This window comes from Cyclopterus lumpus, chromosome 4, assembly GCF_009769545.1.
Source record: "Cyclopterus lumpus isolate fCycLum1 chromosome 4, fCycLum1.pri, whole genome shotgun sequence".
Lineage (NCBI taxonomy): Eukaryota > Metazoa > Chordata > Actinopteri > Perciformes > Cyclopteridae > Cyclopterus > Cyclopterus lumpus.
Genome location: NC_046969.1, coordinates 17,994,402 through 18,117,995, shown reverse-complemented (window position 1 = coordinate 18,117,995; position 123,594 = coordinate 17,994,402). Strand labels below are relative to the sequence as shown.

At 39.6% G+C, this 123,594-nt stretch overlaps 2 protein-coding genes across 2 annotated transcripts; one reads left to right on the top strand and one right to left on the bottom strand.

Moving 5' to 3' along the window:
- Positions 1-25,896: 25,896 nt before the first annotated feature.
- On the bottom strand, positions 25,897-29,077 carry LOC117729135 (homeodomain-interacting protein kinase 2-like). The gene is made up of 8 exons (XM_034529878.1): positions 28,953-29,077; positions 28,148-28,338; positions 27,854-28,039; positions 27,583-27,758; positions 27,368-27,491; positions 27,138-27,257; positions 26,786-26,878; positions 25,897-26,700 (listed from the first exon to the last, which is right to left on the bottom strand). The coding sequence occupies exons 1-8, from the start codon at positions 29,017-29,019 to the stop codon at positions 26,047-26,049; spliced, it is 1,611 nt and encodes a 536-aa protein (XP_034385769.1). The 5' UTR covers positions 29,020-29,077; the 3' UTR covers positions 25,897-26,046.
- Positions 29,078-37,699: 8,622 nt separating this feature from the next.
- pex5la (peroxisomal biogenesis factor 5-like a) lies at positions 37,700-116,707 on the top strand. The gene is made up of 15 exons (XM_034530883.1): positions 37,700-38,133; positions 74,555-74,659; positions 85,378-85,489; positions 88,825-89,034; positions 90,297-90,420; positions 90,826-90,919; positions 91,222-91,251; positions 93,070-93,165; positions 102,675-102,791; positions 104,000-104,143; positions 105,836-105,906; positions 108,225-108,443; positions 110,761-110,926; positions 113,238-113,395; positions 115,266-116,707. Exons 1-15 carry the CDS (start codon positions 38,113-38,115, stop codon positions 115,465-115,467), a joined length of 1,869 nt encoding a protein of 622 aa, XP_034386774.1. The 5' UTR covers positions 37,700-38,112; the 3' UTR covers positions 115,468-116,707.
- Positions 116,708-123,594: the final 6,887 nt, after the last annotated feature.

The window sequence follows — 123,594 nt, the reverse complement described above, 5'->3', positions numbered from 1 at the left end:
TATCTTTATAGAAACGGTACACCTGCTATTGTATAAGTTGGTATATCAGAATAATGCCTGTGACACTGAACAGTAACTATGAAGGGCCAGCTTTCATTTCAGGGTTTTTACATAATGTACACAATTCAAAAGCCATTTTTATATTAATTAAAAGATACTTAAAAGGTTAAATGGGCTATGAGTCCCTACACTGTCCAAACCACAGGCTGCCTTAACACTTATAGTCAACACTTTAAACTATAACTGAATAAAGTCCAAACAATGGAAAAACACACTACATTATATGACAGAATAACTGCAAACACTGCAAATTGAACTAAAGGACACATTTTCTAAGACCTCCATTGTCAATTTATATAATTTATATGATTATTATCAGTGATATTGTTATATGTTGTTATTAAAATTAATTAAACATCTTTCCTTTCCTTGATTCTTATCTTTTATCCTCTTGATTTGTAATTTTGCTTCTGTGTGGAGTTTGCGTGTTCTCCCTGTGGCAGTGTAGGTTCTGTCCGGGTTCTCCGGCTTCCTTCCACAGTCTATAGGCATGCCAACAAACACATATGGATACAAATGTACAAATGTCCATGCATTTGTATCTGTTGCTCTTCTGCATGTTGGAAGCCTTCCCACTAGGTCTACCAGGAGGGTAGACCTAGTAATGAGGGTAGACCTAGTGGTCTTCTTAACCAAACAATGCCCTTTACATTTCTGTCCATCAAGCTGCGAGCAGTTACAGGAAATTATCAACATTTGCTCTCAGCATGTCCTTCACCATTTTGTTTTAATGCAACATAAGTATTAATGATATCATGCGTTTGTCTACTGAACCAACAATAAATTGCCATGTTGTAATCTTCTGTGGACACTTAGTTTATCTTTCTCAGATGTGCTTTTTACTCATTTGTGTTTACTAGTTTGTGTAAAGAAGAAACTCAGCAATGTGGAGATGCACAACTATGAATCTCTTCCACTAGAGGGCATTTCTGTATTGGACACAGCAGCAATTTCCAAACACAAAGACAGCAGAAAAATAGTAATTTACCGTAACCGTTTCACTAAAATGCTCGCAATGGTGAAATCAAGTAATATAGACAACATAATCTAGTTTTAAGTATAATAAAATATATGTTCACATAATCAGATGGGATCCAATCTGAGATTACTACAGACAATGTACATAAATCCCTTTAGAGTAGTCTTTTGTGAAGGAAAAATGCATGAAATTGTGCCAGACCGCATGGCTTGTGAATGAAGTGACTGAATGAGGGTAAGATAACTTTGCTTTATCAGATTCGCCTCGAGGCTATATGGAGAAACACACACACACACACACACACACACACACACACACACACACACACACACACACAAACACACACACAAACACACAGCAGAGTGGGATAACTCAATTTCATCAGATATGGTCGTTCTGATGTCAGTGGGGGATTATCAAAACCCAGCTATATCAGAGAGGACAGAATGTAAACCAACATTAAATGTATTTGTGAATTTTAAACTGCTTAATAATATAACTGACCAATCAGTAAAAAATCAAAGAGATGTCTTGCACTGATGAACACCAACATACAACATAACACAACTGAAGAGTTATGTTGCTAAATATTTCATCCCACTCTCAATTGCAGCTGAAGATAATGCTGCATGGTTATGTTGTTAAGTCCTCTCCTATAATGTTGCATCATAAAGCTATTCTCGTCTATTCTCGTTGGATGTCTTTATTATTTATCCAGATTTGAGTGACTGGTCTATTTTAGTCCGCTCTACACTTCCCTGTGTCTCTTTGATTACAGATAAAGCAATTACATTTCCTGGCTTTTGTGATTGTCAGAAAGGGAAACAATTGGAGTCACCATTAAAATCAATTACACTAAACCTATGCTCAAAGCTTTATCTATTTATTTATTTATTGGCTAAAAGTAGTCAAATTTGAATTAAGCGTTGACATTAAGGTTAACTTTAACTTAACTACTGGTCTGCAAAGCAAAGTGGTCCCAAGACACTATAAATGAGCTGTCACAAGAAGATTAAGGTGATAAATAAGGACGAGAATATATTTCTGTGATACAACATTATGCTTTTCTTTTCTGTCTTTCCATCCATCCATCCATTTTCATCGTTGGGTCGCGGTGGCAGCAGACCCAGCCGGCTGAACCAGGCTTCCCTCTCACCCGCAACACTTTCTAGCTCATTCTGGGGGATCCTGAAGGGTTCCAAGGCTTTCTGTGTTTCCATTATTAATTATTTTATTTTATTTTCTGGATACTGTTAGCTCTTTGGTGGTGATGAACAGGAAAACTGTCTCCTTTGTTGAACTGCCTATACAACTCATGTCCACACTGAAGCAGAACTGTGATGATGGGGTCATGCATAGACATTGCTTTATTTGATGGGAGTCATAAGCCAGAAAGTCTGGGACTGATGCACAGCAACCCAACTGTACTTGGGATATCTGGCATATGTCTTCAGATATTTTAGTTCATATATCAACAGCTCATCTGCATGAGTGTAAAACCACCACATCATAATGAAGCTTTGTGTTTATAACTGAAGATCTTTTCTTTCTCTTTCTGCCTTTATTCCACTATGAGTGAATTTCTGCTGAATTTCTGCTTTGTCCGTCACTTTAAGAATTCTGACACCATGTTACGTGTCAGTGTTGCGTTTTCTCCCATCGCCCCTTGTTTTCTCTTCAGGTGCCAATCAGGTGATTAGCTGCCACTTGTGCAGGCCAATCCTGCTGCACCTGGGTTCCTGAAGGCAAGCTAGCCAATCAGCTGAGTGGGCCCCGTTTAAAAGGAGGAAGCCTGAAGAGGTTTTTGTTTTCAGGCACATAGATGGGTAAAGGGAAATGAAGCGGCAGACAAATTAGCAAAGCAAGCATTGGAATGTCAGAACAAGACAGACATTTTATGCAGCAAAGTGGAACCTAAATCAATAATCAAAAGAAACATTATTAAGGAATGATAGCACAGTTGCACGAGGCACAGGAAGACATCTGTATGCTATTCAGAAGGAAGTTGGCAAAGGGAGGATAACCAGAGGAAGCACTGCAGAAGAAAATACATTAACCAGACTGAGGATTGTACACACAAGGCTGAACAAAACAATGCAACTAATAAATAAACGCCCAACAGGAATATGTGAGCACTGCAATAAAGCCATAGTTGAGAGAGATGGGCTGAAGAGGAAGCTAGAAGTAGAGAGGGATAGATGACTCTGGTCCACATCCCAATACAGAAGATGGTGGTAATGCACCCTTTGTTGGATGCAATAAAGCCAAAACAAAAAAGGGTTTTGTTTTACACCATGCATACACTCACACTGAGGTTGTGAAGATTTGTGGTGGGAGGTTGAGGACGGTAGGTAAGTTTGGTGTTTGGTGGGAGGTTGAGGACATGTAAGTTTGGGGTACCCTGTACATTTGTGCAATCACGTAGGTACTTTGTGTCTAGAAACATTAGATTATTGGTCGGTGCTCCCTCTATTTGTTTTGGTAGAACATTGTTTAGAGAAGCATGTGAAGCCATTTTGTTTGTCTCTTTTCTAGAGGTAGTTGGCCAGGCCTAGTTTTGTTATCTTGATTTCTATTTGAAAAGGCGAGGTAACTATTTCTGCTCCTCAAACTAATCAGTCCCTGGAATCTCTTTTTTTCAGACCTTCTATTGTGCAACCCATCACCATCATAACCTCCAGGGTGTTCAAGGAGATTTAACTTAGATTCTATCAACCACCCGCTGGTTTCACTCCAGGGGGTCTTGTCTTGGTATGGGCCTACAGGTAGTGGTGTATAGTAAGTAGAAATACTTTGTTACTGTACTTAAGTAATTTTTTGGGATATCTGTACTTTATTTTACTAATTGTATTTTTGTTTACTTTCACTTTTACTTCACTACATTTTGCAAAGAAAACTGATACTTTGACTCCTTCGTAACTCGCTACAAAATAAAAATCTATCTTTAGAAAATAAAATTAATGATGAGACCAACGTCGGGGAGTCCAAGCAAGCAGGTTATGGCGAATCAGTGGTCCTAGCTTGCAGGTTTAATAATTGATTAAACAAGTGCTCTCAAAGGCGCGTTTTTTTTTATTCCCAGTGATGCAGGATGCTAGCTAGAACGAAACACATAGGGTTACAAACGCACTACGACCTATCTCTGCCCAGACAAAAGAAATTGCTTCATAGTGGTTGGTGGGTTTCTTCGGACTTGTTCGGCGGACTCGCTCCCGCTTGGGACCGTGACCGCGCTCTGTTGGCGGGTCAAGCGGCAAGTTGATCTTCCATATGGCAGCGGGGATTAGCTTCTTCGGACTTGTTCGGTGGAATTCCTGCCGCCTGGGACCAGGGATCGGCCCATGCTGTGTCAGCGGGTTAAACGTATTCTCGTCTGGCGGCGGAGAAAACACAGAATGACGTCTTGGAGAATCCGTGATCTTCCTTCTGCAGGTTAAAATGGCGGAGCACTGGGCAAGTTAACTGTTTCTCCTTCAGGGTCCAAGTGTGTTCTTGAACACAAAACAGTTGTTCAACTAGCGAATTTAATAACTACGTTTTTTTTCTTCTTTACGACACCAACGTTGTCCAACCTTCGGCGCAGTGTGACGGCATGCTCAGGTCTCGTCTCGGTGAAGTCCCAACATAATTTTAAAAAAGGACTACTTTTTTTCAGGGGACTTTTATTTACTAATGTCACATTTATTTCACAGCTCTTTTTTTAATACCATCTGTTGCATTCAAATAAGTCTCAGAACATGGAATTATGTAATAAAGGTCCCCTGAAATATATAGAAGTAGTCCTATGAAAAACACCCTTTTAAAAAACATTACATATTTATTTATTTATTGAGCTATATTGATATATTTATAATGACATTTATTTAAATATGTATTTCTTACTTATTCATTTCAGTATTTATTTCAAAGCCATATTTAGTCATTTAATATTGAATGAAATGGTGTTCCATAAGTGCAGATCCAAGTGTACCTGAGAATGTGTCGACAAAAATGTGTGATATCCAACAATCTCACAGGTGACTTTGCCATGAGGCAATGTGACTATATTGACTGGCTGGAGCTTCATATTGGGCTGACTATGGAGGTGTATGCCCTGCGGTGAAGGTTATCTAGGTTTAAATGTTTCCAAAGCAATGCAGTCGAGCCTGTGCTACATGTGACACGCTTGACAATAAGCAGCTGACCCTCTTTTACCCACATTCAATGAGGTAGAGGGCAGAGGATTACATTCTTGCTCATAAACACTGTGAAAGGTTGCAAGAGATCAAACCTTATTTGCAGTTTCTAGAAGCCTTCCTGAGGGACTATAGCCAGGTGATTTAAAATAAATATGGAGACATATGCAGCAGAAATCTTCAGTGCTTATAAGAGATCATGTGCTCAATTAACTTTCATTTCTCATTTTGAAATCCAATGGATTTGCAGTTATACAGTTTTAGATTAGCTAAATGGTCCTTTTCCAGAAGAGGAATAACTTGTCATATCCCTTGAAGCCTCTGCCTTTAGGAAGGGATAAGCTTGCAAGTCCTGCTAATGAGTCTGAAATGGAGCGGAGGAGGTAATTGCGTGTGAAAAGGGCAATGAGACCAAGAACATAAGGGGCCATAAAATTAAGAAGAGCTCTGTACAGCCAAACTAAGAGATTTCAACTGGAAAATAGTTTGCAGTAACCAGATGGATTTTCTGCTGGAATTGTACACCTGATTACTTGGAGATAATGAGCGCTTGTCTGTCTCGGTCACCAGATTCGTCACACATTCACAAATATATTGCTGGAGATCTTCAAGCCACATTTCATATCCATTGTGGCGATTACGATTGTATAAGTGAGCACTACATCACAGCAACGTATGATGAAATACATTTAAGAAAAAATATATATAGAAAGATCGCAACAACCTGGATTCGATCTCTTTCGAGCAAAATGAAAATGTATTGAAAGACGTCCAGTTTTCAATGTAATTTAGATATTCACCCATTACGTCACATCTCTTCTGTGTCCAGGAAACAGTTTGGTATAGGTCAGGGGTATTAAACTCAAATTCAGCTAAGTCCACATAATGTCAAATTTTGCGCTCTTATGATTTTGTGCCATATATATTGAAATAGCCAACAGTTGTATTAACGTCTAACAATATTTCATTATTACATCGGTTTTCGGTCAAGGGTCCAGAGACAACGGCGTCTGGGTCCGGGTCCCATTTTTGAAGCACTCTAACTCCCATCCTTCACAGTATTTTCTTCCCTTATTAAGTCATAAGAAAAGCTGAGACAAAGCTCTCGAGAGAGATTTATATTTCATCAACTGTGGCTAAAGAATAAAAATCTTGAGTTAAATGAAATAGTCAATACTAAAGTGCATTTCTTGGCACTTCTAGACCCCCCTTTGCAGCATTCAAAGGTTACTAAAAAGCATTTCCGATAGAAAACAACAAGTTCACATCCCCTTTTTCCTTTTGTGATCGTTGGCAAAGGTAATTCTGGGAAATTGGCAATTGTAAGTAAAGAAGGCGGGTTGAAGAAAATTGTTAACAGCAACAAGCAATGACAATTCTTCATAACAGGATTTTCCAATCACACTTCATGACATATAGTGAGCATGTTTTATTTTAAAGCACCATAGAGTGATATTTTAAAGGTTCTACAGTACGTTCTCATTCATTTTCTTCCTATGAGCAGTGGGATCCTACATGAACACAACATATTTGGCCAAAGTTAGTACAGATTTTTTATTCAGTGTTTTTGTTGTTGCTACTCTGACAAGATTGAAGTGGTCAGGGTTTAAACCATTTGAATGCTTCTGGCATTCAGCCTGGTCAGTGTGGTGCTGTGCAGCTTCGAGGTGTTTGTTTATGTTGTCAATCACTTCACACTCACACACTGGTGAAGATTAGCCGAGTTTTGAGTGGTATCTCTTCATAAATATTCATTCAGGATGTTTTTGTCCCAACTTTTACTTTAAATACTTAAGCTTTGACACCAAGTTTGTATTGGCAATAATAGAAATACAGAATCAAAATGACTCCCTGATGCTGCTGCTCCCATTGACAACCAACACTAACTACACCTATCATTTTAATTTTAGAATTTTCAAAAGCAGCTCAAACCACCACTTCACCTGTGAAAATACAATAGTGACATTAAAGCTGCCAAACCAATTAGTTTTTTTCTGTGTTGCTCACAAAATACATGCTTTCTTTTGTAGTTTGTATTCTGCATATTTCTGCTGATGAATTATGCTATTAGTCATCGCTTGACTGATACTTGACTGACACACAGATTGACAGACGTCTTCTTTTGGATCAGCTGCCCTCGAGCCTCAAGAAGCTTCCTTGTGATACAGCTGCAACCTGCTGTTGTACAAATGTCAACTGACACACAGGAAAACAATACATTATTATTATTGTTTGTTTAATATACACAACAGACAAGTACTTTGCTATATATAAATGGCCTAATAGCACATGAGTTACAATAAAAATGGTCAGGAACATTATATGTGCCACAAATGATACATGTCGCTTCAAAGTCTGCCATAAAGCACAGGTAACAGACCCCAGGGACTTGTTTTGTTACTGAGCACAGTGGGAACAAAGACCGCCTGGAACAAACTGAACAGTCGTGAGGTTCAGATATTTCAGATTACTTCCCTGATATTGGACCCAGGATTTAAAAATAAAAATGTGAACTGTATGGGCTTCATTTGCATACAAACTCAAAATTTAATTCTTGCCATATTTAATAAAGACACAGAACACCTGTCATCCCTTAAATCACCTTCTGGTGTCTTCTGTTTTGACTTTTTTAATTCATCATCAAGAAGATCTATATTAAGCAAAATGAAAACCTTTCACATGTAAACTCTTTAGCTCCTGCAGTGACCTTCACCACCACTTCTCTCACATTTAACCACAACCCTAAATATAATCCTAATTCGAAATTGTACCCCACGATCAAGTCTTGAAATCGCTTACAGAGCGGTTTCCTCGTCCTTGTATTGTTTTGCACATGCACACGATGTCTCACACAGGCAGACGGCGGTGAGGGGCAGTCCTGGCCTCTGGCACTGGAGAACACAGATGCCATGGTGCTGGTGTCTCGCTCCCTACGCCACCACCTGAGTCTCCAGCAGTGCAAGCTGAGTCCAATCTCTGCCTACCAGCTGCACCCCCCCAGGCGGTGCAGCAACATTGAGCTGGGGTCACAATGACGCCTCCTCACTCACTGGTAAAAATGGAATCTGTCAGGTAATGAAACTTGTCATGGTGGCACATTGGAAACAGAGCGTTTGTAATGTGTTCAATACAACTGATTGTCTTGAGAAAATTATTTCATGGAAATCTATACAAATGTTACAGTCCCTCAGTGAATGATTAGATTATTGAATTGTCTCCAAAGATGTAGATATATGTTTAACCTCTAACCAGTGCATGACATCTTTTACGTTTACAGATCTGAGTCTTTTTCAGGAAACATGCATATGACACATGACATTTTGTACCTAACAAATAAAAGGAAATGGTTGTTAATAATATGGTAATTAGAGGTGATTACTGTGTTTGCAACCATGACTAAACTGTGTCATACAGTGCCAACTGCAAGAAAACCATCACACTTCTGTTGTGCAGTGGGAAAATATCACATAATGGAAAAACATCTTCAGCTATATGAAAATATTAACGTATTCATGTTAGAATCAGGCATGGTTATTGTTAAAAGCACAGACAGACTGCTTTTCACATATACCAGTATACACAGTGTTTAAACCTACGTCATGCATGTGTGAAGTGCTTCTACAAATTACTCTCTCCATGTTTGCACCGCGAGTCTAATATTAATTATGTTGCAGCAGAATACACATGTCAGGGATCCAGTAATTAAAAGGGGTTATTAGAACTGCTGAAAAATGTTTTCAGTAAAGAACACAACATTATCAAAACGCACCGAAATGTGCCAAAACATTTAACAGTGCATTGAGAAAAATATGCCATCTACATACATTTTTTAAAATGTTTTAAACCTAAATTTATAAGAACTTATTCATGGTTACAAACTTTGAGATCTCAGCATTATATCTCAGCATTAACAATTACAATATATTTTAACAATCTTTAAAAATGAACAGAAGATGAATCTTGGATAATACTTTGAATAATGACACCAACGACCCAGCTGCCAAAACAAGAATAAATAATGGCTTCAAATAATGACTTGTCAGGATTTGTAAGAGAAAATTAGACAGAAATAGCTCTGCCTATTTTTGGCCTGTCCTCTTCTCCTTTGTCTAATTTTAGTTATGAATTATCTTGCTGGCTGCTCAGGCACAGGTCTCATCCATCTACACAAGGGTGTTGTAAAACAGGAACAACTCCATCATCCATATTGAAGCAGGATTCACACACACAAAATTGCTTAGTTCTCAAAGTCCCACCCTTTTGTTAATTTACAGGTCAGTTTGAGTCACTAGATAAAAGAGTAGTTTGAGATATTTTGGGGTCTATGATGCCATTTTAAAACACAACAGTGACAATGCTGTCATTGTCTTAATGAGCCGTTTCACCTCCACTGTACCCCAAGTAGATGATACGGCATCAGCCGGTGATCAGGACACAAACAAACACTTGATGATTTATGAGCAAAGCATTTCACTCTTATATGGCCATTTGCACTTGAAGCGATTGTGTCTGTTCTGTTCTTTTATTAAAACCTGTCTTCATGCCCCAAGACTGTTCTGTGGGGCAAAAAGAAAGGTTTGGAGTTTTAATAAAGGAAATTACAATGCAGTTACACAACTTGGCCTGTAGATATGGCATTGTCTTTCTATACTGGGCTGCAGTCGTGCTTCAATTTGATAAAAAAAAGCAAATGGTGAGTAAACAGGCTGCTGGGATACAAATTTGTTCTAAAAATAAAACACTGATTGCAGTTTTGTATGTTTTTACATACTTGAGTTTTTTGGTCGGTGGCTTCTATTGACGGCCGGCCAATAGAGGGCCACGGGGCCTGGCCCCACCCATCTTGAGCCACAAAAAAGTATAACAAAATTAATATAATAATATTAATTATTTTTATAAATTATACAAATTGTCAATATTTGTGTTCTGGAGATATGAAATACACCCAGTAATATTTGTAAAATAGAATATCTGTGTAAAATATATGCTTTTCCTGCACGTCCTCTCTGCCTGTCTGCATGTCTCAGCTGCGCTGGGGCCGAATCATTTTGGCCCAGAAGAGACAGGTCTTAGAAGCAGCACTATTACTGATTAAATATATAAATGAGTGATATAGAATTTAGCCAATCCGCATCCTAAAATAGGTTCAGCTTTGGGCCAAAGTCATCCGGCCCAAAAGCTGCGTGCTCTCGTCAGGCGCCTTTTTTTGTGTGGACATGACGCCCAGCACGAGAACTTCTCTTCCAAGAAGACCCGACCCGGTAAAATCTCGGGTACACATCCAGCATGGACAGTCACGGGAGTAAGGGACATGAAGCACTTGTCGGAAACATGAGAACACCAGGACACACATGGATAACTCCGTCAAGCAGCCATATTGGGCAAAGTGAACGTCACTACCAGCTGGACGACGGACACAGGATTACGGTGAAGAAACACAATGAGGAGGTGGATAAAAACAGGCACACTTTAACCCTAACAAGGTTCATAGGGGCATCTTAATATATATACATGTTCTATTATATTTTATATATATATATGTGATTTGTATTATACGATATTTCTGTTATTATAATATATTTATGATATGTATATTTACATTAGATCGTATTTATACATCATATACTGAATATTATTATATTATATATATATATATATATATATATATATATATATATATATATACGGAATTGTATGAATAAGATGTCCTTATTATGTCAGTGTTGGAATAAATGTTAAATATTTAACTACAAAGTAGAAATGCGTGTTTGATACTTTTTTTGCAGTGAATCATTCATCAAACATGTATCAGTCAACATTTTTATTGATTTTGACACTTAATCAAATGGCCCTCTTATATGAACGGGGCTGTTAATGAAGCTTTGACTCTGCATCTATTTTAGCTAATAAAGCTTTGATTCTGCATCTCTTTTAGCTCATTTATTTTGGTTTTACAGTCAAAATACGTAACACGTACACACACACACACACACACACACACACACACACAAACACACACAAACGTGTATAACATGTAGTTAAAACTGTCTTTTGCTGAAGGGTTTGCTTGCAATTTTCAAGACAAAACCCTCCGATCATTTAAAAAATGTATCTAAAATATATGTATAACAAATAACAATAGCAAAAAAAGCCCAGAATCATATCACTACTCTTCAAAAAGGTAGCTAAACAAACCCAACTCTCAACCACAGAGTGAATCAACGGCCACAAGAACATGTTACTGCTGAAACTCTCTTTGGCCTGCTCAGCACATCGCTGGATCCTTCCTGCTGTCGCTAAGCTAACGATGGACCATTCGTCTACGTAAAGATGAGGAAGGCTGTTTCGAGGGGGCTGATTAATCTTCAGCAGGTCTCTACTCCATATTGTATCACAAGAACTGTGTGGAGCTCATTTGCTGTGACAATGACATACTGGAGGTAAAGCAAATGAGAATATGTATTGAATTGATGATCTTCTGCCACTAGTTTTATGAAATGGACTGGTGTGACCTCACAAACGAGATTAACTTTTCGCATTAGCAGCTATCTATCTCCAACCACACAGTTTCTATTGTTTTTTTCTACACAATACAACAAACAGATATTTACTTAAACAGGAGCGGTAGTGTGCTTTCAGATCAGAGCTGGAAGGACTCGAGATTGGCCGAGACATTTGATAATTTGATGATTTTCTAACAGCACAAAGGCAAATAAACTCAAAGGAAAAGCCTCTTTTTTTTCTCCGCTGAGGAGCAGGAGATGATCATGAACGTATATGAGGAATTCCAGACCATAATCATGGTAAAATCTAACACCGCCACTGCTGCGAGGGCTAGATAAGCATGGCAACATATCGCAGACAAGTTAAATGTGTAATGCTGCGTTCACACCAATATTCGCAATGCTTTACTCGCGTGAGTTTACTCGCCCGACTATTTATGGTTTATTCATTCAATTCATTCGCGCTGGAGAGTGGGCGTGGCTTATCTCCATAGCTTTACTCCATGGAAACAGTTATAATTTCCGCCATCCACCACGGAAGAAATAACCACTATTTCTATTTCTGCAGGTTCAAGTTTTTGGATGTGTTGCAATGGTGATTTTGCCAAACTTGCTTCGTGGAACCGAAAAGCCTGACTTATGTAGTAATATTATCCTGAAAATTATCCAGTTAACTACGTTAGTCAGGTACGAGGAATAGGGCCCAGATCTGAAAAGTATTCAGTTTACTATCATACATGACAAAGAGAACCAGCAAATCCTCACATCTGAGTGAATGTTTGGCATATTTGCTTGAAAATGTCTAAAACTGCTATGCGATTATCTAAATTTTTGCGCATTCATTTTGAAACGAGATACCTAAATGCTAGCTGAAAATGCTAAATACATTTTTCTTAAACCTAATTTTTTGTATTGAATGTATCCACCTATAGGCATCTATCAGTTACTCAGAGCAGGTATCTTAGATAAACAATGGCTAGTAATACTATGGAGAAGGTGCCTTTAAGGTTATACAACTAGGACCTGATGATGCAGCAGCCTGGATCACAACATATGTGGGGAAGTGTCACCTCAGTCATGAATCAATTGACATCTCCCTCCACTCTAGAGTCCCAGGAGCTGGTTGTTCCTCCACCCTGCAGTCCAACACTGCCCGAGCAGCACTGAGGATGGTTACCTCTGTATTTGGGAGTATTCCTGGTGATACCCAGAATATAAAGGTGTAGAATCTCATAGAAAAGTGTAAAACCTGTGTGTCTCTCTTGAGCACACAGCAGCTCTTGTAATGATGAAGATGTCCAGTTTCCTGTGTGTAGTTCACGGGGGCCTCTCAGTCATTGTGAAGTGATACCGGAGGGTGAAATGGAACAGCCGGGGGTTTGGAGCCGTAATCAGACGGATTTACACTTTGGCAATAACAGCATCCACAGGATTTGTGGCTGTGCACAACATTCTCTTTTAAGGTCCAAATAAATTGAGTGTGATTGTCAGATAGGAGGTTTCATTTTAGATGTCATCTTAAAAGATCAGATTGAAGAATAATACAATGTAACCAACTTGTAAGTACACTCAAAGAACAAAACTGCTAGAAGTTTATTTAGGTAGGAGTTGATTGCAACGTAATTTGAGCAGTGTCTCATTTCTTGTGCTCTTCAATGCGTCTTTTTTTTTGTGCAAAGTTGAATGAATAATGTTGTTTTATGAAACTTTGAGTCCCGAATACTGTAATGTTTTTCTTAGGTATGATGTTCATATTGAGCCTTTAGTAAATTATATCTATAACCAATGTCAAGTCAAAAAATATATATTTAGATTTGGTACATTTACAAGGCAACATTTGTTCAAAGGATTAGGCAAAACAGACAAATGGTATACGTCACTCATTGAATTCTGGTGCTGAATGTCATCTCCTCAAGAAACTGTGAAGAGTTCTGATAAAAAAGTGTCAACACCGACATAATGTCCTTTAACACAAAAACTCGGATAATCTGTTATCCTGAACTTAAAAAAAGTAGAAACAAAAAAGCTTTATTAAGAGTCTGTTAAGCTTTTGCCATGTTTTCTCACTAATTCTATTTTTAACAGTTTTATCAATTAGTATCACAGATACCAATATACACAAATTAACGCATAACTCTAACACAACATCCATCCTTTCCTTCTGCTATTTTCGAAGACACACTCACTCTTACTCTCTACCTGACCCTTCCTTCTAACTGGCATTGTGGTGACCCACAAGGAGTCACCTGGGTACACCTATCGGTAGTGTTGGACCAGCAAGGGGCCTGTCTGCTGTCAGGGTGCACCCAGCGGCGAGCTCACCATGACCATTAAGTAGCAATATAAATGGAGATTAGGGCCTCCAGTGTAGAGAAGATAAAATGAAAACAATATACATTTCCAGATAAGTTACAATGATAAAGACGCCATGGAAATGACTGTCTGGTATATGCGCTTGTTGAGAGGACATAATCCTTCAGAGGGAATGCCCTTTTGGGAATTGTGCAGTTGATGTGTGTCTCTAGTAAAAAAACGTCTCTATACTACAAACTGTATTGATTGGTAAAAAATGGTTTTACTTGAGTTCTTTGCAAACTCACTCACTCACACTCTACAGAATCTTCTGCTGGATTTAAAAAAAAGGAAAAGCTCTTTTCTGGTGTGGCCAGGAAGATGATTGTTCACAACCAACAACCCAGAGACTGCTTAAACCTCTTGCCTCAAGCCTGAGTCGCTAAGTCCACAGCACTCCATCTCAAGTATTCTAGGAGGCAAGGCAAGTTTATTTGTATAGCATATTTCAACAACAAAACAATTCAAAGTGCTTCACATAAAACCACTCAAAGCATCAAAACATAATGCAAAAGAAAACAAGATTTAAAAACAATTAAGAACATTCATTAAAACATTAAAAACAGTCAAAAAGCAAGAAATAGAATAGAACATTTTCAGTGCAGTTAAAGAAATAAAATACAGTAGCGAGATGCAGAGATGAATCTTGTTCAATTAAAGGCAACAGCAAGTCTTCAATCTGGATTTAAAGGACCTGAGGATCTCAGCAGATCTGCAGCTTTCAAGGACCTTGTTCCAGATATGTGGAGCAGAAAAACTGAACGCCGCTTCTCCATGTTTAGTTCTGACTCTTGGAACAGAAAGTAGACCACTCCCAGACGACCTGAGTGGTCGGGATGGTTCATAAGGTAGCAGCAGATCACAAACATATGTAGGTCCTAAACCATTCAATGCTTTATAAACCAGCAGCAGGATTTTAATTGAGGTGAGGGATTTGTTTGCACAGAAAATGTCAGAGTACCAAAATAGCTCTCTCTCCTGCCATGGCTGCTGCCAACCTCATGCTCATGGTTTTTCATTAAAAAGAATGGAGGCTGCAGCAGCAGCCACTTTCTGTAAACAGTAAAAGTACTCACTCTGCAAATTGGCCCTTTTTAGAGTTCAATTATGGCTTCAAGGTCCTGAAAGATTAATTGTTTTATTATCTTATGCAATCAAGTTATTTTTGTGTGCAACCAGATAAAAGACAATATATTGTATTTATTTATTGTATATATTTACTTATGTATGATGGAAACTAAGTGACTCCTCGGTGTGAATGTGTGGAAGCTGGTTCCATAAAAGAGGAGCTTGATAACTGAAGGCTCTGGCTCCCATCCTAATTTTTAGGACTCTAGGAAGCATGAATAGTCCCGCATTTAGTGAGCGCAGCTCTCTAGTGGGGAAATATGGTACTACAAGCTCCTTAAGATCTGATGGTGCATCACCAATCAAGGCTTTGTAGGTGAGGAGAAGAGTTTTAATGTTAGATGGTTGACCTCTCACACTGGGATATGCTCCAGCTCCCTGTGACCCTGCAGGATAAGCAGGTATAGACAATGGATGGATGGATGGATGGATGGATGGATGGATGGATGGATGGATGGATGTTTGTTTGCTTGCTGTTGTTTGTGTGGAGAGGCAGAATGACTCAGTGGTCAACCACCGGGACCGGCAGGTGAGAGGGAAACCGTCTGTTTTCTCAGAGCTCTCAAACGTCACACAACAATCTCACATCTCGGCCCGCCTGAACCTGCCTCATTTCATTTGATGTTTGTTTACCAGACTGGGGTCGCGCACCTCCTCCTCAATCCAAAAACAAGACTTGTATTTTTCAAGACAACTTACTTTGAACAATACATAGTTTCAACAAATGTTTGCAGTTCAAAACAAAAGGAATCATGCAAATGCTGCTTGCAGAATTATGCAAATCATTCATCACAGCGAGATATGGGGAAGCGAAAGGATGCATATAAATAAAACAAAAGCGCTGATAGACTGAGAGAGATTTAGATAAGAATAAAGAAAATGTCTGTGAATTTCCTTCACAAAAAAGAGAAGTATGGAATACAGAATTGGCATGAAGTGTCAAGGAAATATGGATCATAAGAGTTGTAATGTTTACTAAATCAAACATGCGTGTAAATATATAAATTACATAAATATAAAAACAATGAATGTACTGAATATGGATTGTGCAGATTTAGATACATGTTTGTCGACTCTCCACCTACTAATGTGGTAACGACTTGGTGCATAAATCAGGCAGTGGTCTATTAGATGCATTTAATTTTACATGTTAGGGTGCTCTGCTCTCACTTGAGCGGTGTCTCCTGTTGACAGATCCATTTGTGTTAGTTGTTGATGTACTTGTTGTCTCATACATCTCTACTAGTGTGACAGCTTTCCAATGCTGTCTCGGTCCATACCAGACTCCACCTCTACCTCTCCACCAGACTCCTTTCCCTGCTCCCACTGAGGCATTGGATATTAAAATGTGTGGCCAGTGAAATTACCTGATAACGTTGTTAATATTTTAGGGCTGCACGGTGGTGTAGTGGCTAGCACTGTCGCCTCACAGCAAGAGGGCCACGGGTTCAATTCCTGGTCGGAGCGGTCCTTCTGTGTGGAGTTTGCATGTTCTCCCCGTGGCAGCGTGGGTTCTCTCCGGGCTCTCCGGCTTCCTCCCACAGTCCAAAGACATGCTGCAGGTTAATTGATCTCTAAATTGCCCATAGGTGTGAATGTGAGAGTGAATGGTTGTATGTCCCTACATGTGCCCTCGATGGACTGGCGGCCTGTCCAGGGTGTCCCCTGCCTTCGCCCTATGTCAGCTGGGATAGGCTCCAGCGCCCCCGCGACCCTAATGAGGATAAGCGGTATTGAAAATGGATGGATGGATGGATGTTGTTAATTTCAAAAGAAAATGAAAAAAAACTGATGTCGTTTATGATATTTCTGACTTACAGCCTAAATCAATAAATAAACTAGCAGTAAACGAGACGCCTTGTCTTTTATTCATGCCGTGCTTTTCTCCGACACGCCTGTCACATATTCAGGTTTAAAAAGATAAAATAAAGTTTTAAACTAAAAGGGATTTACTCGTGAACCCCTCAGGATATTAATTACTTTTGTTTTCAGATCCAAAAAAAAGGAGAAAAACACATGACAGCTATTCACCCTCAACAAGATAAATCTATCTCGCTCATTTCCTTCACTTTTCTTTCAGAGTAAAGTCTTAACAATTCCCCGGTGAGACTCATTACTCAAAATGATTAGTAAACAATACAGGCTGCTGTCAGCTCACCGACCTAGGAGTTGCACTAAGTGACTACAGCCCAAAAAGCTTGATTGTATTCAAATTCAGCTTCAACTCCTCTCATTTCAAACTCTACCATCAACCTGCAGCTCAATCACTGCTGTCCACCTCCATGTCATGCATGATGACTCTTCAAATTCAAATTGATACCAAATACCTCACTTCTATTTTCCCGCTAACTGTATAAGAGAGACATTTTTGTCACAACTTGAACCAGTGGTGAAGGTTTCCTCCAGCATTTTGTGGGTTACACTCATCTCCAGAGGAGACAAAATGCAAATGAAGTGCAGCAACTTGAGGCCTTTCAAGGGAAGTAAGTGGCTGCAAGGTCACACCTACTGGTGGTAAGTGGCCTTCTTGAATGTTCATGAAGTGAACACATTACTGATTGTGTGCCAAGGCTAGTGATATTCAGTATGATTGAGGTGATATATTGTATAGCCAATAATCAAAATAGGTGAGGGTGACTAGCTCACGTCCCCAGTGCAAGGGGCTTCATCGTTTCTCTTTTGTAATTACTAAACTACCATTGGATACCTGCAGTATGAATCTCATCCATATTGAAACTAATACGTACAAGAAGGCACACTTGAGCTGCTGGCTGTAAAACCTTCAAAGATCCCATAACTGGATCCAGTGGCAGAAAAGAGAGCCGACTGTTCCCATAGAAAACCATTTTTATCTGCATAGAATAGCAGCGTGAGTGTATATGTGTGGATGTTTGTTGTGGCTCACACACAGGAGACGCGTTCACAATGAAGAGAGAAGAACTGTGAACTCTCTCGGAGGCAATACAGCAGACTTGCCAGTGTTACATAAGGAAGGGATTTCTCCTTTTAAAGAGATCGGCACTTCTGTGCTTTTCTCAACCCCTGGCTCACATCTTTCCACGTTGGCAAAGACTGCATCCATTACATGCTGAAATGTCAGCTGTTTGTTACGGACTTGAAACTGTGTTAAACAATGTAATGAACGGGCCAAATTTATCATTGATTGTTTTCTTATTTTTTAAGCACAGAAGGACATTTGCTTTTCATCTGTAAGAGGCTTAACCCCCCACTGTGAAAGGAAGTAATGTGTATAATCCCTAAAGACACAAGTTTATCAAAATTGTGGATTTAGCCATGAAGCGTCCTCACAGCAGTGACCTTCATCATAATCAGTTCCACAAAAGCCTACCGTCAGAATTTAATAATACTACTATCAGTGATCTTCTATCCAGAAAATACTTGTGATGTTTTTGGACACCCTCTTTCTCTTGAATTGTCTCATCTGCTTGAACTTGTTCTTCCTAATGTCTAAAATTGTCTAGCAAGTGAAAAATAACTGGTTATATATGCTATAGTGGCCTAGAGTACATTGATGTGTAGAGAGCTGTTGATAATAGGAGTAGAAATTAGTTTTCCCTCAGCGACTTCCTGAGCATAATCAAATATCTTGTGTTTAATAGGACTGACATAAGTAGGGAAAACTCAAACTTACCGATGTATGGCAATGCTTCTAAACACCATAACATGTAATGTTTTCATATTACATTTGGTTTTGCCACAATTTATTTAACTCTGAGTTAATGTACATTGAATCCTCCTACTAACTAGTAACTCCTCCTACTGATACACTACACTAATGTATTGTCTGTAATATTATTACTTTCACTGAATAAAAACATGGATCGTGTTGAGCAGCTGTTAACCCTTGACTTCGCTCATCGTGACATCCTGGAGGTATAAGTATGTTAATACCGCTCGTTGTTATTTAGAGGCTACTTTTGTCAGGATCTGTAGTGTTGTGTCGTGTTTCCTGTTTTATTTTGAAGTCCTTGTCTCTCGTGTCCTCTGTTTCTCTGCACTTCCTGTCCCTGTGATTGTCTGCCCTGTCCCTGATTGTTTCCTCCTGTGTCCAATCACCTGCACCAGCCCTCTGTATTTAAGTCCTGTTCGTGTCATTCCCCTTTGTCGGTTCGTCTGGTCTAGATCATTGAAGATCATGTGTGTGAGCCTGTTTTGTCTGCTTTGAATCCTGTTGAGCAATAAAGTTGCCTTTCCCCCATGTTGATGTTGTTTGGGTCCAGTTACCTGCTGCGCACATAACAACTTTTTTATAACTTCTGGTGTAATTATTTCAAATAGTTTTAAGCCATTAATCATTTCTCCTTTTGGTAAAATACAAAGAACAATCTAAAACAACTCTTTAAAAAAATCAAAAGTATAGTTCATTGTCACCAACCACATTATGATCATTCATTATGTTAAATAGCCAACACATGCCTTATATTCATGCCCTGTCCTCCACCAAAACATGCACTGCACTTAATACATTGCCTTTAGGGAATACTTCAACCACAAAATGACTAATTGTATATCAATGTCTCACCCCGTGTTAACCAGAGGTAAAGTACTGTACATGTAAATGAAGGATTTCCTTTCTTGTTCCATTTTGCAACAGACTTCTGCAGCTTTGCTAGACAATTTGTTCAACTAAAAACGGAGGACATGAATATAGAAAAAAGAACAAAATACGCCTTATTTTTTCATACATCTTATTTTCCACACTGATTCAACACAATGAGTGTGAAAGGGATGACTCATTTTACTCAAGAAGCTGCACAAGGACAGATGATTGAGAAATGTAACTGTGGGACATCCATACAAACTTGCCTTCACTTCAATCTTTACTTCACGCAGTGATTGCTGTGATGTCAAGTTCAGAGGTCACTAAAGGTCACCAGTAATTGGCCACTGATGAATTAGGTGTTTTCAGACGGCTAGAGACATGGCTAATCAGCATGTAATCCGATGCACTCTAATTTTCTGCAATAGTGGAATAAGATGCATGGTGGCGAAATCTGGTGGCATAGAAATTAGTTCCTGCAATGCTGAGTCACCTGGAGTGCAGACAATACAATGACTAGACTCATTTACATATTGTCGTGCTATTTTTAACTCTCACTCGAGTTTAATTAAAAGCACAAAATGCTAAAATTACAGTGAACTGTTCCTTTTGGGAAATGTAACAGTGGTTTATCCAGTAATGTGGCAGAATTAATTCACAAATTAAATAAAGTGAAGAGTGCTTGTGTTTGAGTCATTGAGGACGAAAACAATAAAGCAAAGTAAACACGACCACTAAAGAGTGGTAGGAAACAACATCTCTCCCTTTTTCTGTTGACTGTAACCTCATAAGTTTCCTAAAAGGAGCGAGCACATCAAATGTCTTTACCTGTAAACCTTCTGCTTTTCCTTCTGCTCAGCTGTCAGGTGGTGACAAGACTGGGCTCTAAAAAAGAAAGAGACAGACGGGCGGAGAGAGAAAGAGAGAGAGAGACTAATAGAGAGAGCGGTTCTTCACTGCATTGCTGGGCTTGTGCCCCATCATTTCTCCATCTCATTGAATTTATCAGATATAGCCTGGCAGAATCACCCAACCTTGGCAGTGATTATGCTCACCTTGTCAGTCATTCTCTTAGGATGTCTGTGGAACCACATGAGGGTGAAGCAATGCTTGTGTATACACTGTACAGCCATTATATGAAATGGAGCTAGATATACAGTAGTATACATTGTGTAGATCTCTATAGAGGGTTTCTTTGTTAATGCTAAGTTCAGATTGTACCATTTAAATAAATAAGCTCTGCTTTGTGGCATTACCTCTATGTTGTAATAAACTGGTATATATACACTTCACGCTCAGAATCATTATTCCCAAAAATACAGTGACCACAAATTCCTTCCCCAACTGACAAAGCATAACTGTTGAGACACCATGATGTTGTGATTAACGCATGCCTACTTGCATGTTCAAGTCCCCAGTTTTAATTTGTCAGAACAGCATCCAGCTGTTGTGGTGTAAGGGGTCAGCACAGGCTCGTCTTGAGTCCATATGACACCCTTCAGCTTCCAAAGACTGCCAGAGTGGGTGGCTTGATGACACAGTTGGGATGTGGTTTCCATCTGTGGCTCTACAGTAATGATGTCCTTGAGAAAATGGGAATTTCCCAGCAGACATGCTTAATATCAGATAGCAACTGGGGATGGATGAGATTATTGTGCATCTCCCAGAGGAGAATACAGATCTAAGAGTGATTTTAAAAGAGAGGCACTTATGCATGTGCACTGGTTTTCTAGTTACGCTGAGGTAATTTAGAGGATCCAGTTTTGCACATGTAAACATTTCATACTTATAACAGAAATATGGAAAAAATCCTTATTCTGGTACTGACATAACGACAATTTATTCATACAATTCAGTATATTAATATATATATATCATAATAATATTCAGTATAATATGATACTTTGCCTAATATGCTTGATGGAGTTATCCATGTGTGTCCTGGTGTTCTCATGTTTTCTGTGTGTTTCATGTCCCTTACTCCCGTATCTGTCCATGCTAGATCTGTCCCCGTTGATAAGATAAAGCAAGCATGGAAAGCTAAATACGGCATTAGCACGACAGTTGTTTTACCTGTAGTTTCTCCTCCAAAGTTCTTCTCTCAAACGGGTCTTGGAGCAGAGATTTTACCGGGTCGGTCTATTTGGAAGAGAGGTGCTCGTGTTCGCGCTCGCCGTTGTCATCAGGGTTGCCAGGTCTGTGTGACAAAACCAGCCCAATGGCCAATCAAAACCAGCCCAATGGCCAATAAAACCAGCCCAATATCAGAACTCAAAATATGCCCGTGCCAAACCATATACACTGCTTTTGAAGTCCAACAGCATTGCTATCATTGCCAAATGTATTGTAATATCTACAAAGTAACACCAAATGTTTAGTATGCCAGCATTAAAAGCAGTTTTCCCTAAACAGTTATTTCACCTAGGTCCTAAAATGGCCTTGTGTAATTAGATACAGTATATTATCATAAATAAAATATAGCTCTGTGAACGTGTAGACCAATTCACTGACGGACAAACTAGAGAGACTGAGAGCGTTAGGTGTGTGTGTGTATGTGGGCGTGTTCCATGTCCATATGTGTACGTGCTGATCTGGAGTAAGTTTGATAGGATTTGGGTATAAATAAATTATTTCATTTAAAATATGGATCTTTATTTAAAGATATTCATGTAATTTGCATGCAAAATAGGTCTACCCGAACCAGCGGACAAAAAATTCCGCGGACCTGGCAACACTGGTTGTCATGTCGTTAAAATAGTGCCTGAGGAAAACGCGCAGCTTTGGACCAGACGACTTTGGCCCAAAACTGAATCTATTTGAGGACGTTGATTGGCTAAATTGTATGTCACTCATTTATATCTTTAATCAGTAATTGGCTAATCTGCTTCTTAGACCCGCCTCTTTTGGGCCAAATTGATTTGAACCCAGCGCAGCTGATACACGCAGACAGGCGGAGAGGAAGTGCAGGAAAAGCATATATTTTGCACAGATATCTTATTTTACAAATATTACTGGGTATATTCCATTTTCAAAAACACAAATATTGACAATTTGTATAATTTATTATTACTATATATTGTTTTGTGGCTCAAGATTGGGCCAGGCCCTATGGCCCTTTATTTGCCAGCCGCCACTGGTTTTGGAAGGTGTATGATCTATCTGCTATTTGCATACAAGCACGTCTTCAATTTAGCAATTTAAAATAGGATACGCTATAAAGCTTTTCACTTTTGAAATTTTTTTTTGAATTTCTTATATCAATTATATTAATATATTGTATACAAAATCTAATTATCTCTATACTAGGATAACGCGAGATGAGTTCCAAACTGCATGACGTTTAAACATGATGGCTGTGTGTGATGTTGCAGTCCTGTCCTGACAAGGAACCCTTGACACCGTCTTCACATCATTAGCTCTCCGAACACTTGTTCCTTCAGTCTGATATTGACAAATGAAATGAGTAATGTAGTTTTGGGTCTATTGAGTTTGTTCTTAACAAAGAGAGGTGCACTGAGTTCTGAACTGAGCCATGACTATAAGGTCTATGATTGAGACTTGTATCAATCCAGGTCAGGCTGGGTTGGTTAGATTGACTGAATGTTCCACAGGAGTGGCTGAAGAGACGATAATTAAAGAGTACCATCTCAAAAAACTCATACAGCATAGGGTTCCACAAATAACACTACTCTCTTTGATTGACAGGTGATTTCTTTTACTTGTCGTGAATAGACAACTCTGGGAGACTGAGGCTCAGTGGTGAGCAGGGTCCTCCTTCAATCAGAGGATTGACGGTTTGATCCCCGGCTCTATTAGCCCATGTTGATCTGTCCTTGGGCAAGACATTTAAACCCCAAATTGCTCCCGTAGCTGTGTCTACGGTGTGTGAATGTTAGTTAGGCCTGAAGGGCAGGTGGTGCCTTGGTAGCTCCTTCCATCAGTGTATGAATGGGGCAATGATGACAAGAGGTGTTAAAGCGCTTTGAGTGGTCGGAAAAATAGAAAAGTGCTTCACAAGTCCATTACGACTGGGAGGTAGAGGTTTTCAATTTGAAAAAAAAGTGAACTGCAGTTGGTTGAGTGTCACTCAAACTCATTCTGTAGCTAAACAGAAAAAAACTGAAATACAATTTTTCACCAGATGAACTAGAATTGTAGGTTTATTAACACCTTAGTGGCATTTCAACTCACACAAGCTGTTCAGCTCACAAAGCAATCCATCTTTAAATGTTACTTCAATTGAGAGGGCTTCAATTTAGTAAGCCAACAACTGAGAGATGGTGAAGGGTGTTTGACAACTATTTCTGGGTTGTGTGTTTGTGTGCGTGTGTGTGTGTGTGTTTGACACTTAACAAGGTGTTGGACAGTATTCCCAATTTCTCGACAATATTTTAAACAGATCAGACTAAAAGCTGAGTGATATTTGCTACAGAGGACAAAGCCATGACCATAAGCAATATTAGACATGAAGGTACTTAAATCAATTCAGTGATATTTAGCATCTAAAAACAACTGACTGTTGCCTCTCACAAATATAAACGTAGGCTTAAAGAATATCATGTTAGTCATTAAAGATGCTTTATGAGTGATTGTGAGCGTATCTACTGACTATCAACCGCTCTCAGGATGATAAACAACTAACTGTGCTGACAGCTCACATAGTTGACCTGAGGATGGCCGTTACTCCTCAACGACGACCTGTCTATCAGCTATTATTGAGGCTGAGGGGCAATCTGCCTGTGAGCGCCGGACCACAGTTACTTAAGAGTGCTTTAACCTCTCGGTTAGGATGCAGACGTATCACTGATGCAGCACAATGCTTCTGTCATACACTCAGACCACAAGCCTTTTGTGGAGGGTGCACACACGCGCTCTCTGTGCTCAGCGTCTCCTCTCCTCTCATGAAAATTCATGAACCATCTCTGTGTCAGCCTGTGAAAGCCTGAATACACTTCACATGGTCAAAACACACCAGGCATGGAGCCAACTCTGATGGGATTTACACAGGAGGAAAAAAAACATGTCCAAATTCTTTGTGAGCCAAATGCAATAATGTTTTGTGTCACACTTGGCATAAAGGTTACTTGTTTTTGGAAAAAATATAAATCCAGCTCCAACCACAAAATGCTGGCTTATTAAATGTTGTTATATTAATACACTATGAAATAAAGTGACGGTGTTTTTAATCCATTCACCATCACACACACTGCAATTACTCCTAACAGGCTTCTAGTTTGAATGCAGCAAATGTTAATGTTTAATTCCTCAAACTAAATGTTTGTTTGCAAGACACCTCACATGTGAATCAGTAAAATGGCACTAGAGTACAAGGGTGGAGTTCATTTAAAATAATGATCGTAACTATTTCTGGTCATGGAATTTTTCATTGAACGATAAACTTCGCAGCCTCCTGAGCACACATCTCTGAACCATAATTATTGAGTTAATTGTGGATAATATACTATCTCAAAAAGAAAACATGTTTCCTGCCCTTTCAAATTTATAGAAAACGTGTACCTGCACTGAATTGTAGACACAAGGATTATGGGTAATCCTCAAAGCAATGGAGGATTCGCTATTAGGTAACGTGAATGTCTGTGGACAATATGATGTTAACTAACTTGAAAAGTACATAAAAGGTGACCTGGTTATATTTGTTTGGATATCATTGATCTTAGATTATATTCTCCATGTTTTCATTAAATTAACCATTCGTTTTTTGTTTTTTCTTGCCAATAAAAAAACGGCACCAGTATAGCTAGCTAACACTAACGTAATGTCGTCTTTCGAGACAGAGCATGCATGATTTTACTTTCATGAATTTAAAACCACTATGCGATCACTGTATCATTGTACCACAGTACTGGTGTATTTAGAAAGGGCTTTCAGATCACACTGATCAGAGCAGCGTAGGGACGTAGTTTGTGGGAGACGTGCACATGAAGGGACTCGAGCTGTTATGAACTACTTGATCAAATGTACCTCGGAGTTTACAATACCGTGCGTTAACATTTGTGTTAAGGTGTTCAACCATATATACTGGATTAAAATAAACCACCAGATTATAAAAACAGGAAGTAAACCAATTGATGAAATTTTGTGAGTACTACCATTTACAGAGAGCTCAGAGATTTGATTCAGTTCATATTTTAGTTTATTTTACAAGGATTAACAACGAACAAAGTACATTATTACACTAAATCATTGCTCAACATTTGCGGTGCAGCAGCAGCAGCAGCACAGGGCCCTAAACATCCTGCCGAAGAATCTTTTCACCCTTTTCACCCGTCAGTTTCTGGAGCCGGTGGCCGAGACTCCATCAGAGCCGACGTGGGCATCAGCGGTGTCAGAGGGACTATAGACTGCACCCTCGTCCGATTTAGTCATGGGCGACGCGGTCGAAGCTTCATCAGCTGTGACTGTACATTCGTCAGCTGAAACAACGTCATACAGGTCAGTCGTCACAGGGGCGTCTGTAGCCTCCGCAGGGGCAGGGAAGACCGCAGCTTCATCATCATAACCAGCTGAACCAGCAGTGGCATCTGTGGCTTGATCGTACGGGGCACCGGCGTCTGGGTCTCCGCCAGCGGGAGCTGAAACTGCTCTCATAGACTCACTTGTTAAAATGTCATGTTCAGAGGCGGTGCTCTTCGAGGCCTCATTTAGGCCGGTCATCGCGGGAGCGTCCCCTGAATGGCCTTGCGCTGAAACGGCAACACCAACTGAGGTGTCATTGGAGCAAACAGCAGGTACGTCTCCGCCATCCGAGCTGCTTGGTTGGGCGGGGGCTACGACTTCCTCACCATACGGCTCGGTCAGGGTTATAAATGGGTGGTGCAGAGCATCACTTGGCGTTATTCTCTTCTGAGGATTCAGGCGCAGCATCGCACCCAGGAGCCTGACAAACCTCATCTTATACACAACGCTGTCTTCTGGGTTCAGCTGCATTTGGAAACAAAGTCAAACATGGTTATGCACTGCACAGTGTCGCCGTTACCTACGTGCAGTAAAAGAAGGGGCTGCCTACCATCACCAGCTCATTCAGACATTTGAACCTTGTTGAGCTGCCACTGTGTTTTTGTGCTGGAAAGCCAGTCGCGGCCTTGTACTCCTCAACCGTCTAAAACAGTAGAGAATATATTTGAGACATGCTTCTTTAACAGTTGCATGAGTTGCAGCCAAATTTGGAAAATCAGTAACTCTTTCTATAAAACAATGTCTACTATGCATATTAACATACTTGTAATGCGTTATAATACTTATAGCATTGTAGAATTATAGTTACATAAATATTCAATATGCTTTATTTTAAAAGACATTATTGTGTATTATAATGCCCATGTGCTCAGCTTGATGATGTGCAATATAGTGTAACGTACGTTGAGCCTCCATGCCGGTGTTGTGGAGTCCTGGTTAGGGCTGAAATAGAACAGAGTGTGGGCGCCGTCACTTAGGAGTGTGTCCTCCGGCTGACCCAGCGTCTCCACCATAGTTTTCACCTGGATGAAGAATATATGTACATGGAATTACATCCGACATATAAAAAGATTGAGTTTCCATTTGGGTTTCTCAAGAAAAAGCTGTATTCAATCCGTAGCAGATAACATACCTGGTCATACTGGCACCGCTGAGGGAATGGCAGGCTGCCGAGGAACATGGTCGCCAAAACGCCACCCAGAGACCACACGTCTACTGCTTCTGAGACGGGAAGGCCCAGAATTACATCCGGAGACCTGAGGACGGGAGACAAGCATCTATTATTAGAACGATAACCATGGAGGCACTAGGTCAGAAAGACAGAAAAACAACAAATGAAAAACCCACCTGTATGCGACAGGCTGCATGATAACGCCTCGCTGGACTTCAGTGGCTGCGATGGCGGAACCAAAGCCAATGAGTTTGACTCTGAGGTGCTTTTGCCTCGTCAACATGATGTTTCGCGGTCTGATATTAGTATGAATGATACCGGCGGTCTTCAGAGACTCGAGCGCGGTGAGCAGCTGCAGAGGCGGAAGCAGAAATAGGGATGCATTGATGAGCGTTAGAAATGCAAGACAACATGTTAGCACTGCTCGGTGCGAGAGGGATCAGGTACCTGTTGCGCGATGGGTCTGATTTTTAGAAGAGAGAAGCGGTTGCCGCGTCTCTCCTTCAGAAGCTCGTGCAGATTCTTGTCCAACATTTCGAACACAAGACAAGTGTGTCCCTTGTGTTCAAAGTCCTCGAAGAACCGAACAATGTTTTCTGGATCGAGACCACGGATCATTTTCAGCATGGCCAGCTGGGGAGACAACAGAAGATATCAGGCGGGTTGACACAGCTTCGTGGCAGTAAATGCTCTGAGTAGAAGGCCTTTAGAACAAGTTACTCAAAGACAATAATGAAGTACCTCTCTGTTGGGCTGAAGGGAACCAGTGGCCCTCTTCTTGAAGATCTTAACGGCCACAATGTCTTTGGTTTTGACGTCTTTGCATTTGGCGACATTGCTGAAGCAGCCGGTGAACTGCAGGTACTGCAGCTCGTACACACCGAGCGTGCTGTGCAGCACATCCTGGGGTTGTACCTCTAAGTCGGCAGGACCTTGGACGGAAACATGGAGTGAGAACATGAGTCAAGCCACGGCATGCAGTCCACACAGCGTGCACGGATATAAAACTCAACTATGCAGGCCTAAAGCTACGAAAGGTAACGCACTGTAATTTGTATATAATACAGAAATGATATAATCCGGCGCGCTGATCTCTCGTGTTGCTGGACATTCATAGGAGTAATGCACGGAAAGATTATGAGGATACGTCAAACTATCGGATGAGTAACAATCCAGAGGATTTCCAGATCAGTTAAATGATAATTCAAAAGCATTAAATGGTTGAGAAACATGCACTCAAAGTACATTACTAATACTTTTATTATATGTATTGCTCCAGGTCTGTTTTTACCACAGAACTGTACATTGTTTTGTTAAGATCAAGTTTCTCGAGTCTTTAAGTTGATTTCTGTTAGTTTGTTGATAAAACAGGCTCAAACACAAGACCTTCAACTGCATTCAGCTCAATTTTGCAACGTGCACTTGGAGACCTCGTGTTTGAGACTGTATTTGCTTCTCGAACTGATCTAATCGCACAACTTTCTTGCTATTTATTTGAACAAATTAATCAGTACTTGGTGCCTCGACTTTTCTCGTTTAGTCTCACCTGTTTGACTGACAGACTTAATTAACACAGACTGCAGGTTTCTCACTCTCCGGGATGGAAGCGGCATGTTGTTGTCTCAAAGAGCAATGGGTATTTTTGTCTCTCCTGTCTGTAGAGATGGTACTGAAGTGATTTCTGACTGAGCTCCTTCCTTATGTACCTGCTGGGTTCCGTTCTTTTGTTCTAAAGTGTCATTTTGAAGGCTTTTTGGAACCCAGAATGTTCTGTGATCAATATGACGATTAGAACATAAATATTCTTGGAAAACTCAACAGGGTGTTTTTGACAGATGGACTGGACAGACTTAATTAACACAGATGCATGTTTGTGTGTGTGTGTGTGTGTGTGTGTGTGTGTGTGTGTGTGCGTGTGTGTGTGTGTGTGTGTGTGTGTGTGTGTGTGTAGGGGGGGAACAATTCATGTAATTAAGGCTATAAAGAAAAAGTCACTCCCCACTCCTCCCTTCTTTTAAATGGATTTAACCAACAATAAATACAAATCCTTTAACCATTTCTTAGCTTAGGCAATGATAATATACCTTTCTCTGTTATTTTGTTCATTAATAACTTCAAACACTTATCTAACTATAAAGAACGGAATTTCGTTATTAGTGTGGCTATATGAATTAATGTATTGTTTATCTTTGAAATTTCTAATATTGATTAATTTACTCAAAATTAATATCAAAATCTATTTATCTAATCATCTTCTCTTAAAAACGGTCAAATGTAAAAAGAGAATAGCTCCTATTTGTCAGATGCCTGATCAGAAAGTTTACTGGACCACAAATTCAAAAGGATCAATGTGACACAGATTCATTGAATCACTGTACGTGACGGCAACTCTCTCCCTGGACTGGGAAATGAAAATGAAAAGTTGAGCTGGCTTTATTTGTTTGGATATTATTTGTCTTAGATTATATTCGTCATGTTTTCATTAAGTTAACCATTAGTTTTATTGCCAATAAAAATGTCTCCAGTATAGCTAGCTAACACTAACGTGATGCCATCTTTCTACAGACAGAGCATGCACTGTTGTCCACAAGAGATGACCATTCTGCTATGTTGTCCTTTGTCATAATTGCAGGTATGTTACAGTAAGAAATACGTGCTGAATGCAGACTGAAGGCAAACGTGCTTGTGTTAAAACGTAGGATTAGTTTAATAAAAGTTGCAAAACGAAGACGGACCAACGTTTGTGGACAGTGTTAGGGTTGGTCCTAGGCTGGACCCAAGTGCAGACACAGAGACAGTAGGGTAGGTTAAGGAATCGGTTTATTCAGAGTTCGCTGGTGGTCTGGCGGAGCCAGAGGTGAGTAGCAAGGCATGGTGGTGTGATGTGGTGGTGGCTGGGCTGAAGTGCAGGCACAGGAATCGTGGGCACAGGGAACTAAGGTTAGTACAAAGTCAATACAGGATAAATCATGAAAATACTCTTTAGTCGTTTAAAAGGACTAAGCTGACGAAATAATCTGTCGACGAGTCGAAGGAAGCCGGGGTGTTTCACAGGATAGTTTGATGACCAGGATTGCAGACAGGTGTTGGAGATGAGCCCAGGTGCCGATTGATGGAAGCCGTGCCCACGCCACACACACACACACACACATGAACAGACAGGGGACACTGGAGACGCAGGGAAGCGGCAGAGCCATGACACAGTTCATTTTACGGGTGCAACACATACACCCTTTAAATCGCAATGTTATTTCAGGTTATTCACACTACAATTAATCAGTTGACTGTATTGAAAACTGAGCCCCAGTATCATGTTTAACTAACACTGGGGCGCTGGTTTGCTGTGACGCTCAAAAAGGAAAAATTCAGATTCATCAATGGTGCGCAGAGCGAGAGCTATAGTACAAATAATAACACACTTATTTTAATAGCCTATAGAATGCATTCATTTGTGGTGAAACAACGCCACAATTGATAAGACAGTGGTCAGTACTGGGAGCAAAACACCTGAATATTAATGAATGAATATCAATCTTGAATTCAAACTCCACAGTTTTATCAGTCCAAATTATAGTACCATTTGCCTATAGGAGTAGCCACACGTGCATGCATCCACACAACTCCTACAAGAAAGGATTCATTAGTTATAAAAGTGGGTGTGGCTTAAGTACAGGGGCAGGGCTAACCCACACCACTGAAACCTTAACCCTCTGCTGAGACCAATGATGCCTCCCTTTACTGTCAACGACAACCGGTTGTTGACCATGCTACATGAATCCGTTTAGAAGTTGTGCGCCTTTTTGTCATAGGCCAATCTTATTGCCACCCATGACCTTACATATGATTCATCTACAAGCACAACATGCTGCAGAAAAACAAGTGTGTTTCAATCATAGTACGGAGCACTTTGTATCCATTTATATTGTCCTGCCATCAAACGTGTAGTGCTTTGTGGTTTTGGTGTTTTCTGCCATGCTGGGAAGAATAGAGCTCCCCTTTGGCATAAATTTGAGAGGATCCTTAATAAAAAATAAAAATAATCTCTAATGCTGCAGTAATTGACCTTGCCACACATAGTAAAGTGCATAGATAAAAGGAGAGGCACTGAGGGGTCAACATTGTTTGAAGGCGCTCGCAGCTCAGCGGGTTTGTGAATACAACCTGCTTTTATCGGCCACCAATCAACTAAATGCAGCAAAAGCAGGCAGCTGCATTTGCATTCTAAACAGTAACAATCAGCGGGTGGAGATATCAAAGCACTGCAGACCCCTTGATCTACTTTCATATTCATCAAGAACATCCTGCATTTGCTGATAAATATAAATACTTCTGCATATGAATATTCCTAGTTTGGTTAATCTGTAGCAGTTCATCTGACATACAAGTGTGTGTGTTTGCATTGGAGATGAATGGGATTTCTGTGTACGCGTCTACTCATCAGAGGGAATATTTGAGAAACATGAATTATGAATCCGATGCTGTGCACAGAAAACAGTGGTAATGAAGCCGGCAGAACAACTGAATAGGCTACATATTTAAAGAGGCTTCTTCCTTTGTGGACATGTCATGTGGGCATTAAAGATTTAGACGTTGTGATAGCCCAACATTAGACTGCAGGGTGAGAGGATTGAGATGAGGGTATTTTTTGGCCATTATTATTGGGCTGGTGCTTGCAAGAAACTGAGCTGGCAGGACGAGGGCGACATGAAGTGCCGGCAAATGTAAGCTTTACTGTGAATTGTCCATAATACCACTGCAAAGACTTCATAATATCCTACATTTTAAATGTTGCACATTTATGATGCTAATAATTTATGATGGTTGAATCTTTACTTGACAGTACAAATCATAAAACCTTGGCAAAGGTGACTAAACTCCCAAAAAATAACAGTAAGTTTCAGTAAGGCACCTGCTGTTTTTTCTCCAACTAAGTTGTTGTGTAATTAGATAATCCTTCTTGAATGGGACACACCTATGGCCCCACTATCCAGTTTCTTGGAAACTAAATTAACTTTACGTGATCATTATCCTGTCTGTGGCACCAGGCTACAGACGTGAATCAGGCTATAATTTACCAGAAGAGAGAATGAGGCCAACGCATGCTGTTTAATCCTCCAAACCATGGTTAACCAAGACCGTTTGTTTAATCAAACTACAAGTGGAGTCAGCTCACCGCAGACACTGAGAGAAGAAAAGAAACAGTATACCACTGAAAGGGCCTGCTTGTCATTAAAGCACTGAAAGAACATGTTGACTTTTGACGAGGTAAGCTTTTAGATCCACTTGCTGCTGAGTGTCTAGATGGTTGCAGCTCACCTCTTTGTTTTGCGTCCACATTCAAGGTTTTGATAAGCCAACTTGGATTATTCACCAGATATACATGGAGATTTCTTTGTGCCTCTCGAGAGAAAATAAACTGGTGAATCCCAGAAATCCATTGGTACTAACATAATCAAAACAAAAATGTGTTTGTATATCACTTTCGGCATGAGGCCCATTGAGTGAGTCTGTTCTTTCTTTCCAGTACTTTAAAAAAATCTGGCTTCATTTTCCTCTTCTCAACCATAATAGCGAGTTAAATACAAATTCACCACGATCAACTTATTGTGAGTGTTTTATAATGCGATCTGTGATCTTAAAACTCCATCCCTTTACCTGACCATGCTTTAAAAACTGAGAGAGCTGTTTATCAACACGTAACTGGGGCAAACTGAGATCAGGTACACCTTGTAATATAATTGATTGTGACCATTCTTTAACATTCATATATTCAGTAACAATAGTAATGTCATCACACTCTGCATTCACCAGAAGCTGGTGTATTCCTTACCAAAGGCAAAGGGTTCAGGAAATGTGTTTGTTCGAGTGTAAACTTGTGCAAAGTGTCTTCCACTCTCGATCATTTGACATCATTTGTTTGCTCTATTAACTTTTTGTCATTCTTCTCCTCAGCGCTGTGTTTGGCTGGGTCACTGTTAATGACTCGTCCTCCAAACAGCAGATTAGGTGTTAGCGTGGTAATTCCGCCGTGTGCTGAATCAAAATAAATCACATTTTGTCTGAGGGGACCTGATGAAGCAGGTCGTTTTCAGGTGTTGTGTTTGGAGGTAAAGTCACAGAAAACTGCAGTGAGACCAAACAGATAGAAGCACAAGAATCTGTGGTGTCCAATTCATTGTGGTTTATCAAGCAAAAAGACACATTATTCCTCTGAATTTTCTTCTGAACAAACAAACAACACTCACTTCCTCTAATAGGGTTGTTTGTGAAAACACACACACTTTCAGATTGCTGGGTCACACTGACTGAAGGTCTGACCCGTCTCGAGCAAACAACGCATGGCGGTGACGTCACGGCGCTCTATTGCCGCGGAAACAAACACACAATACACAGACGGACAAACGGCAGAAAACACAAAATAGCAATTTCCATTCGATCATGAAATGTGGTACAGAATTGTGTTTACGGTCTGTGACCTGAGGCTTGTGGGAATATGGCAGCATGCTTCACTGTAAGAGATGTGTGACTGAACTTATACTAGGCACCACTTTGGAGGTACAAAGTGCTTTGTACTCTTTGCTGCATGCTATATTGTGTGGTGAACTGCGTCGTAGCCTCCTGGCAATGTCTCAGGAACTATTTTACATCAAACAATCAACATAACTTGACAATATATTGTACTTTCCGCACATGTTCAGCTGCAGTACATTTTGCTGTACTGGACTTAAAGCAACTGTGACGTCACATGATGTCACAGTAGATGATAAATTACGTGAAATGTAGGTTTTAATTTTTAATCAGCAAATTTGTCTGTTGGATTTGGTATACGTCTGCTATTAATGGAGCCATAAAATGTGACAACTCTGCTATTTTTGTCCTCATTCATATGCAGGCACTACTTCATTTGAAATATTGTGAAGCCAGAAATCAATGTGTACTGATATCTTATGTCCTAAGAGGCTATTTGAGAAATGTGCATTTCCATCTGTGATGCAGTTTTGAATGCTGACCTTTAATGATTGAAAAATAATGGAATGAATACATGTGTCACAAATAAATAAAGCCTGTTTTGGAAAAAAAATAAAATAGAAACTTGTCAATTATTTTAATTCTCATAAAACGTATCATAGTAATTACTCATCTGAAGTGGCACTACACTTGCCTCTGAGTCTCTTTATTCAAACTGAATTCACACGTCGTGTCTGCTTTCACCACTGGCGAATAAAAACCTTCAGCTCCTTTAAATCCAGATTGAAGACTTTTCTGATTTCTGTTGCCTTTAATTTAACAAGATTCAAGGATATCAATCAATTTCTGCACTGCAACTTTTATTCTATTTCTTGCTTTTTGACTGTTTTTAATGTTTTAATAAATGTTCTTAATTGTTTTTAAATCTTGTTTTCTTTTGCATTATGTCATGATGCTTTTAATGGTTTTATGTGAAGCACTTGTGCTATACAAATACACTTGCTTGGCCTTAATGATTCCAATGTTTTCAGACATATTTGTTTCTAACAAGCTGAGCAGGATACGTGGGATAATCCACACACTAATACTTTAGCTTCTGTGCTTTAACTTCAACCACACTTCATGTAGGATGTATTTTAAGTTATATCACTCTTAACAGTTATTTAACCTCTGTGGCTTGTGAACTATGTTCAAAATCCTTTGGATAGTTTACCATCCAGTCCAAGAGTCTCCAGTCATTGTAGCAGCTCAGAGGCTGTATTTAGACGCAGCAGTGCTTTTTATTTAAAGGTAGATGCTCACACCTGCTTGCTAACATGCTCAGAATGACAATGCAAACATGTCAATGCTTAGCAGGTGCTGTAATGTTTAATGTGAACATGGACTTGTGAGTGGAGTGATAACTGATAAGAACAGAAGATGACTGTGATGTAAGCAAATTGCAATTTTCTATTCATTAGGTGATCAGTTATTTGCACAAAAGCAAAACGTTGTGGTCTATATTTCCTCTTACATAATCAAAAGTGTGGCACTTTGATTCTAGCTTAATTACAATATTCTCCTTCATTTTGGGAAACATACCTTTGCCTTTTTACTTAAAACAAATTAAACTGAATGTTTAGTCAAGATTACAGAGCCCATGTGGCATAATATAAGCCAATGACTCTAATTATGAGTATTTGTATTAAATGTTCTGCTCAGCATCAATGAAACCTCAGGGGCTCTCTCTTTCGGCTGGTACATTTCAAAGTAATATTTAAATTTGACTGAAATCAGTTGTCCATCAGAGAGCGCAGGCTGTCTGGTCCCTTGTACGGAGAAGTAATTCCCCTCTTCTAAACATTGATTATGTTCTCCTTGTGTCTGTCAACACAAGGAGATTGATGGCTGACGGAAGAAAAACAACGAAAAATGGATTCAACGACCACCATCTGGACGTCTGTCATCTCAAATCAGGTGAGTGTATAATCATTATTCATCAATAAAACATGTGGAAGCATGAAAAAAATCTTTTGACACAGCCTGGCAAATGTATTTGTGTGTTTCTGCTGTTTAATATACGCACAAAGACGAGGAGTAATAATCATGCTGACTTTAACACCGGGAGGGGCGGTTTGTTTTCATCTCATGAGGCATGAAGAATATCAAAACACTGCAGAGTGGAAGGACTGTTGCATTCCTGTTGTTGCACAACACATAATACAGAATGGCTTATGACCTGTTGATACAGGTAACAGTTTTCAGCCAACAAAGAAATAGAGTAATAGGACGTGTTTCTTGATAAGGAGCGACGAAGCGCTCTATAAAGAGAAAACTACCCTCATTAATATTAGATCCTTTCACCTTTTGACAGCCAACAGACAAGTGTTACATCATTTCTGGGTAATGAGGTTCACATAATCGAGTACTACTTACTGGCATCTGGAGCAGGCAGTGTAAGAAGTTGCCCAGCGCAGCTTTAATTCACTAAACCAGTAAAACTAAACTCTGTTTAGTGGTACAACATTTGACCTGAGAACAGTGTTTCTCTGTCCGATACATTTCCCTCAAATCATAATTGAGAGAACCGTTTAGTTGTATGGGAATGTACAACAGGGTTGGGCCCAATCATAACTTATTCTTGCTCTCTTATTGGTTAAAAGGAGAGTCCATCTACTTATTTAACCCAATATCTTGAGACATGTGCCATCAAGTTGGAATTTGGAATTAATTTTGGTCTCAACTACACACCTGTAGTTGTGTGACGTCCAAATAGGCCATGAGCGCAACAATGGGGGGCAGTGGCCACCTCGCCACACATTTATCTTCGAACGAGACCCTCACTTTGATCTTTGATTCCTGAGTGCATCTTGCACGGTTGTGATGCTGTCCCATTGACAAAATCTGCCAGACAGACATATCAACATCTATGTATACTCAAGACCGCCTCTGTGTTAGTTCCCGCTACAATAGCCAGCCTTACCAGGACCAGTGAAAACAACACTAGCATTGCTGTTGAGGCTGGTAGCACTGAAAAACTGAAGTTTGCATCTGCGTGGTGTGTTTGCACAACTGTGAACAAGCAGCATTTTGGAGAGAAGATAAAAAAATTCCTATTTTGTTCAAACTTTATGAATAACGTTTAGATGCATATAGTTATAAAGGATGATACATTGTGTTTGCCAACATGTGGCTGATGGTGAAGTACCTCTACTCATACCAGATCATTTGCTCTAGTTCTCCGACATAATTGCCTTGAAATTATTTGACTTGCAGTTTTGGTTACATAATTGTTTCTTCCACTAATTGGACAACTGGGAACAACAGCTAATTTGCTTTTTGCATGCAAATATCACACTCTTTCAGACATAATGTGCGCAGTACGCAGTTTGCTTTTACCATTTAATTAGGAAATTGCACAATATGTTGCATAATAATTTAAGAATGGAAACATGTATTCCAACAATTGATATTATTTAAAATTGATCTAAAAAGAATCATTGAGAAGTCATTTAAATATACGTGCTATGTATTGTTTACAAGACATAAAGGAAAACAATACATTTGGATTAAATGGTGTGCGCATTTTGCTCTGAAGTGTGAGTGAAATGTTCTCGTGTGCCTCCTTGTGGAGCACGTCAGCACTGGAGGAGGCACCAGAGGGCTGGGTCAGAGGGAGTAGTTAGCAAACGGGAAAGAGGAGCGCACTATAAGAAGAGAAGAAACCCCGAGGAGCGTCAAAAGCATTTAAACCCAAGCCGGTAGAGGAGGAGAGGAGAGGAGAGAGGGAGACAGACAGACAGACAGACAGACAGACAGACAGACAGACAGACAGACAGACAGACAGACAGACAGACAGACAGAAGCGCGGCCAGAGACCCAAAGAGAGGGAGAGAGACGTGGAGAACGTTCAGGGTTTAACACTTATATCGCGGTGATTTGTTTCCCCTCCCACACGGACTCCAAAACCTTGCACTTGTCATAATCCAGCGTCAGCACACTTTGAGGGAAGCTAAAAGTGAGATCCGACGTTGCACTCCTCTTGCGCCCGGCGCGCCTCGGTGTCCCCGCACGCAGAAGAAACGCTGGAAGAGCGCAAAGTGTCCGCTTCAGGAGAGGAGAGGACCGCTCCTCTGGCCAAGAAACTCCGCTTCAGCTTTTCATGTCAACACTTCCAGTCCGAGTGTCTGCTTCACAAGTCTGGAAGAAGTGCAAAGATCCGCTGACCGAGAGATCCGCGACCGACTTGTGTGCTCAATATGTACCAGGGGCATTTACAGGTAAGAAATACATGCAGCCTCTTTTGGTGGTTCCCATGAGAACCAACTATTTTAGTTGTTCTAGAGCGAATTAAGTGATGTGCACAGGGGGGACTTCTACATGCAGCCTAGTTTATATCAAGGTTATTCTTTTATTTGAGGGATTTGAGGTAACACCAGTTAGTCCTAAACGAGTAGAGATAAACCAACTATACTCTGACAAGACAGACATGTATGCTGCATTTGTTTGCTTTGAAGACAGCGGACAAATTGCTTGTAATGGATGACGATGGAACTACAACTGCACTACTCTTAGTCAGCCATGGCTTCCATCATTTACAGTAGTCATTGAGAAAACAGAGTGTAGCGCGCCCCTTGCACGTGTACCTGCATGTCCAATGTAAACACGAGGTAGCCTGTAGTCCGGGCAGCCTTGACAGCTACTCATTAGTTTCCTGACGTGCATGCTTGTGCTCACGTGACGCCACACAATCGGACGTACACTCTCACATCCCATACCACAGTGTTGACAATATAGTTCGTGTTGCATCACGCACAGAGACTGAAACGCAACTCGGGCACCAACAATTGTGACAACATGTTTAAAACATGACAAGACGCATGAAAAGCGTGATCACAGCTACAGTCGTCCTGTGTGACACATTGTCATTTGAACACAGTTATCTTATCGTTCAAAACCATAATCCGTCCTCAGTGGATAATGAAGCCTTTTCCCTGTATAACAATCACGGGTTGTTAGTTGCCAGAGAAACTTCAGCTCCCAGACAGTTGATTATGTAATAAAAGACAACTCCTGAGTCAGTACTCTGGAGCATTAAAGACCAACATTTAATATTTCATGATATATTACTCAAGCAGCGGTATTCATTGAAAAATGCATGAAAAGGCGGTCGGCAGCTGTTGTCTGAATCTGCCCCCATTGTGTTTGTTAAGGGTCACTGAAAAGCCAGTGAGTTATGGTTTTTAAAGACACATGATCAAAGATCAAACACGGATTATATTTGAATCACAGTTTTCCATGTTTCATCTCATATTGTTTCAACCATCTCACAATTTCTATGTTTTTCATCACATGCATGCGTCCTAACACCGAGCCTTATCTCAAACCAGATAAGGCTCATTACACAGGGCTAATTTAGCAGCACATGTCCGGTGAATACAAAGCAGGTGCTCTAACTATAATGGATCTTTCGCCATGACACTCGTTTGTGTAACTGATGGGTTTATCTCGATGTTCACAACGCTTTCTCCTTGAAGTCAAGTGTGCATATGAAATCAGAGCTACCTGAATTTGAAAGTAATACAGCCAGAACTTTGTCAGAGTAGGACGAACATATTGCTTGTGTGGTGAATGAGTGGTTTGTTATATCTTGACGCCTACAAACATATGCAACATGTAAAACGTTCAACTTAACAGGGAACTCTTCTGTATTTATTGTTTTAAATCTCATCATGTTCTTTGTGCAAAGGTTGTACTTCAAAAAGATGTAGGCGAGGCACAATGCTTTCAGAACAAAGGAACAGTTTTTCAAGTTAGTTTTTTTTTTTTTTACGTATGTTGCATGCATTTGAGTCAAATCACAGCAAAACATAGTAACACATTACATGAATGTTGGGATCTTTTTGTTCTTATATTTCACTGTGTGGATGTGACCTCTGACTGCAGGCTTCAGGCATAAATCAGTGAGAGTTGGAAGCCATAGCTTGGGATTTTAAATGAAGCTCATACCTCATCAAAAGTGCTCTATAAATTCAAAGTATTATTATTATTATTATTATTATACCGTACACAGTCTGTCGCTCACCATCAGAGCGATCAGATTTCCGCCTCAAAGTAGATACACTTGTATGTCCTTATTTATTAGGTTTTCAGGATTGTCAGTAAGCCAGATAAGCTCAAAGTGTTGCCTCTCAGGAAGCAGTTGTCTGTGGGAACAAGATAAGCACTATCTCTTTTTAGTATTTTTCATTCATTTACATTTTGTTTTCTCGCTGACCTGGTGTGTTGATATGTGTGGGTTAATGTGGTATGTGGTGGTATCACCCGTGGAGCGTAAGCTATTTCCATAAACACTCATAAGATGTTTGCATAATTGCAATAGATGTGCACACAAGGATACAATGTTCGTTGGATAAAATTTATTGGCATGAGTTTCACAAACAATGCCTAGTCTGGTCCTCACGGTTGGCCGGTGTAGATTGGTAATATCGGAGCTTGACGTCACAAGTGTTGCTTGGCAGAAATATAATGCCCGACCCGGGTCTTCAATTCCTCCAATCATGCTTTTTTTGTTTTAAAAGTCTCACAAACAGAATACATAAAAGTGTTATAGGTATTAAGTACAGATTTGTGTTTTCACACAACGTGCGTCCGTTTTTGTGAACAGAGTCAGCCTCCTTGCTCTGTGAAGATACTGCCAAAGCGAGCTGATTCAGCACTGCTGCTATTCTTTGTCAATGAAAAACCTACAAGAGAGTTAATGTAACGTGTATTTTTCTCTTTGATGTACTACATTTAAGAAAGATCTCGATCCTGACACCCTCAGATGTCACTTTACCATTTCATTTTGACATAGATTGCAAAGTAATTGTTGTAGTGGTTTCCCTGCTTTAGTATTCACGTTTACAGTGACTCTGATTACGGAAGCCCTTGTACTGTAAGTATAAAAGACGTCCTGGATGAATGGAAGTGATGCTCCAAGGACTTTCGATATTTGCTCTGTTAAGCCTAACATGATTACATAATTTGATTACAATATTCCAACTTCCCCGGGGAAGAACGAGGATGGATGCTATCGTTGATCAGAAGTAGATCAAGTCTCAAAAGATCTCATTCGCTCACACCATCTTTTCATTAAGTTGCCAATATGTTTATGATGTTTGGTTTGCTGGTTGAAAAATAATTTGTTTTTCGAGGTTATCCTCCAGAGCACTGCAAGATTAAATAGGCCACTGATACAATATAAAAAATGCTGAGCTGTTTTCTATTGTATTTCCTGTGTTCTGTTCTGTTTTGGTGGATATTTGTGACAACCTTGTGCATCGCTTTGTGTTTGTATATACAAAAGCACTGATGGATTATTGTCACTGGAGTTCACATTCCCCTCCTAACTTGTCTTTATAGACACATTCAAAATGCAGTTAATTAGCATCATCAGATGTGGTTTATGAAATGCTAAATAACTTTTAAGTTCTAATAATTTAAAATATTCCAATTAATGCTAAAACGAAAATGAAGTCGTGTTTAATGGAGGAACTGTCTTGAAGAGATGCAGATGCAGAATAATTAACCAACAGGCAGTAAAAACAGAGCACAGCACTACAAAGACAAGTCAACAGGGCATCACAATATCAGCAATTCAACTCACGCCACAATACACGCATTCATCAATTATAGTCGCACATCAGGTCCATCAGACCATCAGTCGTGAGCTCTGGTTTAAGTCTACTAAAGTGGTACTAAGAGGCTTTCATCAAGACTTCTCCCACAGCCGAGGTGGTCAGCTACAGGCATGACAAAGGGGTCTAAAACGCTTTTCCCAGCGAGAGACCGTTTTAAAGTCTCCTTGATTTAATGAACCATGGTCTTGATTAAGAGTGATATAATAGGCCTAACTATTTCAGGAGCCAAGATAATTAGTGAAATCCGGTGGTATCCGGCTGGAACCAAAGCTCTACAGACAATACTGCTCTCCTTGTTGGAGGTGTACGGTGAGGAAGGCAAGTAAATGTCTACTAGACAGATAGCTAAAGCTCATTGGTCACTGTATTTTGGAGAATAGCTTCATAAGTTCTTTGCGAAATGAGAACTTGTTAACTAGAGAACGACATATTTCCACACTAAAGTATAATTAGAAAGAGAAGAGCAGACTAGAAACAGGTCAAATGTAAAGTTGATCTGGAAGGTTTGTGGGGTCGAGCGTCAAGGACTTCTAACTCAAACGGCAACAGAATTTTTTTTAATTTTTAATGCTAGTTGATTTAGGGATGTTAATAATTAACCGTTTGCCAAAAATACAAATATTTACTGAAATAATGCAATCAATTAAAAAAGTAAAACAAAAACTCGGAGCGGGTTGTCACTAAAATGAGTATAGCTGGTTCACCTTTAAAGTCAGCCAGGGTTGCAAAATTCTGGGAATATTCAAAGTTGGAAACTTTCCACGGGAATTAACGGGAATAAACGGGAATATACGGGAATTAACGGGAATAAACTGGAAATGTTGGGGTAATTTAACTGTATTTACTTTGTCATAAGCAGACATGCATGCAAACATTTATAATACAACTTTTAAAAATGACATTTTTGACTTTTTTGACATTTTGTGAGTAGAACTTTATTCTTTCATCGAACAACAAAAACATGAACGTTGAATAAAAAAGGTGTATTCCCTATGATCACCACCCCCCAACCCACTTTTTTTTGTGTTTTTCCCTGAATCCTTTCAGGTCTTAATGCTTTCTTCCTGGACCTCATCAACGTCCTCCTCACTGCTGTAAAAAGTTAGTCTACTGTATACAAATAAACTTGGTATTAAAATGAACATGGCTTCAGTTTACCAAGTAATCAATATGCTAGGTAATGACAAACAGTGTTGGGAAAGTTCACTTTCTACATGAACTAGTTCAGTTCATAGTTCATAATTAAAAAATTTGAACTAAGTTCACAGCTCCAAACAATTAACTAGTTCAGTTATTTTTTTTCAATATGTTGCGAGCTATAATTGAAATCTCTAACTGTCTGCAATACCGCTATTGGCCTCTACGCAACTCGGCGCTCTCACACTTGCCAGGCAAAGGAGGGCTGAAACGTTCAGACAACACTGATGACAAAGACGTTCAAAAACAACAGAACGTTTTATGTTTACGTTTATGTTTCTGGCAGACAGTGTTCCCAAACAGCTGCATTCAGGGTCCAGCTGAGCTAAGCGTGCATAGTCTTGTTCACAACTACATGTAAGTTCCCTGTTATATGCTTTTGCAAAAAAACTTCTTTTTTTTTTCTAAATTCCCGAGACAAAATTCCCGTGGAAACTTTCCGGAAATTTACCAGAAACTTTCCGCCCCTTTGCAACCCTAACGTCAGCGCCCTGAAAGTGGCAGAAATATTACATTACATCCCATTGCTATGGGGAGCAAGTTGAGGTCAAGTGTCTTGCTCAAGGACACATCGACGAGGGCTAGCGGAACCGGGGATCGAACCGCTGATCCTCTGATTAAAAAACGGACCTGAAACCCCGACAGAGTGTACTAAGGCAGACACTCAGCTGATAACCTTGCAGCTAACTCATTGATGTTTTGTAGTTTTACTGGAAAAGTAGCTTCACATGTCCAAGACACTTCGGCTTCTTCTACACTTCATGGAGGTTGTGCAAGGCTGTTATTTCCAATGAACAGCGAGAGCATCGTGCATTACACAGATTCCATGGCAGGTTTTTTCAACTGAAGTTCAGCTTTGACCCCAAATACTTCCAATGGCTTGATGGGATTCTGTTATTGGAGGAGCCGACAGGTACGAGAGCAGTGAGAGTGTTGGAACAGTTCATTTGTCTTAAAGGACTTGAGTAAAAACTCTCAACCATGGCAGAACGTAATACTTATTGTCCACATTCAGTGAGTTGTAATCGATAGTTGTCTCTGTTGGAAAGTTATTTTACAAACTGTTCACGTTTATGAAATTTGAGCTGAAACATTCACACGTGACATTATTTGATGCTGCTTGTGTGTCTCTTTCTGCTCATAAACAAATAAATCAATGTTTGAATTATTATTTTTTATAACGTTTTCTGAGTAAACCATGGTGCTCACCAAGATGGCTGGCATCCAGTCCTCAGTTACTATCTCTCCTTCCCCCTGGTTGGGTAGTTGAGGCTCGACAGAGGCTTTGAGCAGCTTTTGGAGCTCATAAAGCAGAATAGAGGGACTAAGAGGGATTCCAGCATACATCAGCAGCAGTTGTGCTATAAGCTGATTGAGGGGTTTTTGTTCTTGCTAACATAGCATGGGAAATGTGCTTTTTCCCATTCACTGTCATCTGTGCCCTCCTAACAGCCACCCACCCATCCTATAAAATCATTAAAAGTGAAAAGAATTAACATTGGGTCAGATGTGATGAAAGGGGATATGAGAGCTGGGGATGAAAGGTAGTGAATAGAGGAATAAAAGGCATATTGTATTGCCATGGTACTGAAACAAAGTCAGTCTGTTCATTTACATTTTTTGTTTATGTTTTATTTCTTTTTTTGTTCATGTTATTTTATGTACACTATAATCAAGTCCTTAATCGTCTTTTCAATTTCACTTGATGAATTATTTCTGACTGAGCTGATGAGATGACCTCCCGTGTGAGGAGTCTCATACATGGTGCTCCAGTTCATTATAGCCCGAGTTTGACAGTAGTGTGTGTCTGTGTGCAGGTACGTGTGTGTGAGACGTCACTCTTCCCGGTTTGAGAATCGAATCCACGGTTAGAATCCTGATTTAACGTTGACTAAATAAACTCAAAATCCAGAGCTGTGACAGAATTGAAATGATGAGATTGGGCTTCCTGAGTATTCATGTCCCGTCGTTGTGCCACTCACAAAGCAGACTGTCAGAAATGTTCACTTGTCAGGAACTAATAAGGTTGTGTTCTTAGACTAATAACACAGACTTGTTTACTTCTTCAAATGCATTTAGACGAGGATTCATGAACCCAAAGTGAAGCATTTAGTCATTAAAGAAAGCTGAAAAGAAAATATTTGTCGCCAAAAATATTGTGTTGATGTTATGGTGACTGTCCAATATTCACTTTCTATTAATTAAAGTATGCTTTACTTTGCCCTCATTATTTAGTATAATACAAGCAATGTAGCCCAAAATGTAATTTCCTATTAATAACCTCACACTGGTTATTGGCTGATCACTGATGCTCTGTTAAAGGTTACCACAATCCAATTGGAGCAACTTCATTCTATTACTGATTGTTATTGTTTGCAAGCATAGATTTTGTTCTGAAAGCCGCTCATCAATAAGATTATCAGATACTGTCGGCTCAACGTTCACATTGACCCCGCCCATCATCTAAAGATACTTGCCACCAGCTTAGCTGCTTTTTGCAACTCGACAAGCCCACACCTGCTCAAAGGATAAACAATGGCATCATATATGTCCGACATGTGCGGCTTATTTTATGCTCAAATAAACACGTGCTTTTGTGTTTTGACAGAAAGGGGGACAGAGGATACGTGTTGTCTCCACCACGACAGAGAACCAGCTCACAAGTCTTACACAACACTCAAACTGAATGTCATGGGACTGACTCGGCCTGAACTACAGACTCTCTCACAAACGCACACACACACACACACACACACACACACACACACACACACACCAAATGTCAACACGGTGTATCAGGCTTTCTCAAACAAGACGCCTGCATCTGAGATGGGATATAATCAATGTGAAGCACCCAAATTCGCAGCTTCACAGCTCTACATCATTCTCTCTGTTGGTAGATTTCCTCTGGGTGTCTTTGTGCTCCAAGTCAGTTAACACGGCAGCCCCACTTGGAGAATCCCCTGAGCTACTGTACAAACCACATTTTTCCTCCCACAAAAGTAGGACAAGCCTCAGCATCTTTGTTCGTGGGAGCAGAGGGCTGTGCAGAAGAAAGGGTAGCCCATCCATCTCTCTCGCCCAACACATTCATTACAGTCATTCTCCAACTGGGAATTAATTTGCTCCAGAAACCATTTGTCTCAGCGGTGGAGTGGAGAGTGCATGTGTTTCGTCCCCTGGGGAGATATGAGCTATCATGGATGAGAACAGTTGATAAACAAATATGCAGTTCACTGTGGCAGATGTGAGCAGAACTTTCACTTCCCAGTAATTAGTTAGTGCAGACCCTCCTCTGATATGGTACTAGATACGTTGTCTGTGACTCCACATGCCATAATAGTACTTTTACTGAAAAAGGTTATTTTGGCTGTTCTTCCTCTTGACCTGTACTTAAATGCTTCTCCCACTACTCCTAATAGAAATAATAAATCGATAATAGCGACTAATATGCTCATTGTTTTGTTAAATCGAATAAATATCAAGTCTATAAACGACAGTAAATAGCAAAAAAAAGCCAATTCACAATCACAATTTCCCAAAACCCAAAGAGAATTCCTCAAATAACTGTCAGCAACAGAATCAAATCCAAAGACACAAACTCTAAAAGATACTGAACAAAGAAAAGAAGAAAAACCTTCGGCATTTTTAGTGAACAAACAACACAGTTTAACAAGAAAAGAACCAAGGATGGGAAATACATTACATTACATACATACAGTACAAAAAACAGTGTGTTCAGTTTATTTTATTATGCACAGTCACTTGCAGTAAGGACAGGATGATGACATTTAAGTCACTTGGACACAATGACCCTTGTGGAAACCATACATTGGTCTTTAAAGGTCTTCTTGCTTAATGATTGAAACCATTAAACAAGTAGCAAAAGTTTTTTCTAATAATATATTTATATTTACAATGATTTTATTTTAGAAAGAAAAGCGGGTATGACATGCAACAAAGGTGCCAAGGCCGGAATGAAACCCGGGATAATGCAGTTCTGTGAAATGCACTGTAACCACTCGGCACTCAATGCTATTAATTTAACCTCTAATTGAAAGCTTTTTGAATCACATTAATAATCTGTCATTTTCTGCTGCCTAATCACTTAACAGTTTATACAGTATAAACAAAAACGTACCCATGCATGTTATGTTTCTCTCTCTCTCCTTGTGCCTTTCAGAACGCAGCTACAGTCAGCTGATAGTGAGAACAGATTCTCACATTAGAAGTCATGTATATCCAAAGGCAGTTGCTACATAGAAAACGCATGAAACACTGCTCTCGTCTTCATCATGCCTCATTCTCGTCACTGTTTTGCTCAGAGAATCCGTTTCACACCTCAAGCAAGAGCATCTCTTGATTTGCAGACTGCCGACATCCTGCCTCTGGATTTGATCCTGACAACTCATTCTTCACCCTCAGCCCTACACAATAGCTCTTCCTCTCTGAGTCGGTGATCTTGTCAGATAATTGCTGGAGAACACACACCAAGGTCTGCATATTATCACACCAATTAGCATGGACCCAAAAATGCCAATTACCTCCCTTTTATGATCGCCACTAATGACAATTTCAACACTCTCGGTCACAGCTCTGTATTTACGACCGAGCGCTACCCGACAGGAAAAGCAAGCTGTCTAAATAATGAAACGTAAACTCAAGCTTCTCTGAATCCCCTTCAATTAATTGCAAGCATGCAATTTTGCTGCATGAACCAATAATTTGTCCCTCTAAAACTCTCTTGTGTATGGCTGGAGTGGAAATAGGAATCTTTGATGTCATGTGTACACGCTGAATGAGGGATGAAGTGTGGAGGATAATGATGTTGTGGCTGAAAAATTTGGCAATTTAATATAATTTGCAAAGATAGTCAGAAAATGCGAAAGCGGAGCTTGTTTAGTGTTTTGAAGTGGATGGAGTGACAGTGGACAAGAGGACAGGTCGAGTTACCATTTTCCTCGAAGTGTATTTCAAATCCAGTGTAGTGTATTTCAGTGTCTATGCACCATAACTTCTTGTAGGAGATTGTCGGTTGGGTCAGAGGAAATTGCCTTGAATTTCTATAAATACTTGTAAGACATGCAGTTAATAAATTCTCTGGCAGAAGTTGAGGGCTGGGCTGCAGAGCGGAGCACAGGGAGGAGCTGGGTGTACAGATGGGATGTATGCAGATTTCAAGGGTACACCAGCGGAGACGTCTGAGGGTAGGAAGGTTTCGTTAGCAGTGCAGGACCGGCTCCTCACCTGGAGCCGTCCCAAAGGCCATGTGCATCTCAGTTCACGCTTGTTCATACAGTATGTGGTTGCACATGAAATACTTGCATGCTACTGTGTGCACGTGTGCGTCTGTATGCCCGCGTACATGCAAGCATGTTCACACAAGTGTAGGTAACGAGGCATGGCGTTGATGTGGGATTAATTTCTCTCCACATGACAAGGGCAGTAGCAGTGTGCCAGGGAAGAGGTCGTGGGCCCTGCTCCACCCTGACTTCCCTCCATACATGAAGGAAATGAACAACGCGTCTTGTAGAGTAATTCTTTCTGTGATATATGTTGCATTAGTTGGAAATATTACAAAGTAATTAGTGAGTGAGCTGTTTTATTCAGGAATTCTCATTGAGATCAAGATCTTGTTAACACAACAGACCTGAAAACAACATATCTGTAAAGACTGAATTGACCCTCTCCTTTGTTTGAATAATAGACAAAGTTGTATCATCACTTAATGAATTCTGAGCAAAACATGCAATCCAGAGTGAGCGAGGGATATGAAAATGGGGAGAAAAACGAAGTAACAATGGGACTGTGGGAACAATTACCTTGAAAGAGATAAACAAATGTTTCAATATGATGTGACATTCTAGTTATTCTAGTTATTTGGTAAGAAATATGTAGAGGATGTCAAAAGACAAAGCAAAACAAAGATATATCTCACTATATGCTCTTGTTTAAATAGGTACGCTTTTATTTCTACAACCCTCATCTCTTGTGGCACGTTGTTCCATTGTTTATCCCAATTCAGTGCTCTCTCAGCCTAATCCATCACTGACAGCGGCAATGAAAGAGTTGGTGTTTCTACGTATCTGTGACTATGTCTGCAAGGAAAGAGGCCGGTGTGTCAGTTAGAGGCTTGCTGGCTGTGGTAATGTCTATTTCAAGTAATATAGATACCAGAGATCGTTGTTATGTTGGCCTGTTCAAGTGTTGTATCTGTGTGTGTGGTATGTTTGTGTTGGATCATCCCACACAGATTAGATTAATTAAATGCTATTAAATATATATTTCATATAAATGCTTATTTCCCCTTCGTGAAGAAACTCAGAGATACAATAAATAATGTCAAACCCTGGGAACCTCAGTTTCTCAGGCTGTGATGACAATTTACCTAATTTCCTGTGGGGCCATTTGATCTAGACTGGTCGGAAATTTAGTAAAATGAGTAAGATGTCTTCAAATGTAAGTAGGCAATATTCTACATGCATTCACTAGCCCCCTGCCCTAACTTTAACCATCACAACTAAATACCAGACCTAAACCGTTCTATAATGGATGTTAAAACTAAGTTTATACCCCATTATGTAGCAAGTACAAGAACACACACACACACACTTGATACATTACACTCTTAATGGAGCTCTGCGGCACTTTGACATCTGCTTCTCTCTCTGCGAGGAGAGGGCATTGTCCTGCCAAGGATATCTGTGGTCTAGGTTTGCATCAGATTGTACCCATTGGTAGAACAACCGCAACACTTGACAGATGTATTCTATGCTGGAGACGTATCGTTCATATATTTTATTCCCCATATTAATGCTCATGTTAACAATATTTCACTCACAATTAACACATTACGTTGTGTTCACACAGAGCACATTTTTGCTGTGCTTATTATCTTGCGCAAGTTTAACTGTGGGATTATATGTGTTTTTATAAGCTTCACTATGCATACAGGAGAGGAGGTGGAGCCTAAACCAACAGCGTTTCATCAGCCATGGCTGAAATAAAAACTATTGCTGCACATTTACAGCTGTACATGTTTTGGAAGTCCCAGATATGTATGAAAACCATACGCAGACCTGTCTGGGTTCATAACATCATTCTGAATTTTACAGACCTGTTTTTACCGTATCAAGCAAGCCAGACACCGGCTTGTTTACTACAGCGATGTGAACCCAAAATACTATTAACTGCAATAAATGGATAAAAAGATTGCCAAAATAACTACATAATAATGCAGAAACAAATAACAAAAATCTGAAAACATGCTTCGTTAGGTCTGTCCGCTAGACGACAAGCAAACAACTTTTAAAATGCTTGTATTGTGAATGAAGTTCAGATAGATCGGTGCTCGGCTATGTGGACATTGTAGCCGCACCCTTAACACTCAAAATATCGTAATTTTGGCATAAATAGGCCATCTATGATATTGTATGTACCACAGACAGGATATGGTTTGAACACAGATTTCCATCTCAAACTTTGGTTTAGGGTGCCCAGAGACAACCACAACAACTTTTCTTCCATTTCTGAATGAACAAAGTCAGGACGACAGATCGATATCAACACTGATTTCCATTCCCATGTTTGCATTGACTCTTGATGTAAATGCCTTTGTTGTGAACACACCATTACATTTTTAGTCTAACTCACAAATTTCATGCCAAAATAAGGTAAGTCTTTGCACAATTTTGCGGTGTGCGTGTGTGTGAAACAAATCTGATGTTGGACGAATGCGGGCATAAGTGACATGAAGCAAAATCCTGTGGTCAAAAATGCTGTAGATGCTAAAGTGTTCTTCAACAAAAAGAGATCTATTCTTGGAAAGTGGCTGCCTACTGTTTCAGCGCTCATTAATGCCCAGTGATGAGAAAGTGATGTGGCTCAATCATGTAAGCCAAGAAAACGAACGCACCACTGCACACCATAAACTGCACTCTACGTCCACGTCTCCGGATGGATGAATGGAAATCAACTATCGGTCGAGATAATGACACACGATCCACTTCTATTTCTGGTCCGCGGAAACTCAACTGGAATTCATCTCGGCGGATGGTCATCAAATGATGTATAGACACTAAAAATACTTGTCTTCTTTTTGTTAATCTATTAAATATCTATGTTTTCAAATAAATGTAAAGTTCATTTAGAGTTGACCGCTTATAAAAGATGAGCGAGCTGTTGAGATAAGAGTTGCATGTTCGTGGTTCTTGAAGCAGCCAGTGCAAGGTTTTTTTCAGGCTTGGCAACTGCTAGTTTTCAGCTCTAAAGAGAGAAATAAATCTATACAGTCCGATGTGAAGGTCGTAGAGGAGACTTGGGCTCAATTAGGTGCAGTCAGGCAGTGAAACATGGCTCTACTGAGGATGTTCAAAATGACTTTTCTAGCCATTAAAGTAATAAACTCATCACATTCAGGGCTGGACCAAAGAGTTCAAAGCTTCATTGACAGAGTTGACATCCAAATTCACTATTTGAATGCTGCACAGTTAGTATTAATTCAGTTTAAACTCAATATTTCAGCATATTCGTAAATAAAAATGAGGCTACGCTAAGCAGTGTTTCCTCTATATTGCTTCTGCAGCGCCGCATCACGATCATTAATAGCCTCTGCTCTTGTGTTTCATTAAGTGGAGCTTAAAGGCAGGCTAGATTGAACATGTTATGTCTGCGCCCCGTTCATGGAGCAGCTTTTCTCACACACACACACACACGGAGAGACAGGTGAGGTGAAGATAACATTGTTAGCACCGGTTATAAGCAAGGGAATAGTAATATACTATTTGTAGGATTAGATTGCGGTGGTGGTAGGATTATTTCCAGCTAGCAAGTAGAAGCTGGGATAACAACTTAATTCTCTGCTCATGTAGACATTACTCCACTTTATCTTGACATAGCAAATAGTTGTTTGCTGCTCATATCAATGCTCTGAACATTGTGTATTGCTCCCTGACGGGTGATGACGACATAAAATATGACAACAGACAGACTTTCTTAGCCGAATTTCAAAACCTCAATCAAATGTAGTGGTTCTGCTGAAAAAAAAAAGAGTTTCAAATGAGAGCAAAATCCATCCTTTTCCTTTTTATATCGTTGCTCAAGGTTGGAAATGTCTCTTCATGAGTTGAGATGACACAGACCAATCTAGAGCGTAACCTTTCTACTTTCAACATTTCTCCATACCTACTCCTCTCCCTCACCCTACACACCTCAAGAATGCTATCACGTCAATTAAAGCCTATCCTCCAGCTTTCATATACTCCAGGGTAGTTCGACAGGCTGCCAAAGAAAAGGTCAGTCACAGCTGTAACAATGCTGCAAAGAGAAATAAAGACACAGAAGATAGAAGAGTGTTGTTGCTGGGAAGGAAGAACTGACACGGAATAAGAGCAGGTCAGATTAGTGCGGTTTTACAACATTTATTATCATTCAATAACATTTTTATTATCACTAGGAATGGTCAGACTTGTTTTTCTTTCTTGTACCTTTTTAAAGGATTATAACACAGATTTGTTACCACCTGGCTCAAGGTTGGCAACAAACAGGGAGGCCACAGACAGATCTTTGATCCAAAAAGAGCAGACAGACAGAGACACTGCAGGGAGTAGAACACAAGTTAACTTAAACAGTTACAGCTCGGGACAAGGCATCAGCCACTGTATTTTCCATGCCTTTCACATGACGTATATCTAAATGATATGCCTGGAGGAATAGACACCAGCGCATAAGCCTTTGGTTTGGGTTCGCAGTGAGTGAAGAAAGGTGAAGGGGTTATGATCAGTATATACCACGTAGACCTTAAAATGTTTCAATGCCCAGATCAGTGCCAGCCGCCTCCTTTTCAATGATGCAGTAATTTGCCTGGTGAGAATTGAACTTCTTGGAAAAGAAACTCACCGGGCAGTCCACACCCCTTCCATCCATCTCTATCCTGGAGAACCCGGCTCTACAGAGCCTGAAGGTTGGGGTCCTGTTTTTGCTCTTTCAGAAGGTCACTGCAAGACACAAGCAAGGGGAAAACAGGCACAGGAAACAAAGACAATCTATATTATCTGAATGTGCAGAACTGGAATCGCCACTGGCCCGGATCATAACACGTGTCACTGCACAGGTGGGATGTACAGGAGAAGGTGTCTTCGAGGCCCTTAGACTCTTTTACCTGGGAGGATAGAGGCTCCACCGACACATCAGGCCACACCTTACTGCCAGCCAGTTCATTTCCTAAGATGACCTGTACTCCCCCCATAGGCAACGAAGGTCGCACTCCTATGATCACATCACCGTGGACCAGATTTGAGACTGTCAAATTATGTTGTGGCGCAGAAAAGACTGTCAAACCCATCCCTCGGACCGCAGTACTGGAACCAGTGTCTGTTTCAGAAGAGAAATTCAACACAGACTCCAAAATACATGACTCCAGAGCCCCTGAATTTCTTAATATTTTTTACCTTTGTCTCACTTCCTACCAGTGAAACATAACCATCGGACACAAATGCAGAATAACCAGTTAAATTGCCTGATGAGCAGAGGAAACTGTAACCTTGCTTACTTTCTGTTCCTGAATGTAGGTAACCACACGGGCAGGCAGAGCATTTTTGAACTGTTCAAGCAAGATTAACTCCTCCAGGTCCTCCATAGTATTTACCTGTGAAGCGGCACACCACTGATTAGAATTAGTTGTTAAATCATGAGCAAACTCAATGTGAGACTGCTTTTCTTTTCTGAGTAATCTGAACCGCTGGTGATAAGCTTCCGGTACCAATTCATATATCCTGAGTACCGCAGCTTTGACCAACTGGTAGCTACTACTAGCAGTAACACTCAAGCCTGAGAGCCTCCTGGGCCTTGCCAGTGAGCACACAATGAAGCAACAGGGTACGCTCAGCATCCGACCAACATCGTGCCTCTGCTGAACGTTCAAACAAAACAAAGAAAATGTCAGAATCCCTTTCATTAAACTTTGGAACTAACCTTAAGTTAACAGCAACATCAAATGCTAATACTGACTCTCCTACCTTGTGTGGATCAGCCTTAAGCTTTCCTTCACTTAAAAGCTCCAGCTTATATCGCTCCAATACTAACTGCTCTCTAGCCTGAACATGGGCTAGTTCAGCCTCCCCGAAAACGTGCACGTGTTCCTCCTGCATAAGTTGTTTTTGTTGCTCAAAGGTCAAACCAACTCTAAGTCCAGTCAACATAGAAGCCATCTCGGAAACAGGCAACACTTTCAAATGACCCTTTAATGTCTCCAACAATTCATCTTTATTCAACTTTTTAGGAAGCTCAACACTGTAGTGGTCCGCTAATTTCAAAAGCTCATCTTTTTTGTTAGAATTTAGTAACTCCTCTCTCAGAGACAGAACAAACTCTTTGATCGAAGCCATTTTACCAGCTCACATGCAACTTTAAGTTACTTTTCCAAAAACTTAAGTTTTCTATCAAAATACAAGGATGACAGGCTGCTTTAAATAAGGAATCCAATTCCTCTGACTAACTGCCTAACCAGGTCTAATGAGTAACTCATCCCTAGTCTTCATGCAGGTTAGTGGCAGGATAAATTAAGCACAAAACCCAGTAACCCGGTTAACCTTCAGCAAGCTGAATATCACCTAGACATTCATGGAAGTGCCCTGAGCAACTGCTCTAACCACTTACTGCTAAAAAAAAAGGATCAATGAGAGACAACTAGTGCCCCTCATTGCTTATGCCTATCAGGAAAAGGGCTCCAAATGACTCAAGCCTGTACTACTAACAGCAGGTCGGAAAAAACACAATTTAACCAAACAAATCTGCGTGGAACATCTTTAGCAAAGATACCTTTAACATGGATTCTGGACGAGCCCCCATTCTCTGGATTGGACAAACACTTTTCAAATGACTTATTGTTAAGTTAAATATGAACGACTTGAATAAGTTTGCCCAACCACCTGCCCCCTTGACCCCATCCCTTCTCACATTCTCCAGTCCATTGCTCCGGACCTTCTTCCCTTTCTCACCCATCTTATTAACACCTCCCTCTCAACCGGCTGTTTCCCTAACTCTCTGAAGGAGGCAAGAGTTAACCCTCTCCTGAAGAAACCCACTCTCGACCCATCTGAAGTCAATAACTACAGACCTGTCTCTCTCCTCCCCTTCCTTTCCAAAACTCTAGAGCGAGCTATCTCTAACCAAGTCTCCTCCTTTCTTCACAGTAACAACCTTCTAGACCCCCACCAGTCTGGATTCAAGACAGGCCACTCAACAGAGACTGCCCTCCTTGCTGTCTCTGAGCAGCTTCACACTGCTAGAGCAGCCTCTCTCTCCTCTGTCCTTATCCTTCTAGACCTTTCCGCTGCCTTTGACACAGTTAACCATCAGATCCTCATGTCCTCCCTCCAGGACCTGGGTATCTCAGGCACAGCGCTCTCACTCTTCTCATCCTACCTCACCGACCGCTCTTACCGGGTAACCTGGAGAGGATCTGTGTCTGAGCCTTGTCCTCTGACTACTGGGGTCCCTCAGGGTTCAGTCCTTGGTCCTCTTCTCTTCTCTCTGTACACCAACTCTCTTGGCTCTGTCATTCGCTCGCATGGCTTCACCTACCACAGCTATGCTGACGACACCCAACTGATCCTCTCGTTTCCCCAATCCGAAACACAGGTAGCAGCACGAATCTCTGCCTGTCTGACCGACATCTCTCAGTGGATGTCCGCTCACCACCTGAAAATTAACCCGGACAAGACTGAACTTCTCCTCCTTCCAGGAAAAGGCTCTCCCACCCACAACCTAACTATTAACTTCAACAACTCAGTGCTGGCTCCGACTCCGACTGCCAGGAACCTCGGAGTGACGCTCGACAGTCAACTCTCCCTGACTGCCAACATTACCGCAATAACACGCTCCTGTAGGTATATGCTGTACAACATCAGGAGAATACAACCTCTTCTCACTCAGAAGGCGGCACAGGTTCTGGTCCAGGCTCTGGTCATGTCACGGCTGGACTATTGCAACTCCCTCCTGGCAGGTCTACCTGCTAATGCCATTCGACCTCTACAGCTCATCCAGAATGCAGCTGCTCGACTGGTCTTCAACCTACCGAAATTTACCCACACTACTCCGCTCCTCCGCGACCTTCACTGGTTACCGGTGACCGCCCACATCCGCTTCAAAACATTGGTACTTGCGTACCGTGCTGCGAACAGATCGGGTCCGGTATACATCCAGGACATGGTCAAACCGTACACCCCAGCCCGTTCGCTTCACTCGGCTTCTGCCAATCGGCTTGTAGCTCCTTCACTTCGAGCTAACCACTCAACAAAATCACGACTGTTTGCTGTGCTGGCTCCTCATTGGTGGAACGAGCTCCCCATTGACATCAGGACAGCAGAAAGTCTCTACATCTTCCGTCGCAAACTAAAAACACAACTCTTTCAACTATACCTTGAATAGGGAGGGTAGAGCAGTAGTAGCACTTAAATGTCCCTTACCGATAGCACTTTGTTGTTTAGCACTTTAGTAGCACTTAAATGGCACTTACAGATAGTATTCTGTAGTTGCTTGATTCTTGTTGTTCTGAGTTTGGACTCATGGTTTAATGCACTTATTGTAAGTCGCTTTGGATAAAAGCGTCAGCTAAATGACATGTAGTGTAATGTTTGAGTGATGTTTTTGGCAAGAACAATTCAGTCTGGATCAAAGTGGTGGAATGACTGACAGACATCTATCCATGGTTATAGCATGGCAAAAATGACTTAAACAGGTAGCAAAATGGTTGTCCGAGTAATCAATTAATTTACTTAATATACAGAGTTAGGTGGAATATATTCACTCATACATTCATGCATGATGTCTCTTCTACTTTATGTGCACAGATCCTTTAACTTGTTTTCGAAGATGCAGCTCAATCCTTCATTACCTCCAATTCGTCCTTTCAACAACAGAATCCATATAAAGATATTGCTCCTCATATCCATGACAGACAGCAGTGAATATATACTGTAAATTCAAATTAGCAACTAAGAGTTATCCAGAGAGACATGCCTAATATCAGTAAAAAGACCAGCTGGTTCCAGCTCCATCAATCCTATTAGAGCATTATTATACAGCATCATCTTTTCTGTTAATGTAAATCAGTTGGTTGTGCACGACAGAGGATGTGATCATGCTTTGAAGAGCGAGATAATGCGTGGTATTTTTACTGCGCTGTTGGCAGCCTCTTTTATGGACAGCTTTAACTCCAATAACAGACTATAAGAGAAAAATCATATATTGGAACTATCAGAGAGGAGATGGTTGCCTCTTCACAGCATGCTCATTATTACAGTTTGTTCCTCTCTGCATTCATTTGCAGCACAAAGTTTTCAAAAGGCAGCCAGACAGAGCAGAGATGGAAACTCTCCAGTCTGGCAGAGGGTAAGAGATGGTAGTAAACTAAGCTGTATGACGTGATTGCGTGTGCCTTACAGACCCTTGTGTAATCAAAACCGCTGCCCACATCTAATCTTGTGTGAAGAGCACCCTCCCCACTGCCGACACACACACACAGATTACCATCAGCCCATTCTAGATGACCAGTAGAGAATTTGTCCTTTGATGACGAACTACTCAGATTTGATTTCAGCTGGAAGTCAGACATGTATATGGGGAAAGCTACAACAGTAGCATCCTTCCCTCATCAGAAATAACCACTCGAGTGCACTCCAGTGACCCAGCACGAAAAAATAATCATACTACATTTATTTTTGGCATTGATGAAGGCAGCTCTTTATACTGATTGGTAGGTCACAAGATGTTTCCAGTCCGTCATTATCAAAAGTGTCGTGGTTAAGGGTTCTAAGCCAAATCAAGCAGGTATCATGACTGGTAGTTGAAGTAAACAACAACTCAATGACAACTGAAAAGAGAACTGAAAAGAGCTTGTTTCGGTCTTAAAAATAGAGACCTACATGGTCCCCACACCTCAAAACTATTGTGGAATCTGCTTTTGCCCAATGTTCAATGATTTGCCACAGAGTCAGTCTTGGCTCTAAACTTCTGGATGTTCTGGGGAATCCTTACCCTGTGTCTTCGGTACATATCTGTTTCCATGCAGAAAACATCTTTCTCGCTCATTCATGCAATCACCTAATAATTACAGATAACCAAGTGAACACATTAGTTTGGTTAAAGGACATCCTTTGATGTCTCGTTCCTCATCTGTTTTAGTGAATGAAGAGGAAGGATTTAGAATAGAAAATTGATGTTATCCAACCTTTATACAAAGCTATGAAGCAGCTCAGCATGTCAACGTGATTTTTTTGTGAAGAACTCAATGAATTTGTTCTGTCTGGCATAGAAGGGCGTCGGTAGAAGTGGTATGTGTGTTTGCCAAAGGGTGAGATTATAATAGATTATCCTAATTACACGTGATGCTAATTAACTGCTTTGCGCTAATTCATTGTTTGACAATGAATGAAACATGGGCTATCTTGGCTATCTGGACTGGCAGCTGCTTAGTTTTACAAAGAGTAAGAGTAACATTTTGAGTGTCTAAATCTGATTTAAAAGCTGTCAGGACAACAGCAAATGAAACAGAGGGAGCCAGTGTGCAGAACATTAGAAATAGCTGGCAATAAAGCTGCCATCAGTATCGCACCTTGCACAGTTGCTCTGCATGAATGGCCATGGTCTCCTGAAAATCTGTTTTTGTGATGTTCGGCTTAGTGCTAGCAGTCAAATCGGGACATCAGTCTTCCTCTGATAAAGGGCCCCGGGGGAAAATCCAGCCTGATCTGATTTTTGCCAAAGGATAGAAGACGTAACACTGGCACTGCTTTTTGATGCCTCCTTTTCTTGCAATAAATGGCGTTCGGCCACATTGACCCTTGATCACAGTTTGATTTGCTGTCACAAATTTCAAAAGGGATTACTGCAGATTTAAAGTAAAGACTCTTAAAACATTTAATCAGAGATGCCAAGACTGAATGGTGACACATCACCTCTACGCTTTGGCTTCGTGACAGACAGAGATTCATGGCTGTGTGTTGCAAGTGTGGCAGCCCTGCATGTCAGTGTTGCCATGTTGCGTTAGACGGCATCCTGCCTCCAGTGAGATCAATGATACCATGAGAGGACATTTATCTGCATAACATTCCTAGTGATTGTGATGAACGGGTAATGAGCTGCCTGTGGGCGTCTCTCTCTCTTTCTGTCTTTGTCACAGTTTCTCTTTATCACACACACACACACACTCACACACATTAACACGCACCTGCCCATTGTAAACCTCCTCACAATAGAGAACCATATATAACAGCTGGCAGTTCCCATTTAAGGAACGCTCCTCTCTATGGGTCATACTTCAGTTTGATAGATTTGTACTATTACAATGTGATGATCACATTAGAGCCATTAGACGGTTGACTGCCCCCTTTCTCGAAATGAAATGACTGCATGCCTTGTAGGTACAGTGTCATTGTAGGAAAGTCCCCAAATTTATTCAGTTCATTCCATGAAAACAAGTTATAACAGACAAGCACAACTCTCTTTGGACTGGCTGCACTACGTCCAGTAAATGCTTTTAAAACATCAGCAACCACAAATGACTAGCTAAGTGCACAATGGCTGCTTAGTGGTCCCTCTGGATGTACCTTTACATTATAGGTTTGCATAACGTTTGGAGCTTTGGCTTCTCCTTCAAACTTAACAATTGCAAACTTAGTAATTATAACTCCTAAACATTTCCAAGATGATGGATGGCAGTGTTGTTCCTCTCTGAATTAGTGAGATATTTTACTGTTAACATCTCTCATGAAAGTTAATATCCAACATATTCAGCTCAGTTCATGAGATGAAGTAAATATTTTAGTGTTTAAGTAAAGGTCCCAGCAACTGCCAGTCCACATAACTAATAACATTAAGTGCTGCTACAGTGGCTTTGAAAACCCTGTAATTCATTACTGTATTGATGTTAAAACGGCATTTCATTTTTTCTTCTGGTGAAAATTGGATCTATACATATCAAGTATGTGTATTGTGCTGTTTGACGCTGTGTTTGTGTTTGATAACAATTTGTGTTGCAGAGAGGATGCAAGGATTTTAAGAAAGCGGATGAGCTGATGCTGGCAGTCTAAGGTTTAATTCTGCCTTGTGGTTCTGTGGTTCAGCTAATAGCTTTTTTAAATGTTTGCTTAATCACTTGGATCTTTCTGTGCACAAGAAGTCCAAAAAGCTCCCTGGCTCAGTTTTACTGAGAGAAAAATCAGCCCAATGGGCGCTGATCCAGATGGTGTTCTTAAAACGAAATGCCGGAACAAACTGTCACTTCACTTCAGAGTATACTTACTTACAAAGCAAAAAAAGCCACAGTTTTTGCCACAATCTTGAAGTTGTCAAATTTTGTGTTCGTTATTTTGAGGAATTACTCAAATTAGGTAATAAATCTTGTAAAAAAGAATCTTACCATATCAATGAAAGTACATCATGATGGAAATAATCGGCCGATGAATGATTGCTTTACTGTCATATCCTCAAGTAAAGTAGTCAGATCGTTTTGTGATATGTAAATGGCTGCATCTGAAGAGCATTAATTTCCACTCACAGCATGGGTGAGCTTCCTCAAAACAATAAGTCGTTACTGGCATTCTATCTTGTTTACGCAGCAGGACCGTGATCCATTTCAGTGAAGGACCGGTAGGGGCGAGAGGCAGCTGGGTGACAGCAGGCAGGTGGGGTTGTGACACCGTACTAATCAGGATGCGGGTGTGCAAGTGCAACAGGGGACCTACACTTGACCTGGGGTTGCTTGTTATTGCATAAACGGTGAAAGCCTGACTCCTTACTTTTAATCATTTGTTCTTGATCTGAATCAAATCGGACCATCTGTGTGGGTCGTAAACACATTACATATTACCTGACAACTTTTTGCAGCTCTAATGGAGTTGATTTTTGGATTGTCTGTTGGTGTTATAGGTCTGTAATCAATGAGCCACACATCCTATCAAGCCGGAAATAACTTGCTCAGTATTCACAATGAGGATATTGATTGGATTTGGATCAGAGCTGACTGGCATGTAAGAAAACATCTAAAAGGGAGGACAGGCTCAGAAATTGGTCCTGATCAGCAGGCTGGGAGGTTGGTGTGGTGCTGATGTTTGCACATTAATGACCCGTCCTCTCCTTCTCCTCCCGACATGTTTCTATTCCCGCAGCTGCTGTTTTCAAAGGCTTTAATTGGGCAAAGTCACTCAGGGTAACAAGGGCCTCATGGGCCTGTGTCTGGGCAACCGTGTGTGTGTGTGTGTGTGTGTGTGTGTGTGTGTGTGTGTGTGGTAAAGGTACTGGGTGGATTTGCCATGAAATTTGGTTTGTATAATCATGTCTATTTTAAAACATCAGATTGTCTAACACTAATTTAGGAACAAATACCTGCAAATCTAAAAACATTCCGTCAGCCTCAGTTGCACCTTGTGTTTTGTGCTAATTGGCATATGTTAGTATGATAACTCAGCTCGCTAAACTACGATGGTTTGGTCATTCTGAGCATGTTAGCAATGCTGATGTTAGCATTTAGCTCAAAGCATCACTGTGCCAAGTGGACCCTCACAGAGCTGTTAGCATGACTGTACTGTGACTCTTGGACTTTTGTTTTTACTGAATGTCTATGATTCTCTCTCTCTCTCTCTCTCTCTCCCCCTCTCTCTAAATAGCTCTGGGCCTATTTGAGTCCAACAGAAATCTAATACAGAGAAATTAATGGGCCTGGATTGAATTGCAGGTATCAAAATGATAAAAGCCAATTTTCTAGTAAAAGTAAACTCATTAGAACGTTGCCTGACAATTGCTTTTGACTTGCACAATATGGTCCATTTCTTTCCTCCTGTCCACCTATCAGAGATGTAATGGAAAGGCATCTGGACCAGCATCCCTCAATGTAGGTGGCTAATTAAATCAAAACACATCTTGATGGGCTGAAATAGTAATGCATGAAGACGACAGAAAGCCACGTTTTGCAATGAAAGCACTCAGAGGCAGACAGATGCCTGTTAGCCGTTTGTACGACAGAGTCTTACGAAGCACAATGATATAAACACATCTACAAAGAGAAAGACAGTGCAGTCGCCCAGATCTAGGCCACTTGGAGGCTCGAAGAGAGAGACGGGTCTGCAGCGAGAATGTAATGCCATTTTCCAGGCAGACACTAGTAATCAGGTTACTGTACTCTGCTGCTCAATGCACAGAGGGGATCCTCCTCCTTTTATTGCCATCCCTCATCATTAGCAGCTGCAGGCCAAGCTGCAAGTAGTGAGACAGCCATATTGCAAGTAATGACTTGGCTGGCTCTGCAAGAGGGGCTGAGTGGCCTCTTTCTCCACAGTTTTGTCTTAATGGGCAGGTAATGGTGAAAGAGGAAATTGGCCACTGGGCTTTTGTTCTGTCAGGATATAAGGAGTAATCAAAGGGGAGGGAGTTAAGGTAGAAGCAGAAGCAGAAGCAGAGTTCTGTGTGAGTGTTACCACCCAGCTATCATCACCTTCATCTTTCAATTATACTCTCTCGCCATCATGGCCGCAACAACTACTATTACAAACCCTATTATCTCTCAAAGTCACTCTCAGATCTCTATGTGTGATATCTGGAAGAAAAAAAAATCGGGAATTAATTCAACCTTTTGTATTTTGTAGCTGGTTTGTTTTGGGCAATTCTCAATAGCGTTGAGCCCGTGTTAAAAATGTTAACTGGTTTGATAATAGGCCAAACACCAAATTTCACCACTAGGGTTTTCACGTGATACAGCGTCATAAAGGGATAGTTTGGATTATTTGAATTGGGGTTGTACGTTGCCATTGTCACAGCACTCCACTGCTCTTCTCCTAGGGTGTAACTCCTGTCTGCTTCTCCAAATGTGGGGCTAGGTAATACCTTATAACCCCACTTCAAATAAAAACAATCCCTTCAAGTGAACCTGGGCCGAAGTTGTCGCTGCCTCTAATACAGAATGATTTTTACTTACAGAAACCATGTCTGCTAGAAATACTGATTATATAATTTATACTACTAATTTTCAACAGCAAATATGTATTCAGCAAACATGTATTCACCAAATCATAAAATGTTTATTCTAAATGTATTTGCAAAGTGTCGACAAGCCTGTTTCCTGTTTCATTTGTATTACAATTCACACATAGCATTTCAATATTTGACTACAGCATGATTAACGTTTTATGGTTGTGTTCAGGCACTTATAGCTTTTGGTTAAGGTTTGTGCAAGATTTTGTATTGAAGACAGAGTTGCAAACAACTCTAAAATAAATTGCAAAACTTCAGTAAATAAATTAAAACATTGTCTACTTGCAAATCTGTCAGATAAAACGGAAATAAACGTGTGGAAAAGTATGGAAGGTTTGCTGAAGTTTGCATCCTCTGTTGTAGTTCAGTGGTCTTTCAGTGTCGCTCTGTTCTGCCCTCACTCTCCACCCCTCTCACTCTAGATTAATTAAAGGGGGAGATGTGCACCAGCACTTCAGCAGCACAGACGACACAGCACTCTTACAAGACTATAATGTCAGCTTCTTTTATTACCGTCCAGCTGGTGGCTCTGCTGCTGATGGAGGAATTACAAATCCAAGTTCAGCACTGACAGAAACCTTGCAGGTATTACTGCAGCTCTCAGCACTGGTGAGGGAGTTCAGGTTCAGGTAATGGAAGTTGGAGTCGAGCACGTATTTTTAAAACAGACAAGGTCAATAAAAGGGATTAGGTGATGTTTACTCATTAAAAATAATTTCCTTTGATTACAGCAGCATGGGATGGGTCTAATGCCAGGATGAATTAATTCATTTATTAGCTTATTTTGTCCTCTCAGGTCATATCTATCCATCCGGCTCTTAGATATCAAATCCGATAGAGGCGTTTCCTTTGTTTGGTTTCTTACGTACGACAGATGTAATCTGAGATCTACATTCTACGTGATTTTAAATCAATCTGGTTTCAAGAACCTTCTTTCCATTGAAACTGCACTGCTTTCACTGATAGAAGCCCTGAGGTTAAAAAGAAGAAGGGATGCCCAGTTAATAGTTCTCATATTGCCAAATCCTCATGTCTAACCTGTCCAAACTATGCATCTCTGGTACAGCAATACTCTGGTTTCAGTAATACTACTCTCAATATACACCTCTTCCCTTGACCCAATTATCCGCTCACAAAAAGCATTGGAAAAAAAATTCAAAATATAAAACACCAAATGATAAAATACATGAAAACAAGATACCTATTCTTTGAGGTGTTCAGCAATTTGTGTATGTGCTCTATAAAAGTAGCCCAAGTTATAATAATAATAATAATAATAATAATAGAACGTTAATATATGCTGTTATAATGAGAAAAGGGAACCCATTATCCACTACTCGGAGTGCTTAACCAAGCACACTCGGAACCTCAGCAAAATCCTTGTTTTTCTTGCCAAATTGGATTCTCGTTAATGAAATATCCAACTGCCAAAAAACATCATGTGTGAGTACTCCAAGTGGGAGGGGCCTAAAGCTGTCTGTAATGAAAACTACAGGCTACATTTAACACCAATGCCGACACTTCCTCAGCAGTTTCTCCCACCAGTCAACTACAGTTTTCAGCCAAGTGGATACAGTGTCCAGTGTGTGTGTGTGTACATATTAATGGGTAAAACATACATCGTCTCATGTTGCTTCTGGACTTGGGTGCTGGTACAGCCAAAGTTGAAAATGGCATGCTTTTTACACGCTCTGTGATCCAGTGTTAATGTTTCATGAGCAGCAGCCTGCGTTTCATGTTTCAACATGAGCCTCTACAGTATCCATAGAGATTACATGCACATCGTTCTCATCCAGGCTGTTGAATGTTGTCCATCAGCAGGTTTTTTTTTTATGTGCACCCCTGCTTTAGTCATGTCACCTGACCTTTGTCCAACAGTGATATTTCAGGGTACAACAGTTTTCAGGGTCAATCATTAATTTATATTACATTGCATGCTGTGGAAAAGACAAATTGATATGAAATGTTATTGTTGGCTTGTTTTATCTTTTAAAAGAGATTAATTGTTAAATATGGAAATCAGTTTTGATTATATGAATGAAGGCGAGTTCTATGGAGCTAAATCCATGCAAATAGTTTTGTTCGTTTGAAAAAAAGATTTGAACCTGAAAATTCAAGTTTTGGTCTTGAACATTTGAAAAATGCAACAATGTATTCAAAATAAAAATAAGTGTATGAAAAGTTTTGTTGGTTTAAATATAATTTAGATTCAGTTCTGTTTTTTTTTTCGAATAAAATATATTTTTTCATTTTTCAGTAGCATATTTTATATTTTCAACTTTCAATCTTTTTTTTTACAGTTTCGAATCTTTTTTTTCGGGTTCAAATCTTTTTTTCAGGTTCAGATCTTTTTTTCACTTTCAAATCGTTTTTTTTCAGGTTCAGACTTTTGGCCGGGATGTGGCGTGGGGGCGTGGTTTCAATTACAGGGGCGTGGTATCATGAGTGACAGCTTAACAAATTTATTTATTGAAATATGTTTTTTGCCAAAGCGGAAATTAAGTATAGTGCTAGCTAGCATTCAATAAATCTAGTTAATGCTTTGTAACGTGTCCCTATTTTACAGTCGTCATTTTAATGTTTTTAGTATCTATACAAAAGACATTAAATGTCTTACCTGCCTGCTGGAGCCAGCAGGCGGACCGGGTGGAGCAGACGCCATCGCAGAATCACGCTGTGTTCAAGGTGGTGTGTGGAAGTGCGAAACGTCAGATACTATAGCGGGACCTTTGAACGCCACAACCTGGCAAAGTGTATTGCGATTAAAGTATTTTACTGCGATTAAAGCCAAGTATGGTATAGAACAGCTGGCGTCAATTGTGTCTACTGCCAATCACGTGAATATGCTGTATATAAAGGAGTGAGTCATCATTTTCGCAGTACCCACGTTTCTTGAAGGCAACGTAGTTGAGACAGGTCGTCAGCCTTCTTTGTTAAGCTGTCACTCATGATACCACGCCCCTGTAGTTGAAACCACGCCCCCACGCCACATCCCGGCCAAAAGTCTGAACCTGAAAAAAAACGATCTGAAAGTGAAAAAAAGATCTGAACCTGAAAAAAAGATTCGAAACTGTAAAAAAAAAGATTGAAAGTTGAAAACATAAAATATGCTACTGAAAAATGAAAAAATATATTTTATTCGAAAGAAAAACAGAACTGAATCTAAATTATATTTAAACCAACATAACTTTTCATACACTTATTTTTATTTCGAATACACTGTTGAATTGTTCAATGTTTAAGACCAAAACTTGAATTTTCAGGTTCAAATCTTTTTTTCAAACGAACAAAACTATTGTCATGGATTTAGCTCCATACAGTTCAAGTTTAAGTCAGCCATGAAGTGACATTTTTAAATGTGTTTAATCTTCATGTGATCTAAAATGCAAAACAACAATATTTAAACTAAGAAAGGATCGTACACTACACCAGGCATCCGATCAACATTTTCTATAATTCTATTTCATGTTATTTTGTTCCTGTCCTGAAACCGCTGTCCGAAAATTCCTCATTTCTGCTAACGGCTGGATCCAAAATACCCCAATTACATTAACAATAAGGTATTATCATATTAGAGAGTAATTTATTTTTATACAATTGGTTTTATAATCTTACATTCCCTTTTTTAGAGTGGAAAAAATAGTTCCAAGGTTTTCAGAACCAAATAACAGTTTGTGTGGTCAGATTTAAGAGATGTCCAGGTGCTCTACACAGTATGTGACATCTAGTTATTTTACTGTTTCTTTTGATTAAGATATTCATTTATTCTCTTTTGTAACAAAGTAAAACATATATGAAGTAGTTTGAGTAGTTATTAGTCATCAAGACAGACACCTGCTTATTCTAAAAAACAGTGTGTGAGGATGTTTCCATATCCATTTTATTTTTCTGATGGCCTGAGGTTCAAATTGGCAACCATGAAGAATAGCACATCTACAGCATCCGCTGTGTGCTAAAGCCTTACATCCTACCTATCATCTGTTCCAAGAGTTCCCTCAAGTGAGAGATGAAAATATTAGGAGGCAAGTACTTAGTTGAGTTCAGGCTCTTATACCCTAGAAATGTCTGAACTGCGGGGCTGTAATTGCTCGTCATAGTCTCCCAGTGTAACAGACCGTGACGGCACATGCACACCAGTCATTGCTGAATATCAACTAGAAATTGTATATTTTTTACAATTGCGAAGATACATTTGTGAGTCTTACCCCTACAAATAATGTGCATATTTCTACACTCCTGCTAATTAAAAATAGAAGAGGCCCTTTGCCTGTCTGTCAGTGCTAAAACAGCAGCAGCAGCCAGTGGTGTGCCAGCAATCGTACACGTCCTGCCAGTCACTGTATTGGCAGCTTAGCTGTAGCAAACAGTAGCTCAGGAAGATGATTTTAATGGTGTGAACTCAGAGGTAGGTACGTGGGTTTTTGGGACATATTAGTCAGCCTGATGCCGTTGCACTGATTTCTATTTAAGCCGTATTTGCTCAGCTGTCCTTGAGAGCGGCAGCCTGTAAACACCTCCGGGACTGTTTTCCTCCATATATCCCCATTATAAGGCATTACAGTCCTCTGCCTTTCCCAGAGTGCCACTTCATTTCTGGGAAAGCTCTGCCATGGAACATCCTCTTCACAAGGGCATATATTCAGCTGTGCTGCACTGAAATTAGGTTTACAAGGAATAATTATTTCCGTGTAAGTGAATCTTATCGGGGACACTTACTGGAGACCTTGTTTGTTGACGAAAATGGTTCATTAAATGGGAACTGCATATTAGATCAATATTGTTGGATCCGCCGTAAGTTATACAAAGTTTTTTGCTGGAGTTAAGAGTATCTTTTTTTAGCATGTTCACAACACCAGCTTGTATGGGGATGTTAGTAGTTTTGTTTTTGTCCTATGGGCTCTAGTAAGTGTGGGATTGTGCATCCTTCTGACATTCACCGCGCAGCAAAGTTGAACAGTATTTCAACAACATCCTTTGTGTTAGTTTTAAGAATCTGCATATAGCATACCATGATGCTTAGGTTTCCACATGAGGAAAATAAAAGCCCTCCTTAATCTAATAAATTGATACTGACTGTAACACAGATGGTTGAAAATAGATAATCTTTAGTGAGACTTGTGAAGATGCTCAAATGATTCTAATTATGCCACTTAATGATAGGATAATAGTTGTATGGTGTTAAAACTAGACGACAATCAAATACATTATTCAGATGAATTAATTTAATCAGTGTTAACTAACTTAAGTTAATGGTAGAGAATCAACAAAATGGACAAGAATCAGTGAGCTTCAATGAGTATGTGACACTATGGATATTGAGTTTAACCAAAACAAGAACAAACAATTTATCTTGATACAATTTAATAGCGACAGTAAATCATAACATAAAGGACAACAAGCTGTGGGTTAAGCTTTTTCAGTATTTCCTTATTGTGTCGTAGTTCTACAAAACCAGTATCCCATATGTGACACCTGAACGAGCTAAAGCCAACTATAAAAAGTATTTGTCTTGGATCTAATTGACATCCACAGAAACGCAGCCACAGGGTGGCTTTAAGCAAATCATCTGAAACTGCTTTTTGTTGACAGAGGGATGTAAAGCGTCACCAAAGCTTAAATCCATACAGATGTGTCTGGCACAGTATCGTGGGAGACATTACTGACAGGCGAACACTTTTACACAGATCACCGGCTGAGCACTGCTGTCCAAGCAATCATGTGGCTGAATATATGTTTAAACAAATTAAGCTGATTCACTTTAAAGTGACTTAAGAGTTGAAAATAAAGAGATAAACAAGTACATTCCTCAAAATGTCACTATTCCATCAACCCAATGCAGGAATTATGGAATTGATTTTCAGTCTGCTGTTAGTGTAAATTTCCATGTTTAACTTTCACGTTTGATTGTTTCTGGAAAAAGATCACAATAAAAATAATGTACTAAATTGCACTGCCTCTGGCACTGTGACACTATGCTACCTTATGGGGCTTTAGAGGCATGCGAAAAACTATACAAAATTGACAACTTTGCTCCAGCCTCCTATATCTCTAATTAGTTCTGTGGCCTGAATTGCTCTTTTGTTCTGCATAAAATAAAGTAACCAATGAATCATAAAACTGATTAGAAATGAAAAACAAATCCAACATGCTGTTTTTCAGGGTTATAATCATGTTCAGATTAGAATAATTGAAATTAAATAAGATAATTTAGCGGGGAGCACAAAGTAACATTGCTCCACCAATCAAAACGTGTCTGTGATCCTGAATGTGCCTTTAAACTGATTAGGATTTGGGAGTTAGATCATGTCAACTGCTTAGACATGTTTATTTGGCTGGCAATAACTTAATGGCATATTTTTTCAAGTATTTAGAAACCACTGCCACCTCAGGAAATGAGACTTGTCGTTGAAGGCAGTTATTTCAACGGGAAAGTACATTTCTCTCAGCTGCAGACTAATCCTAAAATAATAAATCAATAAATCAAACACACAACATGTTTCACTTTTTACGAACATATTAGGTCCGCTGCCACCAAACCACATTCATTAAAGGAAGCAGCCCCCATCGAGTTGATGAAAGCCATCAATGGCAGCAATAAAATGTAAGACCCAGGGTAACATTTATAGGTCTTGGCCTAGCTTATCAGGAGTATTGGCACTATTATACAGCTATTGGCTTTAGGTGGTAGTTGAGGAGGTCTGGTGGAGTACTGCAATTTCAGTGGTGCTTGTTTAGGGATAAAAATTGCACTCACTTAGTGGCCATCATTGCATCTCTTAACGAGTCATGCCTGACCTTTTCAGTTTGTAATCCCTAGAAACAAATCACTGTCTACTTGGCAACCACTCGCCACTAGTTGCATTTGTGTACAAGTTGTGACCAGTTTGAGTCATTTTTAAAAGGCTTGAAACACGATTTCATCCAATAATTTCAATCTGGAAAAACATGTCCATCAATTTGTGTATCAGAATTGCCTTTCAGATTTCTTACCTTGCATCTGGCAAACCCAAATGTTTGACTTCCTTAACCTGGAGGCTGGGACCTCTGCTCTAAACAAACAGTGTAGAAACCCTTATATTTTGTCCAAAGGTATGTCCAAGAAATGTAAGTGTTTCCTCTCAAGTACACGTAGAGTATGTGCTCGTCCCTGACTGATCAATATTCCATCTGTAGAGAGGAATCCCAGCTATTGTTTGAGGCATTTCTCTGAAGCCATGAGCAAATCATACGAGAGATGAGAGGCTAAAGGGTTTGCAAAAACTCCACTCCACTAACACAGCCAGCTGATTCTGTACCATGTGGCAAGCCCAGCCAGCAGATTGTGCTCCATGCTCTGACCATTCTTTGTAATACAGTGGGGAATTTAAGTTATTCAACATTCATACATGAATATTACTATTGCATGAGTGAGATTAGATAAACAAATGTATATTCTCTTCCACATGTCTTTTTAGCCCACTTGTTGTCCTCCTGTCTACAACCAGTTATTTACATAGATAGCTATTGTTCTCTTCTGGCTCTGAAATTGATCTTGTACATAAGTATCTCGTAATATATATAATGCAGGACTTAAATGTCACCAGTTTAACACCATTGAACGGATCAACAGAAAGGGGCTCTGATTCTAAGTAGTTGGTATTCCCACATGAAATACATATTTTACATGATCTTTGAAGAATGAGGCTCCTGTGAAGTTTAGTAAGTGGTTTATAGTCCCACAAAAATCTCAATCTACTGGAACCACTACTTTTAAATACAACATAACTTGTGGAAGTTGAATGTATAATTGGAAACATTTACTGAGAAGAAGAATATGATGTGTCACTACACAAAGCCACGATACAGGAACAGAAACCTGTGTTGCCCCTTTTATCTCAACATCAAGGTTACAGTATGTTACAAAAATGCCTTCCCTGCACTCTTTATGTGGGTCAACATCTAAAAAGGATGGTCCCATGTCCAGCGACCCATTTTGACCAGTGACCTTGAGTTCAGACATTTAAAAAAGTTTGGTACAGTCATCTGGGTCAAAAGGGTGACAATCGTGTCTCTCCTGCAACCAGTTACAGTATTTTGTCTCTAAAGAGTAAAGAGCGTCTTCTACTTGTGTAGAAACAATGATCCGTGACATTTTGATTATTTAACTACTGTCTTGTGAATGTCACAAAAGATGGTACATAGCCAGTCTGCATTAAAAATGTAAATTGACTCATCATTAGTCAAAGCCACCCCATCATGCCTCCCTTGCATGGGAGGAATTACCCTGTAATTTCACACCGGTACAGTTTATTAATACCGTTGATTGTTTCAGTCTCTTTTTCAATGTAAATAGTCAGACAAAGACTTAAATAAGAATAGGCATACAAAAATGTAAAATAGTGCAGGTGCCACAGCTTGATGTAATACAAGCTTAAACAAAAATCTGCAATTCATGTGAAGCACTCTGTAAAAAACTGCTTCATGTGGATATCAAAGCTACTCAACTTTGGTCTCAAACACACACACATTGAATGCCGGTAGTCTTTGATGTAAAGCGGATACAAGACCCTTTTTAAAACCATGGCCATGAGCCCTGGGTTAGTGACACCTACTGTTAGTCTGGATGAGAAAAAGTCATCACTTTAACCGATAGAAGAAGCCAGCAATGTCTGACAAGTGCTTTACATTGTTCTGGGTTTTGAAGTCCATCTACTGAGAAGTTCACTGTGTGGTGCCCAACCCTAAAACCCAAGCCAGTTAGACAGCAAACGTCCAAAACATTCTTTTAATCTTTTAAAGAGTTATCTGAATAAACAAAACAGACCATAAAAGTCCTTGGCTAAAGAATTCATCATCGTTATTTTTGGTTGTCTTTGAAATTAGTAACTAAGACAGGAAGCGAAGTCACTGCTTCAGCAAAATTGCAGTTCTTCATGAAGACTATTTCCAAGATAAATTTTCCCACAATAAATACAACGTATTGCATGTGGAAGAAACTCTCCAGACTCACTACCACTCAAGGTCATAAAGTTTTCCAGTCCAATTTATGAGAATGCCATGTGTTACTTTCCAGTAAATAATAATAATAATACATGTATTAGTTTGGAGTAATGAACACACTGGGAGATTTTAAATTTATTTTCTGAGCCTTGAGATTAACAGCAACATTTATGTCCTCTGCCAACAAACAGCAGCTAATAATTAGATGAATCTGTTTGCATAATGCCGCAGTCAATCTCATCTGCTGTGTCTTTTTCATTGTATCTTCCAGAACAGGCCCACAGTCACCACATATTTAATCAGATGCTGCTGGATTAGGAAAGGAAACTATTTAAGGAAAATGTGTTTCAGCTGTTTCATTCTGTGTTCGTCAGGACAACAAAGTAAATAAATAAAGAGTAAATAAACTCCATCAGGTTCTCGATCACTGCTAAATAATAATAATCATTCCTAGAAAAATAAGATTCAGTTTAGCAAAAGTTGACCCAAAACAACACAGCAGGCGAGCCAAGACTGTAAGCCAATACAAGCCGACTGTGCCAGGTGGAAGACACCCTGGACACTGTTGGCTAACACAACACCTGCACATACGGCACAGAAGGAACATTCATCACTTTTCGAATTGCATCAAGTGCCATTCAGAGAAACAACTCAAAAAAAATGTTTCAAGCTTTTCTGAATCATCTCTTGCCATGCGAATGCTGCTTTGCTGCTGGTGTTGTCTTGGTAAAAGGTGTTGTTCATTTATTCTGAGAGAGACTGAGCTAGAGTGCAGGTGGCTTTTGGGACTTTATTAGGAGTATTATGATTTCAAGCAAACTCCCTCCACGCAAGGCTAATAATGCATTTTGTGACATCGTCAGCTGAGGAAATCAGTGGAATAAATGCCAAATTAAATTTCCTGGCAAGTGGAAATGTAAAAATCCCTAATAAGATCCAGCTAAAAGGCTTCCAGTGTGCTTCATGTGCAGTCTGAAGAGGCAGCATCTATGAGTCTATGAAACGTAGAAACTGAGAGTGATGAGCAGCAGTTTTATCTCTCTCTCTCTCTGGTCAGTAATTTGAATTGCAAGACAATGAGCTCCTTTCTGATCAAATATGTAGTCTCCTGTGACTATAATTCTGCCACATCTGTGTGGCAGAATTATAGTAACATTAAATGATTAATGCATATAATTAATGCATAATCTGTCTTCTGCCTATGGATAAATTGTGAAGTGAATGAATGTCTGAGGCTGGGGGGTCTGTCATAAGGCCGAGGTGAAGAGGATGACAATAGACTGGCAAAATCTATTCAACGTCTTATTTAATCAATTTTTACTGTTATGTAATGTTGCCTTGGCAATTATGGGAAAAGCTAATAAAAAAACGACGAGGGGCTGTGGGTGGCAGACGGGGGGCAGTTTTTGTATTGTGAAGGTCACATTACATTCTAGTTGCCTGCTTATAATCTTGTACAGTAGAGCAGCAGTTCGCAATGGCTGATTTTGATAATGCAGCTGCCATTGAACAAAAAATAACAAGAAGTTTGGGCTCTGTATGATATCCTGGCATCACAAGTACTTGATAAGTACTGCTGTGGACGACCATGCTCATCACTGTCTACAGTCAACCCTCCACATTGTGCAGTGACCCGCTTTTCATTGCCATGGTCTTATGGAAATGTCTTTCGTCGATGTGTTGTTACCGTAGACAGTTACCCACACAGTATTTCCATCATCATAAGGTAAAGTCTTTTCTGTAAGATGCCCTGGACGGGTTAACATTGCAGCTAAGGCTCAGCCAACAACAGGTAAATGTTACCGTTGTCGTAGTGGTTTTGGGTGCGTGTGTATCGTAATAGTTTTACAAGTATGAGTACAGGAGCACAGTATCAGAGCTGATACCTAATGCTGGTAGCGATGGATCCCTAGATTTGGTACATACTTGGCCATCGCCCAAAGTATAGCTGAAAACAACACCTTTGTCACCCACTCCCAAAAAGTAAATCAGGCATGCTCAATGGTATGAAATGTTCTGTGATCATTAGAAACTTGAGGTACCCATTGGCGTTTTCCCAAATCAAAACAATGTCCACATTCCGTGCTGCTCACCAAAACGCCACTTGACTTTACAAAACTCTCATTGTTTTATTGATTTGACTTACCTACTTCTTCCCGTCTGCTGGTACATTCTTAGTGCTTTACCGCCACCTGTAGATTAGTAGACATCAGTCATGTGTCTACAAGTGATCAAGAACTCAACAGTGAGCAGTATTAGCTCCTCTTCCTCTTTTATTCTCCCATAACTTTGATCTTTTTCAGTATTGAGCTTCACAGATCACAGCATGAGAACTGTCTGCAGTTCATCACATGACCTTTCAGGACTGAAGTTTGAACCTTTCATACATCTCTATGTGAGTCCAACATGTCTAATGTAGCTTTGATCAGTACGACCCGAGAAACATTACACCGGCCAGCTGCCCAGTACTCATGGACTTTCATCTGCCATACACTGTACATGAGTCTTAGTAAGTAATGTGGTCTGTGTAATGAGCTCTGTATGATATCCTGTGATCATAAGTACTTGATAAGTACTGCTGTCCATGCTCATCACTGTCTACAGTCAACCCTCCACATTGTGCAGTGACCCGCTTTTCATTGCCATGGTCTTGTGGAAATGTCTTTAGTCGATGTGTTGTTACCGTAGACAGTTACCCACACAGTATTTCCATCATCATAAGGTAAAGTCTTTTCTGTAAGATGCCCTGGACGGGGGCAAAAAGCACTGAGTTGTTAAACTGTCCTGACACAAGTCATTGTTGATTTCACTGTTGTAGGGGAAAGACTCTAGGGCTGCAGATAAGACTGTTGCCATGGTCCTGAAGGAGATACCAAGTAAGGCGTCACCAGAAGGGAAGCCCCTCCTCACAGTGACTACCAAGGTGGGCAGAACCTTTTCAGAAACCCCCTCGCCCTCCCCCTGCCTCCAAGTGGAACGTCCTCCTGTGTGATACTGAACAATAGCAAAGCTTTGAGTGTCCTATAGCTGACCTCCACTGTCTACTAACTCATTTCTTAAGCATTTTGACTGTTGTATCTAACAAAAAAGTTCATTTCTAGCTGCTCTATGGGGTATAAAACCCTCCTACTACATCACTACATTTACACAAACAGTGAATAATGATCTTGTGATCTATAGAAGCAGCCTCAAATTGCTGCAATTATCCACATTACTTTTTATCTTTTCAAATTAGCCTCTGAAAGATTCATGGTGCTCTTCCAGTTAACATTTATTTAGTATTTAGTATGTATGGGGTGAATTAACCAGAGGGTCACACACATTTCCTCTCTCATTCCTAATCAGGACAGAAAATAACCTCACATGAACTTTTTACACCTCATAAGCAGCTAATCCTCAACACAAACAGCGTGTTAACGCATTTCCCAAATGCTATGCCACACATGACATTGAGCTATTGATTGAGCTCTGTGTGTACAAAATACTGCAGCAAATGAGTGAACCCGCTGCTGAGCTTCTCTTTTGCTTTTTAAATGTTGTAGCTGAATGCAGTCGGTGCTCCAGTTTCTTGCTCTGTGCTTTATTGCTTTTTGTACTGTGTGTGTGTGTGTCCTTTTTGTATATTACATTACATTGTATATTACATTATATCTGTCTGTTGTCTGTTTAATGAGCATGCTTTATACTTGTTAAACTTTCTAATACAATGTCTTATTTTGATAAGTTGTCATACAACCAAGATAATGCTTCAACTGAAGTGGAGGGGATTTAATTATGCCTCAGCATCTTTGCTGGGAGATGGAAGCTGCTGAGTTCACACTAACAAGATATGACTTGTATATATTTTGTAAATATATAGTTAATTTTGTTGAATGTGTAAATCATAATTTGTCATAACTCATACTTTCTCATAATTACTTTATAAAATGGCAAGAACATTAGGGAAGAACAGCTTTCCTCTGCAACACATTTTTGCAATTAATTCTATTCCCTTAAGATGCAGCAGTGTCGCAAGAAAAAAAACTATATTATGGACAATAGATTGATAATTGTAGGTTATAAAATGTTCACCACCTGTACAGAGAACCCAGAGACAGGCTCAACTGAGAAAAACATAAACACATCCATGAGCACATCCAGCACAATAGTGAGGAACCAATATCCAGCTCATAAAGTTTAAGTTTAAGTTTAAGTTTTAATAAAGGTTTTCAGTGAGTGTGATCAAGGCAGTTTCAAAGGAAATATCTTCCGGTTCACAGGAATTACAGTCCTGCGTTTTCATTATCAAACAATGGTCTTTTGGAAATACACACTCAGACCTGCTCATGCAGCAACAGCTTCTACAGCCGAACAGACAAAGAAAAGAAGCACCTTTTAGAAACACAAACTTCATTTGCAAAAGTCAAGTAATACCAGTAACATCAGAGTGTTCTCAGGCATGTATTAGCCACAAACTAGATGGAGTAATGCCACCAAACATATCATGTTTTATGAAGCATGTTTTGTAGTTGTTAACGTCATCTAATCATAATTGTCATACTATTTGCCTGTAAAGTGAACAACCAATACCATTTAACCTGAACCAGCTAACAAGCTAACAGCTCAGCCATGCTGTGATTAAACATGACACACATATCAGAAGAGAGCAAAATAATTGTTACTTTTGTCTTTATTCAAGTTAAATCATTTATGGATTTTAGCTTGCTGCCCCTACCATTGACATATGGCAATATATTTAAATTATATATTATGGGTTATATTTTTCACCTGGGTCGGCCTGCTGAACCTGCTGCCACCGCGACCCGACCCCGGATAAGCGGCTGATAATGGATGGATGGATGGGTTATATTTTTGTAGATTATTAACTATTCTTTACAGTTAAACATAGTACTACGTTTCACTTCTACATTGTGCTACATGTATGCTAATATGCAAATAATTTGCATCAAAACAAGATTTGAATTAATGATCTGCTTCACCTGAATTTGGTGCATTTTCATTTTGTCTTAGTCTGTTGGTAATTATCACAGCTGATATTCAATTATAACATTTATTTAAATTGGATTTGGCCAAAAACTGAAGTTATTTCCAAGTAGCCTTCACTATAGGACAAAGTCAGACCTAAATGCAAAACTTGAGAAAAACGTTAAGTGGTATATTTACAGGTAAAAGTAAAAGAGCTGTACATTGTACAGTTGGTGTTTTTTAAAATACGGTAGGCATTGAGAATGCGTTGAGCTGGAAAGCCAGAGTTCCCAAAGCAAGTTGATAACCACGTCATGGTAACATTTATCTTTGACGCTTTAGAAGAACAAAGCCTGGCTCTATCTGACTTGCATTGTTATACAACCCTCTGGTAAATATGTCAAGTCTGAACTGAGCAAAACAAATAAAAAAAGATTAGGTTGCTTGTTTTTCTTTCTTATGTAAATAATGTATATCATCTCAACTTTGCTTAAACCCAGGAAAGATTTAATCCAATTTAATTTAATGTGGCCAAACACAACTCATGATTGCAGTGCTCTGCTGAGGCTGCAGTTTTAGGGGCAGCGTGTCCCATTGTGACGTCACTTAGCAAGTGAGAAAGGCTAAGTGACAGGCTGCGGCTCCTCACGCCAGATGTCATCTCAAGTCAAGTCAAGAGTGTTTGTAAAGCCAAATATCACATACGATGTCTCATTGGGCTTCTACAGAGCCATGGGTCTCAGCTCAGCCCTAGATCTCTGAGAAGATGAAGAAAACGTTAAAGGAGGCAGCATGAATATCAGCCATCGTATATAGGCTACACTTAACTATCTATACTGTACATAACAACACCCAAAACTATTATTTTAATAATTTATCATTCCTTAGTGCCATTACTTAATGTGTACTAAACCAAAACCAACCAACCCAAATTGTTTTGCTGCTTAAAGGATAAATGATGTGTTTTTTTTCTGATTTTCAACAAATTCCATGAAAAGTCCAAACTGCACAAAGAATGGATTCCACTACTGTCTGTGTAGCCAAATCCTGATATAAATGATCAAGGAGCCACCCTGTTTTACTGGGTGAAATATAGTTAATAGTTAATTTTGAGTCAATATCGTTCTATTGCCGTAAATAAACAAAAGTACCAAATGTGTTTAATATGCAGCTAGGAATTGTTCTTAACAAATGCAATATTCCCTCCTAGTTGAGAAATGTTTGCAAAAACTATTTAAAAAAAAAAAGAAAACTATATATTTGTGACCTGGGCCCTATTTCTCATACCCGGCTAACGTAGTTAGGAAATTATAACTGTTTCCACGGAGATAAGCCATGCCCCCTCTCCAGTGCGAATGAAGTGAATGAATAAACCACAAATAGTCGGGCAAGTAAACTCACGCTAGTAAACTCACACAAGTAAAGCGTTGCGAATATCCATGTGAACGCAGCATTACGTATTTAACTTGTCTGATATGTTGGCGGTGTTAGATTTTGCCATGATTATGGTCTGGAATTCCTCATATACGTTCATGATCATCTCCTGTTAGTCAGCGGAGAAAAGAGGCTCTTCCTTTGAGTTTATTTGCCATTGTGCTGTTAGAAAATCATGGTTTCAGTGATTGACGCTTCCCCCTTTTGAAGTCAGACGGGTACGCGCAAATATCCTGAGTACTGAAGTCTGGTTTGAATTAACGAGATTGTTTGAGCGCGGATCAGAAACCGAGTTAGCCTGATTTCAATCATCGGGTTAATTTAAGCTGGCTAATAGGACATTTGATTGACTTAGTTGAACCACGTACGTGAAATAGGGCCCTGTATTAAAAGATGCACTACTGCGTTTTTGACTTTGGTCTTTTCATAGGCTTTGCTGAATATAAGATGATACTAAATAATTCCACCCTCATCCTTAAAAAAAGTGAAATACACATTCAGCGTAAGTTCAGTGTTCGCTTTTTCACAATTTTATTTAAAATCTTGCGGCCAGAAGACAAATCATGTAAAGCCATCATGAGTCATAACATGCCCAAGCTGACTGAACTCCAGTAGGCAGGCCCGTGGGAGTACATGGAACAGATCATTGCCACCCACAACAACAGCTTTGAAACAACTGTAATGAGTAAACAACCTGCTTGCTGCATTACAGAGAATATTTTCAAAAGATATATGAGAATGAATAAAATAAAATTCAGCTATAAAAAAAAATACAGATTCTGAAGAGTTAAATGTGATATAATTCTTGATTACGTCTTATTCCACCTAAACTAAACACATTTAAAGATGTTGGCTGTAATTATTTCTCAAGACAACCATCCCTAACAAAGCCTCTAGCCTGTATTATTCTAGCCTCTGCTTATATTTTTCATCCACCTTTCCCTTTGTGTAGTGTTCCTTACTCTCCACCTCCCCCCTGTCCTCACCTCGACCTCCCCGCCTTCAAAGCTCTGACAAGCTTAACTGGTACACGGCTCCATTAACAGCAACATCTGAGAGATCTCTTGGAGTCAAGCCCAAGCGGCACAATTAGCTCAAGTTCTCCATTACATAATTTTCTACATCACTCCTTCAAGCAAACAAAGTGCCAACGTGATTTGCATAGGAGATGAGCAAAAAGGTAGAACAGAAGGAGAGCAAAAGAAGAGAAAAGGCAGAAGGGGAAAACGCTAACCTCCTTGTAGTGAAAGTAATAGGCAAACAGCTCAGGAAGCTGCTGCTGTCTTGGTTAATTGGCGTTGGCAGGTTACCTCCTACCAAAGTGCTTGATGCATCTCCCCAGACAAATGCGGTAGACCGTCGTCCCCATTTTCTGGATGATTAAAAGATGAAAATGCCGAGGTCTCATCTTTACAAGATCATTATTTAAAGTAGGCTCCGATGGCAATCACAGGAAATGCTTAGGGAAACAGCAACCGTGTAGTGTACTTCATCAGGAGACTGCCAGTGGTGATGTACAGCCACATCCTTGATCCTAAATGACATTATTAGACAATTATTAGTTGCGACCAATTATAAGTCACTCTGTCAGTCAGTAGTTTTGTAAAAGTCTGCAGCAACGCCTGTAGCTTTGTTAGACTGTACATGGATACAGCAGGGATTTGTGCTAAATGCTAGCATCGTTATGCTAACATGTTCACAATGACAACGCTAACGTGACAATATGTAAAACATTTTCATGTATTATGTTTGCTATGTTCACCGAGTCGGTTTACCATGTTGCCATACTAACGTGTGTTAATTAGCTGTATTAACTGTGAATCTTAGGTTGGTGTTGGATGAAGTGTTGGATGAAGTTTCATGTTGAACATGAAGGTGTACATTTCATAGTATTCCATCCTACAAATGTCAACGCATTTAACTAAAAAACCCAAATGTCAATCTCATGGCAGCACGAGAGGAAAAGTGACCAACATAATGTCCAACCGCGGTGCAGTGAATGATCAACCAAACAACTCCAGCTGCTAGCGGGGCTTAAAACTACAATACTTTATAATCCTACATAAATGCATCATTCAGTTATGCTGCGTTCACACCAAAAGCGTTGGGAAAATTTGCAACGCTTTTAACATCATCCGTAGGCTCACACAGCTTCACCGACTACGTCTGGATAATTGCCGCTTACAGCGCTACTAGAGTAACAGCAGCGAGTTAGATTCAACAACAATGTCAGTGATGACGGACGGAGCATCTCAACGCTGATTGGCTTTAGCAACTCAGCGTTGGGCGAATTTTTCGCTTTGCTGTATTTGCGTCTTTTGAGCCGCGCAATTCGCGTCATTCGCGACTACTCGGCGAAAATGTTCGGCATTCGTGTCTGTGCATTGACTTTGCATGGGATCTACTCGCGCGAAAAATTGTTAACGCTTTTGGTGTCAACACAGTATTAGGAAAGCAGCGGCTTCTTCTACCAGAGATCAAGTTTATAATCCTCACTGAGTCAATCAAGGGACAAGCTGGCTGCAGTTTATCACAACTAATGTTCTCATTTCACAACTAAACACCATGCCGTACTTTCTAAACATGACTCAGCAGGGCTCTTAGCCAAGATCCTAACAACTAGTTGTGTAATGGAACACTGTTGACCATCACAGTGGGAAATCTTGTTTTACTGATGATCGTTATCCGCCAATATTCAGTAAAATATGTAATCAGGACGTGCTGCACTTATACATTTGAAGAAGATGTTTACACAACAACATATATAGACAGTAGAGAGGGAATTATGACCGGTTTACAATACCTCTCAGCAGCTTTGCAAAAAATAAATAATAGTTTGGAGCCTTGTAGACCAGCTTTATAATAAACAACAGAAATTTGTATCGGGCGGCAAAAAAATGTGACAGGGAGTTTTATGAGCCGTTGCAGCACTATACTGTCAACATTTTTCATCATTCCCCAAATACCTCCTGACAATTTAATGTATTAGCTGCAGATTATGGTATGCTATAAATTTCCATCATGCTGCACCGTTGACAGTGCTGACCTTCACTCAGTCAGTCACAACATCAAAAATAGTGAGTCTTTTTTGCTCAAAGTAATACGAGTGGATAAATCCTAGCCATTTATCATGAGGGGAGTATTCACACAGACTACAGGGTTTAAAAGTTCACCTCATTTAATGCAGACTGTAACTCTAAGATGTTCCCAAAAGATGCTTCGCAAGCATCACAAAAATTGTTATTAATGGTTATTTTCCACTCAGCCACTGATAACATGTGCATTTATGAATGTAATTTCCATTGTTAAGAGATTCTGCCCCTCCAGTGTTCAGGTTGCATGTCTCCACAGGAGTACACTGTAATTGTACAGCTCAGCTGGCATTCGCGTTTAATGGACCAATCAGCTGTTTGGATGAAGCTACATTTGTTGAAACCAGGAAAACCAGAAAATAATTTCATTGCATTAAACATTGCTCTGCAAAGCAATGTATTGTGGTAGTTTGTATTTAATTGAATTTATATTTCAAAAGATCACTGATACATCTGAAAGCACTAACAGACTTAATAATCTAATTTGTTATTTCAGGACCGTTCATTACTGTAGGGGACACATGAATCAATTGAGTTATACATTTTCACATTGATGGTTTGCATTTTTGCTTAGAAAGTGACTAACAATTAATAGATTAGCTAAATTGATGCAGGTTATTTTTCTGTCAAGTATCTGATTTTGTACAACACCTGCCAGACATATTTGCATATGTGGGGGAACCAGATATGAAATATTTCAAAAGATGAAAAGCCATTTTTCTGAAAAGCATACCTTGCAGCCTACACATAACACAGTGAGCCCGACCTCTATACCCCCCTCTCATCAAAAACAACAAACACAAACATGCTGGCTAAAAGGAAAAAGGTGTTTTGATGTTGTAAATAATAATAGCAGGGCGGATGAATGTTGCCGTTTTTGTTTTCTCTAAATGACACGCAGGGCTTCTCTCATCTCGTTTCCAGCATTGGGTCTGTCAGTTTCATAATTTCTACCTATGTTTCAGGTAGTGTTTCAGTTGAATGTGGGCAAAAATCATCTAATTAATTAAAACAGCGGAAGCCATTTGAAATTATGAATTTCCTCCAATAAAGTCCAACAGTTGAGTGGTTATTATTCAGTTGTTTTTTTGAAGTTTTGAAGTCAAGAAGAAATTAGGCATCAACCTCTTTGACAGAACTAACAACTGGCTGAGTCACCGGCGGCTCAGCCTTCACTCAGACTCCCTTACACTTTTACAAGCATAGACCGTAAATCACTGGATTAATTTTCCCTTTAATAACAAAACTACTACGGTGTATTGTCATCATATGATTTGTCACTGCAATCCAAAATTGGTAAAATGCAGCGGAGGGTGAAATCATGTTACCTCACACTGAGACTTCCTGTGTGAATCAAAGCTTTATTCTGACACCACAGCAGCACAAACTCTAATTACCTATGCCGGGACAGCATTCTTGCATCGCAGCACAAACAAAGTAATGACCCCTCTCTGGATATTATTTATGAAGTTTTCTGGAAAGTTTCTTGTTAATTCTTTTGTGCAGCAAATATTCAATTTTATTCCAAACTAGTTATCATCATCTTCTCCATTTCACTTATCTCTTTGTTGGACACCATTATTGACAAAGTGCCAAGTGAAGAAACATTTCTGTTGTTGCATGAAGCAAAATTCATGAAATTCACCTCATCATGAATTATAATTAGTTTTCTCTTTTATTGAGGCTGAAGCCGAGCGCTAATTCAAAGCTGAACATGCTAAAACAACGTTATAAGAATTGCTTGTTTAAGAAGACCGCAACAGAAAATGTCTCATTAGTTTAGTTTAGGGTCTCAGATAAATGCACTATATCTGTGTGCATCTTACACCAAGACCGGGCTCCCAAATCCTATCTGGATATCTGTCATTATTTCAATTTGTTTTCTTAGGTCAGTCAATTAAATTCCTGGTGTCTAATTGAGCACTAACATAACTCACATTCCCATGTTGGATAACATACTCTACATTGCTGTAAGCAATTCTAAAAACTAATGTAATATACACTCAGTTGTGACTTTACTAGATACATCTAGCTAAAACTAATGCTGTTTAATATAACAGTCATGCAAGAAATCCTACTTTTATGAAGGTTATAATGTTACATTTTTTGGGTTGTTTTAGCATGGTGTGGATTTAACAAGCTGTGGATTTATAGTCTATATAGTGTGTGGAGCTTTTGTCAATGAGGTGTATCTTCTTTTTTTGTCAACCCATCTATATCAATGATGGAAGCCTCAATGACAGAAACAACTGAGTATTTGTTGATGCATAGGGCAGAAAGCATATAAACTTGAAATATTTCCGTACTTGGTGTAATTATGAATTTCTGTATTTATTCACCTTCCTTTGTTTCCACTTAAATTAGTTTTATTCAGGTCAGAAGAAAAAAAAAATCATTTTCAAGGAAGAACAATTTTTGCAATTACTAATCTTTCATAAAGTTGTGGGGTCTGTGGATCCCTAAATAATAAACGTGTAAAGCCAACATCAACACGTGTTAAATACAGGATGGATACACTAAACGTTTGTAATTGTAAACATAGGTACAGTGAAGACATGATATGAAAACCCCATTTACAACCTTTATATCAAGCTTATGGCGGGTTGTGTGCAGTCCATTCCATAATTGGTAATTAAACTTTAGCACCTTCATTTAAATTCTGCATGCGATCATGGCCTGGGGAGCTACAAAATGTTTCCTCTCCGCCAGCATTAAATACACGATACGCAGGCTGACAGAAGTGGTGGTGGCCTTTCCAAGAGACAACACTGTTTTTTACACAGTTATAACACATTGGTTGGTAAGTCCAGCTGCACCTGGAACATCGTGGCTTCAGGGTACCAATAATGAATTGGATGTAATCTTTTCTGCAGCTGCACAGGCAAGCCCACAAACTGGGCATCCACAGGCAATGTCATTAGCATGGTTCATGGTTTTGAAAGTGAGATAGCCAATAATAGTTAAGAAATTATTGTTTGGGACAGATCCAGCGGGTTTCTCTCAACTCATCTCAGTAGTTCTCTCATTGATTAAGATTCACTTTGGTAAACTGCTCATATTTCGTGTATATCGTAAACTGATTTCTTAAAGATATTTAGAATATTAAGAATCTTAAAGCGTAAAAGCCCTACACACCTATGGTCCTCTCACACCGGGGTTTTCACTTATCATACCTTAATAGACCGCTTCTGAAGGCCCGTTCACACTAAATTCAACTCCCCATTCATTCAAGTATCCTCTTTGGGTAACACATTAAGGCCGCTCGGACACAATCTGATTGAAATTTCTCTTCAATGTCCAGCCAAGAAAGACGAGTTGAGATTAACCACCTATTCAGAAAATATTTATTGTTTTTATTCATATTTATATCAAACAAGCAGCGGAGACAAATAAATGCTTTTTGGCTGTAGTAAGTGCCATGACAGACAATGAAATAAGTTAATAACAATTCGCAATAACTTACAACTTGTAGAATCATGTTGAGACCCGCTAGGTCCTGATGTTTATGTTTACAACCTTTCTTGTCAAACGTACGAATGATCTTTACAACACAGTTTGACTAAAACTACAACTAAAATGCCCATTCGGTTCAAAATAAGAGGAGGGTTTGGGAGGTAGCTCATTGCAGACCAGCTATATGTTAAGATTAATTACAGTCCAAGGAAAAAACATTGTCCAGTATTCTGCCTTATGTCAATGTTAACTGTTAAAGAAGCTGCAACATCCCTAACATCTGAGTGGATCAACACACACTTGAAGCACGTCAGCGTATCTATGTCAAGATGCTGTGAATAAATGATGTGCTGCAAAAGAGCACAAATGTGTGTTATCTTCCTAAAACGACACGCAGACATGTTGAAAGACTTTTGCAAAGCAGTGTCAGTATGGGCACACTGGTGTCAGTATGGGGACACTGGTGTCAGTATGGGCACACTGGTGTCAGTATGGGGACACTGGTGTCAGTATGGTGACACTGGTGTCAGTATGGGCACACTGGTGTCAGTATGGGCACACTGGTGTCAGTATGGGGACACTGGTGTCATCTGTATCATGCCCCAAAGGCCTGAATTTCACATAATGTTAAGATACCAGGGACTCTTGTATGATGGGAGTTTCATGCCTGAACTGTCTTGTCTGTTTGCCCTTCCAGCTGGTGAGTGAGCAACAAGAGAGCCGCCCGCTTTTAAGTCCCTCCATCGACGATTTCCTCTGCGAGACCAAGTGTGATGGGCTTTCCCGCCCAGTGACTTCCAACACAGCTGGTACAGTACACTAAACTTTCAGCCTAACAGTTGACATGAAAACATACCTAGATGATTACCCAGTATTACAAGTCATTTAAAATGCCCTTTAACTGTACTATTAAGACAGAGCTCCATGTCAAAAGAGTCATATGGAATACAAATGGAATATTTCCCTGCAATGTATAATGTAGAGGAAAAAGCTTTCACATACCATGTTGTGTTTGTTAACATGTGAGGGACTTGAATAACGCTTTGGTTTTTTATTCAGCTGGGTTGTGTGTCTATCGAAGACAACATCATACTATTGATCATGGTTACAAGCTAAACAAGAGGTATGTTATCTGATGTACATTAGATACATTTAGAAGAACATTTTAAGTAAATATTAAAGTTAATCTGTGGTATGTGTTTAACCACTCAGGCCTTTAAAATGTATTATTTTTTTCTCTCCAGAAAATCAGTCAAGGGAAATTAATTAATGATCCATCTATTGCAATTATCAGGTGTTGGGGGCATTAAGAAAACAGTTGGTCGCCCTAATATTCCTGTGCTTTTAAACCACTGCAGAAAAAGTGGCCACAATGAGATGATGAAAATAAAAAGGCAAACTGGCAAATCAGATTTGACTTGTAGCATCCGTGAAATGTAAGTTCATAAGTGTAGCCCTTAGTATATGTCTACTACTGTACATTATTTATGAATTCCAACCTTTTCATCCCGCCAATGAATAAACCTAAAATGAACTGGGTCAAAGTAGGTGTTGAGAAATTGCATGTTCTGACTAACAGATGCCGAGTAATAGTGCCATCTTGTTTTTTACATGAGGACTGGACCTTGATCACTGAGCTGTACCATCATTTGAATGACGATGATTTACAGAACCAGATTGCACAGCTGACATGTGTCATCTCCACACTGTGCTGATTCAGGCGGACAAAGCATGGGCGGATGTTGTGGGAAACGCTAAACCTTCTGTCTCCTCAGTGCCTCCTGCCGCTCCCGCTGACAATGCTTATCTAATTGGTCAGGCTCCTCAAAATTCCAAAAATGGTCACATCCTGTCTAAAATGTAGTCTCAGTGTAATATTGTTGATTTATGTGCAATTTAAAAGCCAAAGTAAAATCATCAGTTCCAAATAGTTATAAAAGAGGAACAGAGGTTTTCTCCAGCTGCTCTCACAGTCTAAAGACATGCAGGTGAAGAGAACGTGTGATTGTTGATCTGTTTTCACACTGTGATGGACTGGCACTGGAAAACACTAAACAGGAATTAGCAAGCAAAGAAAATAAATAATGAACGATAATTACCAGCTCAAATATGATAATTCACATGAGAGCGACACCACGTTGTGCTCTCTCTTTTGCATGTAGCTTTTACTTTTGTCTAATTTTGAGGTTGAAGACTATTCAACCTGAATTATAAATTGGTTTCATGGGTATCTGAGGTTTAGAAACATACTAGTCAAAAAAACATCTGTTTAAATTTAAAATGTAAGTAATAAAATTAAACGTATCCGCTGGTTGCCCCTAAGAAATAACCTACTGCAGTGTCCTTCCCACTTGTTTAGGATATTCATCAGTACTTAATTGCCAACATAGACAGAAATGTATTTTCTTCAAGAAGAGCCCTTCATCAACACCACCCATCAGAATCCCATCTCTCAATCTCAAGCATCAAAAGTCCTTTTCTCTCTTTTGTCAGCTATTTGCTCCAACAGGCCGGTTCAATGTTCACAGGAATACTGTAAAAACACAATGGTTCCCACATTTGAATTCACTTGAACACAATTGATTGTTTGAGATGTTAGTGATCAATCTCTTCTCTCTTGAAATGTATTGTTTGCTAAATGTTACATTGTAAATCTATATGTCTTATTAGGAAACATCCAAATGATCTTCAACACACGTACCCTGATCATAAAGTGTCCGTTTAAACTGGTTTGTCTTGTAAACGTAAGTTGGTTTTGGAAATAGGACACATAATGAGATCATTTAAGGGTTTTGTATTAAAATAAGTCAACCAAGTGTCTCCCCTGATTTGTAATTGTGCTTGCCATCTAAAGAGCACAAGGCATGGAAGACAAGCATACTCTCTAATTACGTAGAGATTTCAGTCAACACATGCTCTCAGTTGGTTGTCATGGAACAGCAGCGTGCCAATTATGCAGTCATGTGTTTGTAGTTTTGAGCTCGCATTGCACAAAGGACACAGCCAGGGTCCTGGGAAAAGGGTGAGAAAACATTGTAGGTTCCTCAAATAACCAATGCATAAAAATGCTGTTTAACTGGGGTTACTAGCCTCTTATCTTGGATGCAGTCTGAAAGTTACAGCAAACACTGGCATAAGCAGCCGCAGTGAATCTACTGCTCATTTGAACTGAACAACTACAACAAGTCAAACTACTAACACAGAAAATATTTAATAAACAAGATGTGAAAGAACAGTGTTAAGGAATTTATTTACTATTAAATACATCTACAAAAAATACATAATTTTGCTATTACCTGAGGTTTTAATGCAGCACAATAATTACCCAGTTTCATAAAAAAAGAGATCAGCTCAGAATTATAACACTGTTACAGTGTCTGCAATTGTGAAGCTGGACGACATCACAGACAAAAGTTGACCCTTTTGACAGAAGGCTCTGTCCTTCTTTGCCGCTCGAACAACTTGCGATTGAATTACTTAATTGACCAAACTGGAGCGCCTCAAGGGGCGGCCTTATCCTTTTCAGACTGTGCAGTGACCTGTAGTATATTTAGATTCTTTGAAAAGAGCAGCAGTACATTTTTTAGATGTCCACCAAGGGGGCAATACCGTAACAGCTTAAGTACCTTTGACAGCTCAACTCACAGTGTCAGAAAATGTGTAGATCAAAATCCAAACTTCATGCGGGACAATAAGTGAAAAGCTGTCGGAAAGGAAAGTTTACAAAATATATTACATGCTGAAGAATCTCAAACATCCCTTTGCAGAGTGAACAGTCTTGTCCAAACCACACAATGAATGCAGAGCTACCCAGATGACATTTGTATTAAATCTCACATCTTAAATTTCAAAGAGCAATTATGTAAGGCAACAAAAGAATAGAGAGAAAAAACATGGAATAAGAGATTGAGCATTAAAGGGCACTCAAAGCATCCATTTCTACCCGAATACTATAATGTGATACAGTGAATTTGCTCAGAAATCTAATGTTGGAAAATGGCCCCTTCCCCACTTCCTAAACCCTGTCTTCCGGCTCCCGTGATAGTTGCCACTACAACAGGTTTCTCCAGGACACATTTTGACACACACACAAACAGACTCACAAGGTGTATACAATTAACTAAACTACTGTGACCTCCCTCAGTTCTATCTTCAACACTGGACCTCCTGGATCTCAGTGAACATGGCGAAAGGAGGAGGAGCAAGGACAAAAGGAGCCCTCTCTCTTCCCGGTGCAACAGCCAGAAGAACAACTCCCACAGGAAGAAGACGGATGAGACGGAGCTGATCCAGGTGGAAGTTGAACAGACAGGACAAAGCATGAGGACCGCAGAGAGGGCATCACTAGACTCAGGTAGAGACGGATTGTAAACGTTGGATTTTTCACAATCTTTTAGAGAAGCCAAAAGTATAGACATTCCCCACATGCAATTTCTGGGCAAAAGAAAGTCCATCTTTTGGGAGAATGATGCAGATCAACCATCAGTCACTTGGTATCACTTAATAACGCATACACTAGAGTGCATAACCTGCATTTATGGATAGGTATCATACTGACTAGATGATGTGTGTCTTTACCACCAATAACTGCAACCTGTCAGTGTTTAGTATATTGATAGGACATCACACAGCACACAGCATGCAGCAGTGCCTTCGACGAACAGTGAGGAATTTATACCAACAGAAAATAACATGCACATCTATAACTTTATAACTTGCGATGGAATCACCAGTCGCGATGCCAAAGCGGCCCAGGGGAAACCTGGACCTCCATTTCTCCATGAAGACACACACACAGACTCACATGGGGAAAACAAAAGCATCATTGTCAAGGCTGGTAAAACGTCAATCCTATTATTGCACACGGCCTTTAACTTGCGAGCGACCACCTCACTCAGTTTTTCAAAAGCCATAAATCTCAGACCACACCAATACATACCCCAACAACTCAGACTCCCATCAAGCCCCATGGAACTGACCTCTCTCACACACACGTTCAACATAGAGCAAAAAACAGATCAAGCCAATTTACTGTAATGAAAGGGATCATCTTAAAAGACATTAAGAGGAAACAACCAATTACTTTCCTATTTGCCAGTTGAAAAGGTTAAAGTCTTCAATGAGAACTAATTATGCAGACTGTGTCAGACTGCAGAGGTGAATAATTCATGGCAGTGAGATTGATTATAACCCTGGCGTCCTTTAAACAAAACTGTGCGTCCTGTTGGCCACAATTGTGGTCTTGTGTTTTTTTATTGTCCTATCCCGGAAAGACTCCATTAGTGGTTTTAATCTGGGGTCAAAGGTTTGCTTACAACTAATGGGCAACATTATAAGTTACTTTTTTAAAATACTGTCAATGCTTGATGCCAAATTGAAATGTACTTTTCTCCTTTTTCACAAAGCTAAAAACCATTAGCATTTAATCCAAATTCACAGATGAGACTGACCTGAGGGTAAATTATATTTCAGAGGTTAACGTTAGATTTTAGATGACTTATTTGATCCGAAAGGTGAGGATGTCCATGATGTGCAACCAAATTGCCTCTGTTGCCAAATGTGTCTTTTGTGATTTTGTTATTATATCTTTCTTCATTACTTTATTACTGTCACCAGCTAACATCGGTTCCACGTTGGATAAATGGGAAGAGCTGAACCCCAACCCTGAGAGGAATGGCAACAGAAAATGGAAGTTGGAGAGACGGCGTTCTTCTAAAAATTCCTCCAATGAGCTTCTGTGGTAGGTATTGTCCTGAATGGGCATAATGTACAAGATGGTGACAAGATTTAGATATTTCTCTCAGGAATTATATTTGCAATGTGTTGAGACACAAAGTTCTATATGAGACTTCTGTTACTCCACTATATTAGAAACAGTTCCCCAACATAGTTAACGTAAGTTAACCTTAACCACACTCTAACATAGTTAATTTGTAGTCAGTCTTACCCAAACATTTCCTCTAACGGAGTAGCCATGCACAGGTTGGAACTGAAAAAATTCTAAATGTGCCAAGGTGGCAGTGATTTCAAGGTGGAGAACTGAGCGTACACTTGAGATATTGCATCTCCTGTGAGCATCAGAAATATTGTAGTCATATCAAGTGTGTCTGTATCATGTAAACCACCTGTTTCTCTTCTACTTTAGGTCCATAGACTGTAAAACCCAAATAGAGCCATTGAACAAGAACTCATTGGAAGTAAATACCAAAGTGGAGCCAGATTCTGCTTTATCATCTCAAGTAAGTGTTCAGTAAGACAGAAGCGGTCAGTAATCCTCATTGTTGTATGCGCTGTCTGCACTTGAAATCAACATCCCTTTGAAGTGAGAAAGCTTCACACTTCTCAAACATATTCTCCTGACTGATTGTTTAACCCTGATAATGAGTTCACGAAATTATGTATTGAACTTGTTAATTTAGCAACTGCATGCCAATGCATGATATTGTAGCTGTAATATTGAAGTTTGCTAGCAAGGAGTCGCCCTGTTGAGCAATTGTTTCCCCATCATTTTGCCCTAATACCTACAATTCTTCCATTTCAGCTCAACAAGCAGTATATTAGTGGAAGACATGTAAGCCTACCTATGCATTCTTTCATATGATATTGAAAGAGTTATACATTTGCACCGGGAAAAAAAGCATCACCATCTCATAAAATTGTACTTAAAAGCTCAAAACAGAAGGCAGCCTTGACAACATCCGGATACATTGTTGGCCTTGAGATTGTTCCTTAGTGGTGCTACAAGGTCAAAATGTCAGCTGCTTTCCTCCTCAGTTCATGTTTCCGTGTAGGTTTGTGTTCAGACGCCATTATTAAGAACCTATAAATTACTCAGCAGCCTTACTGTGAGCCCATTAGTGTTGATCTCACCAAGCTATCTTAACACCTTTTCAGCACTCTGATAAATAATAGATCTGTGATGAGAGATAACTGACCGAGATGGAGGGAAGTTATTGGCAAACAAACATGCTAAATTTGTTTTGCTCAGGAATTACATAATAGCTGCCAGAGATTGGTTTTAGTTTCCTACTGAGCACACACACACAAACAGAAAAAAGCCTGCAATGAAGGGAAACTTGTGTTGCATGACATATACAGCTATGGCTCATTGAAGAAAGTATTGCAATATTTATATATTTGCAGTATTACAAACTGGGTGACTGTGCCGTGTAGTACAGTTTTTCTCCATTGTAAACAAGGAATGGAACTATGCACAAAATTCAGAAAAATACTATATATATGTTAGCATGGAACAGGCCAAGACTTCAGACTGCTAAACTCAAAGCACAATCCAATGTTATCATTATAGAATTTTTTTTTCCATCCAGGACTGAAATATTAAGTTTATATTTTCATTTAAAGTGGTAATGCTTTAACCCTGATGGAAGCCCTCTTTGTTTCTGAAACACTGGCATTCTTTTTTCAAGATAAATAAATAAATATAATGATCATACAAATGTGTTAACAGGGAATTTTTGGGTGGGGTTTTCCAACCATACTGGAGCAAAAAGTCAATACAATAGAAAATGGTTATCTACAATAAATGAATGAGGCAATTTATTCTGAGTCCATTATTACTGAGATTAAGTAACCTCAATTAATTTTGCATAATGACAGTCTGTAGAGATGGAAATTGTTACAGGTACTGGCTGGCCCATTCTGTGGGAAGCCAATGACATGGAGAAACTAATTCCTCAGTCTCTGTTATAGATTTGCTTGCCCTGTTACAGTCCCTGCTATTCACAGAAAATCTAGTGCCATATCACATCTGAGCATGAAAGGCTATCTCAAAATAATTTACCCTTCAGTTAAATGTGCAGTTGTAATGTGGAATCATGTAAACTACACCGTACACAAACCGCAAAACCACATGCATGTAATTGGTCTATTTTCATTTTCACAGCAGAGCAACGCTTTATCTGCAAGTTTGTAACGGAGAGGCTATCAACATAATTCAAATATTGCATGTGAAGGTGCATGGGAAAGGGAAAGGAAGTGGGTAGAGGAGTGAAATTGCGAGATGCTGGATGAGTAGCATGGCACTCAGATGAGGGGCGGGACGAGATGCTGACAGTCGTGATTCTGCTGGCCTTCCTAAGCATGTCAGAGGCTTTGTCGAGGCAGGGATATTTACTCGTCCCTGAGAAAGCAGAGAGCTGACCCTGCACACTCTCCCTGCCTGTCTCCCTCTGGCTGATTGGTTGTGTGAGTGATGTGCTGTGCTGCTACGTGGGTGGGTGTGCGCGTGTCTGCTTATGATGTGTGGCGCGAATGTGAGTGTGTGTATATGTTTAATACTAATAAACTGAATACTTTTTGTCTGTGAGTATATGCATATATTATAAAACATGTGTGTGTGTGTGTGTGTGTGTGTGTGCGTGTGTCACAGGCTCGCCTAGCCAAGGAGCAGCGGTGGGGCAGTGCCCTCCTGTCCAGACATCAGTCCCTGGAGGAGGAGTTTGAGCGAGCAAAGGCAGCTGTTGAGGTAAGCAGAGTGCTACTTAGTGCGCCTCACACCTGTGACCGATCAAGAGTAGACCATCTCCACCGCTGACTGAAAGGTGCAATGTGTAAGATCGGGCCAGATTTTTTGTTTAAAAAATTAAAGATATAGGGTCCGTGTACGATTTAATAGTTTGTTTATTAGTTAAAATCCTAAATAGCAGAAACATGAAGAAAAACCACGCTTCGTCCTCACCGCCACCAGAATCCCACTTCACTTGGAGGAGGGAGTGTCGGCTCCGAAAGACAGGCCTTCAGTTAGCAGTCAACGGTTAGCTGTAGCATTAGCATTTAGCAGCAGTCTAACCTGTATGACGACAGTAATGGAAAGTGTACTGATGCAGGGAGTCGGGGCAGTCCCCCAGGATCAGACCCCCGGCACTGAGACTGTCCCAAATGGGGCGTACCAGAGCTTTGACCACCCTGGACCGATCATATGAGAATTTTCAGATGTTAAACTTAAATGGTGGCGGTGATATATAGCTTATTTTTTCATGATTTTATTTAGGAAAGTACGTCTTTTTCGCGGTAGAAACACTCACTCTGCCATTAGCTTCCAACTTAATGACAAGGGGATTGACAAGATTCCTTTCATGTTCTGAGAAATATTTGAATTAAGAGATGCAATGAAGGGAGAATTCTGTGAACTCTGAGCCAAGAAGCCGTTTTTTTAGTATCACATTTCTAACATTGTTAGAACCTCATAATCGTTCCTGCAATTTAAATGCATCTACCTGAGATCCTCTGGAGCTGATTTCCATTTGACTCGCTAAGTCCTTTTATCTCCTTGTCAAATGATTACTACTGTGCGTCATGCAATGTATTCGCCCCTGTGGTGTTAGCTGACAGTTTAATACTGCTAAATTCACACACACGCTGGAGTTCACAGGGTATTTGACTTAGAAAAAAGAAGCTGGCTAACAATAGGAAGGTAAATAGGTCAGTAATCTTACGGCCAGACAGATCCGATTCCACAGGGGATGACAGAGTTACAGTAATTAGATATGGCTTAATTCTTCATAGGCCTGTGTACCGACACACTCCATGTGTTGAGTTGTGAGGTCTCCCTGATGCTCTCATGCTATCATCGATGTGAGAGTTTGCCATGACAACATGGAAAATTACTCCTCCATATCCGAGAAAGAATAAGCTTTTGCTGGATATTCAAAGCACTTTTATCACTTTTTGCTCTCTGATGCCATTTTACATTAAGTTTTTCCTACTTCTCCCATTTTGCAATAAGTTTTCTTTCAGCTGAAAAGTTACATATGATTGTCCCAAACAGCTAAAAGAGCAGAGTGTCTGTACTTTACAGAAGTCTAGATAACCACGAAAGTTTAGTTTTTTACTCTAAATAAATCCACTCTACAGTAGACTGTTGCACACTGAACTATGTGTAATGGTCGAATAAATAATAGAGCAGAAGTAAGAAGACGGTGAGAAAGTGAGAGGAGCAGCAGAAGATAAGTGGACCACCCGCTTGGGGAACCCTTCCCAAAGTTAGAAATGATGTCACATCTTCTAGAAGCCGTTAGCTACATCCTCTAAAATAATTGCACAGTTTGAGTACAAGCGTCGGCCGTAGGATAGGTAAGTGATGAGATTTTGAGATGCTCCTGGACAAGCGTCTGAGCATGGATCATCGATTGGTAACAGTATCTCTGGGCTTCGATCGAGCGGACTGAGTGCAGGCCTCCACTCGAGAGGAGCTGTGACGCAAGTGGTCCGCCATTTTGGCTTCAACCGCCAATGTCAAAGCCCACAATCAGATCATTTCAATTTTAGTAGCTGTGCATATGCATGCTCTTTCATACTTAGAAAGACATGGCGGTAGAAACTGCTCAGATGGCAGAGAGAGAACATTAAATCAGCACACAAGCTTTCTCTCAATTCATTCAATTAGATGAAGCAGCCAAATATAAGAAAATTAGGAACGACAGAGGACAAGGATTTAGGCTCCAAAATATCATCCGTTTTACAAAGTATGCACTGAAACTGTGTGTTAATGTGTAAAAATAACTTAAAGATCGAGAATAAAAAATGGCAATGGGCCATGAGAAGGCACTTGGCTTTGAATTGTTATAAGAGGCTGTTTTCTGTGAAGGTAAGTGACTTACGGTATCCACAATTACTCTGAGCTGATGACAATGTAATACTTTCATGACATTGAGAGCCGCTGGAACAGCTACAGAGTGAATTGTGGCTACAGAGAACAGTGTTTCTTCGCTGAGAGGCATGACGAAGCGCTCACTTTAATCTTGGTTCTGAGGCAGTTAAGTGACAGATTGCAGAGGCAGTTGCCGAGAAGTTAGAGATTGGAGCTTGTGATCAAAATGTGTTTTTAATCAACAGACCTGTTGGGAAAATGTGAACTTAAAAATAAAGTAATGAGTAATGTTTTCACCTCCTTCAACAACTTCAGTCTGTGTCAATGATACTCTTCCCAGTGGAGCTGCCAACATGACAATGAGGGTAAAGTGTAAATTAAAATGTGGCTTTATTTCCCCAGAGAGAAAATGTATTTGGTCAGAGGTGCATATTGGGGTGAATATAGTGCAAGAAGGGAACAGTCCACAAATTACAAAAGGTCAAAATAAGTTTGCAAATTTGGTTCAGTTTAGGCTGTTGAAATTTCACTCATTCGAACTCTGGTGCAGACAAAACAACTGCACAGAAATGTTCTGAAAAGAGAGTTGTGTGATCTAGTCCGACTCTACGGATGGGTTGGCGAAGAAAAAAATCAAAGCGAACCAAAATGCATCACTAAAAGCCACGTGAGGGGAACGCTAGATGTATCTGCCATCTGAATGTCTTGAATGTCTCCAAAGAGAGCCAGAGAAGATGTTGAGTCTAAACTAATAATTCTCATAGCAGTTATTTCCTCGTTAGATTTGTGTGACAGTAGAGAAAGAAAAATATAGTTTTACCATGGTAAAATCAAAGACAAAACAAACCAAGGGAAAGTATTAATTATCTAGCCCACAATTATCAGGTGACACTGATCCTATGTCATAAATTCTGCACGAATGCCCGGGCCACAGTCGCTCGATGTGTTGTTATCACAGACATCCATATTGTGTGTAATTGCATGGTCTGACAAAATGCATTGGTCGCACATTGTCCTCTGAAATGTATTGTATTCATCTCTGAGTGACATTATCGGGACTCCAGCTTCCTATTTTTGTCTGACCAAGGACTTGGCCTCCGCAGCAGAGCGGTGGGTGGCTCATTAACATTAAAAGGCCAGCCTGGCTCTGGAGATGAGGAGAGCTTCTTCTTTTTTCAGGCTGCTCCATGTCACTTATAAATAATGAGATTGTCTGTAGTGTATGTCCCATGGGCAACGTAGATAAGTAAACCTTATTCATGTGCTTGATTTCCTCCAAAGGTTGAGTCTCAAGTTAACACAGCTCAAACTGGTGTAAACAGATAAGGTTAGAGTTCACTGGAGAGGTACTCATACACGGAGACTTAAGATCAAATAATTTGTACGAAACATCTCACGACAGGATCTGTTTTTTGTAGCAAAGCATTCACTAAAAGCAGCAAATTAACCGAAATTCAAACATTCATATTTGCCAGTTAAACAAAAGGGACCTGATGTATGTATTTATGGGATCTTAACAATTCTAATTTCAGTTGTAAAAACACTGAGAAAGTGGATCATGAAAAATTACTTAAATTTGCCTGAAATAGCGTGATTTGGTTGCCAAAAGATTCAAAGCCAGACCAGCATTCCCCTTTTTACTTTTATTCATGTGCCAAATGGTCAACAAATTCTTATAAATCGAGACGTGGTTGTGATCTGTATATTTGTGCAACATCAAAATGTAAGAACACGCGGGATACAGCTTAATGTTGCAAGTTAAATACTGTTTGCTTGGGAACCAATTAATATGTTGCTTACTTTAATATGCGTGAACTGTAGCCAAATGGTCCTCTAAATGCTGAAAATACCGGTGTTTTTTTTACGATCGTCATGATTTTGTTTTCTGAAGTCTGAAGCAATTGTTTTGTACCCCTTTTTCTATTTTAGGACCATCCCTTTCTGTATTTTTGCTGACCTACAGTAGACAGAATTATCAAGTTGTGCAAATTACCTTCCTGGCTGCGAACATTTAGTTTCACTGTATTTATTACCTCAGTCAAGCTGATTAAGACACACTAATTGGATTCTAGACGCAAAATATAAATATAGCTTTTCTTAATGCGAGCCGAGGGTATGTGTAACCTTTAACATGATTATCTATGTTTTCAACAATGCATTCATAAAGTAACTAATGAATCCCCCACCCACCCTCCAACCCACATTTCCTTTCCAAACATTGGTGACATATTTGGCGGCAGGAAGCCCTCTGGATTCAATCCATTTCACCTAACACTTCATCAGAGCTTCTGAAATTAGAGCGATGGGCTTGCTCCTGTGATACACAGGATATAAATTACCTCGCTGTGTCTTTGTCTTGTTCCACATAATTAAACTGCCAATGCCAGTGTAAAAAAGCGCCCTTCACAGCATTATTAAGAGACGACTAGATTTCTTGTAAATTAAAAAAACACGCACGCATATTTTCTCCACTTTAATATTGTGAGCAATTAGATGTCACCCGTGGTGCAATTAGGGGGAGAGCAAGTTACACACCAGATGGGATTTCACAACGCAAACAACCGATTGTCTATGAGACGCAAATGAGGAGATGATGGACGGCGGCACAGTGTAAATACAGGTCCACGCAACGATCGAGAAACAATGGCAACACAAATGTAGACTGAATTATGTAAACATAATAGCTGTCGCATGACAACCATTCACATGAGCATAACGCTGAAGACTGCCAGAGGCCAGGAGCAGCGCCTGGCTGTGCAGGGATTTGGCCGCAGGGCCAACAGTTGGAACAGGTGGTCACATGACATTCACACACATCCATTACAAAAGGAACTGGGACGCAAAGTAACTAGATCATGCACATTTACTCAAGTTGTGTACTTACAGTAAGTGAGTTTGAGCTATCTGTATACTTTACTTGGATATTTCAATCATGTTCAAATTTATGTTAGTTTATACTTCCACTTTATTACATCTCAAAGGGAAATATTGTACTCCACTACATTTACTTAACAGCTTTACGAGTTGCTTTGCAAGTTCCGAAACCCATGAGAGGTTTATAAATGATGATTTAATGTTACAGGTTAAACTAACAGTGTATAAAGTAGTTTAAAAATAGCTACATCTTGACAAGCTACATCACAAAAATACTGCAAGCACATTAATGAATCTAAGTGCCCTGCCATCTCATGGCTCATCCCTCATGGGATCACAAGACACATTCACAATACATCGATATTTACAGGACAACAGAGAACGGCTCCAAACTGGTCTGGTCACAAATCAATCTTATCAAAAGGCAACAACAATAGGAATGATGCACCCGTTATTGATACAGTACATTCACAAAATAAACTGTCAATTTGAAGCTCCCTTTGTTTAAACAACCATCGCAGACGATGTGTCATACATATCCAGCAACTCGCTTGTATTCTCCATATCATTAAACAAAACATAACAAAGGGCAGTAAAAAATTTGATACTCATTTTATTTTTGTCCCAGATGACACTTTATTCTTTCAAAGCAGTGACCAGTTTCAATATAATCATATAGTATACCGGCTCTAATCTGAGCACAAATAGACCTTTTTGCCTTCCATAGGTTCCTTTTCATGAATGCTGTCTTAACGATCCAATAATATAATTCATATAATTAATTCATATTCATAATTAGAAGAGCAGAGCCTGTAAAATGACCGTGTGGCATACATTGTACCATTTAAATTGTTGCAACTTGAACTATAAGATCAAATGCATAAAGCGTCTTACTGAGACATACCGGTAATTTCATGACATCTTGTGTGTTGGAGTTCATTAATATTGCCCGCAAGTAAATACCGTTATTCCATCAAAACCAAATAAACCCACTTTGAACATGTATGTATCTAAATAAATAAGTACAATGTAAACTTATTAGAAGTCGGTGGAGAAAAACACTGTTCTTTGACTTTTCCAGCCTCCACCTCAGGAACTGATAGCACACTTCCAGACAGCGTTGACAGCAGCGACTCACCTTCGGGCAATTTGTCTGAGAGTCAGCAGCCTGCAATTACCTGCCATCTCTCACCATCAGGAGCCACACTATGTTCTCAATGTCAATCACAAGACTCTGAAATGTGGAGATGAGAAGACCTTTGACACACACACACACACACACACACACACACACACACACACATACTGTAGATCTTTCTGACCCTGCAGCACTCCTCTACAGTTTCACTACACACACACATTTACTGTACACAGTACGGTCATGTACTGATGAGTTTCTGGCTGAAGAGGACTCCATTAGTCACAGGAAGCTGTTCTGCTCTGTTTGTTATTATTCTTCACGGTTTGCTCTGCCTCTGACAGGAAGACTGCCAAGAATCATTGGCTCATTCGGCTGGAAGAAAACTCACATGAAAAACAGGCATGACGTTAACGTCATCTGTGGTGACGATGCTGAATGCTAGGGGGAAAGGCATAACTCACGAATAACTGTGTGCGTTGTTGTCGTTTTTACCACAATGGGTAGAAATGAAGAGGACAAAAAAAGAAGCCGTATCTCTCCGTGAAGTAATGAGCCCTGCTGCGTTTACTTTTTTCTAATTGGTGCTGTGCGATGGATCAAATTTCTATGCCAATGAAATTGAGCAAGTCAAAAAAAATGTATATATATATACTGTATATGAATCTTCTTAAATCCTGTATTGAATATATATATATATATATATATATACGTATATATATATTAAAATAAATTATGTGGATTAAAAAAATTATATATAAAGTGTATATATACTGTATATGTGTATATATATATATATATATATATATATATTTTTTTTTTTTTTTAACATTTTATTTACATATATACGTTATATATTTAGAGAAATAGATTTAAGTGTCACAGCCATGGTAGCAGCTTTGTCAAGCTGGACTTCACAACATGCTGAAGGTATAATGTTCACAATTTTGATTATCTAACATCTGCTTCAAATACTGATGCTGATGGGAATGCCATTAGTTTTACAAGTATTAGGTCAAAAGATAAAATATTCAGACCAAAGAGCCTGAGAGGAACATGAATGTCTTTATATAATTGTCTGGCTAACTGTCCAATAGTTAGTTGAGACATTTCACCAAAAGCCACAAAATTGAATGGATCAAATCGATCAAATAATTGTTGAAATACTGAAGTCTAAAGAGCAACGTGGTGGACTGACCAACAGACCAACAACGCCAGACCACTGGCATGACTCATCATAGCATTTCTTCCTCTGCACCACAACTCTGGTGTCCAGTGTAATTATGAGGCTCTTCATAAAAGTTGCATTGCATTCTATAGGTAAAAATGTAAAATTATAAAAATCTGTTCATGGAAAAACATGAAGTTTATAATCTTCTGTGGCCCTTTTTAGCAAAACAGAAATAAACAGAGAGGATGGTAGAACCGGACAGACACTATGTGGGCCTGTTCACAGGTAAATCCCTTGATGCAGCTTTTTGAACACCTTGAAGCTGTTTCAACTCTTCTTGGCTAAGGCAGCTAAACGGAGTCAAAGTGAGAAGAGAAGATAAAGGCGCGCATTATCCCCTCGCTATCACTAAGATTCCTGATGGTTCTAATTTTAGCAGTACACCGGAGATGGGGGAAAAAACATGGCTGAACAAGTTTTTAGAATATCTTTCAAAACTACAACCTACAGAGGCTCATCAAACTCCTCAGTTTTGGGAGGCTTCTGTTTACTTAACAGAGCAAGAACAGGTTGAATGTGGCTGCAAACACAACAAGGCGTTTTATCTAAATAGAAAAAAATGAAATAATAAAATGAATATTTCATATTGTATTATTGTGTCATATGGTTAATAATATTAAAATATGCAAAGATTAAAATGTAAAGCAAAACAATTAATGTATTTCATGTTGCATGATTAAATTAACTAAAAAGAGCACAATGTGATCCTTGATGGATTGTCAACACTATATATTGATTTAAGTTTCATACGATTACAACAAATGACTTAAAATACAAGCAATACTTTGGAACGTCATCATACTTTTCCTGGTGTTTGTATCTACATAGAAACAATTGAGCCTTCAGTACAAGTTTTTATTACAGTTTTTCCATAACACTTATCTCGCGCCATCACAATTTACAATCAAACTCTAGATGGAAATTATATGTCTGACTCATAATTATATTTCCTCAAGGTAATCGGCACTCTTTACCTAAGCTTCTTTATCTTCATCTAGCTACGCTGATGAACAAATGAAACACACACAACCATCACTTAAATACAATCCAACTCTGGGTAAAAGGGAACAATATCTTCAATGTACTTAAGTTAGGAACTCGTCATCCAAACAACAATGTTGATTGTTGAAGTGTAAAACTATTTCTGGTATCAGTTTAATATGGAAATTATTTGAAGCCTTTGTTTTTTTTTAAGCAGTTCATTTCAGCCATTTGATATATCGATGGGTGTGTTTATGTCCCATTATGCTAAGATATCAAATGTGACGTGCATTGCAGGTAAACACAATAAAGGTTGTATATCAAACTTATTAGAATTAGATACTTTCAAACCATGCTGATTGTTGTAATTTGAATACAAATGAAATGCATGACTAACAGTGAAGTGAGCCTCTGTCTATAGGTTCTCCATACAGGCTCAATTTCCTTTCGGATAGAAAATGACAATTTATTCCAGAAGGTGGATTGGCATATTCAACTTATAACCTTCACGGATCGCTCCGCTAACTGAAATGCCAACAAATAAGAGTTAAAATGTCAAACAAATGGATAAATTAAGGCCCCAATCTGACGTTTTTGGACACCTAAATGTGAAGTCTATTCACATGCATGATTACAAAGTGATGTCTCTCAGATGTGAAATTAGCATTTTGTGCATTTCTTAACTGATCATATATGAAGATACCAGGCAGTTTTCCAGCTATGCTGAAATTATTATTGTAAACTTACCTTTAAACGCATCAGAAAACATGAATACTTGTTAAGTATACAATCATTTGTGTTCTTAAAAAGACCTTTCAATCAATTTGAAAGTGTAAGTATTGGTTATCATCTTGTGTATTGATTTTCTGTGGTGTGGCCACACATTTGTTTGCAATATAAGTGCAAATAGCTCTGACTTGACTTGGAAATGTGATGAGTCATCGCAGATGGAGGTCCATATACGTTACCAGTGAGCCGGACAGGCGTGACATTTCCAACAGTGGGATGACGGTAAATCACAGAAGCTGTTATTCTACTGTGCACTAATCACTCATTCCCTCCTTTATCCTCTTCCTCCTCCCTCCCCTCCCTCATCTATGCATCCACATTCCTCCCATTCTGCCCCCCCCCCACCCCTCTCCCTCTCTCTGATGTCTGTAGTCAGATACCGAATTCTGGGATAAGATGCAGGCGGAGTGGGAAGAGCTCGCTCGGCGGAACTGGCTGACTGAAAACGAGCAGGCACAGATTCCCTCCTCTGTCTCTCCACATGAGAAGGTCACTATCATTACAGCATGTGCAGAAATGTGTCTTCATCACACTGATGAAGCGATGTACCGTACTGACAGCCTCTGTTGAGTAAACAATGCATGCCTGTCTTGAGTTCAACTGTAAAATGAGTGACCCAGCACTTTGTGTAGAAGTATACATGAATAATGCATAACTCCCAAAAGTGGGACTTCAATGGACAGAGCACACGATTACCGCTATTTGCCTTTCCATCCAAAATAAAAAAAGACTAGTTCAATATTGAGTGAAATGCACTTACTCCCTTTCTTGCAGAGAGCTAGATGATAAGATCAGTATCATCTATGTCTGTATCATATAGCTATAATCAGGAAGTTGTATTCACCGTTGTATTCACAGTTCAGGTTATTTGTCAGTGAATAGGCTAAATGCTACAACTCCTCAAGTATCGGGACAAGTGACAAACAACAAAAGGCGACAAAAGAATTGTCGCCATTCCTTTTTGCTTGCTGTTTCCAGTCTTTATGCTAAGCTAATATGATCATCTCCAAGCCGTTGATGTATTATTTGGTGTTATAAACATGTGCGTTTGCTGTCATTCAGAGCCAAACATGTGCAGAGCTGCCTTGTTTTAAAGTTTGCTAGTGAATTCAAGTCCTTAACATTACTTTAACAAATCAAAAGTTATTATTACTTTAAAGTATTCCATGATTAGGTGTATTTAAAGTACTATTTCATACCCAAATGAATACATATAGAACATTTTGGAATAGGAATTTGTACATAATATAGCCTATATTCTCTGCACATAGCATCACCACGATGATGTAATGTGGGTCTCAGAGGACCGAGCATATGGCCGAGCAGTATACGTTACCAGTTGACCTTCTTATATTGTGAAATCATACGAGATCAGACCTCTGGGCTTTCTGATTGATCCCAGTGCATAACTAGTTCTTAAAGAAAAAGCTCTTTCAAAGTCATCACACTCAGAAGCGGTCAACAACACACCAGGGTAATCAAAGTTGTAAAATGCAAAGTGTAACATTTAAAGAGAACAGACAAATCCCGGGGAGCTCAGCCCAGGTTTGATGTAAGGCAGTGACGATCAATTCCTGCTGCTGGAGCTTTGCTTTAACACACAACTGCACAGGACAGTCGCCCTGGTTTGCATCTGAATGTGGAAGAGAGAGAAACTGACATTGCCACTGTCCCTATTTATTTATTTTTGCTGACAGGGCTACTACTTCCACACAGATAATCCTTATAAAGACTTGCCTAACGCATTTGAAGAGGGACAAAAGAAGTCACGAGAGGGAGACTTGCAAAACGCTGTGCTTTTGCTGGAAGGAGCTGTCTTGCAGGACCCTCAAGATTCAGAGGTGAATTCATTTTGCACACACCTATTTTTTTCCTTATGTAACCGGGCAAGTTAACCGTGGATACATTCATATTTACAGCTGGGGGATGGAGGTAAATTTACAGCACAAATTGTAGTCCTGCACTGGTTAACCTGACCGGAGCCTTTGGGTTTACAACGCAAACATATGGCTAAATATAACCACAATAACTTCACCTCGTATTGAGAGAATCTAGAGAGGAAGAATGACTTATTGACCACACAGGCTGTGTGAAGCAGATTTAGTAGGCAGCACCCACAGGCTAGACACTGACTGTGTGTAGAGGGCAGAGGATTTATTTTCCTCTTGTTAAAAGAGTTGTTTACTGTAGCAAAGATATTCACATTGTTCATACTCTTGATGAGAATTTCCATTTGCCCAGTGAGCTGAATAATGGCTCAATCCGTAGGTTTTTGTATTCTCCTCGTTTCTAAAGAAGTGACCTCTTTGCAGGCTGAAAGAGCAAAGCCTTCATACAAAGTACTTTTGGAATCCCCTGGAAAATAGAAATGTGCCAGTTATTCCGGGGAGAGGATTATCCCACGGTGTATGGAACTAATACGATTCCAAAATTCCTCCTAGGGCGCTTAGTGGCTTATTGCCCCACTGTGGAGACCTCTGAGTCATTCAGAAAAAAATGTTGACCTTCATTTTGAGTGGAACAAAAAATGCATCTACAAAGATTAGCCTTAGAACAGGTTATTAAGTGTACCCTTACAGGCATAAGTACAGAGGATGTAAGGGTTATTTATATCAGTGTGCCCTCTTGTGCTGATCAAGGGTACTTTCCATTTGAATGTCTCTGTGGAGGACCAACACTGGCACAAAGATCAAACACAGTGCCCCTCACACGGCCACGTTCAACCTTTACTGAGCAAAAACTCAACAACTCAAGGCTGGTTTTGAGGATAATAAACATTTATTAATTTCAATTTCAAGCAAAAAAAAACTAAACATTTGCTTGTTTCAACTTCGCCAGTGTGAGGATTTGCTGCTTCTCTCTTTTTTTGTAATAATTGTAATTACATTTTTTCTTCGTTACCGATACCAGTGTCAGAAATGAATCCACTACAGCCTACAATGCTGGATCGGGTATCGGTGAGAAGTCTATGCCCCGATTCAATAGGAATTAATCGTATGATTCATCAGCACATTTATGCTACAGAGGAACAACAACACGTGTAACTTGCTACCTGATCTTTATATCCTGCCCGATCGGTACTGCACATGTGCAAACTAGAGCGACACGACTTTGGTTAAACACACTCGTGCACCTTATTTTTTTTCCTGAAATTGCTACATGTATACAGGTATAGTTAGCTGTAAGCAGCCGCTGGGCACCACAATCCCACTTGGTTAAATAGCGTGGCTAGCGTTAACGTTACATTGAGTACGGTAAATCATAACTTCATGATAATCTGTTACCTTGTTATCTTTTGTTTTGATAATAAGTGGCTTTCTAAGCTCAACCATTTTTTTTAATTGCATGCGCCCTTGTTTTCCATGTGTTGGAGTTCTGAGTATTTAAATGCACTCCTCTGAAACACTGGCATCATTCGCACTGTGCTGGATCTCACTCATTGTGCATGACAGGCGATGCTGCCCTACAGAGAATACCGGCTCTGGAGTTTCCATCCTGCTGTTTACTGTTACCTGTATTTTGTTTCCCCGCAGGCTTGGCAAGTTTTGGGGACAACGCAGGCGGAAAATGAGAACGAGCAGGCAGCAATCGTCTCCCTCCAGAGGTAAGAAGAAACAACTGCAACAAATTCCCATTTAGAATAAAAAATCTGTCAGCTGTTTTTGCTCGGAGACACAGTATGTTTGTGTAAATATTAAAAGATAAAGCTCTTCCTATGAAATTTGCCTGAGAGGTTTCGATCAACTTTTTGGCAGCAAGAGAACTAAAAATGACACATTTATTGTCCCGAAGAAGAATGGCATCACCATTTTACTTTAATTTACTTTTTTACTTTACCAACTTGGTATTGGAAGGAAACATTCTGCAACTTTTATTTCCAAAATAGAACCACTCCACATGGATGGTGATTGCACAGAGCCAATGTCCTCCTCAATGGGAGGTGGCCCACTTTCATTCATAACACTGATAAAGCCAGAAATTGCACCTATCTGAGAGTGTGAACACTGACGAGTCAAACCTGAAAACACAAGAAACAGGCATTCAGGAAAACAAGCATCCAATCTTTTTTTAGTTGATTATCCATCCTTTGAAATATAAAAACTAATAAGAAATACATTTTAGAAATGTAATTGCTGTTCTACATGAAATGGGATTCCAAAAGATGTGAATAATTATTTTTTCAATTCCTGCAAGAATCTCACTTAATCCAATAGATTTGTGCATATTCTGAAACGGTAGTCAGATCTCAGATAGTTTGCACGGTGTACATTTTTGTTTGTTTATTATGTAATAGCTCCATTTGTGAGGGTACGAAGTGAGATTAGATGTTTTACTGGCATTACTCCTGTTGTTGCTACTCTGGCTGGCAACACTGCAGTTGGCAAGCACCATGTTATCCTGCTCTATTCAGCTTTTAACCACTTCATTAAATATTGCCACACAGACAAAAAGAAACATTGAAAATACACATTTTGTTTGGCTGATGTCTAGTTTTGCTTAGTTTGGGTTATTTTGTGCTTCAATTTTGATACAAATATGAGGGCTTTGTCTCCAGGGCTGTGGGGAAATGAAAAGGCAACAATGTGACTGATGTGTGGTTGTGTTTTGTCTTTTTATGGACAGCCAGTTCTGTACACAAACAAATCTGCTAAATCTGGGACATGTCCCTGGATAACATGGTTGTCTGGTCACATTGGATTTACTTAAAAATATGGATTAATTGAATTTATCTTTCTATTTTTACACCTTGTACGAATGGTACACATCTTGCACAGAAAACCACATCCTTGAACGCGTGCATTGGATTTGAACTGCCTTCCCCAAAGTTTGTGTAATCTTCAGCCACAGCACATTACAGTGGGGGATTGAATTAATTTAGTCTGACTGAGATTATGAGGGTTTTCAGGAAGTTTTTGATGAAAGCTAAATCTTGTTTTGGCCTGTCCTCCAGTTTTTAAACTAATCCAAGTTGTTTCTCTAACACACAAAAGCAAGCGTAGATCGTAGTGGCAGTTGTCCGAATTATATAACCAGTGATATAACTCAAGCCCCCGCTACAAACGCACATCTCTCGGCATGGTACAATCAAAAGGGCATTTTTACCTTCGCAAAATACTTTTGCGGAGGTTATGTTTTGATCGCTGTGTATTTATTTGTAAATATGTCTGTTTGTTATTCGCATAACTCAAAAAGTATTAAACCGAATCGCATGAAATTTGGTGGGATGATTGGCTGTTATCCGGGGACCATTTGATTAGATTTTGGGAGCGATCGGGTCAAAGGTCAAGGTCATGAAAAGGTCAAAATCGTATTATTATCATAACGCGGTAAATTTTTATCCAATTGGCATGCAACTAATGCCAAAATGTTCAGAATTCAATGCCCGATCTTGTGATATACGACATGATACAATGACCTTGCAAAATGTGCGGGGGTTTGTCATAACACAGTCAATTCTTATCCGATTTGCATGAAAACAGCACCAAAATGTTCACTGTTCTGTTCCCCACCCTCTCATGCAACATACAACGGTCAAAATCATAAATCAAGGCTGATGTTCATACATAATTCTTTTGTGATGTTTACCACAATATCTGGTATCAAGTTACATCAATTTACTGTTCCCCACACTCTCATGCCAAGTACCAAAAAGTGGCTGCGGCGAAGGTATGCGCTCTACCGAGTGCCCGTTCTAGTTTACTAAATGCAAATCCTCTCACCCAGCTGCTGAGGGCAGCAATACAGACCTTGCCCTCTGCAGGAGAGCAGAGCAGGAGGTACAGCTCATCCATTAGCCACCGCCTGATGTTCCCTTGCGTTTGGCCTGTCCTAATTAATTCCTGTCAAATCTAGATTTTCCTTTGAAGGGCACAATTTACAACCATCTCTTCTCACCCATGCCTGGGTCCTGTCTCCATCCAGGTGTTTGGAACTCCACCCAAACAACCTCCCAGCCCTCATGGCTCTGGCAGTGAGCCTGACCAACACCGGTATGCGAAATGATGCCTGTGAGGCCCTGCTCCGCTGGCTGCGACACAATCCAAAGTACAAGCACCTGCTGAAGGGCAAGACCAACCTGATGGGATCCCCGAACTCCCAACGCAGGATGTCTACGGCTCCCAACGTGGGCAGATACGAAAGGTGGAGTACTAAGACTGAATAGGCTTCTTTTTTTTAAACTTTTTTATACGTTTTGTAAAAAGGTCCAGTGTCCAAACAAAAAGACTGATATTAAAATACCAAACCTTATCTACCAGTTCAGAGTCACTGAGTACTGGTGCTAAACGATGAATCTTATTTTCTTTGTCATCAGGTTATGAACATCACACAATTCAGTTTGAAACATGTTGAACGAGAAAAATCCTGTTAAAAACCCGGTATTTATTTATTTTATTTTTATTTACATTTATTTAACCAGGAAAAGCCTCATTGAGATTAAAAATCTCCTTTACAAGAGTGTCCTGGCCAAGACAGCAAAAGCACATTTAACAAAGTTTCAGACATACAACATAAAACAGTGACAGACAATAAAAAATTAGTAAAACCAAAACTAAGACTCAAGTCATCACATCCCAGTTCACACAGGTGCACATACCTCAGTATTAAACAGGCCCCACGGCTAAAAACCATAGAATATGTTACTGCGCATCAGCCTCTGTGGAGGAGCTCTACACACACACACACACACACACACACGTAGGGAAGTCAGCAAATGGCAAATCAGAGAGGTCACAGTGGAGACAGTGAAGGTAACCAGGTGAAGTGCAGATTTCTCGAGTTGACGACTACTCTCATAACTGTGTGTAAGTGCAATAAAGCCAATTATTCATTAATATAACTGTTCAAATAAGTAGAAAAGTCACATGTTAATCTACTCCGTCCGCTATGTTTACACAAGCAGTGCGCTGGCTCGGTAATATCGAGATGTTACGAAAAATTATTTTGTGGAGTTGCCTCTTTGAATTACTTCAGAGCCTCGACAATTATTTGACTGGGCCTCATTTGATGTGCGTCAACTGATGCTCCCATGGCGCCGTTCAGACATCATATTTGAAATGCCAACACCACAGAATCAGCAATATTTCTGTATGTTACAGATATCCCTCAACACATAATTGTGTTTATTATTGATATGGTGCGAATGATCAATGATCAACCTTTGGCTGAGTAGAGACACTGTTCTGCAGAGAGCACACAAACCAGAGTCAAAACAAGGATCGGAGCAGTTTGACACTCATCATCACGCTTTTGGTGCGTGTTCAGTCATTTAAACCAAAGGTGTACTATGAAACGTGAGTCTCTGATGTGTGTTCCAGTGTATTTGTCCTGGGTTTTGTATTGTGAAGGGAAGAACAGAAAGGAGTGAAGTGATGATGCGCTCCTGCTGACAAGGAGTAATATAGAAGTACAGATGCAGCGCACGCTTAAACACACGTCTGTATGTTGTATACCTGTTTAGCTTAGTTTGCCATGTATCTTTAATTTGGCAAATTTGTGTAAACTGGCTGAGCAAAAGCAGCCTCGCCACCTTCTAGGTACCTGCAGGCAGTGAATCGCCTCAGCAGAGGGAGGAGGACAGAGGACAGGATGAAGGAATGATACAGACGGATGTCTATGTTCTTCTCTCTCGACTTCACTCAGGATTAAGATTTATTTCTTTGACATTTTAGATTTGTTTCCAGTGTGACATTAGTGGTTTTATATCGAGACCATGTTGTTGTAAACAATGCAGTTACTGCTTAATTAAAAAAAAATTAATTATAATCTGAATTTAAAGACAAATGTACATATACATACAGTACATGCATAAATGGTGCGTGGACATGGTGCGTCTAAAAACGGGTGGAAAACACCAGCCGAGCCACTTTCCTCCTTTTATCTAAGCAAGTCAAAACAAAGATGAATGGATTTCCAGCACCGTAAATCTTTCACTTTCGCTTTACTGCTCGATTTGTCTGTGTCAGTTTGGTCGACCTTTCAACCAGAAGTTGTGATGTCCTTGGAAGTAAATAATCAGTGGGACAGAGCATAAAGCTCGGAGTAGAAAATGTATCTGCCAGCTGTGATTGGTTGTTCCTGCAGCATTCTAAATGTTGCACTATTTTTAGCCGTCTTGCCATGAAAAAATGGACAATTGGGAACATTGTGCACCGACGGTGTCAGTCTCCTAATGTTAACGGAGGTTCCATTGAGTTACATCATGATGTGTACAATCATGACATTGTGATGTGTTCAAATGTAACTTATACAATATTGTAACTTGAATAAATAGTTAGTGTTAGTATTTTTCATTAAAGCAAATATTTACATAAAAATATAATCATTTATTTCCTAATAATTTGCATTGAGTGTTTTTGTGTTTTTGTGTGTGTGTGTGTGTGTGTGTGTGTGTGTGTGTGTGTGTGTGTGTGTGTGTGTGTGTGTGTGTGTGTGTGTGTGTGTGTGTGTGTGTGTACAGCGCCCTGTTGCCCGAGGTGAAGGAGCTCTTCCTGGAAGCGGTTCAGCACAACTCTGACAGCATCGACCCGGATTTGCAGACCGGCCTCGGAGTGCTCTACAACCTCAGCGGCGAGTTTAACAAAGCCGTGGAGGCCTTTAATACGGCCCTGTCAGTGCGGCCCGAGGTAGGACACACACACACACACACACACACAAACATGCAGAAACATGCAGATTAGAAAGAATGAAGCTGTAGTTGCACACACATTTGTCAGAGGCAGAGATGCAAGTGCAAAATGCAAATTAGCTCATTTGTAAATGTAACAGGCAAAAAGTTGAAATCTGCATCTTTAATCAAATGCATAAATATATCATCATTTGTTCCCTTTTTTGCCATCACTTATGAAACAAGCATTAAGTATACTGACATATTTGGAAATACAGTATATTGTAAAACGACAAAAGATCTAAATATACGGAGAGATTCTCGTATACTGTGTATTGTGCAATACAGAACAGTATATTGTTTTCATGAAGAATATTTTTTAACACAAAAGAGAGTGCCACACAGTATGATATTGGCACAGATGTTGTAAATCGCCATATTCTTAAAGGGTCAGTTCGTCCTCAAACCATACAGTACTTTAGACCTAGTGGTGTCCAATCATGCAATTATTTTTATTTATTCTGTTTTGACATTTTTGCTGCTATTCATTACATACTGGGGTCTCACTGGCCTGACTAGCTCACTGTCAGCTGTGGTTGGTGAACACATGGATGCACTGGTTTCCTTCCAGAGACAACATGTCTGACAGCTGGTTGACTCCAGCTGGCATTCAGTTGTGCCAATGATTATTTGCCTTTCATGAAACACTATTTATGGATGATCAGGGGCTCATTCAAATATTCACAGCAGATACATTTTACAAAACTGGAAATCAGAGGATGCTGGTTGGTGTTCCTATCTTAGCAGGTGCCTTTTGATAGGTCGTCATAGGTGTGTGATCCAAAAATGTTCCTGTACAAGATTTTATTTCAGTAATTACATAAATAAGATTGAATTCTATAGTATTGCAATAATGATGGTAATAAAAACAGAAACTACGATGACTGTTATGCAAGAGGACTTTTCTCTAAAACATAAGGGTTTGGAAGGAGTGCCATACAATATTGTGGCATATGTTACACCTCCATATATCAAATATACTGTACTTATTGCATGCAGGCTTAAATTTATTACCTGAGATTTTATGACTGGTGCATTTGTTTGTTTTTTACTTTGTAGGAAAAGCGCAAATATATATGCAATATTAATTAGAATTGCAATAACAATATACATGGGATGTTTGGTCTGTTGGACCTTAAACTAATTAAACTGACAGAGAAACATTAAACATTCAGTACCAAAGATCTTCACACAAAACACGCACAACACTACAGCGCACACTTGAAACCATGATCTGTCACACACCACATGTTGTCGTGCAAACACATACAGCATGAAGCCCTCAAGCTTGTACACATCCTCGGAGAGATGGAGCCACAAATATCGAGGGAGAGCTCATGCAAACAGATGCAATGAAGCACATCAAACTGTCAGAGCAATATGTGAAGAAAGGAGCTGCCAAATCTGGCCTCGTGAACTCATTTGAGCAAGATCTAGTGCACACACACACACATATACGCAAAACTAAAACCAGACTTTGACGCATATTTCCTACACAACAAACAAAATAAACACATAATTACAACCACACATTTTCCCCCCAATCTTTGCATCTCCTCGGTCTCCCAGCACTGTCCCAGACCGGCTAGAATATTACTCACTGTCCAACCTCCCACATTTGAATTGGTAATATCTGCTCCCCTGCTTGGAAAAAAATGACGCTCTGAACACAAAAGGAGATAATTATATCCTGCTGCTAGGCTTAGCCAAAGATGAAGGACCCCTATACAGTAGCAGACCATGACCTCTGTATGTGACTGTCTACCTGCAGGTGGGAAACAACAGCAAGGGCACAGTGTGACGTAACTCAACTCTCCTTAAAACATCCTCGTTAGGTTACTTCTTAGCAGGGAGCTAACACGTCCTTGTTATTTGTGCATAAAGAATTAACAACAGAATTTCACACGCACAGGAATGCATGAGTTTGCATATACAAGGGTGAATGTTGTCTGGCAGATTATTATTATTATTCAGCTTATTTCACTTGCACCTGTTTCACTGTTGAAGACAGCTACCAGGTCTTTCAGAGATGGAAAGTATTTAAGACTTAAAGATAACTAAAGAGACGTTGCTGATTAGTTTTTAATGCAGACAGAAAGGAATTTGCCAATTAAATAGATGCAGGAATATTTGTGTGCAAACAACATTATCAACCATGACAGCGTCTAAATAACACACGTCACAGTGAACTTTACAAAGAAATATTTTTTGATCTTCACCATTTTACATTGCTTATCACCCAACCACACCACTACTCGCCCTCCATCCAGGACTACTTGTTGTGGAACCGCCTGGGGGCCACACTGGCGAACGGGGACCGGAGTAAGGAAGCGGTGGAGGCTTATACACGAGCCCTAGAGCTGCAACCGGGGTTCATTAGGTCCCGCTACAACTTGGGCATCAGCTGTATTAACCTGGGGGCACACAGGTGAGTGACCTGGGACTAGAAGAGTTAGTTCTTACACTTGCTTATAGAAGTGAAGTAGAGTTAATTAGAGAAGAAATGGTACTTCCAGCCATTGATAAGAATATACAATCTAGCGAAGATGAACAGATCGAAACTCAGCAAATCAAGGCTGTGATTATCGATTATTCTGCCTATTGTGTTCTCAATAAGTGATCAATCTGTCCGAAAATAGTGACAATTGCACAGTTTACGGTCAGTATTCAGATGTCTTGTTTCATTCCACCAATGGTTCAAACCTTAAATATGAGTAGTCAGCTTCAAGTCCGCACATTAAAGAGGCTGCAACCAGGGAATTTTAGACATTTTGACTGGAAAAATGACTGAAACAATTAACAAATGATTAATATTATTGCTTATCAACTAATCGTTGCAGCTCAAAGGAAATCTCTTGAATTACTATATTTTGATGAGGAGATAAAATGATCATCAACACATATATGTATATAAAGGTAATGTTGACTGTAACAGTAATTGCTTTTGAGTGATATTTCTCGAATGCTTACTCAATTATAATAAAAAAAGGTGTTGAAAATGTTCATTTTCTATGTGACAAAGGCCTGTTGGGCTTTTCATAAAGTTAGTATTACAGACTTAATTGTGTGAGCTGGCAACAATCTAGAGGGAAATACAATTCAGCCCACAACATTCATAATACCCAAACATGAGAATTCATATTTCACAACTGGTGAGGGGCGTGATTAACAGAGTTGTCACCCTGGCAACAAGGACAAGAAAAATTAGGCTAAAAGACGTAATGTTAACTGCTCATGTGTTGCGACATGATTATTCCTTCATAATTACCCTGAAGCGACGTGGAGGGAGCTCGCCAGAATATATATATATATATGGCAGCAATGACAGTAGCGTTTCATAATGTTAGCAAACTTATAAAACGATCTATAAGCAACAACAGTGTGAAGTGGGGCGGGGGTGACTCAGGGTGCTGAGCGGGTTGTCCACATTTGGGTGTGTTGGAAATAGAGTATGGAGTATTGTCTTGAGATAAAGTTACAGATGTTGCTGCATTTACAATATCCACATATGACAAAGAATAACAAGGACTCCCTGTTTAAAGAGTTAGTTCACCAAGATTACCGAAAATAACGTATTTTCCTTGCTTACCTCCAATAGCCTTCAGTCGCCAATATTCAATCTGTCTCTGAGTTGTCATATCAACAAAATAAAGTGAACCAAATTTGATTTATGGTGCTAAAAGCATTGAAAAAGTACACGTAAGAAATTTAACAACAACTTGTATTTCCAGAAACAATGTTTATCATTCTGGGCAGATTGCACATATATGCCGTGAGATCACCAGCATGCATTTAAAGGTTCTGCACACACACATGCACACACGCACACACGCACACACACCCCACAGGTTGTTAATATAGTTATAGCTGATTAGACCTCTGCTCCAAGCACTAATAATAAAGATGTAATTCGTCCCATGCTGGTAGTCCAGGGGAGTCAGAGAGGCCAAACGAACACAGTTCGTACAGACACACATGGTCCTGCCCAGTCACATGGATGGTCAGAGCGGTGGCCATTTATGCTAATTCCTCTATGGCCACAACTTCTAAGACCAGCACACAAAAGGAGGTCCAATCAGTTTAAATAATCATCTGTTGTGTACGTAAACATGTCGTTTGTTTGTTTGTACAATCCACTCTGCTGCTGTAATCCTGCAAATGTGCCCCATGTGGGACTAATAAAGTCTTATTTCATCTTTTTTGATTTTATCTTGTGCAGGATCACCCATTGCAAAATGACCTCAATCCACACAGCGTACCCTAAACAAAACATATTCATATTATTGTTGCTTCCCCAGAGAGGCAGCCAGGAACTTCCTGACTGCGTTGAGCCTTCAGAGGAAGAGCCGGAGTCGCCAGCAGTCCCACCAGGTGATGTCTGGAAACATCTGGGCTGCGCTGAGGATAGCTTTATCCATGATGGACCAGCCCGAACTCTTCCAGGCTGCAAATATTGGTGACCTGGATCTTCTCATGCGGGCCTTCAACCTAGACGTTTGAGGAATGGGAGGTAGTGACAATAGCATCTCCCCTCTTACTTACCCTTCAATTTCTACCCAACAGCCAATAGCCCAAAGTGCACACATCAGAATGGATTGGATCTGATGTTAGAGATAATAGTGTGCTTTTTATGCACGGAATTATTACAGTCGTCAAAGTTGTCGTATTTCTTTCGTCCAAGTACTTGGAGCAGTTCTGAATACAGGTTCCTCTAAGTGCTTGAAGTAACTGCTTTGTGACGGATTTGCACTGCAATTTGTGATTTCCCTGAAGAGCACAAGGACGGGCAAAGATTGTACGAGCAACGCCTTAGAGAACACATCAATTAAAAACTGACTCATCCAGTGGAACAGAGCTGAGCCAGAGCAGACAGTATGAGGATCTCACGCAGGAACCCTCACATGCTGTTTGCAGGGAAAAGATGAGGTTTTGAGAAAGAAATGAAAAGGTTTGTTATCCAATTACTTTCAAAGACTCAAGACTGTCTCGCCCCCTGAAGGATGGATTTAGTGAGCAAATGATGAAGACTGCACCATATGACCTGGAGTTCCCAATTCTGTTCCTGGCTTGTTTTCATCCTCTTGCAATGGAGAATAACGATACTGCATGAATAAGCATTTTCATAGATGGATTCTTGTTTAAAATTAACATACTTTTAGAAGTTTACCCTTTGCACTTCAGACAAACAGATCTTCCTCAACCCAAGTGGAATGTGCAAGCCAGGTTGTAAAGCCTTACTCAAATGCATGCCAACAACAATATTTCTATTTCTATACAATTTGTATGGCAACATGAACACACTAAGCATTTTCACACTGGTTTTGATTTCTTTTAATAACCGCCATCTTAAAAGCTTTTTGAGACATTATTTCTTTTGTTTTGTTTTTTATTTTTAGATGGGGGGGGGGGTGATCCTAGCTTCTCTTTGTTCCCTTTATGCTGACTGGTTGGAGAAATACACACAAAAGCTGGGCAACATTGACTAGCTAATCCCTCATTAGTGTGGAAACTTTCAACAACAAAACAAAAGTTATTACTGGTCTAAAAATGTCTCTTTCCTCCTCTAGCATGGCTTTAGTGACCCTTGCATTTGATCATACTCACATTTTCTTATTGGTATTAATTATAGAGACCTAGGGAAGTGTGGGGTGTTTCTTAAAGCAGTCATTTGTATCCTTGCATTTAACGAAACTCATACGTTGAATTAAATTAATCTGCCTCAACCATCATGCATGATTTAAATATTTCTGTAAGCTTCAGCAGGATGCCAAACATATTTTAAGTTGTTTTACCATCTTTAAATGACATGAAAACATGAAGTTATTGTGAATCCATAAAACATATGATTGTATGGAGCCAGTTATCATTACCTCCACCAGGAAGGGTTATGTTTTTGGTTCGATTTGTCAGCAGGATTACAGAAAGAAAAAGAGAAAACTTGGTGGATGGGTCTAGCATATGGACCAAGAAAGAACCCATACATTTTGGAGCGGATCCAAATCCTGTGGCAGATCATTTTTCGATTATGGAAACGCCGTTGGCTGAGGTCTGTGCCCTTCTAGTTCCATATAATTCCTCTTTAAAACATGCATTTTTGGGGCTTCTCTAGCATCAGTGGTGCTGGTTTGAAAGTCGCCCCATGAGGTGAACATCACATTCCTGGCTGTGCAGATGAGTAAATGATAGATAATCTGCTGTTCTGCGTAGCTCAGCAACTTGGTGTTTATCAGGCGTGTCCCCAGCCTTGGTGTGCTGTAGAAAGTAGGTTTTTATTCTCAGATCGTATGCAAGAGGTCATGTTTTATGTTGCCATTCTGAATTTTCAGTTTGTCCATGTCTGCCTCGGTGGGCCAAAAGGAAGTGGTGATTCTGTGCTTTGAAAGAGCGCTATCAGTGGAAACCAGAGACCAGTACGAGAGCCATTCATCATCCAAACCGTACAGCTTTGATGTCACGGTCTGTATGAGAAGAAGTGTTTCATTAGACTGGGGAGAGCAAAAACAAGTGCTCTTTTTCAAGAGAGAAACGTGGTCGATACACATACAGCCTCCTCCTAAAATGTAGCCGCCGTGTTTTGTCACCCTGTGGTGTAGCGGTACAACTTTGCACCCGCCAAGTTTACTGACATATAGTATATCAAGCTTTGCTATCAGATATAGGTTTTATGTCCCAAGCCACTTTCAAACTCACCTTAGTTGCACTTTGAGAAGAAAACCTTTTTAAGTGCACAACTGGCAAACTGTAACCGTTGTCCAGCCAGTCCCATTAATATGCTATCCACTTGTGCTTTCAACATAACGAGTAAGATATTTCAGGCTGAAACAGATCAGAAGCTACTGCAGTCAGATACTTGTAAAAATGTTGGGAAAGTCTCTGGCCAAGCATGATGTTTAATAGATCAAAGAGGAGGAGGAGCCCAGTGAGACACAGCACATATGTGCACGCCACTAACAATCTGCATCGGAGGGGGGCTGACAGTGGACTGCATAAAGGCAATGAGGCCAAAGCAGAAATGTATTCAGAGATTTTATTATGATGAAAGCAAGTGTGGCTTTTTTACTGGAGAAATATGGGTGATATTCAGTAGTCCATCACTGATATCCAGTTAAATATTGTATTACCATTAAATTACTAAATACGTTATTTTCAACCACGCTAGCAGCACGGCTTTAGAGATGGAAATGTCGCTCTGTCTGCGCACCAATTTGGTTTAGGCTGAAATGTCTCAGCAGCTGTTTGATGGATTGCAATGAAATGTGGTAAATTCATGTTCCCCAGGGGATGACTTTCTAAACCATAGAATGGATTGCCTTAAAAAATTGGTACGAAGATTCTTGTCCTCCTCACATGAATTTAGTGAATCCCCTGACTTGAAAAATAAATAATCCAGCATCACCATCAAATCAAAATGTAAATGTTCAATGCTTTGGATTTTGACCAAATACCTACCACACTAATGACATACTCATCAATCTCAGCAGGACTAAACTTTATAGCTGCTAAACATCAGCATGTAGACTCTTAGTCCTGCTCGCGTCTATTTGTTAGAGCTGCACAGCTACATTTAGACAATTCTAGAGGGCTCCTATTGTGCGTCTGTGTCAGCCAAGTGTTTGCTTCTTAAATCCTTCTCAGGCGTTTATCTTGTAGCCTGTGTGCTAACGCTGCTGGCTAGAAGCACACTGGTCCAGCATGCTGAGCGCTGTCCCTACTGCTGTTTCATTTGAGATCACGGTCAAGTTTCTACACACTTTTCTCTCCATAAAACATAAACCCAATCTCCAATAGTTCCACGAGAGATTGTTGAGAGACATGGGAGTTGCTTTTCAGTAGCCGTACATTTTAAAATATTAACTCATATTCTGTCCCTCGTCCTCCCAGCTGTCTTTTCTGTCAACAGTGTGTTGTCGAAATGCAAAACAAGATGTCTGCTAAGTTGTGATTTCCAAATCAACTCTAGTTTTCTTATGAGGTTGTAGGCCCAGTGCTTTTTTTGCATTTCAAGATACTGTAGTTGTGTTGAAAAATGAGAAATGTATTTTTTTAATGAAACTTTAAATGGCTAGCTTAAAATCTAAACTTCTACTGTGTACATGCTACTGCAGCGCGTTGAGATAGGATGCCTGATGACAGATTTCTTTTTGTAGAACCTACCTACTGTACCTTCTCAGGTGAACTGACCTAGCTTAACGCATGCTCGTGAGGAACAGATCGAGGTTGATCGCATGACAGACCCTCTACATTTATTTTTCTGAATGCTGTTTTTCGTTTGTATGCATGAAATACATGAAAGTGCTTTTTTTCCCGCTCCCACTGACATAGAAAAATTAAATATATATCAATATTTTTACAGTGCACTTTTAAAATCTGCAACCTTGACAAAAAGTGATGTATATATTCAGTATATATTCCACACAAGATGCTTTTCTTGCATAGAACAAGCGAGTGTGCACGACTCGAGCAGAGAAACGAGTGTGAGATGTAACACATTTAATCTCTTCCGAACGTGCCCAGACTTGAGCTTGAATTCTGATTACTACAACTTGCTAATCGTCGTTATATTCTGTAGACATTTTGTAATTATGGCTTCTAAAAATTATGAATGTACTGGTGACACTTTGAATAACCCCAGCCAGTAGAGCTCGCTGTCTGCTGTTACCATCTGCCTTTTAGTGTTGACACTTGATCATGGTTAACATCACATCAATACATTGTTATGCACACATTCATAAAGTGACTGTATGTTAAATACTGGAAAGCATTACAGCTCCATTAGTTCTGGTTCCACAACAGTGAACTACATTTTTTTAATATCTTCAGTGCTACGTTTACACAGCTTTGCTGTTAATGCTTTCCATATGGATACCCAATGCGTTAAATATTACATAATAAATGACATTTTGAAAACAAACAAACATATTAATCATTAATAAATACAGACATATATTTAACCATTAAATAATGTGTGAAATAATCCGGAAACTCATCTTATTATTATGTATGTTCCCAATAGAGTGTATTACAGGTTTACAGTAGTATTTATTTAAAAAACTGATCTTCGAAAAAGGATATTTGGAAAGACATTCTGGAATGAAAAAGCCATTGATTGCGGATCCATGAAATTGATCTGCAATCAACTCAATTATTAACATTTTAGACTTTTTTAAATAAATTATTTTATTTCAGTGTTTGATGGTTATATTACTGTATTTTTACATTATTTATTCATAGTATTATTTACTTAATTGTAACTTATTTCAGACTAGTTAAATTTAACACCACAATACATGTTATGATGGAAAACCAGTCATATGGCCATCATTCATTATTTTTATTACATTTTTACAGCACTTCCCAGCATATACTGTATGTATGTATATATATATATATATATATATATATATATTCTACTAATAATATATAATAACCATTACTGCCTACAGCAAGCAAGAGAAAATATTCAAGACTTTTCTCAATTAAATTAAGATTTTTTTATTATGTTCTAGTTTTGAGGAAACTGAACCAAATAATAATAATAATGTTCAAGACCTACAGACACAATGAACTCCATATTTATAGAGCGTTGTGAGTGTGATACTATCAATGTATCGATGTGTTTAGTCTTCTGCAGTAGATATCAAGTTCTCACACTCTGAAATGTTATTAGCAGTATCATTGGTTGGGGTTCATAAAGGTGATTAGTACATGTTGTGTACATTTCTTTCTTCACTCCTTTAATTCAATATCTGTACAAAGGCAGTTTGTTCTGGCTTATTTATCAATGAATCAGACATGTATGAATAAAATGATATTTTGATGAATGAATTTAGAAATTATATACTTTATATACAGTATGAATTACTTATTGAAACACCTACTATAATGCATATATTACTCTCCCTGTATAATCACAAGGAAAGCATTAGCACCTTTAAAACATACAATATGAAAGTAATCTTTTTAAATAAACTGTTGTTATATATTCTATGCTCTTGTGTCTTTATTTTCTCAAAGAAAACACTTGTGCTGCAGCTTCTTGTTCATTCTCAAAGAGGCCAAATCTCAACAAAGATGTAGTTTATTAAATGATCCAAACATTGTAAGTAAACAGTGCCAGTGAGTATACTGTCATGACTCTATTCACGTACATCTAAGCCACATTTGGATAAACGCATACATTACAAAAGTCAACTTAAAATAATCCCTTCAGAAAATCTACATAATGAAAGCTACATAATTGGCACAAACTTGTTTGCAAAATGGCAACCGAGTAAAAACAAGTGAATAAACTTATTTTTTGGCATTTTGTTAAATGAAAAAAGGGAATACAACTCACAAAGGTACACTAGTACAATCCAAATGACTAAATGTCAACGTCTAGTGCACCCGCTAACAGTGAATAAGCCTTTTTGTGACAAACTGAACCGTTTTAATTAAAAAAACATTGGAAGAGACCGAGCTGGAGGGAAAGCTGAAAAAGAAAATACGAAATACAAAACGATAACGCGACACAAAAGCTGCAGGGAAATAAAAATCAATTGCACAGAATATCTGAACACATTAATGACCAATCATCATTAAGGAAGATGACAAGTTCACCCATTCACTGCTGATGAAGAGCAGAGACACTGATTACAGAGCAGGCTTTGAAAGGATACATTTGGTTTCTGACAAAAAGAAATATCCCTTTTTAGAGGAAGAAGGGCAGAAACAGAAGACTTGCATAGAGAGAACTTTTAGAAGTCCCCACTGCACAGACATAAGCACTGCAGCAGCTGATCGAGTAGCATCTGAGGTCAGAGGTCAATGTATAATAAAACCAAAGTTCTGCTCAGGACAGCGTTGTTAAAGGGGAACACAGCGGAAATACAGATTTAACCCTTGAGAAAAGACACTCCTATGACTATTAGAAGCATAACCTGAGGTTGTTGAAAGACATTTTTCATATTCCTTCACTATCGGCCAGTTTCTGATGTTTATCAAATATGTCTCCTTTTGTTTCTTTGCACCCTCCAAGGAAATGTCTGTTTATCATCAAAGAATTGTCATATCTTTGAATATGAGAGGAAATTACATACAATTTTAAATCTTAAAAGAAACATGTATTACATCGTCACATCTTCCTCCAAGAATGAAGTATTAATTTTGACCAAACCAGAGTAACTGGTTGTTAAAACAGTGGCAAGACTAACCAAGACGTGTTTTCGTGAGTTTTACTGTCAAGCACTTTGTGACCTCTGTCTGTGAAAACTATTATATACAGTAAATACATTTTAGAGGCAATTAAGCTTAAGGTCTTATTTTGGTGGAAGAGAGAAACAGTTGTATTTAGCGGTTTATCAGCTTTCTGTTAATATAGCACGCACTAGTGAAACTTTTTCTTCAGTGGACTACAACTACCATCAGCAGTGATTGGACACCCACATAAAATGTTACACCTTTAAGAAGGCATCGACTTTTGCAGAATGCTTTAACGTAATTCTCATTCCAGGTCACCGAACTGGAATTGAGGGTTTGTGCTACTGAAAAAAATGCACTTTGTAATATTACTCTGCCCTTTTGAGATGCGACAGATAACACATGAATGCAGTCAGAGTCTGCAAATTCACTTCTATCTGATAAACAACCACATAAAGTCTCCGTTGAATCTGTCCGGTACATTTTGAACAGACTGAGTAGATACAAGTGAAGGGTACAGTTGCTCATGGTGACTAAGCTGCAAAGGGCCAGTCCGACTGTGGCTTCAGAGTATGAAAGCTGAGCAGGAGGTTTTGGTTGTTGTGAGCTCCATGAGCAAGTCATACATTCTGCACCACATCAGTTTTACAAGAGATACCTGTCAGCAAACAGCTGTTTTCTTACAGTAGGTTCAGTAGATTTGGTAGAAGTTGCATATATTGCTTTCGACGTGAAAACAGTTCAGATGCATAAATGGATTAACTGATCTGTGGCAACAGGTGAAGAAAAACCATTCATGTTCACTTTTGGGTCACAGTCTGAATCTGTCGAGAGTGATAAAGGAACTAAACTGGACCAGCTGCAGCCGAGAGTTAAAGTTGTGCCTACGATAAAAACATCTTGCAATTAGGGCAAACGCAATGAATGAAAGAAGCTCACTGCACCTAGAATAAGTACAGCTTTGCTTATGTTAGACATCAATTATATGCAATGCTGTCGTCTCTTATACTAATGGCCACTTCAAGGGTGTACAGGTTCAGCAGTTCAGAAGTTGAAATTAAAGATATCACATTCAATTGCTTACAGCGGGAGAATAAAATGTCCAACTGTAAAATGTGACTTGTTTTAGACAAAAAGTGCTTTTAGGGAAGGAAAAAACTCCTATCTTAAGCTCTCAGCCAGTTTACCTCGGATGGCTTCTCGTTAGAAAGGGACAAACTTACACGTCATCTGGAGCAGGTCTGAGCCATTATTGAACCAGTAATGCAGGTTTTGTTGTGCACTTTAAAACAGTCTTGGTAACTCCTGTTTGTTTTGTGTATTTAAAAGTAAAACGCAAAGCCACCAGCAGCAGTAATTTCTGGTTTGTCGTTGCAGAGTTTCGGAGCATTTCAGGGCTGGCAGTGAAGCCATTTCAATATACATTTATAAAATGTACCACTTTGAAAA

Coding starts and splice junctions, on each gene's coding strand:
- LOC117729135 (XM_034529878.1), bottom strand. CDS start 29,019: ATGCCGCTTCCATCCCGGAGAGTGAGAAACCTGCAGTCTGTGTTAATT. Junction 27,759..27,853: donor TCAGACCCATCGCGCAACAG/GTACCTGATCCC, acceptor CCGCCTCTGCAG/CTGCTCACCGCGCTCGAGTC. Junction 26,879..27,137: donor CACCGGCATGGAGGCTCAAC/GTACGTTACACT, acceptor CTACTGTTTTAG/ACGGTTGAGGAGTACAAGGC.
- pex5la (XM_034530883.1), top strand. CDS start 38,113: ATGTACCAGGGGCATTTACAG. Junction 74,660..85,377: donor TCCTCACAGTGACTACCAAG/GTGGGCAGAACC, acceptor TTGCCCTTCCAG/CTGGTGAGTGAGCAACAAGA. Junction 113,396..115,265: donor ATTAACCTGGGGGCACACAG/GTGAGTGACCTG, acceptor TTGCTTCCCCAG/AGAGGCAGCCAGGAACTTCC.